Source organism: Cibotium barometz, chromosome 2 (assembly GCF_041138505.1).
Source record: "Cibotium barometz isolate CiBa-2024 chromosome 2, ASM4113850v1, whole genome shotgun sequence".
In the NCBI taxonomy this organism is placed as follows: domain Eukaryota; kingdom Viridiplantae; phylum Streptophyta; class Polypodiopsida; order Cyatheales; family Cibotiaceae; genus Cibotium; species Cibotium barometz.
In genome coordinates, this window is record NC_141047.1 from 2,113,025 (window position 1) to 2,257,203 (window position 144,179).

Here is a 144,179-nt window from a genome sequence, read left to right on the forward strand (position 1 = left end):
TTTAAAGGATGGACCTAGTCAGATGCTACCAAGCCATCCACTCATTTGACGCTCATTTAATAATAAGTGAGAAGCCTTTGTCATATAGCCACTGGGCCCGTAGAGCAATACATGATGGTAGCAAAGCTCACCCACAAGCATTCATTGAACTTGTGCTTGGTCACTAGAGAATGGGACTTTGAGAGGAGAAACAAGCCAGTAGAGAAGGCTGTATGTTTCAGAACGGACAAGCACATGCCACACTAGGAAGACATTAACTACCCCATCTAATCATGCTATGCAGACTCTAATACATGTACATTTCCTTTTACAAGCAACATCACACAACCCAGGTAGATGTCGGGATTCTCACTAGATTTAATAGCACTCACTTGTGCCCCAATCCCATTCAGACACAAGAGAATTGGGCAAAGAAGATATACGAAGAGATCAAAAGGGTGTTGATGCTAAAGAATTCGAAGGACCCTTGCCTACCCTTTCTCATAAGGGTTATCTACAAATCCACATACTCATTAGATCAGGCTAGTTCATAGTGGAAGACACCTCCTAGAGACAGGAAGGATATAAAGGATTAGAGGCTCTAAGAAGACCACAACGAAAAACCACAACCCAAGGAGCACAAGTTTTCTATTTATGAGCAAGGCAATATAACCATGGAGTCAGGGTTGGAAATGGAGGCTAAAAGAGAGGCAACAAGGGTGCACAGTAGGAAAAAAAAGGGCAAAGACCATGTAGAACAAGGCAATGGAATTGAGACTACAGAGGAAGAACAATAGCTTGCCCTAGAGTTGCCAAAACAACCACCGTTGCCAGAAAGTCAAGACATCACCTCTATGATATTCATGCAGTTATAGGCGGAAAGTCAATCATACAAACTCTCAAAGAATGCAAAACAGATGGCCCACCTACTACTAGTTGAAAATGATGGTGTAGACTTTGTAGAAGTGCCGAGCTTGAATGTAGAAGAGGGGTGTGCAAAGAACATCATCTATGATACTCTTTAACTTTTGAAATCATGTGCAACAAGGGTACAAGCATATGGGAATGCCTTAAAGGATACACAAGAGGTAGGGCAAAAATATGCACAAGAAGCCAAGGCTCTCAAATTGTACTTGAAGATGACATACAATAGTTACTTGCAAAGGTAGAGTTTAAATAGAGGAGTCTTTAAATCTCACACAAAATAGCCTTGCTAGAAGCTCCAACAAGAGGATTTAGCAAAAGAGTCAAGTCATTAGTAAATGCACTGCTGATCTTGCAAAAGCATGCTCCAGGGCATCTAAGATGATGCAGGTTACAACAATGCAAAGAGCCCTCAAGCAAAACACAATAGACATGCTCCAGGGCATCTAAGATGCAGGTTACAGCAATGCAAAGAGCCCTCGAGCAAAACACAATAGATATGCTAATGCATCTTTAGGTCAAAGATGACTATATAAGGGCAAAACACTACAGATATGCTAATGTATCTGTAGGTCAAAGATGACTATATAAGGGCATTGGAGGGGGAGTTACAAATGCTTAAAGAAGCTCAAAAGCAGGCCGATGAGCCATTCCCTCTTAGCACTCCTGTGCCGATAGCCGTGAGGCTTTAAAGGATGCAGCCTTAATGCTCCCTAATCTCCTATGCGCGACAACGAGAACCCTCATAACAAAGTGAAACAGATACGATATAGCTTAGGCTTGGCATTCATTTGCCAAGGGATGATGCTCGATTAGACCCTTTCCTTGTTGTATTTTTCCTGATTATGCAGACAAGAGACACATGTAATAATGATGTTTTTTCAAGGGACCCTAGCCGTGTAGAATTTTGGTGACTTGTACCAAACTCAAATGCACCCCATGGTCACTAATTTCATAGCATGGGCATTCTTATTTGAGAAAGCACCTCTTGAATTAGCAAAAGAGTACATTGAACTGACAACCAAAGAATATGTGGTAAGAATTCCAATGGCCATAGCCATGTGCAAGGTAGCCTTAACATGGTTGGAGGGCATGGGCAAGAAGCTGACTGCCAAGACTTACAAAAAGTTAGTGGATATGGCATGCCTAGCATATGTGCTTGTTGGAAACTTCCTATTGGGTCCACCAACAACTTCAATTACAAATAGAAGAAAATGTTTGTTTCTTTAGAACCGAGCATGTGGCATACCCTCAAGAAATCCCACAAGATGACTAAGGAGAAGTCGAAGACCTCCTCGAGGAATTGGAGAATTTGGAGAAACACAATGGCCTATAAGAGTCTGATGGATCCAAGGTGGGGGAATATGAAGATGCCCAAGGCAAGGATAAAGAGGATAAGCAAGAGGGCAAAGAGCCAACTGAGGACAAAGACATGGAAGCGCAAGGGTTGACTACTCATGGGGGAGAAGGGTGAAAGATAAAGGAAATCAACCCAAAGAAAGCCATGACCACCAACCGGATGATGCTACAAATGGATTGAACAAGGCGGGAGAACACAATGAACAACGAGGGAAAGGAGAGCAACCCACCCTAGCTCAACACTTAGAGTTTGCAGAGCTACCTCCTTCTACAAGCGCACAAAAGAAGCATTATAAGCTATGGCATTACATCGATTGAAGCATAATTGAAATCCCTAAGGCTTTTCAAATGGCTTTTCCAACAAAGAGGCTAGAGCCCTTGATCCCTTGGCACATGCTAATACTAGAACATGAAGAAAGTGCAAGAGAGGAAAGTTTGGATAAGGAAGGGAAACTCCTGAAAAATTCAAGAGTTAACCTGCTATGCAAAACAGAAATACGAAGGTATAACACTTTCATTTACACAATAGCCCACAACAGAGTGTAGTCTCTGGAAACACCAAATATCTACAAAATGGAGCTGCCTCCGCTAAAGGAATATTTTGAATCTAGATGGAGGCAATGAAACACATACCACATAGAGCATGAAAGGGAAGGATACCATAGACCGCTGAAAGAAATTTTCTTCATAAGGAGCACCATGGAAAAGTAATCAACAACGGAAACTCATCTGGTTCACAAGAGGCTCATAATATAGGAACACATATCAAAACCCAGCGAAAAGATCCACAATGCATGCCAATTAAAAGGATCTATTTGTGGAGAATTGGAGAACATACTCTGAGGTGGCAAGCCACTAACTCCTTGATTAATTTTCCAAAGCTACCTTCTTAGGTGAATCCATCACTGAGCAGTGTGGATGCTCGAAGTCATGAGCTTGTTCATTGGCAAACACAAGGATTCTCAGGATCTACATGTCCAAGCCACTTGCAAAATGTTCCACACATTGTTCATTTGCTTGACAGGTTTCAATGAAATAAATAGCACTAGGGTATGGCACATATAACACGAAAGTGAACTGTAGTAGTTAGCCTTTGAGCCATCGGCCAAACTCTTAGGCAGATCTACGAACATTATGAGCAAGCTTACTACCTACCATCTCATCACTAAAGGACGTTTAAGGAATGTTTTCTAATAGAATTTTCCAATGTGACATGTCAAAAAAATTCTAACCTTTTCTATCAATCCACTTCTTAGACATCATGCCATCCACTACAACTTCTCATTGTGTGGGTGGTGGGGGCTTCTCCTGAACCACTATCTCTTCCTCTCCTTTCCTCTCTCTCTCTCTCTCTCTCTCTTTTCTCCCTCCTACCCCTTCTCTCTCCCCCTCTCCCTCTCCTATCTCTCTCTTCCTCTCCTCCCTTTTTACCCACTCTTGTGGCAAAGAAGATGGTAGTGGAGGATTGGTTATTCTCTCTACAGGCGTCAACTCTCTTTTTTGTAGGTGGTGACATGCATGGCTCATCCCCCTCTCTATCCTCTGGCATTGGGGTGACATGATCGGCTCTGTTTGAATAGTGGGGGGTGACAATTGCCAGGATTATAGGTGGCATAGATGGTGTAGGGAAGTGATAGTGCCGCAAAAATAAGGGGTAGCATGGCATAGGGTGAGGGTGGTGTCGTAGTAGGCAAGGGGGCTTACATGCCTAATGGCACACTTGACTATGATAGTGGGGGGTGACAATTGCCAGGATTATAGGTGGCATAGATGGTGTAGGGAAGTGATAGTGCCGCAAAAATAAGGGGTAGCATGGCATAGGGTGAGGGTGGTGTCGTAGGCAAGGGGGCTTACATGCCTAATGGCACACTTGACTATGATAGTGGTGGGTGACAATTGCCAGGATTATAGGTGGCATAGATGGTGTAGGGAAGTGATAGTGCCGCAAAAATAAGGGGTAGCATGGCATAGGGTGAGGGTGGTGTCGTAGTAGGCAAGGGGGCTCTGTTTGAATAGTGGGGGGTGACAATTGCTAGGATTATAGGTGGCATAGATGGTGTAGGGAAGTGATAGTGCCGCAAAAATAAGGGGTAGCATGGCATAGGGTGAGGGTGGTGTTGTAGTAGGCAAGGGGGCTTACATGCCTAATGGCACACTTGACTATGTGGGCACGTGGATCCCTAGGGCTGTGTGGCCATGGGTTTTTTAAAGTTATTTTAATTTTATTATTTTAAAAATTAAAAAAGGAGAAGGTGATTTTTGCTACGAGTGTACTTAGGTGTGTGCATGTATGTTGTGTGTGCCCAAGAGTGGACCGCTGTGTGTGCACATTGGGGTTTTATCATTTTTAATGGGTGTGCACATTGGGGTTTTATCATTTTTAATGGGTGTGCATGTGCATGTGGTGTGCACACATGTGCCTAAATGCACATGAATGGGTGTGCGAAGTGGATAAGGTGCAGGTGATTATGGGTGCACAGGTGTTTGTAGAGAGTGTGCACAATGTGGGAATGTATATGAGTGTGTTGTGCATGAGTGCATGTGGGGGAACGTATAAAGGTGCTCGTGCATGGGGTATCTTGTGTAGTCACAGTGTAGCGGGTCTACACAAGTGTGTTTTTAGCTTTTTTGACCTTTCTAGCTCTTTGTGTTTTTACTCATTCCCAAGAAATAAGTTTATAGGGGTGTTACATTACATATGTACATCAAGGGTTTAAGTTTATAGGGGTGTTACATTACATATGTACATCAAGGGTTTAAGGTTTGTGGTGTGCACACTTAATGGGCAAGGGTGAAGAACCACTTCCCCATCCACGATGAAAGCTTTGATGTGTGTGTCATTGGCTTTATCGTTGCGCTTCTTTGAACTTTGGCCAATTGGTGAGCTGATGTTGTGGCATGGTGCACAGGAGCGTCATGGAACCATGGTGATCTCCCTGGGTGTGGATAGCATATGGGAGTGCAAGGGAGTATGTGTGCAGCACAACGGAATACTTGGCATTCGGGCGGCTCATTTGAAATTAGAATTATTAGGAGTGAGACCACTGTGAATGGACTAAGTGGCACATTCACAGCTTCTTTTGAGTGCTTCGTCGGTGGGTTTAGTATACACATAGGGGGTGCCACTACTCTCTAAACCTCCTTACACTTTGGGGGTGGTAGTGGCCTTAGGTCTCCACATGCACTTGGATTTAACATTCGAGCATTTGTGGGGCTTTCGGGCACAAGTGTCTTTGATCTTGGAACCGCGATGTAGGGCTTTTCTTTGTAGAATCCTTATGCCATGAGAACTTTTATCATAATCCACTTAAGTAGTATTGGGTACTAGATTGCTGCTTAGGTCTTTTTAGATTAGGGGATTGTGGTGTGGACGAGACAAGGGTATTGGGAGACCCAAACAAAAGAGTTCCCCTCATAAGACTTGGCCTTTTAACTAGGATCCATGAGACTCAAGTTGAGAGTGCCACATCTTTTCTCAAGGGTTGTTTGGCTTGGTCTCTCTGTGCTCCAAGGTGGGCTTTGGGCCAAATGGTGGTTGCTACCCAGTGGGCGTCAAACTTGCTTTAACTAATCAGGGTACTCTTGGTCCTTTTTAATGACCTCCCCAAGAGTCCATTGAGGTTAACATTTGGGGGGTGGTCTTCATCTTTATCGATGAGGTTTCAGTTTTCCAATAGGGTTGGAGGAGGCCGATGCGTCAAGGCAAAGGAAGTGTTATATGTTAGGGATTACCTAAAATGATGGTGTATGGTTGGATGACGAGGCTTCAAATGTTAATATGTTTGGGATAATCTTATTCACTAAAGGTATGGTAACCATTCTGTAAGGTAGCTCGAGTGCCTCGGTTTTTCTTCACTTGCTACTACTAATGATGCAATCAATGGGCCACCGAAGATGTTGCTTTCTTTCATTATACCTGCACGTTAAAACTTATACAATGTAGGTTTAGATCTAATGAAGACATTCACTTTAAAACAATCAAGACGGTCAAGGATTGGGAATTTTTTACCACGGTAATTATCACTGTGGATATTATGAAGGGGGTGGCCTAACAAGGTCCACATCTTTCTCCAAGACAAAACATTTGTGGCTACCCTTGGTGTCAACCAAGGGTAGCCATGTAGCTAGGTGTTTTTTTAGGGGAACTCTAGCTCAAGGTGAGCAAGTTCCACCAAAGTGTCTTTTTGTAGGGATGAATATCGCCAATTTGGTAAGTCGATCAAAGATCACCCAAATGGCATTATTTGTGGTCATCAATCACAAGTAAGAATCAAGCTAGCTTACCTTAAGCACAAATACACACTCATGCACTCACACATGCGAGCAAGAAACTCCACAAGACTCCATAGCCATTAAATAGCCTAAACATGAAAGCATGCAAGAACTAAGAAGAGATTAAGACAAGAAAGAAAGAAGGAGCTCCCAAGCTTGAGCTAAAATGTATCTTTAAACGCTCTCGTAAGTCTCATATATACGAGTGGGATTTTCCCAACCGCCCACGTCCTGGTGGTGGGCTGATGTGCACTTCGGAGGGATATGTATAGTATCCAGGATATACCCCTCGAGGTGGGTAATTACTATACATGGGTGTTGCGTGGTGGTTAGGGTGCTCTAGGTGGAGTCTGTCTCCTTGGAATAAAGTTTTCAGGCCTAGGTTAGCTGGTCCTCTACCTAGGCCTAGTACTAGTACTCGTTTGGGTTCTTGAAACACAATAATGATCTGGGGGAACAAGGAGATTTTTCCCTCTGGAAGTTAGAGTATGGTTGTTCATTCTCAGAGGAACAATTGCTCATTTGTGGAGGTAGGGGTGTGGCTTAGCAAGAGCATTGACTGTTCGTCTTCAAAAGTGCAAAAATATAGTCATGGACTTAGTTTAGGAATGGGTGTTCATAAGCAACTGGACACGAGCAACCATGAATAAGTTGAAGAATGGATGTTCTCTCCAAGAGGAATAACCATTCGATTTTGGAAAGAGTGTAGCCATGGGTAGCAGGGAAAACGGGCATTCACTCATAGAGGAACGACCGTGGGGTTGGTTTAGGAACGGTCATTTACTCTGGGAGGAACAGAAGTTCATCTTTAAAGGTATAGACGTTCGTTCATAGACTGACAGTCATGTGGTTTAATAATGCCAAAACAGTGTAGGGTTTACCCTTGAAATGTTGAGATTAGCCGATGGAAATAGTAACTTCGGGGATTGTACCACTAGTACCCATACATCCCCGATACCAAAATCAAGACCAAAGAAGAACAAACTAGCCAATATCTCTAAACTTATTACCAAGTTTGATGGATTTGGGGATCCCATTCCTCATTTGGAGAGATGTATGAAGCATTTTGCCATGTAGAAGATCGGGTTAAGGTGAGTGCCTTTGGCCTCACACTTAATGGTAAAGCGGGTCAATGGTTTCAATCACTAAAAATAGAAGACAAGGTCACCTTTGGCCTCACACCCCCATTAGCAATTTTTATTGCTCACATTTTTCTCCACGTGTCGCGTTTCTTTAAAAAAAATCATAATTACCCATTGGCTCTTGGCCCTGATGGAACGTACCGTCCAACTACCATCTGCATGACCATGGGCTCTAGGTTGTTAACTTCATTATAGTGACACTTCGATGGCAAAAAATAAAATAAATTTGGCACACTTAATGGTAAAGCGGGTCAGTGGTGGTTTCAATCACTAAAAATCGAAGACAAAGCCACCTTTGGCACCTTGAAAGAGGTCTTCAAAGTAGGGTATTCTCAAGACAAGGGACTCGATGGAGTCATATCAAATAGTTGCATAATGTGAGCTAAAAGGAAGGAGAATCCATCTGAGGCTACATCAACCAGGTAAGATATCTTTATTCTCGCTATAATAATAGGGACAAGTTCTTTGAGAAAAGGCTGATCAGTCAATTCTTGGAAGGACTTGAAGATGTGGCCTTGCATAACTCCGTATATGCTCGGGGACATACCTCCTTTTGAGCAATGCTATAGAAGTTCCATGGAATTTGAAGATAATTTCAAAGAAACCCGTTCTTGAGAATTGCATGAAGGTACTTTTGACTTGCAGGGGGGAGGGGGGGTCACTTATAAATATGTAAGCGTAGCACGTGGGTTTAACGGAAGGAGTTTTTAAAATCCCTTTTTACACATTTTTTTTACATACATAAGGGTACCATTTAAAAAGGGGGTATTTATAGATTGAATAGAAAAAGGGTGTGTTTTATTCATGAAAAATTTACAGATAAGGAGTTTTTAAATTAGGCCTTAAATGCATGTGATATAGAGAGTTTACATAGAGTGAACCCCCCCAGACTTTTGAAGCTTCCTTTAAAACCATAAGAACGAAACTTGAAGGAAAAGGGAAGAACCCTCTTCAGGGTAATAGGTAGAGTAGTTAGCAGCTACATTAATGGCCAACCTCATATTTACCCTGAGAGATAACTAGTATGGTGCTCGATTTATTGAGAAAACCACACTAGTACACAGAACATCCACATTTGAGACCTAAACCGCATCTCTACGGCACTTACTACCAGAGATGCGAAAACCAAGAAACATCAAACTACTACCACCAAAGAGTTGCTCAAGCGGCGAGGTCATTACCACAAGCCTTACTGCCTAATCCTAGGCAATGCTGGCCTCTTACTAGCGCTTGCACATCACAATGCACCTCAACCTGGCCATGAACTGGCCCAATGAGGTATTCTCAAGGTACCTGATATACCCTTGCCACCACTAGTCCTTCCGCCACACAACCTCCTTTACCACCACGAGTGACCCCAGTTCACCAGTTAATCTTGACAAAAAATTTCAAAGAAGGTGAGGAGGAGGAGGCAACCATTATGTGATGGAGGGTGAGCACATGTACCCTGTATACCTAGCGAGCGACGACGACTAATACCACAAGGGCGGGACTTAAATAGGGTGTCTAAATGACCACCTATGTAATGCTATCATTGCGATCAAGAAAGAGATGGCAAGTACTCCTGTGACTACCCCTGCCTCTACTTCACAAAAACAAGGAACCTGGGACAAGCAAGTATTTTATCTTCTAAAGAGGTTCTCAAGAAAGCATGAGTGACCACATGAACTCAAAAGAAAAGGATCACAAAGATTGGCAAGGGAGACGGCCGTGTCATTATACAAAGTGGATCCGATGAGGGGACAACTACAAATGTGTCATCCTCCTCATCTGATGAGGAGAAGATCTTGTTACTATCCACCCTCAAAAAAGAGAGAAGATAAATCTTAATCATTTGCTTAGAAGATTGGTGGAATACCCAAACCCAATCGAGGGGAAGAGTAGGCTAAAGGCTAGTCAAGAGCTAGTCAAAGAATCCCAGGAACCTCGGGGGGCAGTTCACGCTGCAGGAAGTCCTTTGATGTCTAGCATGAAACCAATTGATGAAATCCATGAGCCAAATAGAGGACTTATCCATCAGGTACTCTTCGAGGATCTCCCTCAAGATGTTCAACGAGAGCTAGTAACAGTTTCACATTAGGCGGATCTAGTTACCTTAAGAATTTGAAGGAAGACGCCCAAGGAAATTTGACACTGATGTTCATGTCCCTATACCATACACTCTGAGAAGCCTAAGCATGAACAAGGATCATTGAATTCATAAGTCCACCACGCTGTTCCAAGAGACATTGTTGGTATTTCTTTCTTTTTATCTTCACAAATCCTTATTCCCATTGGCTCCTTGCTTCAAGGTAGCTTGAGTCTATGGTAGGATTTGAAAGATTTGATGGAGGGGAGGCTCATAGTTGAAATGGAGGAGCAATTGGAAGGCAAAACAGATGTCAAAGAATCTATAAAACAAGAAGAAACCATAGGTGTACCCACGATACGTGTGAATAAGTTAGGGAAATATTTTGAAGGAGATGGACTTAATGCAGTGCTACCCCTAGCTTTCGATGAACTTCAAATAACCGGCATCCTAGATGGTGGTGCAGGAGTGAACATTGCCACCAAAACTCCTATGGATGACATTGCGTGAAATTAGCTAATGGAGCCACGACAAAGCCCATGGGTCTTTTGCGGGATTTGAAACTTAAATTCTCAAAACCAGTTTTCGACACACATTTGTTGATGAACTTTGGCCTACAATTGCATCCTAGGACAATCCTTCATGAGTTACATTCACAAAAAGGATCAAACGCTAAATGGTGAACCTATGCACTTGGAAGATCCATCCAATGAGTGGGGGACCCTTGGCATAATACTCAGTGACTATTGTTGATGAACTTTGGCCTACAATTGCATCCTGGGACAATCCTTCATGAGTTACATTCACAAAAAGGATCAAACGCTAAATGGTGAACCTATGCACTTGGAAGATCCATCCAATGAGTGGGGGACCCTTGGCATAATACTCAGTGACTATTGTTAGATCTACAATAGTGCACATGTGCTAGGCATGTAACAAGACATTGGAAGATGAAAGGGATAGTATGGAATTCGTGCCTCCTCCAGAGTAGGAAGACTCTGAGAACTGAATGCACATTCTTGCCACCATGGATATAGTTCCAAAATGAACTAGTACAAGATTTGCCATGGTAGATGGATAAGAGGTTACATCTCTCTACATGCTGAGTGCCACATGCATGCTTGACACCTTGAAAAACAAACTCATGAGTGTAGAAGAGGTGAAGCCATTTACGAGGGAAACCTACCCGTAAAACCCCTAGAACTAGCGGTTTTAAGGGAGAAAAGGCTTATGTCTTCCTAATAGAATCTGATGATCATTGACTAAGGTATGTAGAGGCTATCGATGTATATTTAGACTTCTGCCAAGTGTGGAAAAAGGAGCTTGATAAGTTTCCCATTTTGGTTAACAAGGTAACCACTAAAGGGGGGAAGAGTCACCAAACTCACAATTAGAACCCCAAAACTTTCTTACTTTGCTCGTAGGACTCAAAACAAAAAGTTGGTGCAAACTAAGCAAGAAGCCAAAAAAAGAATGGAAGAGGAAAGCACTAAAGCGGAGGAGACCAAATAGGTTCCCAAACACTTCAAGGCCTACAAGGTGGGCAACCACTTTGTACAATATGAGAAGGCTAAAAGATTCCATGATGGAAAGCTTGGAACATCTTATAATGGTCTGGACAAGGTTAAGGAGATCAACCTAGCAGGTCCAAGATGAGGATCCATAACCTATCTATATCTGAAAAGACCTCTCCACAAAAGAAGAGGGAGAACTTATTGACCGACTCATTGAATTCCAAGACTGCTTTGCTTGGAGTACATTGATATGAAAGTTGTACCTCCTAAAGTGGTCAAACATACCATCTCCATGGTGGAAGGGGCAAGCCCAATAAAGCAAAGAGTGTTTCATATGAATCCTAAGTACTCCAAGATGGTCTGTGAAGAGATTGATTGGTTCATAGATGTCAGATTTATCTATGAAATAGAGCACACCAAATGGGCCTCACCCATCGTGATAGTACCCAAGAAAAACAAAAAAGTTAGAGTGTGTGTGGACCTCAAAAAGGTCAATGCAGCCACGAGATAGGATCACTATCTGCTGTTACCTTTCACAACAGAGCATGTGCTAGAGCATGCAGCAAGGGAGGAGGCCTACAGCTTCCTTGATGGATTTTCAAGCTACAACCAAGTATTTATTAACCCAATGGATCGGCATAAAATGCCTTTTTTCACTGAATGGGTCACATATGCATACCGTGTCGCCCCGTTTAGTTTAACCAATTTCCTAGGAACTTTCCAATGCCTAATGTGTATAGCCTACAAAAGAAGTATCTACGAAACTTCCTTGAAGTCTTCATGGATGACCTTTGTGTCAACTCTAAAAGGAAAGCACATCTATGGTAAGTGCTAGAGAGATGCAAACTCTAAAGAATCTCTCTTAATACTTTGAAATGCTAGTTTTGTATTTGACATAAAGTGATCTTGGGACACATTATCTCATAACATGGCATTTCCACCACAGATGGCATTACATTGTCATTTTCAAGTTACCACCCCCTACCAACTTCAAAGAAGTCTAACGGTTCATGGGGCATGTTGGTTATTACCAACGTTTCATCTTTATGTATGCGACATAACTCGTCCTCGTTATGGACTCTTGGTTGTTTTTGAATGGACAAAGGAATGCCAACAACAAGCATATGATACCCTGAAGAAAGCATTGGCAAGTCCCATTTGAGATCCCCCAATTGGGAAATAATATTTCATGTCCACATAGATGCTTTAGCTTTGCGATTGGTTGTGTACTGGCTCAACCACAAGAACACAATAGGGACTTCCCTGTTAGCTTTGCTAATCGCCAGTTGAACAAAGTAGAACGAAATTACACAACCACAAAAAGAGAAGGGTTGGCCATGGTCTATACGGTCAAAAAGTTTCATCATTATCTTCTGGTGACTAAATTCATTTTCTTTGTAGACCATCAAGCTCTTATTTCCCTTCTTGCGAATAAGCTTTACACCATGGGCATAATCATAAGATGGCTCTTAATTTTATTAGAGTTTGATTTTACCGTCACAGTATGCAAAGGTTCCCAACATGTATTGGCTAGCCACGTCACACATTCCTAATGGAGAACCACTGGTGGGAATCAATGATGACTTGTGAGATGCTCCTCTATTCCAACTATGCTTGATTCTAGAATGGGGAGAGGAAGTTGCAATTTCTTGGCTAATGGCTGATACAAACAAGGAAAAGACGGAGTAATGAGATGAGGAGTCTACGAGGATTAGTACATCTCGATTTTGGAACAAGCCCACTTTGGGGCTGCAGCAGGTGGACACTTCGCAGTAAATACCACTGCTCAAAAGATTCTCATGGGCTTATGGTGGCTAACCTTATTTGGGGACACGGCTGAATACATCAAGCAATGTGATGAATGTTAACGGTCTATAATTCCACATGAGAAGGAAAGAATGCCTCTCTACCCCATAATGTCCTTATAACCATTCGAGAAATGGGGGATTGATTTCATTGGTCCCATTAGGTTGGCTGCCCAAAACACCCAAGTAAGGTATATCATATCAACAATAGACTACCGCACTAACTGAGTGGAAGCTAGAGCCATAAGAAAGGCCAATGCAAGATCCATCTCGCCGCCAAATTCCTTTATGAGTGTGTGATCACTTGATTCGGATGTCCTTTTGAGCTTGTCAGTGACAATGGCACCACTTCATCAATGAAATAGGGCGATTCTTGCTATAAGAATTCTTGGTTACACACACCGTAAATCTTCACCTTATTATCCCCAAGCGAATGGCCAAGCAGAGAATATTAACAAGATGATATGTGTTATCCTTACCCCAAGACCGTGGAAGTAAGTCATGACTGGGAATAGAAGTTGCCAACTACACTCTAAGCTTATAGGACACCATACAAAGTGTCCATTAACATAACACCTTTCAACTTAGCGCATGGAACTAAAGTAGTCATGCCCATGGAATTCTTAGTGCGAAGCCTAAGGGTTGTGGTGCAAGAAAGACTCAATGGGAACGTCTTAAGTGATCGACTCTTTGAGCCAGAAAAACTAGATGAAACATGTCTAAGAACTATGTATGGTATGATTGTAGAGAAACTAAGGCGTAAGCAATGGATTGGCAACCAAAATCAAGGACAAGGAGATGAGGGGGATATGGTACTTCTTTATAGCACAAAAAATCACAAAAAAGCTTAAATACAGAGGACTAGGACCCTTCCTAGTAACTGAAATAACCCTGCAAGGCACTGTACGCATTGAAATGCTCGATGGCATGGAAATGGTGGGTTATTTCAATGGCATCAAATTACGATGAGGGGGATATGGTACTTCTTTATAGCACAAAAAATCACAAAAAAGCTTAAATACATAGGACTAGGAGATGAGGGGGATATGGTACTTCTTTATAGCACAAAAAATCACAAAAAAGCCTAAATACAGAGGACTAGGACCCCTCCTAGTAACTGAAATAACCCTGTAAGGCACTGTACGCATTGAAATGCTCGATGGCATGGAAATGGTGGGTTATTTCAATGGCAGCAAATTACGATGCTCGTACGAGCCACTCACGGCTCTCCTACATTATCACCAAAATCCTTGCACTCCATCAATCTGCTTGTCACCCTCTTTTTCCAAAGCCAGATCTCTTTCGACACCCCCGCTACCCTCTTCACCCTCCCAATTTATCCTCTCACAGCCAACCTCCTCCTACATTATCACCAAAATCCTTGCACTCCATCAATCTGCTTGTCACCCTCTTTTTTCAAAGCCAAATCTCTTTCGACACCCCCGCTACCCTCTTCACCCTCTCGGTCTATCCTCTTACAGGCAACCTCCTCAATCGGGCCCACATCTTGGAACATGGAAAAGGCATAGAATTTGATGCCTCGATCAAGCTAACCGTGCCCCATGGCCTATGTTCTTTTCCTTATGCTTCCTCAAAATCTCTTACTACCCTCGCTTGGATGGAAGGGGAAGGGTGGCAGGAAATCTACATGGCCTACAAGCCCCTTCATCATCAAGCACCCAAGCATACTCCCTCCATGGCCTCTAGTGTTGTACAATCGGGTCTACCACCTGTAGATCCTCACCCACCACACCTCCATCATGCAAATCGATGAATCACATGTGGCCTTTCTCCAAGATATCACAACAGCGCCTAGCCAAAATCCAAAAAGCCCGCCACCACTGCCACACTGATGTTGGCGAGGACGATGACGATGATGATGACGAAGATGATGATAATGATGAAGATCCCTCCCCAAGTGGTGGCACCCAACCCTAGAGGTCCAACACCTGAAACCCTACTCCCACTCCCTGCTCGCACGCCCATAGAGGCTCCACTGCACCACCACTGCCAAACCCACCACCATCTGGCACCTGGCAATGTCCACTCGACACCCCCACTCTCCATGCCAAACTAACTTCTGGCAGCAACTTTCCACCCCAAGCCTCGTCCCTAACCACCCTTCCTCTCTTTCCTCCACCACATGCCACCCCTCCTCACTTATCCTCGCCACATGCCACCCCTCCTCACTTATCCTGGCCACCCTCACCCCCTATGTACATTGGGTTGGGCCTACCGATGCTCCACCATTACAAACCCTCATCATCAATGCCCCCACCCACCTGCTTGATGCCTCGCTCTATACATAACCCTCTACCCCAACAACCCCTCCACTCCACGAATCCCTAACCCAATAGGCTCCTCTCGATATTCCCCTAGAGGAAGGATAAATCTCCTCATAGCCACCATAGGACCAAGGAGAGGTGGATCCCCCACTCAATCCCCTTAATTGGCGCAACCCCCTGGATTGCACTGAGTTTGAACATGCCATCTAGATCGTGCTTGGTCGCCAACTCCAACAGGACCACCTTACCAAAGTCATAGATCATATGGACATTAATAATGTCCTATGACTCTACATCAATGCCAAGAAGGATGCCTCGAAGAAGTAGCACTAGCGAAGGTAGCAAGGGTGATACACGCGACCCAACTCAGACACAAGGCCAATCGCTTTTTCTCTCATGAGTGAACAACCTATTTGGAGATGCCCCTTCCTTTTAAAACCCCACATCTGGCTCAAGTACTACAAAGCCCCGTGGTATATCTGCGCCAACCCGGTATATCTCCCCATCCGCCGTCGATGGGCATGGGACCTGTTCCGCCAAGAACAACATTAGAACCTAAAGATACAATTCAACCTTCCATGGTTCAGTCCTCCCCCTCCCGGCGCCCTTACATAGAAGAATCCATGAAAGCCTAGATGACAACCTTACATAGAAGAAATCATGATAGCCTAGATGACGGCCTTCAATGTTGAATAGGAGCAAATGCTCGATCCAATCATCATCGCCACCATCCGCTTCTTTAACCTTATCATCACCCTATTGGCCGAGTTTCCAACATGGCATCACTACAATGAAAGTGACCAAGACCTCACATTCGACATCAACAAAAGGGCCCCACCATCAAGCAACTCTTTGCATACTACGAGTGCATTCAGTGGATGCCAGCCTAGCAACTCCAAACCTTCAGAGACATGATGGAGACAGTCTTTTGAACAAGCTACAAAGATTTCCACTGCTCCCCCCAATACCCAAGATCGCGGTACGATTTTGTCCGCACCTACTCCCTCTACTACCGCCACTAAACTTCATTGCCAGTTTTGGGGATGGAATTTGAGTTGAGGGGGATATGTTAACCACAATGGTTAACATTACTCTTATTATTTTTCGATCAAAAGTGTGGTCGCACTTCATGTAACATGTTTTCATGTAAAACCACACTAAGTTCTTCATGTAAAAGATATGGGATGACCAAACTTACGACGTGTGTAATGTTGGCCATGAGCTAGAAAGGCTAAGTGTACGTAGAACTAGATAACTAGTTCTGGGCCCCCGATTGTCACAAATGGGCAGCTAACCATTGTAATAAGTGAGCTCTTGTATATAAGTGACTTGAAAGAAATATGAACAGATATACAATCCCATTATCACATTTGAGTCTTCTTCTCTCTCACTCTCTTGTGTGGTGATGGTGGTGAGCTTGTTTGCTTATGCATACTTACTTGCTTGATTGTGTGTGTGTGTGCTTGTAGGTTATGTTCTCCATCTCCTCTCCATTCCCTTCTTCTCTGTTTCTATCTCTCTCTCTCTCTCTCACCCTCCTTGCACACATGATGGTATTGAGGTAGAGGTTGACTTTCCATAGCTCCTTCCCTCTTTGCTCTCTATAGCCATAGCCGACAGCTTGAAGCTCTGCACACAAAAATTGTGATGTGCCCAATACACAACCCAAAAAAAACTATAGTTTTGTTATCACCTTCAAGTGATAATGGCATGACTACTATGGATTTGTGGAGATGTCATCATCTACCCATAACCGAAAGCTCGAAGCTCTACACAAAGATTTGATGCACCTAATGCACAACTAAAAAAAACTACTTTTGTTATCACCTTCAAGTGATAATGGCATGACTACTATTCACTCTATTGTCATTAATTAATTTATGACATCTAAGGTTTTTAAACCTCAACTAAGGTTTAAAAACCTTACCTTTAAGGTTTTTAAACCTCAGCTAAGGTTTTAAAAACTTAGCTCTAAGGTTTAAAACCAAAGCTAAGGTTTTCAAGTTTTTAAAACCTTAGCTCTAAATCACATCAGAGAGAGGAGGAGGATCATGGAATCGCAGAGAGACAGGAGGATGACCCATCAACATTGTCCCCTTCTTGCCACCCCGCTTTTGCTTAGCTCGTTCCTCAACTGGCTCAACCTTTCTGTCTACTTGCCTATAGTTATATCGTATGGCTTCTCAATCTCATGCGTGCCTGAGAGAGATGGCTACACTCGCCTCATATGGCTTTACAACCTTCTATGGGATATCCATGAGTAAGAAACAGTTTGGGTGGTGGTAACCACACTCGTGTGCCTGAGAGAGACAGATACAGCCACGTGTGCTCCTAAGAGAGGAGGACTTCACCTCTATGCCTACAAATGTGTATGTGTGTGTGTGTGTGTGTGTGTGTGAGAGAGAGAGAGAGAGAGAGAGAGAGAGAGAGAGAGAGAGAGAGAGAGAGAGAGAGAGAGAGAGAGAGAGAGAGGGATACATTCACCTAAGAGAGAGGGAGAGAGAGAGGGATACATTCGCCTAAGAGAGGGACCTAGTAGATGTGCTTGGGCTTGCAAGACAGAGCCACACACTTGTCTAAGAGAGAGGGAGAGAGAGAGGGAGAGAGAGAGGGATACATTCGCCTAAGAGAGAGACCTAGTAGATGTGCTTGGGCTTGCAAGACAGAGCCACACACTTGTCTAAGAGAGAGGGAGAGAGAGACGGAGAGAGAGAGGGAGAGGGAGAGGGATACATTCGCCTAAGAGAGAGGGAGAGAGAGAGGGAGAGAGAGAGGGATACATTCGCCTAAGAGAGAAACCTAGTAGATGTGCTTGGGCTTGCAAGACAGAGCCACACACTTGTCTAATCAAACCTAACCCAGAATCTCGTGTGAAATTTCCCATCCTAAGATCTCCGAAATCTTTTTTGGATCAATAATAATTATATATTTTACCTCAAAAACTGTCCAAAAACAAAAATAACTTGAGAACAACCAAGTACCCTCTAGACTACTAAACTTTACAAAACATTTTTTAATGAAAAAACCTCTTAAAATGCACTACTGAACTTTACAAGTCACTTTTATTCTCATTTAGGATTTTGCATAGAAAATCCCTTCTCTTCTCCTCCATTAAAAAATACGGATGATCCCAAGAGATCTGATAGCCCAACAGAATGCAGTCCTCCATCATTGCTTCAGTAGTGGAACCACGAGGGGACTGTTTTTCCATTATTCCCCCTTTCTTAGACCAAATCTTGACAATAGGTATGGTTCCGACATGATTTTCTATACATGTAACGAAAGTGCGATCAAGTTGCTTTGTTTTCCAGTACCACCTTTGAGTTTTTGGTCCAAATTTAGGTGGGCTCCTCTTCCCATCCCAACACCTCACCCTGCATCATATAATTTAGCATTAGGACTTACTCCTAGTATGTTCGAAGCTCCACCCAACGTGGACAGGGATCAATTGATATTCTTTTGCAACTTTAGTAACAACACATCCAGCTCAGTACACCTCATTTTATTCACATTGCAAACAGACCAACACAAGCACACACATTTATGCATCAAATCTGATTCTTGCAGTCCAGTGCTTACAACCTTCATAAACACAATGGCATTCCTGTTAGACCATATTTCCCACAAGACACAAGCTCTGATAATGTTAAACAGCACTCTAGATTGTTCATCACACTAAAAGACCATTTGCCCAAAATTTAATCCCCCTAGAATGTCTAGAAACCCAAAATCTTCTCAATCCATTTTGACAACTTGAACCATGTTCCTCTGATTGCTGGGCAATCCCAAAACACATGTTTACCATCTTCTAGTGATGACTTACACCTGGGACAACTACCACTGGAAATATTTTTCTTTTGTAGTTTGGAGCCAATTGGTAATGCCCACATACATACCCTCCACATAAAAACCTAAAATTTCTTAGGAATCTGGCTATCCCAAAAAAGTTTCCACCTCTTCTTCCAATTTAGGGGGCTCCAATCAACTTTCCAAATTTTATTGCAATACCCTACATTGGCATCTCCTTTTCTCATTGGTGCATATAGCTCTCTGGTTTTGCCATCCTTTAGCTTAGTGCCATTAAGCCAACCCAGTCTTTAATCGAGACAGAGCTATAAGAGGCAGTGTAACACAGCTCTCCCAAATCTTTAAAAAAAGCTCCTAAGGTTTTAAACTTTAATAAAAATTTAAATCACTTTGTTATACTAAGGTAGCCTAAGGTCTCCTTATACGAAATTAATGAAAAAAACCATGTTGGGTGCCTAAATAAAATAATACCGGTGCTTGAGTTTAAGGACGTTTAAAGGCAGCACGATGCAAGACGAGGAGCAGAGCGCAAAGAGGAAGCGGGGCAGGCCGCGCAAGTACCCCACGTCGGAGCTCTCACCTGAATCGTCAGTGAAGAGGAAGAGGGGCAGGCCTCGTGAGGACACTAGCCTTGGGATCGTGGCAGTATCATCGCCTGATGTGCAGATGGCCGTGGTCGCGGAAGCTCCTGCAACAGACGATGCAGAGGTTCATAACAGCAGCAGGGTCAAGAGAAGAGGGCGGCCCAAAAAATGGAGCGATGGAGCATCACATGGCCAAGGGACATCAGGAGAGGAGGCTACAGAAATGAAGCTTAAGGTAGAGCATCCAGCCGACAGAATCGCCTCCAGACGAGCCATTTCTCATTACAAAGGCCACTCCCAGGCCCTTTCACTGCTGCCCATGGCCGAACCGGAGGTCACCAAGCACTCCCCTTCGATGGATGCCGTTGTGAAAGTGTTCTGTGTCCACACCGAGCCCAACTTCTCGCTGCCATGGCAGATGAAACGTCAATTCAGCTCCAACAGCACTGGTTTCATCATCAGTGGGCACCGGTTGTTGACAAATGCCCATTCCGTGGAGCACCACACTCAAGTCAAGGTCAAAAGGCGTGGCTCGGACACCAAGTTTCTGGCCACAGTACTCGCAATGGGGACAGAGTGTGACATTGGTATGTTTCATTGCATCTTCGACAGAAAACTACAGCCTATGGACATATATGCTCATGTCATGGTTTAGTGGAGAAAGTAGCACGCATTTGTTGTGAGACTAAACCATGACAGGCTTTTGGCTTGCAGCTCTGTTGACAGTCGACAGTGATGAGTTTTGGAAAGGTGTATGTCCTGTGGAATTTGGGGCTCTTCCCAGTTTGCAAGATGCAGTCACAGTCGTGGGCTACCCTATAGGTGGTGATACCATCTCAGTAACAAGTGGAGTGGTGTCTAGGATTGAAGTTACGTCTTATGTGCATGGAGCCACGGAACTTCTGGGAGTGCAGGTAAATAAGGTTTTGATATTTGTGGAGTTAATTTCCTGCTCATGCAAGTCTTATTCTGGTTTTGGATCGTTCTAGAGGTGTGTCCAGTCTCTGATACTTGGAAGCTTTCAAGCTTTCAAGCTTTGAATCATGTTTTAATTGGATCACTCCATGTCAGACACAACTTCTGGTTATGGTTTTGTGGGATACACAGCTTGTGCATCCGTAATAGTACTTGTTTGGCTAGGCTAGTCAAGCCTAATTTATTTGGGAGCCAAGCAGACAACACGTTTGGAAGTGTTGAACTTCGGACTTGGATGATTGTGGGTTTGGTTATAACTTAGGAAACTCAAGGTTGAGGGATTAGTTTTTGTTGGCAAGATCTCTTTGAAGACTAAACAACAGACCTATCAATGATTTTATGGCACTGGGTGTTACCCCCTTGCAGAACCATGCCTCAATTGGCATGCATCCATAGCACTAGACACATGCACCGAGATTCCTCATAGGGAAAGCTGTTGGTGGACTCACCACCCAACCATAGATCCACTACTTTAGATCACCCCCAAGCGTGGGAGAGCCATACGAGTGAAGCATGAGAGAACGATGCTACCAATCCTTGGGCCACTTTGTAGTTAGACCACCACCACACGTGTCCCATACCATGCAGGGTATAAGCCTACAAAGCTCGACAATCCATGCTCCGCCTCACGGGCTAGTCTAGATCCAGACCCACACATGGATGATTCAACTTAGTGATGTGTGCACACCCTAGTCTCTTACATAGGCCTTGGTCTTTTTTCTAAGGGATTATTGATTAGCTCTCTCTATAGCCAATAGCTAGCCTTTCCTACACTCCCATGGCTTGCGTGGGATTAAGATACTTTTCCTCTTAAGAGCTCACCTCCACAGGGACGAAGCCAATGGATTATCCGTTACATATTCAAGAACCATGGTCCTTGTTGGATATTGGCTCCCAATGGTGGTTTTGTATGGACATTGGGAATGGTTTTAGTCGTAAACATTAGGGACTATGGTTCATTTGATTTTATGGAAGTAAAAGCAGCTTAGTACATTGACTAGGGCAAGTAAAAAGGCTAGGAATCTATCTACATGTAGGTGCCTCGTGCAAGTTGGGAGGAGGAGATTCTCATGGCTACAAATCAGCTTACTTGGTTGTGGGGAGATAACATCATTGGTTATGTACTCTTGGCTTGTACCTTGGCCTATTCAAGTGGGCTCTCATCAATGGAAAAACACAGGAGTTTATGCTATTATCTTGCTCTTTATCAACCATGTGATTAAGTGTATCGTTATCTCACTAATCCTTCTTTTGCTCATTAACCACGTGCTAATCATCTTGCTTAATCACTTTGATCCACCTTGAGTACCTCTAATCTCTCCATCTCTATCCAACTAATGGTTCCAGTAATTGGTATCAGAGCCTCATCCTCATTCTCATCCCTCCTAGCTATGGTTGAATCATCATCATTAAGACTTTATTATCACTTGTCAAAAGTGCACAGCGGAAAGCGTGAGACATAGGCACAGAGAGAAAGAAAACGAATCTGCATAATGAAGAAGAAGCAATGATACAATCAGCCCTGTGCAAGGGGTGGTCCCCGTAAGTGAGGGCATGATGAGCAACTCCCCTGAGGGAGGACCCGGGCGTGGAAGCCCCTGTCAAGATGTCTACAAATGAGTAAGAGGCTGGCCTTATGTAGCCCCTATTGGAGCTGGCCGATTGGCTTTAGAAAAAAGACCCACGACTGGACAAAATAAACATGTGAATAATGGGTGGCCAACCCTACAACCAAGGGCCTGAACATGAGGGAAAAATATGGTGCTGCCCGGGATAAATCTGGGCACCCCTGATACACAACTTGGGCACACTACTAGGAGATGAATAATGCTAACACCCCCTCTCAAGATCCTGGGAGAGAAACCGGTCCAAGGAGCTGGAAAAGGAAACCTCCAAAGCAAGTCGAGAAGTCGATCTGCTCCCGCCTATGCCACTTACTCCAAGAAACTGCTCCCGATCCAGAAGTCCATCAAAATCCAAAAAATGAACCACCAGATGTCCATATCTCCAACCCAATCTTTATCACACCAGACCACACAATGTGCTCCCTCTTTAGCCCAAGAAAGGATGTCGTCAGACTCTCTACCTCTAAGAAAAATCTTCTCCTTAGAGAACACCGCCAAATTGTCTCCCTATTGGCACCCCCTCTAGACACCCTAGAGGCCCACAATGTCTACATCAGCCATGGTACTCAAGCCTTCATCTCTGAGCTTGTTGAGCACCAATCTCCAGAAACAAGGTTTCCAGATCTCCATGTATCCCTCGGTCCAAGAATGCCTCTTTGTCCTGCTAACACTCCAAGTGGAAGAAACATACCTCTAGCATTGTAGCTGACAATCCTGCTGGCACCTGACCTTTAAAACCTATATCCATAACTCGCCGTCGCTTGATGGGACTACTACTCACACACCCCTATGAGTCACCCAATCACATGGCAACACCCCTTGAGCTCTTTGGTGTTAACTATGGCACTGAGCTCAAGAAAGCTCTCCTGCCAAAACCTGACACCCTCAGTTGGCAAGCTCCCAACCAACTAGTCACGTGTCCATGTGGAACCAAACATCCACAACTCATCATCCCAAAGCACAATCTGATGTCAATCATTTGCTCCAAACTGCTGCTCCACTGGTACCTACCTGTACCCAATGAACCTGTACACCTGCCATGCATCTTGTTCCCATCCTGCAACTGAGCAAGTACTTGTGAACCTCGACAACAGCTCTCGTCACTAAGTGACCTAGCTTGCCTTTGCATGAATGCCGATATCAACCTGTACACCGAGCTCCCAAATCAATGCTCATCCTAGGGATGAAGACTCCTGTGCCTGTACCTTGTAATCCAGAAGGCCATATGCCTGGGGAATAGGAGTGGCTCAACTTGCCAAGTAACCACATCCCCCTCTCAGGGTGAACACCCTGAGAACCTAAAGGAAACACCTGTACACCAGCAAGACTCTGCTGAACTAGCACAAACTCATAGACCCCCTCTGCTGTCGAGAAAGGACTAACTGTCTTCCATACACACCTCCAGGATGTGAATCCAAGTGTGCACCCATGAGTCTGAAAACTCTGACAAAGCAAAGATTGGCCGAGCAAGGGCTCTAGGCCATGTGGGAAGGCACCATTCTTGGAAAAGAACACCTGCCTCCACTGCCTCCAAAAACGTAGATGAGATAATGCAAAAAAACGCTGCTGTAACCAGCCGGCAGCAATTGTACCAAGAAGAAGAGAGGGAAGAGGACAACACAGCATCTTTAGCACCTCCCATAGTCACAGGGGACGGCGGGGACGGCGCCTAGGAACGCGGGGACGCCGACACGGGACGGCGCAGGGACGGGGACGGACGGACATCCCTTGACTGGCGTTTCAAACCGGGGACGGCGCAGGGGACGGCGCAGGGACGGGGGACGGCTGTCGGGGACGGCCTGTGCGGGGACGGCAGATAGCCGTTGCGCTTGCCCGTTTCTGGCCGTTGCGCCCGTTTCTGGCCGTTGCGCCTGCGTGCCGCGTTCCTGCCCCACTGTAGCCGTTTATGGCTGTTGGGCTTGGGCTCTACTAGCCGTTTATGGCTGTTGGGCCTTGGCCCTCTCTCTCTCTTGCCTATCTATATAAGAGCCCACCTCTACAAGGCTACAAGCTGCCACACACAAGTTCATTGCTCATTGCTCAAGCTTCTTGAATCTTCTCAAGTTCTCTTGAGTCTCTTCCAACTTCCAAGTTCCAAGCTCTAGGGCCTAGGCTCTCACCTCTCCCTCAAGCCTCTTGAGTCGTGACTCTTCCTCTCTCTCTCTCTCTCTCTCTCTCTCTCTCACTCCTCAAGGCTCAAGAGTCAAGCGGCAAGCCATCTTCAACCATGGCATCCTCCTCACGTGCCGGGGCTTCTCGTAGAAGGACAACGGGATGGACATGGTGGGAGGAGGTAAACTACACCACATCCGTTCATGGAGGCGGTTCTCGGCCATGGGTATGCAAGCTTTGCCCGTACCGGCGAACGGGTGGCGCCGACAAAGTGCGAGCCCACCTCTTGCATGAGAGTGGGCATGAGGTGAGGTTTTGCACGAATGTCACGCCCGAGAAGAGACGGGAACTTCTTGACAAGCTTAGCGTCTACGAAGCGGTCGAAGCGACAAGAAGGACACCACGAGTGGCCGTGGATCCCGCAATGATGGGGAGAGGAACTCAAGCCTCTACCATGGAGTCATGTGGTGGATCGGGATCATGCACACCATCACCTTCGCCATCAAGTTGGAATGTTACTCCATCCACGACACCGGCACCCTCCATCTCCACGGCCTCTCAATCATTACGTGGCCCACGGCGACAATCTACACTTGGGGAGAATTGGAACCCCAAGTTGAAGGAGGAGGTGGATATGGCGGTGGCCCGCTTCTTCTTCCACGACCACATTGCCTTTCAAGCGGCTAGGTAAGTGCAATCGATCATTGCCAATTCATCATTCATGTTTTCATCATCCTAGTCTCCTTCTCATTAGTAAATTACTTTCTTGAATAGGTCGGAATACTTCAAGGTAATGGTTAAGAAGATTGGGGAGTATGGCTCAACCTATACGCCCCCCTCATCCGAGAGCTTGCGCACTACATTGCTCGACAAGGAGAAGCGCATTGTAGAGCAAGCGGCCGACAACACAAAGCGGCAATGGGAGAGGAACGGAGTCTCCCTCATTGTGGATGGATGGAGTGACACCCGCAAGAGGAGTATTCACGGCATGGTTGCATATTCCCGTGGAGAGATGTACTTCATCTCATCTCATGATGCATCCGGCACTGGGAAGAGCGCGGATGTGCTTGCGGCGGAGTGGGCTACCACCATGGAGATCGTTGGCCCCGAGCATGTAGTGGGCTTTGTTGCGGATGGGGAGCCTTCCAATAGGGCGGCGGGAGCTATTCTCCAAGGTATGTATGGACATGTCACGGTGTCCTTTTGTATGGCTCATTGCCTAAACAACCTCCTCAAGGACATCGGGGCATTACCATGGATCAGCCCGCTCATTGAGGAGGCCAACACCATGGTCTCCTTTGTCCTCAACCACCAAAGACTTCGGCATGAGTTCAACAAGAGGTCCTGTCTCTCTCTCCACATTGCCTCTAGGAAGAGGAACCGACTCGGGGTAGAGCGTGCCAATGACCTTGTCTTCGTCAGCGCGAACTTGCGAATGCTTTGCAAGAGCATGACCAAGAAGGCAGATTCCTTCACCGAGTGGGAGATGAGTCAACAAGAAGAGCAACGGGAGGATGAGGTGCAGGAGCAGCATGCCAGTGAGGATGAGACTGAGGATGAGCTTGATGCTTCTTTGGCAGCCGCACAAGCTACCCATGACCATGAGGCGAGCACTTCACGTGGATGATCATTCATGGATCATGATTCATGGGCCTTACTACTTAGCTCTAGCCTCTAGCCTCTAGTCTTCAACACTTTTTTGTCATTGACTCATTTGAGTCCGTCCTTGTATTTTGCCTCCTTAAGGCTCCTGAGTCCTGACTCTTGAGTCATGACTCATTTTGTATCTACTTAATTATTATCTTTGACTCAAAATCTTAGCATTTTAGTGTAAATTTGTGCTCATTTTGATGTGCTTCCAAAGTAGAATAAGTGCAGAGTAGAAAATTTAAAAAAAAAAGTATTTTTTGAGTGCCGTTCCCTCCCCCGTCCCCGTTCCCTACTTATGGCCGTCCCCCGTCCCGTCCCCGTCCCCGTCCCCCGTCACCGTCCCCCGTCCCTTGTGACTATGGCACCTCCTCTTGGGAAAACGCAGCCATTCTGCCCAGCACCTCCTCTGGAGAAAGAACGCAGCCAGGCTGCCCAGCACCTCTGGAAGAAAACGCAGCCATGCTGCTCAGCACCCCCTCTGGAGAAAAACGCAGCCAGGCTGCCCACCTTCAGAGAAAAAAAACCGCAGCCATACTGGCTGCCCTTCACCTGCTCACAAGGTCCCAACACTGAGCTTTAGGGGCTGCCGACAGCACCTTCTCCAGAGAAAAACGCAGCCATGCTGCCCAGCACCTCCTTCAGGAAAGAAACGCAGCCATGCTGCCCAGCACCGCCTCCTCTGGAACCAGCAGTATCAGAAAACGCAGAAATCCTTCTCTCAGAAAAAATGCAAGAACACCTTTTGTAGAAGAGCCTCAACCCGGTGCTCTAATACCATGTCAAAAGTGCGCAGCGGAAAGCGTGAGACATAGGCACAAAGAGAAGGAAAACGAATCTGCATAATGAAGAAGAAGCAATGATACAATCAGCCCTGTGCAAGGGGTGGTCCTCGTAAGTGAGGGCATGATGAGCAACTCCCCTGAGGGAGGACCCGGGCCTGGAAGCCCCTGTCAAGATGTCTACAAGTGAGTAAGAGCCTGGCCTTATATAGCCCCCTACTGGAGCTGGCCGACTGGCTCTAGAAAAAAGACCCACGATTGGACGAAATAAACATGTGAATAATGGGTGGCCAACTCTACAACCAAGGGCCTGAACATGAGGGAAAAATATGGTGCTGCCCGGGATAAATCTGGGCACCCTTGATACACAACTTGGGCACACTACCAGGAGATGAATAATGCTAACATCACTAAGTACACTCTTTCTACTAAGTGAAATCCACCAGCATTGGAGTGAGGATTTCTCCCTTCGCACTCCATCTCTTGGAGCACTTTCAAGTGCTACTTCTACAGCACATCAAGGCACAGAGGTGGAGCTACTCGATTGAAGTGATACTATTTTTTTATATAACACTCACTTCCAAAACCGCCTTGATTCAAGCTTTCATTTTAGCCCCCCCAAAACAGAGTATTCCCTGCCTAGTGTTTTGTGAGTAGTTTTCACTAATCTCTCTTAGTGATTTTTAAAGCAAATCATAATGCCCTCATCATGTGAATCATTAAAAAAAATCATCTCAAAGCCAAGAAAAGAATCAAGAAATCAAAGCCCAAATTAGCCACTAAGTGATACTACTATGCATATGCTAAGGGGTTTGGTTTATTAGAATTTTTGTGCAACAATATGCATTTGTATGGAGAGGGAGAGTTTTAGTAGTAAAAAATTTTGACCCTTTCTTTGCTTCCTTGTAAGAATGTTAGACACTGTCTTTGAGTTATAGGTAAGATCCTCTCACAAATGGCATCTATGTCACTTCCCACTGAGAAATTTGCAGGACATGCCTTCCATACTTGTCTTTGAGTTATAGGTAAGATCCTCGCACAAATGGCATCTATGTCACTTCCCACTGAGAAATTTGCAGGACATGCCGTCCATACTTGGCAAATAAAGATGAAGTTTTTGCTGATGAAAGAAGTCGTCTGTGGCATTGTCAAAGGTCTAATTCCTAAGCCCATCACAAGAAAGGAAGAGCTTGCTTGGAAAACTAAGGATGATAAAGCCCTAGCCATGATTGCCCTAGGACTAGATGATAGCTATATCCATCATGTTGGGGACTGTGACTCTTCCGAAGCAGCTTGGGAAATTTTGGATAAAGCCTTTGGAGCCCAGAGTCTGAATAGAAAGATCAGCTTGAAAATTGAATTCTATAGCTTAAACATAAAAATGGAAGATACATTAGCATCTCACATCAATAAGATGAAAAAAGCCTAATGGCCCAGCTTGTTGCCATTAGGCTTAAGAAAGAAGTTAAGAAAAATGATGCTATTGCTATATTCCTTAGGGCCATGCCTCCTAAATTTGATAACATTATGCCCACTTTAAAATACATGAAGGAACCCACTCTTGAAGGCATTGAGAGTGCCTTGCTTGAAGAGGAGAAAGAGATCAGGATAAAAATTGGGGTTGTAAACTTTGACACTAGTGCCTACTTCACCGAAAACCAATCAAAGAACAAAGGAAATTTGACAACTTCAAAATGCACATTGTGGAAGACTTGGGCATATGCTCAAGGACTGCAAAGCTGGAGTGTACCTACTGTGGAAAGATTGGATTTCATGTTATATATAAATTCTGTAATGGTATGGTCTTTTGTAAACCCCTAATGGTTTTCCCTTGAGTATCCACAGAGAGCCCAAAGATGGGCATGATGGAACCAGGGGGGGTGTTGATAATGGCCATCTCCAATTATGGTTTTGTATGGGCATTCGGAATGGTTTTAGTCATGAACATTAGGGACTATAGTTCATTTGCTTTTATGGAAGCAAAAGCAGCTTAGTACATTGACTAGTGCAGGTAAAATGGCCAAGAATGTATCTACATGTAGGTGCCTCATGCAAGTTGGGAGTGATAAAGTTGCACAATGCGGAAGAAAAACAAAGGAGAGAGGGAGAGAAAAGGAGAGAGAGCACTTGTTGACAAGATCACCTTTATTGTAGCATGAGGCTTTACAATGGCAATAGCCAACAAAGAGCATTACAATGTGCAAGGATTGGATACAATAAGTGATGATGATGAGGAGGCCCTTTATATAGGGATGCTAGAAGTTGACCAATTGCTCCATGACCCATAAATCAATGGAAAAAGAATAGAAGCCCAATAAATAGGCACAGTCCCCAAACACTGAGATACACAATATCCTACACCCCCGTTGCAACTCATAGTGTGCAAGAGTCTGAAGAAGATAAGTTGATGCCTTGCTGCGCAGCCTAGTCAACAGCCTGGGCTTCGGTTTGGGTCATTCTCTCAGGGAGGACACGTACTACCATGGTCGTCCGTAGATTCATCATCATCAACTCAGTCGGAGACCGTGTCAGGTTCGTATGTACCATTGAGTGCTTATGTGCCTAACACTACCTGGGTGTCCACTTTTGCAGCACAGGTTTAGCATATGGTACCGACTACTACCCTCGATCCTTGGAGTAATGTGAACTCGAATAGAGGAGGGTCTAGGAGCAGCGTACGCTCTCAGACTACTGGTGTACAAGGTAACACTGTTTTCTCTTCTCGTTCACCTTCTATTTTTGCTTCTAATGTGTTGAAATACTGCACTACCTCAAGCACAAAACCCTCCCACCCAACCCATGTTTCTTCCTGTTGGTGTTGGCATGCAGCCATTACCGACCCCTACACAGGGACTTGCGTATGGGTTTTACCCAACACAGGGATCTCTCGGCGCTATGCCCAGCAGCACTGTGTTGCCACTTGGCATTCCGGGGTATCAGGTAGTTTACCAACCCATCACAAGCACTACACTCCTACCAACTCATGTGCCTATTGAAGGATTTGTGCCTCAGCCGAGCATTCCACTTGCATCAAGTGCCTAGCCTTATCCCATCTTATGGTTTACCCTCGCCAGGTCCTATACATGTGTCGGGTATTCTGGAGTACCACCTAACCCTCTACACTCCGGATATGGGTACCAGCCATCTTGGACCCCACCATCTCCTTCCCTCCATGTTTCTATGTCGAGAAATGCTTTTACAGAAAAGACTCGTTTCAATGAGTCTAATAATTAATTACACCACATGGGCTAACCTTATGGAACAGGTTTTTACTTCCCAAGGTGCTTGGAACTTGGTGAAGGCACCGGACCGAAACCCCACCCCTCACTAGCACCTCCTGAAGTCATCAGCTATTGGGAAGCTAGGAATGCTCCTGCCATAGTTTAGCTCATGCAAGGTCTTTTGCTGGAGTTTCATTCGCAGCTCCATCAGTTCTCCTATGTCTTTGACAGATAAGCACACCTTGCAGAGAGATACGTCGCACGTGATCGCATGCGTTGCAGAGAGATACGTCGCACGTGATCGCACGCGTTGCATCGATCTCGAGCATCAAATCCAAAAATTCACTATTAAAGAGAGGGATGATCTGAAAGTCATCACCGAGTACCGGCACCTTAATGCGGAGTACGCCACCACTGGCTCCGCCAAGTCTCAAGAAGATCAAGTCATCACAGTATTGAACAAGTTGCCACCTAGTTTCTTTACTTTTGTCACACTGACCATCAGTTTAGAACCTATGCCTAACCTGTATGAGTGTGAGTGCCAACTCTTGCGCTTCGCTCGGTTGCATGACCAGTTTCACCCCAAGAAGTCATCTTCCTCCTTTACCCAAGAGGGGCCCTTGTTTCCAATACCACCTCTATCCACAAAGGGCAGCAATGGAAGGGGAATAGCAACCTAGGTAATTAAGGCAAAACACAAGGCAACAACACTGATCCCAAAAACACTGCCTTGACACCCACTCCCTACTGGCAGGGTATTCCTAAAAAGAATAGATATTGCACTCATTGCGAGATGTTTGGACATGTTGATGATGAGTGTGGCATCAAAGCCATGGAAAAGAGAGGTACCAACCCCAACACCAACTCCTCGAATTGCCAAAACAGCGAAGGTGGCAGCAATGCTTCAAATTGGCGGTCAAGAGGGGGTAATGCTCCAGCACCTACTCTGCAAGGTATCCCACCAAGGAACCGGCAACAAGGTACTAGTACAAATTGGCCTAGATCTTCTTAGTGACGAACCACTAGTCAGATCGCTCAAGGTCCACCCTCCCAATCATCATCCTTCACCACCCCGGAAGGGATGTCTGATTGGTCACTTCTTACACCTCATCCCGGCCCCTCGGCCAATGTCGCTCATGCCACATCTAAGTTAGACTTTGGCCACTCTTCCGAAAGGAAGAAGAAACATCAGGCTAGATGAGGCGGTTAGCGTATGGAAGCTTCTGCCCTCGTTCAAATCTATTAGTTACCTGATGATCCATGTGTGCCAATCATCGAAGCCCACCTAACTCTTCCCTGTGGCCATTTGATCAATTGGATAGTCGACAGTGGAGCTACACACCATATGGCACGCAATGCTGACATTTTCATCTCTCAGCGTCTTGCTAAGGGTGAAGTTTGATGTAGCAACAATACCCTGATGCCCATCAAATCTGTTGGCATTGTATTATTTGACACTACCACATGATGGCTTATACCGGATGCCTACTTTTCTATCTAAGCCATCTTTCGAGGATTCTGAGTTTCACTGGATTCATGCCTATGTAACCAGAGCTCTTCGGACATTGAACGACTATGGCACTATCCCTATGGTCGCCTACCCTATGACACGCTCTATGAGTTGTCTAGGGACCAGTTGGTTGAAGGCATACCCCGTCTCAAGCTGACAAAGGTCGTCTGCCAGCCATGTCAAATGGGTAAGCAACATCATACACCATTCCCATAACATGCTACTCATCGTGCTCGGGGTATCATCAAGTTGATTCACTTTGACTGGGCAATGTCCAACCCCCTCCTTGAACGGGTCACTCTACTACATGCTGATTGTAGATGACTATTTGAGGTACATGTGGGTGTATTTCCTGAAGCATAAATCAGATGCTTTCCAATTCTTTACTGTGGGTTTGCTTAGTCGCTAACCAAATGGGCGTCTCGATTGCGAGTAGATTGGGATTGCTTGCAGTGACAATGGTGGTGAGTCTCCCATCAGTTCGCCGAGTTCTTGCAAGAGCAGGGCGTTCAACGCCAGCTCACCTCCACCAACTCCCCTCACAAGTGTGGTGGTCAAGCGCAGGAACCATACCGTTATGGATATGGCATGCTCCATGCTCTTTGCAATAGAGCTGTTTGAATGCCTTTGGTCATAATCGGTCAACATTGCCGTGGGGACCCAATACTGTGTCCTCTTCTCTCCTCTGTGTGTGTGTGTGTGTGTGTGTGTGTATAATTTTTATTTTTATTTTTTTCTACACATCTACTTCAGTTGTGTGCGTTATATTCATAGTGAAAGATGTGGATTTCTAAGCATTCAAGTTACCGATTTGACCACGAATCTTCCGCATGTTACATCTCTTTTAGTAGACAAAAAGTGCCCGCTCACGAGCATGATGTCATGCGCATGCACATGTACATGCTGATCCCAAGGCTAATCCTTGAAGGGCAACAAATAAAGAACAAGATTAGGACCAGAATTTGGAGCTTGTGCTGGTAATATGGGCAAGAAAACCACGGGTGGCTATTTGCCAGCATTTATAAAGGAGTAAGTCTCTATCGGCTGCTTTGCCTTTACCTTTTTGATTGGCAGCAAATGCTTGATCCCTCACATGCATACTAAAATACCCTCTATAGGGCCCCCACCTCGAATGGTGTATTTGCTTTATTAGAATGATGCGAATCATGAAATAAAGACTAAATATTGACCTGCAATGTTCACCTTGATTGGAACTGTCCCCTTGGCGTCTTGGACCTTGGAAGCGTCAATCCCTTGTGAATAATGAGATAATGAATTGAATTTTGGGCGTGGGTATTTATACCCCCTTAGGCATCTAGTCGGCCAGCAATAAAACCATTAAATGCTTATAATAAAAACGTTTTCACATTGTAGAGTTTGGCCGCCCAGCACATTGCTGTTTTGCTAGGCCTTGACCACCTTATGGACTGCCCTGCAGACTGCAGGCAGCCACCATGGCCTGGCCGACTGGCTGGCCAAGGCCATGAAGCTGGCCGAAACAATTCCCACTGGTGGATTGCCTGGTATCATAATCACCAGCCCAATCTGAATCACTGTATGCATAAAGCTGCAAGCTGCCCCCCCGGGATAGAACAAACCAAGATCCAAGGTACCCTGAAGATAACGAAAAATGCATTTGACTGCTTGCCAATGCTTTGTGCCTGGGCTGTGCATGAATTTGCTCAACAAAGACACCCCAAAAGATATGTCTGGCCTCGTGTTACACAAGTAAATGAGACATCCCACTGTCTGTAAATGCCGGCCTCAAAAGGCTCTCCAATATCATGCATGGTAAGCCGTACACCTGGTTCTACTGGAGTAGAAATGTCATCCATGTGAAACCTTTCCAGCAAACTTTTTATGTACTTAGTTTGCTGCATAACAATGCCATCATCTGTATGCATAAATTGTATGCCAAGATAGTAGTGTAAAGGCCCTAAATCTGAAATATCAAATTCAGCTTTGAAATTAGCTTTGAAATCTGAAATTTGTGGGTTGCTAGTACCTGTAATGAGCATGTCATCTACATACAAGATGACTATGAGAATATCGGCACCGGTTTTCTTCACATACAATGTGCTTTCAGCTGGACTATTCACATAACCTTGGCTGGTTAGATGAGCATGCATTTTATCATACCAAGCTCTTGGAGCTTGCTTTTAAACCATACAATGCTTTGTGTAACCTGCATACTTTATGTTCCTCACCAGGAACTACAAAACCAATGGGCTGATTTACATATACTTTCTCTTGTAAATCCCCATTTAAGAATGCAGTTTTGATGTCCAATTGATGCAATTTCCATCCTCTATGTGCAGCCAATGCAATCATTGATCTTATTGTGGTCATTCTCGAAGTAGGAGCAAAAGTCTCCTCATAATCTATTCCCTTTTTCTGGGAGTAGCCTTAGCCACAAGTCTTGCTTTGTACTTGTCAATAGTACCATTAGACTTCCTTTTGACTTTGTACACCCACTTTGTTCCAATGACATGCTTGCCTTTAGGCAATTCCACAAGATCCCAAGTATTGTTCTTCATGATAGAAGAGATTTCAGCTTGCATAGCTTGCACCCAATGCTCATTCTCATGTGCTTCTTCATAAGAAGAAGGCTCTTCTGAATCAAAGAGACCACCCATGGTTAATGCAGACTCCCCACGATGTATATTCAATGCATGGCTGGAACTAGCGCTTGCTCTACCTGTGAGTGGAGCTGCAATTTTGCTTTCTTGCAAAGTTTTCAGCAACCATCTTGGCACTGACTTGGCTATGTCTATGGCTGTTTGCTCTTCATTGACAAGATCTTCCACTTCTTCCATAGAAGGGGACTGAATAGCTGGCTGTTCCACATGTTTTACATGAGGATTTTCTTGCGTAGGGGCTGGCTGATCTGAATACCTGTGAGTGGAGCTGCAAGTTTGCTTTCTTGCAAAGTTTTCAGCAACCATCTTGGCACTTACTTGGCTGTGTCTTTGGCTGTTTGCTCTTCCTTGACAAGATCTTCCACTTCTTCCATAGAAGGGGGCTGAATAGCTGGTTGTTCCACATGTTTTACATGAGGATTTTCTTGCGTAGGGGCTGGCTGATCTGAATCCCCCCTAATTGCAATGGGTAATAGTCCATCAAACATGTCCTGTATGCCTGTATCATTACTTTTATACAAGCTGTACATGGGCTGTTCTGAATTTTTAGCAAATACCATAGTGCGGGAGTACTCTCAGCTCACACTACCGATGACCGACTTATTGAAAGGTCGTGGACGTAAGTCAAATCAGCCTATCACTTGGAATAACGATTTGGATATGGTCTTCAGACTTTTGAAAGATAAAGTCAAGAAAGCGCCTATCTTAGCATTGCCCGATCCTAGTCGGCCTTATGTTCTTGAAACTGATGCCAGTGACTATGCTATCGGGGCTGCTTTATTTCAAGATGGTAGACCGGTTGCTTTTGAAAGTAAAAAGCTAGACGACACTCAATCTCGTTGGCCAACCTTTGAGAAGGAGCTTTATGCTATGATTCATGCTCTCAAGGTTTGGAGATATTATTTATATGGCTCCAAGTTTGTGGTATTGACTGATCATCAGTCAATCAAGTATGTGTGTGATGCGGATGATTTGAGAGGAAGGAAAGCTCGTTGTGTAGAGTTAATGCAAGATTTTGATTTTGAGATCCGTTATCGGAGTTGCAGATGCGCTTAGTCGAATTAGAGAGGTGAATTCTTTGTCGTTCACCAAGATTTCTACTATCTTATTTCAGTCATTGAGAGGGCTTTGTAGGACTGATAGTTATTTTGGTCCATTTTGGCAGAAGATTCAGGACGGGAGCTCATTGATTGACCAAGACTCGATGACTGAGCAGTCTACCATTCAGGCTGCAGGAGGCCAGTGGGTGATTCGGAATGGTTTACTATTCCGTAATGACAAAATTTGTGTACCACATATCCCGGACATTAGGTCCAAGATTCTTAAGGAGTGTCACGACGCCCCTTTTGCTGGACACCCTGGGACACTATCATTAGTGAAACATACTTTTTATTGCCCAAAGATGAAAGGGTATGTAGAAGATTATGTTCTCGAGTGTCAGATTTGTCAAGCAAATAAAGCTGAACGCTTTAGACAGGTTGGATTGTTGCATCCTTTGCAAATCCCAGGTAATAAATGGGAAAGTATTTCCATGGATTCTATTACCGGATTGCCAAGAACACATCAAGGCCACGATTCTATTTGGGTTGTGGTAGATTGCTTGACAAAAATGGCTAGATTTTTATCGACCCAGAAAGCTATTACAGCTACGCAATTAGCTCGGTAGTTTATCGAGCAATTGTTTAGACTGTACGGGTTACCGCAGGACATAGTCAGTGAATAGGGAGTCGACTCTAAGTTTACGAGTGATTTTTGGAAACTTGTTTTTGAGAAGTTGGAAACGACTTTGAATTTGAGTTCCTCAGATCATCCTCAATCTGATGGCCAGACTGAAAGAGTGAATCAGATTTTGGAGGATATGCTTCGAGTATATGTATCCAAAAGACAGAGTTCATTGGGAGGATTATCTTCCTATGTTAGAATTTGCTTATAACAGTACTAAGCATACGAGTACAGGGTTTAGTCCTTTCATGCTTATGTATGGTTTTCAACCTAGATCACCTGGTTACAGTAGGATTCTCAGGACTTCAGCATGATGCAGCACGTAATTTTTTGCAAGATATGCAGGAAATGTTACAAGTTGCGAAGGAATCTATTAGAAGTGCTCAAGACCGAGACAGGTTTTATTCTAATAGACATCGTTCACCTAGAGAGTTCTTTGAAGGAACGATGGTGTATTTGCGAGTTCCGAAAGATTCCGAGACTTTACGGACAGGTCGATCTCCGAAATTATCCCCTAGATACTGTGGACCATTTTGTGTTATACGACGGATTGGTTCAGTTGCATATGAATTGGATTTGTCTTCTCATGTGAAAGTTCATCCTGTATTTCATGTCAGTAGACTTAAGGAAGTACTGGGTGGAGCAGATCAGTTAGTTACTCCTCAAGAAATTATAGATGTCGAGGACATGACATTTGTTCCGTACGAACCTGAAAAGATTCTTGGATTTCGTGAACGAAGATTGCGTAATACGCTTATCACGGAATACAAGATCAAGTGGAAGGATCGTGTTGAGGAGGACACTACATGGGAGACATTGACTACTCTTCAGAGGATTACCCTGGCTTTTTAGTGAGCTCAGGAGTGAGCTCTTAGAGGAAGGGGAGTATGTCATGTGCACAGTGTGTATCTACCGTGTGCTACACGCATGCAAGACTAGTTTTGAGGCTTGGGGAAGCTTGGAACTAGGCAGGTTGATTGACGAGCTGAGTTAGGGAAATACTAACGGGCGGGCACCCAAGTATGGACGAGCGGGCGCCCGATGACCGGCCAAGAGCCTATAAAAGGGTGGCCAAGGTTAGTTATTGGGATATAGAGAGTCTCGCGAGTTTGTGAGAGCTCTATGGTCTTGGAGCATGGATCTAGTGTAGACGTGCACCTGCTTTACGCAGCCGAGGCCGGCAGCAGTCTCGAGGCCCGCGAGGGCAGCTTCGTGGTGGTATGGAACGTCGCGAGGAGGAGACTGGTCAGTACGTCAACCTAGTTAGCTCAGCTCGTGGCTCGGTGGGGACAGCCAAGACTGTGGGCTTGCACACGGCTGTCATGGTTGGGAGGTGAGTCAGGCATGCACCCCCTTGTTTGTTTGTTCGTTTGTTGCAGGTTTCGAGTCTCGAACCAAGATTGATCACGAGGGGATCCGTGGGGATTTGACAAAACCCAAGCAAACCTGGAGTAGTCATCAATGAATGTGACGAAGTAAAGATGCCCTCCTATGGATGGTGTCCGCATTGGACCACATACATCACTATGCATGAGCTGTAATTTACTTTCATCTCTAACAGCTCCATCTTTGGGGAATGGTTTTCGTTGCATCTTTCCTAAAATACACCCCTCACATACATGTCTTGGTGCAGACTCAAGAGGCGGCATATTATCAACCATATGATGCTTCTGCAAAAGCATCAAACTCCGAAACTTTACATGCCCAAAACGAGCATGCCATAGCTCTGCGTCATGCATAGCAGGAGTGTGGGCAGCCACTGTATTTGCATCATAAGTACGCTTGTCATAGCTGTCCAGCTTATATAAGCCTTTGTATCGTGTTCCAGAAGTGACTATTTCATAACCCTTTGATGGGTCTTTTACTAAACACTTCCCATCTTCAAATTCAACCTTTAAACCTTGGTCGTTTATGGTTGAGATAGAGAGCAGATTTTTCTTTATGCCTGGAACATACAATACATTTTTCATACATATATTGGCACCATTGGCTGCAATAAGTATGACATTGCCAATTCCCTTTACTGGATATGCGGTATGATTTGCACATGATACAGTGCGGCCATTTGAAGCATAAACCAAGTGCTGAAATACATCTTTGCATGAAGTGATGTGGCTCGAAGCACCACTATCAAAATACCATGATACATCCTGTCTGTCAGATGCAATGCAAGACATATCATTGTCTGAAGCACTTGGTGTGTCACTAGTGCATGTGACCAAAAAAGTGTACTCTTCCTGAATTACATTAGCTGATTGCTGTGCTTTGTCATCATAAGAGTCTGCTACTGCATTGCCTGCTTCTTTCCTTTTCTCTTTTGCAATCCGCTTCCTACATTCACTGATGTAGTGTCCAGGCTTATGGCAGTAGTTTGACATTTGCCCTTCTTTTTGGGCTTGTTTGCATCCCCTTTGTTGTCAGACTTTTCACCACCAGAAGAGGGCTATCCATGACCAGCCTTGCTAGACTGTTGTCCCCCATGCTTAAAGCTCTTTGCTTTATCCTTATCCTTGGCTGTAAATGCCTTGTCTCCACCACGGTTGCTCGCTAAGTTTGCTCTTGTTTGCTCTTCCTGCAAGAGTAAACCCACCAGCTCTTCAAAAGTGACGGGATCACTAGCTCCTCTCATAGAGAGGTTGAGAGAGGTGTGAAAGCCCAAGTAGGAAGGTGGTAAAGAATGAAGAGTGTTGGTGACCAGCTGTTTGTCTGGGATAACCTCATCAATGTTGAGCAATTGTTCCTGCAAATCTTTCACTTTGGTGAGATGATCTACCATGGAATCACCCTCATCCATAGAAAGAAGATGCTATTGCCTCTTCAAGTAGGCAACTCTTGCCTCGTTGCGTACCTGATACATTGCTTCCAATGTGTCCCAGCAAGCTTCGATGTCTTACAAGAACGAATGTGCGGAATAATAGTCCTTTTCACTGAAAGGGCTATCAATGACATGGCCTGTGCATCCCTAGAGTCCCATCTCTTCTGCTCTTGTGTGGGAGCAGATTCTACTTCAGGAGCTCTTTGAGCACCTCCCCTTTGAGGCGTGGCTGGCTGTATGGTAAGTGGGCGTGTGTCATCACCACACACGATGCCCCAAAGCCCTTTGGCTACCAGCAAATTACGGATCATGAAACTCCAGAGCGAGTAGTTAGATCCATCCAACTTGTCCTCCTGGGTGAGCACACCAAGTACATCTGTAGCATTTTGAGCCATGTCAACAAAATATTACCTGCAAGCAAACCAAGCACCAATGTGCACTGCCAGGCAACCAAATGTCCTGTGCAAATGTTTGCCTGCAAACTGAAGCAAGTGTAAACCTGCACCAAATTGTCCAATTACACACAATGTGTATACATATGTGACAAATCACAGTTGTAATGCCCAATTACATGCTCCAATCTGAAAAGCCCCAATTTTTATGCACTCCAATCGCTTCAATGTGAAGTTAATTGGCCAATTTTCAGAAAAGCCCCAAATTTTTGCAATTGAAAGAGGCTCAATTTGTTGATTTTGACCTCAATTTGGAAAACCCCCAAATTGCAAGCAAAGCAACATGTCCAATTTTTCAATTTGGCCTCAAATTGAGAAATCCCCCAAATTGCCTAAACCCTGGACCACCTGCAATTTTTTTGGCAAAGGGGATTTTTGGCAAACCCCTAGATTTTTGTTTGAATCTGACCTGTCCTAAAATTGTTGCAAAATTTGTATTTTCATGCGAATAAAAATCTGTATAAAAAGTACCATCAGGTCAGTACCCGGATGGTATAGTACGGAATGGGCGCTGAGGGGTGCAGGCGTTAGTCGGCCAGGTACAGGTGGGCAGGGGGCACCTTGAGCTGGCTAGCGAAGTCACCGGTTGGTGTGAATATGCGCAAACAGAGGCGTAGGCGCTGGGCGCGAACAACAGACGGAGGCGGTAGGTGCAGGGCGAGCACGGAGGCGTAGACGGTGGCTGCAGGCAAGCTGCCGGCGCGGGAGGCCGAAACGGGCGGGGGCGTGGGAGTAGCAAGCGGGCCGGCCGAGGAAGCTGAGCCGCCGACGGATTGCGCCAGTCGGGAGGCGCAGAGCGGCGGCGGTAGTGTTGGCTGCACTAGTGCCACTGGCTGGGAGGTGCTGAGGGACGGCGGTGGTGCTGGCTGCACTAGTGACGCTGGCTGGGCTGGGCTGGGCGGAAGCGGCGAACAGCTCCGTCGATGGAAGGTCGGAGGTGACGGACGGACTAGCTCTGTCGACGGAATTCTGCAGGCGACGGACAGAACTGTGCAAGCGACGGAATTTCACAGTTTTGGACGGAAACTCACAGTTTGCTGCAGATTTTAGGGATAGAACTCCACAGGTAGCCCCCAGCTCTAATACCAATTGTTGGTGTTGGACTCACATACACACACAAACCTGCACATTAGGGTTAGGTGTAGGATGGAGAAGCTCACATAGAAATGAGAGAGAGAGCCAAAAGTGTGGTAGCCACAAAATGCAAACCAACCCTTGCATGTGTGTCACATCCATATAATATAGAAGTACAAAATATTATATGTAGAGTGTCCTTTCACACTTGATATCCAAGGGGAAAAACCACATGGGAAAAAGTGCCCTTGGTTAAGCCCTGTTCACACATAGCACTACCATAAGTGAGCATATGCCTACAGTCAAGCCATACCGCTTTGTGGGATCCTCCGTCTTGAAACTTCGTGAGGAACTGTCTTTGTCTTCGGTTGGAGCCATGCTTGAAGTGGTGCAATAAGATATGTTTTGGAGCCATCACTTCAGCTTTGTCAACTATATTTGAAGGGATTGGACCTGCATAGTCGAGCTCGGACAACTTCATTGAAACCTCGTTAATCTTTCTCTGGATGGGAAAAGGTTCGAAGCTCGTGAATGATAGCTTTGGGCATCGCTTGCCCACTTGTTTCAGCCTTTGCTTCATGATTTGAAGATAAATCCAATCTCCTTTTGAGAACTTCATATTTCTTCGGTCTTTGTTGGCCTGTCGAGTGTAGGCCTCCTGTGCTTTAGCCAACCTGTCTTTCACTGACTTTAAAATCTCTTGGTAAGACTCCGTCATTCTGTTTGCTTTAGGTATTGAAGACGAGGTCCTGGTCAACAATGAGTGGAATGGTCTTCCAAATGTTTTTTCATATGGAGTCCTGCCAATAGCTGAAGAAAAGGAATGATTCAAAACAGCTTGAACTAAAGGCAAAGACGATTCCCACTTACCTTGCTGATCGTGGACATAACACTTCAGCACATCAAAGGCCAATTGGTTGTAGATTTCCGTTTGGCCATCAATCTATGGGTGAAATGCAGTGGAAGAATTCAATTCAGTACCAAAGTTATCAAACAATGCCCTCCAAAAATGACTGGTAAACTTGGCATCTTGGTCTGACACTATGATCCTAGGGATCCCGTTAATTGGGTACCAATGCTGAATGAACAAATGGACAACATCTTTGGTGGTCACATTGGCTCTGCGTGGAATAAGCATAATAAATTTGCTAAATCTATCAACAATAGTCAAGCATTGAGTATTACGCTTACCCGGACTGGGAGGCAGATTCGTGACAAAATCCATCGAGATATCTTGGAAAGGTCCTCGGAAATTGCCAGACTTGACACCCTGTAGCAAATTGGTGAGATCCGCCGAGAGGTCAGAAAACTTGTCTATGTGGGTGGAGTATGCTTGGCATATACCCACAAAGGATTTGACGTCAAAAGCAGTCTATGGTACTTCCCAATTGACAATCTCGGTCACCTTGGCTGAATCAAGTCTGATGCCCATGCCCTCGGCACTGATAATGTATCCAAGGTAGTAAACCTTGAACAAATAAAATTCCAACTTCTTCTCATTGACGTAAAGCTCATTGCTTTCCAGTGACTTCAGGACTTTCTCCACATCAATGTCATGTTGCTCAACGGTAGTTGAAAATACTAGTATGTCGTCTAGAAAAATGAACACGCTTTTCTATTAAGTCCTTGAACACATGCATCATCATGCGGTTGAATGTGGCTGGGGCATTCGTCAAGCCAAAAGGCATGACCACAAATTCATAGTGGGCCGGTTCCGTACGGAAGGCTGTCTTGGGGATGTCCCCCTTAACAATCCTCACCTGGTGGTACCCACTCTTTTAAGTCTAGTTTCGAGAACACCTTGGCCCCATTCAGCCTCTCCAGAATGTAATGTATTCGAGGCATCGGGAACTTACTCTTGATAGTTAGCTTATTGAGTGAACGAATAATCCACACACAATTGAGAAGACCCATCCTCCTCCTTGACAAATAGGATCGGAGCTGCAAATAGGGACACACTCAGATGTATGAAGCCAGATTGCAATAGTTCTTGGAGTTGGCGGTTCAACTCCGATTCCATGGCCTTGGAAAGGCGGTATGGAAACTTGCTTGGGGGATCTGAGCCTGGAAGGAGGTCTATTCTTTGGTCCTTCGGTCTAGACGAGGGGAGATGGGAAGGGAGATTGTTCCGAAGAAAAATCTTCTGGAACTCGTCATGGAGAACCTGGTACTTCTCTTAAGCCCTAGCCACCCTCTGGGTAGTGTGGATGTAAATCATCGCACATTGTGCACCTTTTCTGATTTCCCTTTTAGCTTGTAAATGGCTTATGAGAGAAAAGTTCGGGATTCTTGGCTCACACTTAATCGTCAATGTGGCTTTAGACACATTCCGATTAATCATGAAAGTGTGCCTATTCCACTTGATATCTGGCTGGAACTTGTAAAACCACTGAATGTCCAAAATTATGTTTGCTCTTACAAGAGGGGCAACCATAAAATCGTGCACAATAACGCCCTGAATGACTAACTTAGCACTCTGAGCTTTAAACTTGATGCTCGTCGTCATGCTTGTGCTAAATCCCTCAACTTTCTTGTCCACCGAAGTCAAGACGAAACGGGCTCGCCAAGCGGCCTGTTCCGTGACCACATCCTCCGTTCTGCCGCCGTTGTCAAACAAGATAACAACTCTCTGCCCACCTATGTAGCCAAAGGTCTTGAGCAATTTGTTGCGTTCATGCTCCTTGTCATGGATGTCTTATGCTTATCTTCGAGCTCTCAGCACCAACCGAAGCACTGTGATCCGAAGAACCAAGGACAGCCGCTGGGGTTTGTGTGGGAGCTGGGCTCACCATTGAAGCCGTGGAGGCTGGGGTGGATGTCTGTGGAGTAGCAGTCTTCTTAGGGCACTCCCTAGAAGTGTATCCTTTTGTATGACAAAAGAAGCACCTACCCTTCTCCTTGTATTGAGCTGTCTCCTCAGCACTTAGTTACCACCATCCAACTTGTCTGCCTCATCAAGGAAATAACAAGAGAGTGCTACAAGAGCCAAATCTGAAGTTGTCATCATTGATCCAATCAATAGGACCAACCCTCATAAGATAAAGCTGTCCAAATGAGAAAACGTTGAGATAGGTCCCTTCCTCCCACCAAAACGCAGCCCTAAGAGGCTGGACAGCACCCGAAAATCCTCCTGTAGCAAAAAACGCAGAAGCTTCTGTCGACTGTACCTCCAATCTTGAGGTCACCAGAACAGGGAAGCAAAAAGTGGAGATTTGATATAGAGAGGAAAGGCAATCACACAGGGCTTGGGAATATGCTGTAAGAGGGTGCAAGAGGGAAAGGCATCAACAAGGACAAGTTGCTTGGGCTCTCCTCAAGAAAATGCACAATCTCTGAAGAAGAAGTGTCCTCCATAGGTACCAAGGGTGCCACCAAAACCCGAAACACCACAAACCCCCTCTGCAAAAGGGAATGACCACCGGAGAGGAAAGCGCAGCTAGAAAAGGGCTGCTGTCCTGAAAAACAGGCTGCCTATGTCCAAACTCCACGTGGAATGAAACGCCAATCAGAAAATTACTTGATGGCTGCAAGCGATGAAGCCAATTTGAAGAGGAAGTGATCAGCAGATGCTGTCCAGAAAACGCAGCAACAAAGAGGCTGCAAATCTGAGAAAAACGCAGAGGAGATGGTGCTGAAAATAGGGCTGAATCTGGGGCAGCAGAGGAGTCGCTGAACCGGGAGTGATGATACCATGAAAGAGTGCACAGAGCGGAAGCAAAGGGGCGCTAGAGTGTGCTGAATAGAGAGTGCAAGAGAGAGAGAGAGATATGGAGCAACTATGCTGAATATACTGAAGCAAAACAGTCCCAAACAAGAGACACATATAGTCTGATAAGTGAGGGAGCAAAATATGTACAAGACTGAAATGAAAAGTGAGAGGTCAGCCCCACCTATTTATAGGTGAGGAGGGCTGGCCGACTGGAGCTCAATAAGCTGGCTGACTGGAGCATATGAGCTGGCCGACTGGTAAAATACCAAAAGGGCTGGGAAAAATCCCAGAAAAATATGGAAAAAAGGGGTGGCCAGCCCACAATCAAGGGCCATACAAAAGGGACCAAAAGGACACTAGAAATGGGCAGAAACTGGGGATGAATGTGCTAACACCAAATACGAACTAGCCAAGATCACTCCGTTAGTATCACTTTTTCTAATTGCGGCAAAATATGCTTCAAACTGATGCAACCAGGAATAAAGAGTTGTGGGGTCAAGTTTACCATTGTACTTACTGAACTTCATTTTCTCCAGAAAATGACTCGAGAAAGCCGCTGGTGTCATTCTTGCGTCTAGAGTCACAAGGTATCTTTCGTGTTCCACGCGTCGCCTAACGTCATCTTGTGCAGCAGCACGGGCTACTGCCGCACGGTCTTCCATTTGTCGAATCTCCATTGCTCGCATCTGCAACTCGAGCACCGAACTCGGTTGCGGTCGTACCTCTTCAAAAGGGTAATGTAGTAGAGAATCTGGAATTTGGGAAACGGAAGGAGAGGGAGGAGGAGACGGTGCTGGAGAATGGGTGCGCTCTTCTAGGGCCAAGATCTACACCTGCTCTTCCAATTTGGTACCCTGTTCTGCGATTGTTCTGCGATTGCTTGCATCATCTGCTGGAACATCTCCTGTACACTTATGCTTGTTACCCTAGAAGGATTGCCTGGCGCACTTTGGTCCCAAGGTTGTCGTTCCCTCTTGTTGAAACCGGCCTTCAGAAACTTGACGGGCGGTGAAACAAACACTCGCACATGAAACACTTCAATACCTTTGAGGACCTGGAAAAGGAAAACAAACAGGGGGAGCTAGAGTGCTCCTGCAAACAGTACACGGACACCGATTGGCCCCAAATCGCATTGGCGCCCCTTGCGGTATTTCTTTATTTGATTAAATTTGAGTACAAAGTACGACTTGTAGAATCCTCCGGATCCCTTGTAGTTTCACCCAAGTCTTCCAAATGAGTGCTTAGCAAGCCTTACCCCATGTGTTCTTCATCAAGAGCCCTTCTCAAAGCCTTAACCCTCGATCTCTGTCTTCAAAAAGCCTTCAAGCTAAGTGCTCGAGGGCCTCGTACACACTCAAGGCTCAAGACTCGCTAGCCGGCACCTCTCATGGCGCCCTTGCTCTCTTGCAAGTCTACCTTGGATGTGTCCCACATGTGCACTTCTGCCTCTCCCACAGTCCGCCTCCTTCCGAGAGAGAGAGAGAGAGAGAGAGAGAGAGAGAGAGAGAGAGAGAGAGAGAGAGAAATGAAATGAAATGTTATATTAACGTCTTCAAAAGGCCGTAATGACCTATGAGACCAAAAAGTTACATCATGGTGGATCTAATACAATGTCTGGATAAAAAACCAGAAAATGAAAAAATAAAGATGATACTACTGGCACCTAGAAAATGAAACTGGAACTGGAAGGTAAACAGAAACCCTTATAGGGTGTGAATATAGTGAGGGGGGGGTACGCTATGGAGGCGAGTGGAGTACAGTGAGGGGATACAATATCATGCGGGACGCGGGGGGCGGGGGGGGGGGGTACACTATGGAGGTGCTCCATCTCATAATATGTGCCGCATCGGACGCTGGCGGATCTCCTCAATATCCTCTGTGGTCAGCACCCTGACCGGGTGTCCCGCATGTCTCGCAAGAATAATCCGAATCCGCCGCTGCAACCTCTGTCTATGCTGGGATGCCCTCCTCCGTAGTCGTGGGCGTCTGGACCACCCAAGCTCAATCGCACGATCAATCAGTGTACCGCTGGTGTGGGCGGTATCCATGTCCTGCTGTTGCTGTGGTCCATCTGGCGCAGTGATGGCTGGACTAAAGAAGTCTGTAATGTGCCTCTGAGTCTGGCTCTCTGTGCGCCTAAGCAGGCTATCTCTATATCTCCGCAGCTCAAGCAAGAACAATCCCAAACACCTCTGGTCCTGGTACCCCATGACTCTGGAAAGTGGTCCAAAACCCTCTCTGAATAAACAGTGGAAACGGCCACGTATCTCATAGTATGCAGTACAATGGCATATATAATGCAGCTCTGTATTGGCTCCCCATGGCATATTCGGCATATCCTGGCCTCAGCTGGTATACCTCTATATCGGCCAATCTCAATCTCAAGCTGGTGTGAGGATGTGCAAATCTGACCAATAGCACATTGTACTGCATGAGACAAAACAATGGCCAGCTGTCTCTGTCCAGCAACACGTCTCTGCTCCTCCTGCAATCTGCTACCTTCCATGAGAGAAAGAGGAGGCATGAGAAAGGCCCAGCGCTGTCCTGCAGTTTTGTGCCTCAGTAGCCCAGCCTGCTAACCTTCCTAAAACGAAAGAGAGAGACCGTGTGTGCTGCCTGACCAGTACACCAGCCTGTTGCAAAGAGGGAAAAAACCTGTATGTGTGCTGTGTGCTGTAGCACAGCCCGCCAGTCTTCCCACAAGAGCAAGAGAGAGAGAGCGAGAGTAATCCAGCCTTGCGCTTTCCTGCAGCCTGCTAGTCCCCTTCCAAAGGAGAGAGAGAGGGAAGCGTATTCAGCCCTGTGCGCCCTGCTCCTCCTGTGTTCGCCTTGCTTTTCACCATGGGAAAACCTTGCGTTGCAGTTCTGCCTGTGCTCTCTGGCAACCAGCCATCCAAGGAGAAGCGCCCCACACCACATCGACCACATCACCCTTCCCCTTAATAAGGAGGCGCCTCAGCTTGCTTTTTCTCCAAAAAGCAAAAACTAAAAGCAATAGCCAAAAAGCGCATCCTTTATTATTTTAAATCATCAAAGGTTATAAAACCTTATAAACTTAAAATCCTTTTGTCCCAAAGGTTATAAAACCTTTATACTATAATTCTTTTTGTCCCCTTCACACTTTGGTCTGTCCACACATGGGTTTCCTTCTCAATTCCAAACTGATGCCATTCACATTGTCCACCATGTCCCCGTGCGCACTTGCATACTGTCCAGAGAAAAACACGGGGTTGTAACATACCCCCCTCTTGAAAAATAGCAAACGTCCTCGATTGCACTCAATGGCACAATAAAGCATCCTATGAGCAAAGACTCCCATATGACAAAAGCAATGGCCCTCAAGTGCATTTGGGTGATGAAAAAAAAAATCCTGCACAATGTGGCCACACCGTCACGTGAAAGTGACAAACAACTCTTGCTTGTTCCTTTAGAACCTGTAGCAAAAGTCTAAAACCAAGTGGAAACACGTAACCTGTGTTAGCCAAAAACAAAATCATGCATCATTCTACATATGTCACACATATGCATGACACACACATGCATTCGCAAACAATATGCTCCTGAAGATGCTCTACCTACTCTAAAGTAACAGTCTAAGGGTTGCTCGCAAGCCTTACGCCCATGGACATCCCGCAGGACCCACGATTGGTGGTACAACATGAGCATATGAAAGCACTTAATGCATCCAAACAATACATCCACTAAGTACTTCCCACATATGTTTCATGGCCATCCCATAGGAGTCACACCTAGTGGTGCATCCATGAACATAATAAAGTACTTGATGTATCATACCAACAGACATGCATCACACTACACAATCCAGAGTATTACCCGATGTATTCTCAATGGTACCAGGATCCAATGGCACCAGAATACAATAATACCTCAAAAAGTGTATGCATACTGATGGGGAGAAACAGTTAGGGTTTCACTTGTGTGGGAGACATACACAGAGAAGAACAAGGGAGAGAGAGAGAGAGAGAGAGTTGTGGGGATAAGTCAACTCATGAGGCATGAGTGTGTGACTCCCCTATCACACATGTATATTGCACTAGTACACATAGTGCACTTAGTACATTAAAAGTACTAAGTGTACTATGTACTATAACTTATGGGCTTGTACACACTATAAGGGTGGGCATAACGCCTTCTGATGGGGAGAAACAGTTAGGGTTTCACTTGTGTGGGAGACATACACAGAGAAGAACAAGGGAGAGAGAGAGAGAGAGAGAGTTGTGGGGATAAGTCAACTCATGAGGCATGAGTGTGTGACTCCCCTATCACACATGTATATTGCACTAGTACACATAGTGCACTTAGTACATTAAAAGTACTAAGTGTACTATGTACTATAACTTATGGGCTTGTACACACTATAAGGGTGGGCATAACGCCTTTACCCCAACAACCTCCCACTTAAAGGCAAAGTGCCCTTAAATGAAGGAAAAGAAAAATCAGCATGTACATGATAATATACAAGGCCATATCAAGGCTGAAACTGGCCTCATCCAATGCCCATCAAGTGTCTGCAATGAGCAAACCGCTCCGGAGGCAAACTCTTTGTCAACAGATCAGCCGGGTTGTCATCCGTATGAATCTTAACAAGCTGAATTTGCTTGTTCTCTATCACCTCTCTGATGAAGTGATACTTCACATCCACATGCTTCGTCTTTGCATGAAAGACAGGGTTCTTTGCCAACTGGATGGCACTCTGACGGTCACAATGCAACAACGGAATATCCCCTGTATATCCCAAATCAACCACTAACCGAGATAGCCATAATGCCTCCTTGCAAGCCTCTGTGGCTGCAATATACTCGGCCTCTGTAGTAGATAAGGCAGTGCACTTCTGCATCCTGGATATCCATGACACAGCACCTCCTGTGAATGTAAATACATAACCGGTAGTAGACTTCCGGTTATCTGGATGACCGGCATAATCCGAATCCGTGTAACCATGCACTAATGCATCTTGTTTGCCAAAGCAAATGCACAAATCCTATGTGCCCTTCAGGTATCTCATGACACCTTTCACTGCTTCCCAATGCTTCTTGCCAGGGTTGGCCATGTATCTAGAAACCACTCCCACTGCAAATGCAATGTCTGGCCTAGTAGCAACCATGGCATACATGAGACTGCCACAAGCTGAAGCATACGGAATCTTGGCCATATCAGCCCTGTCTCTATCTGACTGTGGGCTGTCCATAGCACTAAGTTTCACATATGGAGGCAAAGGAGTACTAGTCTTCTTCCCCCCGTCCATATTGAACCTCTGCAAGACTTTGCCAATGTATTCCTTCTGAGACAAAAACAACACATGCTGATTTCTGTCCCGAAGTATCCGCATACCCAAGATGTGATTTGCATCACCCAAATCCTTCATATCAAAGGTTTCATGCAGCCTCTTCTTCAAGGCATCCATCTCTTTACGAGATTTCCCGGCAATCAACATATCATCAACATACAAAATGAGAATCAATAGACTGCCATCCAAAGCTTTCTTGGTGTACAAGCAGTGATCTATGTCACTTCTCCTGAATTTCTGAGATTTCATGAATGTATCAAATTTATGATACCATTCTCTTGGTGCCTGTTTGAGCCCATAAAGACTCTTTTTCAGCTTGCATACAAGCTTCTCCTTTCCACTCACTGCATGACCCTCTGGCTGCTGCATATATATCTCCTCATGGAGATCACCGTGAAGAAAAGCAGTCTTCACATCCATCTGAATCAAGTCCAGATCATCATGTGCAACCAAAGCTAACACAGCTCTAAGTGTGGTCATTTTGACCACTGGAGAGAAGATCTCCTCAAAGTCCACACCATATTCCTGCTTGAAGCCCTTAGCCACTAACCTGGCTTTGTATCTTGGCTTTGCATCTGGTGCAACTTTGAGCCTGTATACCCACTTGCATGGCAAAACTTTCTTGCCTGCAGGCAAATGCACCAACTTCCATGTTCCATTTTTGTGCAGAGAATCCATCTCTGACTTCATGGCACGCTCCCATAGAGCCTTGTCTGCCCTCTGTAAAGCCTTCTTGTAACATGAGGGCTCCCCACAGTCAGTGAGCATCAAGTAGTCAACCCCTGGAACAAACCTGTCAGGGGCTCTGGAGGGTCTTGTGGACCTCCGTACCCAATGACCATCATTTGCAGGTTGCTGTCTAGCCTGCATATCACCCATTGGTGGCTCCTGTTCCATGCCATAAGGCTGAAAAATCATGCCCGGTATCTCCTCTAACTGTGGTATATCCATAGGGATATCTTCTGCCATCTCTGGCTGTCCATTTGGACCATTTTCAGCACCATTTAAGGGCTGGTTTTCCTGCTGTAATGGCTGATTTACAGCCCTTTGTTGTTGTCCATGATGTCCATCATCATCAAAGATGACTCTGCCAGGCTCCTGTTGCCTTGCAGGCTCCTTATACATGCATGTTTCATCAAAAATGACATCATTGCTGCGTATGATCTTTCTATTCATGGGATCCCAAAGTCTATACCCCATTTCACCTCTGTCACCATATCCTAGGAATATGCATTTGTGAGACTTGGGATCAAGTTTGGTGCGCATTTCCCTACGTATGTGCACGTACGCAACGCAACCAAACACTCTCAAGTGCTTGTATGACGGAGGCTTCCCTGTCCATACTTCCTCTGACACTTTCCCACCAAGCCTCGTGTTAGGTGACCTGTTTATAAGGTGAACGGCTGTCATAACAGCTTCAGCCCAAAAACCATGAGGTAATGCAGCATGTGACAACATAGAACGGACCTTCTCCTGAATGGTCCTGTTCATCCTCTCTGCTGTCCCGTTTTGTGGAGGATCATAAGGAGTAGAGAGCTCCCTCTTGATGCCTTTAGCATCACAAAAGTCCTGAAACTGTTTGGACATATACTCTCCACCATTGTCGGAACGCAAAGCTTTCAGTGTTTTGCCAGTTTGATTCTCAACAAGAGCAACAAACTTCTCAAACACTGAGAATGTATCACTCTTCAAACGAAGAGGATAAACCCACACCTTGCGTGTGGCATCATCAATAAAAGACACAAAATATTTTGCCCCTCCCAAAGAAAGCTGAGGCATCTCACATACATCTGTATGCACAAGCTCTAACTGAGCATCTTTCTGTCCAAGAGCTTTCTTGTGGGGGCACTATAGTTGCCTACCATATATACAATGCTCACAAAACTGAAAACTTGAAAACTTTAGAGAAGGCAAGTAACCCAAACGAGACAATTGCTCCATTCCTTTGACACTCATGTGTCCCAACCGGCTATGCCACATAGAAATTTCCGGCAGCTCGGTTGCATTTACATTAGCATGGTGACAAACACCTGCATGCATAAAGTAGAGAGTGTCCACCTTAGAGCCTCTGGCAACAACCAGTGAGCCCTTACTAATTTTCCACTTTCCACTACCAAATGTGGTAACATAATCAGCATCATCAAGCTGTCCAGTAGAAAGCAGATTCTTTTTGATCTCAGGCACATGCCTGACATCATGGAGCATAAGCTGTGAGCCATCTGAAAATACAAGCCTCACATCACCTCTGCCAAGAATTTTGCATGCATGGTTATCACCCAAATAAACCACTCCTTCATTGCCAGCAGTATACCTGACAAACAAGTCTCTGCAACCTGTGACATGAAAGGAGGCACCTGAATCAATGATCCATGAGTGCATACCATGACCACCTGTAAGAAGTGAATGGGCATCAAGTGAAGACGTAAAGAGGACCTCATCCTCACTGCCACCTGCATGTGACACATTGATTTCTTCAATCTTGACTCCACTTTTGCCCTTTGGCTTTACATCTTTGGCTTCATCTTTCTCTTTGTCTTTGCCTTTTCCCTTTTCCTTTTGATCATTTTTCCATTTGTAGCATTGCTTTTTAATGTGTCCCTTCTTGCCACAATAATGGCATTCCAAATCCTTTTTAGAGCGGGACTTGCTCCTTCCCCTTTCTTGGCTTTTACCCCTTTGCTGGGATCTCCCACGTGCATTCATTGCATTGGACTTTCCAACAGAGTTGTTCTTCCTGTTCATCTCTTCTTGAAGAAGAGCACCCTCAACATCTGCATATGACAGCATAGCATGCGAATTGCTAGTGGCTGTCCTGAATGTGTCCCAACTCTCTGGCAAAGTGCATAACAAAAAGGTGGCTTTGAACTCATCGTCCATTGCCAACTTTTGATTGATGACCTGGCTGACAATACCATTAACTCATTTAGATGGGCTGTCATAGAAGCCCCTTCCTTCATCTGAAGGCCTATGAGTTTCTTCAACCAATACACTTTGCTTGAGGCACTTTGTTGGGCATACAAGTCCTGCAATCTCTGCCACATTCCCCAAGCTGTCTTCTCTTCACGAATGCTGAAAAGTAATGAGTCTGACACAGACAACATGATAGTAGATCTTGCCAGCTTATCCATATCTTCCCACTCTTCAGCTGTAAGAGAAGCGGGCATTACACCCCTTTCTTTGATAGGCTTGTGCTGCTTTTTCTGGAGCAACACATTGTAGCACTGGGTTTGCCAAATATCATAGTTATGCGAGCCTTCAAGCTTCTTGATATGAAGCAATGAAGAGCTCTCACCTGTGGTTGCCATAGCAAAATGCAACCTGTCAATGCCTGACTCCCTGCAAAATGTGCAAACACTGCACCAAAAGCACACAAAGTGCTCACAGTTTTTCTCCCAAAGTTTATCTCCCACTGCGGAAGCACAAATGCAACTTTTCTCCCACTGTATGTGATGAAAACACCAAAATCTGGTTGCTGCAGATTTTGGACAGCACCTTAAATGTGCTCTTTTGCCCTTCCAAAGTACTGTACAACAGTACCAAGTGCTTACAAATGATGTACCAAACCTGTACCGGCAAGTACAGCAGCTGAAATTGAACCTTTTGGTCACTCAAAATAGTGTACAGCCATGCCAAAACATGCACAAAGCTGTGCCAAATCTGTACCAGCAGGTACAATAGCAATAAATGCTCTCCTGGCTGTCCAAATGAGTGAAAATCAGACTTTTACAGTCCCGTACACTGCATACAACAGTCCCGAACAGAAATTGGGCAAAAGCCCCTTGACTGCAAGCTGATTTTTGAGGATTCAAGGCATAAATGTCTTGCCTGCTGCTTTGCCAAGCTCAACAAGCATACAAACTTGAAAAGCCCCTTGATTTAAGATCAATTTCTGATCATACATGGTACATTGACGCACATGAAGGCATCCAAAGTGTTCACGATGCTTCCCCCTGGCCACATATACATCAAATACATGAAAGCCCCTTGATTTACAGGCACATTGAGTGCTTGTAAGACATCAACACATTATCCACAGCATCAAATGCGATTGCCTGCATGCAAATCAACCAAATCAGCACAAAAGCCCCTTGATTTGCACTGCAATTTGCTGCAATTTTGCCCAAATGTGCGATTTTTCACATCATACAGCATGTATGAGTGCTTAATTGCACAATTACATCAAAAGCCCCAAATTTCGACATTCAATTTCCTGCAAATTGATCCTGATTGTGACCAATGTCCTGCAAATTGATCCTGATTGTGACCAATGTCACCCAATTTTGCCAATTTTGCTCAAAAATTGAGCAATTGGGCACCTATACCTGCTCAATTGTTGATTGTACTTGCTCAATTGCAAATCCCAAAAAAAATTGAAGCAAAATACCTTGTAATTTTCTGATTTTTCTCTGATTTGCAGGTTAATTTGGTGTTGATGCTTGATGCTGATGCTGATGCTGATGCTCCAGGCGTGCCAGGAGCTTGTTGCTGAATCAGATATAGCTGGCTATTGCTCAATAGATGCCCAAGGTGTGAGCACAAGAGCTGCTGTGCATCGGGCTCAAGAGAGGCGCCTTTACACAGGTGACTGTTGTGGGCAATGGCAGCCAGAAAGGACACCTAAGCAGTGTCGTGTGTAGCCGCAGTATAAGCGGATGAATGACGCACTAAGTGTGCTATCGAGTCGGCAACGCACGGTTTCTCCCGCTCGACACCCGACTAGTACTCCTGCTGCGCGTGAACCTGTGAAGCTCCGCTGCTCTTCCTACTCGCTCGCCAGCCTCCGTGTCCGCCTGAGTATGGACGTGTGCTGCCTCAGCCACGCTACGGGTCGCCTAGGGCTGCTGCCTTCGCCAATGGCTCAACGCCCGCCTGACGTATTCGCCTAGCGCCTAGCACCGCATACACGTCGACGGGCTCCCTTCGCTACTGGCCACTGACGTCTTTGCTTAGCGCCAGTCTACACACAGCGTTTGTTCGCCAACGTTGTCTTCGCTCGCTTTGTGGACCAGCCGATCAAATCGCACTCCACGTTCACCGCACCAAGGCTTCTTTGTTACACTTTAAGGCCACCAGCGCCTTGCTGTAGCACCTGGTGTGGAGGTTGAAGCAGAGAGCTCGCCTTGCCTGGCGTTCAACACAAGCAGCACACTTGATTTGCTACCTAAGCCAGGAGAGAAATCAACGCCTGCACCTTCTTCTCCTCTACAGCAAATTCTGTTGGAAGTTCAGGCTCTGATACCAGTTGATGGGGAGAAACAGTTAGGGTTTCACTTGTGTGGGAGACATACACAGAGAAGAACAAGGGAGAGAGAGAGAGAGAGAGAGTTGTGGGGATAAGTCAACTCATGAGGCATGAGTGTGTGACTCCCCTATCACACATGTATATTGCACTAGTACACATAGTGCACTTAGTACATTAAAAGTACTAAGTGTACTATGTACTATAACTTATGGGCTTGTACACACTATAAGGGTGGGCATAACGCCTTTACCCCAACACATACATGCACAAATAGAGTTCGATCCATATATGTATGAACCAAACCAACTCTAGGACTGCTCGCAAGACTCATGCCCTTCATAGAGTCTCGAAGTGTTAGCTCAAGTTGCTGCAGACTTTGAGCTCAACCAAACCATGCCATTCCAAAGGAGATTAACTCCACAAATAGCATTATCTCAATATCCCATTGACCATATGACAAAGATCAATGTCCCAATCTTCCTCAGTCATACCTTAGTTCCAAAGGCAAAACCCATCCATAGTTGCAGTTATAGTTCAAGGTGCGGCCGACTGTGAACCATACCCAACTTTACCATCTCATGTGACTAGTACACAATATCATAGAAGTCCCATAAGCAGATGTACTGTCAGCCTCAGTACCTTAGGGTGAATACAAAGATGTCACCAAGCGACTCCTAGATGACAATTGAGCGTGTCTGTAACAAGGGAGCGGAGGTGCTACCCCCCTCTTGAGCATCAAGCAATGCTCCAGACCCCAGCTGTACTGAACCTGAATGAGTTGTAGCAAGAGTTGGCTCCAACTCAAAGGCATCAAGATAAAGCTGCAATTCCTGAGGTGAATCTGCTAAGTCACCCTCCTCCATCCTTTTCGCATCCACCGGTGAATAGTTCCTGAACTTCACAAGATAGCGACGGGAAACTTTACCTTGTACCTTTCTTTCGTTATGTGCCAGTTGCTCGGGAATAAGAACCTCATCAAGTTCCTCCACTTCCGTCTGAGCCTCATCCGATACATCCACAGGCACCCAAAACCTGCACTCCACCCAAGTGGTAAGCACAAGTCCCTGATGAAGCATAGTAGATCACCACTGCTAAACATAGAAAGAAGCTGCCTTCCGAACCCATGAAGCCTCCGTGAAGATACCATTGGTGACAAAATGTCGAAAGCCATAGCCTTTAACCCATGTTGTGCACCATAACACTTCAACGCTACTTCCTGTCCTTGGTGCCTTTTCTCCTGAGCTTCATCCTTAGCTTTTGCTCTTCACCTCATACATGCAAAGAGACACAATCTTGAACTGCCTCCTGTACTTCCTTTTCACTTTCCACATGTTGAAGCTTTTGATGCGACTCTCATGAAACAACCACGGGCTCGCCTCCTTGAGAAAGTCGACGATATCCCGGCAATGGAACCATGAAACCGGCCTTCAGAAACTTGACGGGCGGTGAAACAAACACTCGCACACAAAACACTTCAACACCTTTGAGGACCTGGAAAAGGAAAACAAACAGGGGGAGCTAGAGTGCTCCTGCAAACAGTACACGGACACCGATTGGCCCCAAATCTTAGTGGCGCCCCTTGCGGTATTTCTTTACTTGATTAAATTTGAGTACAAAGTACAACTTGTAGAATCCTCCACCAACAAGATCCCTTATAGTTTCACCCAGGTCTTCCAAATGAGTGCTTAGCAAGCCTTACCCCGTGTCTTCTTCATGAAGAGCCCTTCTCAAAGCCTTAACCCTTGATCTTTGTCTTCAAAAAGCCTTCAAGCTAAGTGCTCGAGGGCCTCATACACACTCAAGGCTCAAGACTCGCTAGCCAGCACCTCTCATGGCGCCCTTGCTCTCTTGCAAGTCTACCTTGGATGTGTCCCGCATGTGCACTTTTGCCTCTCCCACAGTCCGCCTCCTTCCAAGAGAGAGAGAGAGAGAGTAAACAATGGCCAGCTGTCTCTGTCCAGCAACACGTCTCTGCTCCTTCTGCAATCTGCCACCTTCCACGAGAGAAAGAGGAGGCATGAGAAAGGCCCAGCGCTGTCCTGCAGTTATGTGCCTCAGTAGCCCAGCTTGATAACCTTCCTAAAACGAAAGAGGGAGAGACCGTGTGTGCTGCCCGACCAGTACACCAGCCTGTTGCAAAGAGGGAAAAAACCTGTGTGTGCTGTGTGCTGTAGCACAGCCTGCCAGTCTTCCCACGAGAGCAAGAGAGAGAGAGCGAGAGTAATCCAGCCTTGCGCTTTCCTGCAGCCTGCTAGTCCCCTTCCAAAGGAGAGAGAGAGGGAAGCGTATTCAGCCCTGTGCGCCCTGCTCCTCCTGTGTCCGCCTTGCTTTTCACCATGGGAAAACCTTTCGCTGCAGTTCTGCCTGTGCTCTCTGGCGACCAGCCATCCAAGGAGAAGCGCCCCACACCACATCGACTACACCACCCTTCCCCTTAATAAGGAGGCGCCTCAGCTTGCTTTTTCTCCAAAAAGTAAAAACTAAAAGCAATAGCCAAAAAGCGCATCCTTTATTATTTTAAATCATCAAAGGTTATAAAACCTTATAAACTTAAAATCCTTTTCTCTCAAAGGTTATAAAACCTTTATACTATAATTCTTTTTGTTCCCTTCACACTTGGGGTTGTCCACACATGGGTTTCCTTCTCAATTCCAAATTGATGCCATTCACACTGTCCACCATGTCCCCGTACCCACCTGCATACTGTCCAAAGAAAAACACAGGTTCGTAACACTTGTCGTGGTGGCTTGCTATAGCAGGAAAATGCACTTCCTCTCCGGAGCGCAATCTAACCATCCAACTATGCTTGTGGGAGACTTTCGGAGGCTGAAAACTAATCGTCCTCTGAGGTACAGGAGTCACACCAAAAGGGGGTGGTCCCCGGAGTCTAGAAATCAACCACAAGCGAGAATATAAAATTTTCTTTCTTTTTTTTTCTGGTTTTTCTGGCTGAATCTTCAGACTTGAAGAAGGCTTTGACACCAATGTAACATGCGGAAGCTTCGTGGTCGAATCGGTAACCAGAATTTAGCAATCTTTCACGATGAATATAACGCACACAACTGAAGTAGATGTGCAGAAAAATAGAGAGAGAGAGAGAGAGAGAGAGAGAGAGAGAGGGAGATGAGGACACAATATTGGGTCCCAAATACCCTTTGTAGGGGCCCCCATCACAAATGGTGTATTTGCTTTATTAGAATGATGCAAATCAGAAAATAAAGACTGAATCTTGACCTGCAATGTTCACCTTGATTGGAGCTGTCCCCTTGGCTGTCCTGGCCCTTGGAAGTGTCAATCCCTTGTGAATAATGAGATAATGAACTGAATTCTGGGCTTGGGTATTTATACCCCCTCAAGCATCTAGTCGGCTAGCAATAAAATCCTCGACGACTTGTTTAATAAGCATTAAATGCTTATAATAAAAACGTTTTGATATGTGAAGTCTGCCCGCCCAGCACATTGCTGTTTTGCTGGGCCCTGGGGACCTTGTAGGCTGTCCTGCACACTGCAGGCAGCCGCCATGGCCTGGCCGACTGGCTGGCCAAGGCCATGAAGCTGGCCGACAGGCAGCCCAGGCCCCTAGGCCTGACCGCCTTACTGTCCAGGCCACCCTGGGGCTGGCTGACAGCATGCTGGTCCAAACATGGGCCTCTTGGCCCTCTCTAGGGTGGCCTCAAAGACCTCCCATGAGCAATGCAAGGAGTTTTACCTCCTTTTCTGACTGGAGCTGTCCCCTTGGCTGTCCTGACCCTTGGAAGCGTCAATCCCTTGTGAATAATTAGATAATGAACTGAATTTTGGGCTTGGGTATTTATACCCCCTCAAGCATCTAGTCGGCCAGCAATAAAACCCTCCACGACTTGTTTAATAAGCATTAAATGCTTATAATAAAAACGTTTTCACATCGTGGAGTCTGGCTGCCCAGCACATTGCTGTTTTGCTGGGCCCTGGCCACCTTGTGGATTGCCTTGCCCTGCATACTGCAGGGCCCAGGCAGCCGCCATGGCCTGGCAGACTGGCTGGCCAAGGCCATGAAGCTGGCCGATAGGCAGCCCAGGCCCCTAGGCCTGGCTGCCTTACTTTCCAGGCCACCCTAGGGCTGGCCGACAGCATGCTGGCCCAAACATGGGCCTCTTGGCTCTCTCTAGGGTGGCCTCAAGGACCTCCCATGAGCAATGCAAGGAGTTTTGCGTCCTTTTCTGGGGGAGCTGCCCCCTCTTCTATATGCAACCTAAATGCACCTACAGATGTTCGGCACCCAGTCGTCGCAGACCAGATACTCAGACCACGTGATGTCACAAACCCCTATATTCTAGGGACATGCGGATGCGTGTCAGGCCTAGAAACATGCGGATGCATGTATGTATTATACCTGGGCATGTGTATGGATCATATGAGTGGATGCATATGAGTCCAAGGACATGGCAGGACATTTGTGGACTTTCGGGCGGTGCTCGTGTGGATTCCGGCCATGCACACATGGTGTGTTATGATGGCAGGCGGAATATTTTCAAGTACAAGAATGATGATAGGTGGTTCTCCAAGTTTACATGTGCACAATGCATAAATGATGCATGCTATAACTTTATTTTACTTTGTGTGACATTGTCTTGCTACCTGGACAATGCTTGTTATTTTGGCTTGTGAAGCCCGAGGGACCGGGGACGCCCGGGTACCTTGTGCACTCCTATTTGGGCCTAAAACTGTGGGCTTATGGGTTTTGCAGGTGGTAAGTGCGTCCACACTCAATTTACAGCTTACTTCATTTACTACTAAGGTTTATTGGTTTGCAGGTCCACACTCATTAATAAGTGGCCGGACAACTTATAATGCGTTCGCATTTGGTTGGACCAAAATTAATGAAGTCCGGACAGCTTATGGCCATTTCCCATTCGGTTGGACCTAAACTTATACAAACAGGACAAATGGAGCACTATGGGCTGGACACCTACCTGGACACCTTATGGGGACACTTGTCAGCCAGTATGTGTACCCACCAGGCCCCTTAGGTGGCACTGGAAAAAGGCGCCTCCCTCAAGAGGCCTTTTGGGCTGTTTTATTCATGATTCAACACATTGGAGAGTTGGTTGGAGTTTTGGGAGTTGCTACAGGGCTGGTTGCTTGCTTCCCGGACTCACACAAGCTTGGACAACGATCCCCACACTCTTCTAAAGGGCTGGTTGGTAAATTTCAGACCTGCAATTTTTGGTTATTGCAAGTTTTGGGCTGGTTACAGGTGTCCAAAGTCAACTTGGACAGTACAGGACAGCTCTAGGGACCTCCACAGGGCTGTAGGACCCTTTACAGGTGGATTTCTCGCGATAGAAAGTTGCTGTTTTGGACTGGTTATTGCACAAAACAGGCCGGACAGCAATGGAATATGTGAGCATGGATGTGTCTCAAGGATTCCTGGTATAACAGGTGCTTAGGGCAAGCATTGGGGACACTTGCTCGCGGAGAAAACAGGTTTCTGGATTAGTTTCTCGCGTGGAAACAAGGCCTAAAGATCCATTTACATCTTGTGCAGGGCGGAGTACCTGTGAGGATTGTGATACTCTTGTGCAGGGCGGATGTACCTGTGAAGAGGCTTGTGCAGGGCGGATGTACTTGTGTGTAGGGCGGATGTACCTACAGATTCTCTTGTTTGAAATGTATTCATTCATGATGTATTTGGAAGAATCAGGTGCAGGCTGGTGGTGAATCCCCAGGCACCCGTAATCTTGTACTTTGCAGACTCTTTTGGTAATATAACCTAAAGGGGGGGGGGGGGGGGGGGTCAGCCTATCGTCGGCCCCTTTATGTGGTGTACTGTCATTTTCAGCTTTGTGGTTGTAATGCTCAAGTGTTCAGTGCTCAGAGTCTTGTTCACATTTATACGATTCCAATACACGCGTCCGCCTCCCGTTACATTGGTATCAGAGCTCAGTTTTTCCCCTCATTGGAAAACGGTCTGAGGCTTGGAATCATAACTGGTGACCTGATTTGAGTGTCATGGACAGCCACATTTCTGACAGTGTGGAGAACACACAGGACCGTGAATTTCATGGTACAAAGGATGCAAGAGATGCTGCAAGCAATGATGTGTATGGAGATGCAGGTACTCATGACACTATGCATTCTAATTTGGAATCTTTGAGGCGTCAAGTGCGACGCTATAGGGCTGAAACCGAAGAGCTTAGGTCATTGAAAAATGACCCGGATGTACAAAGGGTGTTGGCTGCGAAGGCAAAGGCTTCGGTCCATGAAGTCACTTTTGAAGCAATTGCAAAGGAAATGGATGTTGAGAAACCCCGAGAGCTTGCACTTGCATACCTAATGGTTAAGGGTGATGTATACACTGAAGCAGATGGTAGTTTGGCTTTCAAGAAGCCACCCCTCATGGCTGCCCGTGGTGATGCACATGATGCACAACAAGCAGAAAGAGCACAGCAAGTGCCAAATGCTGAAAGGACAAGAGTCCCTGGTGCTAGGCTTGATGCAGGTCAAGAGAAGAGTAAGGATGAGGGATCCTCTACTCATTCCCGCTTTGCTCCAAGAAGACATATCCGTTCTCGTGTTGAGCTTCCCACTCATTTGGAGAGTGTGGCTCAAGAGAGAACGAAGAGGGATCGTGAATCTTCATCGCGGTATCATCATCATGCAGATGAACAGGATGTACATAGGGATGCATATAGAAGGAAGAAGCCTCGAGAGTTCAAGTCCGGTGACAAGGATGTAAAGTTTGAAAACTTTCAGGGACGGATGGACTCTACCAAAGCACTTGCTTTCATTAGACAGTTTGAGATAGCTTTTTGCAATGAAGATTTTTCGGAAAAGTCTATGCTCAGGCATGTGGGAATGCATCTCAAGGATACGGCAAGTGATTGGTGGCTTGCAAAAATACTTGATGGAAGTGCTGCCCCAACTTGGTCTTCTTTCAAAATTCAGTTTTATGATCAATTCTTACCACCAAACTTTGCAAAGGATGTACGCAAGGAGTGGGATTGGCTGTCCCAAGATGAGGGAGAGTCCGTTGCTTCATACATAGCAAAGTTTTGGAAAGTCCTTCTCAAGGTTACTCCCTTCATGAATATTGGAGAGGATGAGAAGAAGAGAAAGTTTGAATCGGGGCTCCATCACATCATTCAACAAAGCTTGGGAGTGTACCCAAATAAGACCATACAAGAGCTTATACACTCAGCCATGATTGCGGAGAACTTGCACATAAAAGCACCCACAAATAAGCCATTTGCAGGTCAAAACAAGAGCAAATTCAGGGCTGGTTATGACCAGAAAAAGGGTGGACAGCCACCTAAGAATGCTCCCAAAGATGGCCGAGATGCAAAGGATGACTCCGAAAAGAAGCCGGGGGGTAAACGCCACAATTTTGGGCTCTCAAAACAGCAATTGGAAGAGTACAGGAAGGCTGGAAAATGCTTTAAGTGTGGCAGTAAAGATCATATATATCCTAAATGCCCACAGAATCCTAAAAATGCTGAGCCTAATGTGGAAAAGCCTCTTGTGAATGTTGTACCCGATGTGCAGGGTAATACAGGGCATGAGCCCAAGAGTAGAGTCATATGCAAGGCTCGGGGCAAATTGAAGGATCAGCCCGCTTTGTTTCTTTTTGATGATGCTTCCACAGATAACTTTATATCCGTACAGATGGTTGCCGCCATAGGTCTCAATGTGGAAGACATGGGAATGCAAATGAATGCAGATGCCGCCTTTGAGGGCAAACAGGTTGATATAACTCCGGTCATTGGTAAGCTCCGTGTACAAATACAAGACTACCTCGACCATGAGAGCTTTTTAGTGGCTCCTCTTACAGGTTGTGATGTTTTGTTGGGGATGCCCTGGCATCACCGTTTAGAGCCTATTAAGGCTTACAAAGAGAAGAAAATCAGCTTTGTACATAGAGGCCGTGAGCACTCTATAGATGCTGGTACTACTGGAAGTACCATACCTCTTGTAAGTCATGTACAAATTAATAAGGCAATAAAGAAATCAGCTTGTTCTTACTTGGTTTTTGTACGTGATACCATTGAACATTCTAGTGTTGATGTTAGTACATTAGATCAAGACAAGCTTAACTTTTTGAATGAGTTCAAAGATTGTTTTGCGAATGCTTTGCTAGCAAGGTTGCCACCAGAGAGGCCGGAAGATCATTGCATAGATCTAATTCCCGGTAGCTCTCCACCTAATAGGCCACCATACAGGGTGAGTGCTAGTCAACAAGAAGAGATTATGGCACAGGTGAATGAACTTTTGGAAAAGGGTTTGATTCGGCCTAGTTCCTCGCCATATTGCTCGCCGGTACTTCTTGTTCAAAAGCAGGATGGTACTTACAGGATGTGTGTTGATTACCGTGCCCTTAATAAGATAACCATCAAGAATCGGTTTCCCATTCCGCGTATTGATGACATCTTGGACAAGCTTGAAGGTTCGGCATGTTTCAGCCGAATAGACCTCAAGAGTGGGTATCATCAAGTGAGAGTGGCACCTCAAGATGTACACAAGACTGCATTCAGGACAGCCTTTGGTCTTTATGAGTTTTTGGTGGTGCCTTTTGGCCTTACAAATGCACCCGCTACCTTCAACAAGATGATGGACAGGGTGTTCAGAAAGCATAGAAAGTTCACGGGTATATTCTTTGATGACATTATCGTATTCTCAAAGAATGAAGCCCAACATCGTGAACACCTGGCTATTGTGTTTAAAGAGCTTAAGGAAAATCAGCTCTACATAAATGCAAAAAAGAGTGAATTCTTCCTCCCAGAGATTCACTATCTTGGTCACATTGTATCAAAGGATGGTGTGCGCATGGATCCCGCAAAGATACAAACCATGCAAGAATGGCCAGAGCTGAAATCAGTCCATGAAGTGAGGAGCTTCCTTGGTTTATGTGCTTACTACAGGAGGTTCGTCAAGCATTTTGCTTTCATTGCCGCTCCGTTACATGAGTTAACGAAGAAGAAAGCAATCTTTAAATGGACACAAGAAGAGAGAGATGCCTTTCAAAAGTTGAAGAGTGCAATCATCTCGGGACCGGTACTCATTATTCCGGATTTGCACAAACCTTTTGTGGTGGAATGTGATGCATGTGGGGACTGCATAGGGGCTGTTTTGAACCAAGAAGGACATGCCATTGCCTATGAGAGCAGACGCTTGCAACATGCAGAGCTTCACTTACAGGTTTATGAGAAGGAGTTATTGGCTGTAATTCATGCCCTTACTATTTGGAAACACTATCTTTTAGGGGCTGATTTTATGGTCAAAACTGATCATCAAAGTTTGAGATACTTTTTGACTCAAAGTAAGCTCTCAGAGAAGCATATGAGATGGGCAAATTTCCTCTCAATGTTTCATTTTCAGATTTTACACACTCCAGGGAAAAAGAATGTGGTGGCAGATGCCTTATCTAGACGACCACAGGTTCATGCTATTACAGTTGCATACCATGAGGACTTATCGGATATGCGTAATACTTATCATTTGGATGAGGATTTTGCACATGTATGGGCTGATTTGCAAGAGGGTATTGCTGTCCCATCTTATGTCATAAGAGATGGATATCTCATGATGCAAAATCGTATGTGTGTGGTAAAGAACCTTCGCCATAAGGTTATGGATGAGTGCCATGCTCCTCCATATGCAGGTCATAGAGGCATTTTGGCCACAGCACAAGCTTTGGAGAGGTATTTCTTTTGGCCACATATTCGCAAGGATATTGAAGCATATGTACGTGAATGTATGGTATGTTAAAAGGTCAAGTTTGACCGACATAAAGCACCTGGATTGCGTCAGTCTTTGCCTATACCAAATGAACCATGGGAAAGCATTGCTATGGATTTCATTATGGATTTGCCAAGGACACCACAGGGAAATGATGCTATTTGGACCATCATTGACAGGTTTAGCAAGCAGGCACATTTCATTCCCGTGCGCAAGAAAATAAAGCCAGATCATATGGCTAGGATGTTTTTGGCACAGATATTCAAACACCATGGCATGCCTAAATCTATTGTGGGGGGATAGAGATCCTAGAACCACAAGCTTATTTTGGCGCGCATTGTTTGACAATATGGGTACAAAGCTGAACTTCTCATCAGCTTACCATCCACAGACAGATGGCCAAAGTGAAATAGCAAATTCAGCCGTCCTCAACTTGCTGAAATCTTATGTATCCGACCGCAAATCGGATTGGGAGAAGTATTTACCACTTGTGGAGTTTGCCTACAACAATACGGTACATACTTCTACGGGCAAGGCGCCCTTTGAGATTATCTATGGCAAGGTGGTACTACCACCCATCCTTCGTACAAAGGATGAGATTTTTGCAGCAGATGAGTATGTCAGAGACTTGGATACTGCATTTGCACAGGAACGGACAGCCATAGAGAGGTCTCATACCAAGATTAAAAAGGCAGCTGATAAGCATAGAAGGGATGTACAATTCAAACAAGGTGATTGGGTCTTGCTGAAATTTGAAAAGGCACGCCTTCGGAAGAGGCCAGGGAAAGAGGGAAAGTACCCTAAACTTTCCAACAGGTACTATGGACCTTTTCAGATCTTGGACAAGATCAATGATGTTGCATTTTGGCACCCAGATCATTGGAACATGCATAATGCTTTTCATGTGAGCCTATTGAGGCCTTATGTGGGACCGACACCGTTTGAGCCGGTTTTGGAAGACCCACCCGAGGTGGATGAGCTGGAAGAGATTCTTCAACCTGAACAGATTGTTTTTCACAAGGAACAAAAGCGTGCGGGAGGCAAACTTGTTCGTAGGTACCTTGTGAAGTTCAAGAATTATTCAGCTTTGGATGCGAAATGGATGGATGAGGCCTACTTTGAGGATTACCCAGATCTTTTGAAGGCCTATCTGGAGGCTTTTCAGTTGCGGTCAACTGATTAGAAGCCGGGGGGATGTCACAAACCCCTATATTCTAGGGACATGCGGATGCGTGTCAGGCCTAGAAACATGCGGATGCATGTATGTATTATACCTGGGCATATGTATGGATCATATGAGTGGATGCATATGAGTCCAAGGACATGGCAAGACATTTGTGGACTTTCGGGCGGTGCCCATGTGGATTCCGGCCATGCACACATGGTGTGTTATGATGGCAGGCGGAATATTTTCAAGTACAAGAATGATGATAGGTGCTTCTCCAAGTTTAAATGTGCACAATGCATAAATGATGCATGCTATAACTTTATTTTACTTTGTGTGACATTGTCTTGCTGCCTGGACAATGCTTGTTATTTTGGCTTGTGAAGTCCGAGGGACCGGGGACGCCCGGGTACCTTGTGGACACACATGTGTGCACTCCTGTTTGGGCCTAAAACTGTGGGCTTATGGGTTTTGCAGGTGGTAAGTGCGTCCACACTCAATTTACAGCTTACTTCATTTACTACTAAGGTTTATTGGTTTGCAGGTCCACACTCATTAATAAGTGGCCGGACAACTTATAATGCGTTCGCATTTGGTTGGACCAAAATTAATGAAGTCCGGACAGCTTATGGCCATTTCCCATTTGGTTGGACCTAAACTTATACAAACAGGACAAATGGAGCACTATGGGCTAGACACCTACCTGGACACCTTATGGGGACACTTGTCAGCCAGTATGTGTACCCACCAGGCCCCTTAGGTGGCACTGGAAAAAGGCGCCTCCCTCAAGAGGCCTTTTGGGCTGTTTTATTCATGATTCAACACATTGGAGAGCTGGTTGGAGCTTTGGGAGTTGCTACAGGGCTGGTTGCTTGCTTCCCGGACTCACACAAGCTTGGACAACGATCCCCACACTCTTCTAAAGGGCTGGTTGGTAAATTTCAGACCTGCAATTTCTGGTTATTGCAAGTTTTGGGCTGGTTACAGGTGTCCAAAGTCAACTTGGACAGTACAGGACAGCTCTAGGGACCTCCACAGGGCTGTAGGACCCTTTACAGGTGGATTTCTCGCGATAGAAAGTTGCTGTTTTGGACTGGTTATTGCACAAAACAGGCCGGACAGCAATGGAATATGTGAGCATGGATGTGTCTCAAGGATTCCTGGTATAACAGGTGCTTAGGGCAAGCATTGGGGACACTTGCTCGCGGAGAAAACAGGTTTCTGGATTAGTTTCTCGCGTGGAAACAAGGCCTAAAGATCCATTTACATCTTGTGCAGGGCGGAGTACCTGTGAGAATTGTGATACTCTTGTGCAGGGCGGATGTACCTATGAAGAGGCTTGTGGAGGGCGGATGTACCTGTGTGTAGGGCGGATGTACCTACAGATTCTCTTGTTTGAAATGTATTCATTCATGATGTATTTGGAAGAATCAGGTGCAGGCTGGTGGTGAATCCCCAGGCACCCGTAATCTTGTACTTTGCAGACTCTTTTGGTAATATAACCTAAAGGGGGGGGGGGGGGGGGTCAGCCTATCATCGGCCCCTTTATGTGGTGTACTGTCATTTTCAGCTTTGTGGTTGTAATGCTCAAGTGTTAAGTGCTCAGAATCTTGTTCACATTTATACGATTCCAATACACGTGTCTGCCTCTCGTTACACCTGACATCATTCCAGAGGGAGATTCACAGTACGGGCTGGCATTGCTTCATGTGCAGGACAATGCACACCTGATCTCGGACGAATAGAGTGGAATCTTGGCTGATTCGTCTCGGATTGGGCTCACATGGGACTAGTTTCCGCTCTAGGACCTGCACCTTCTTGTTTAGATATGCCTACATGGCATCCAAGTGCAGGATGCATGTGACAAGAGGAGCTTTCTTGGGGTAAAAAATGGTCTATCAACTCGATAAAAATTCTTGGGAATGTTTGGTCTCAAGAGCTTTTTCACGAAACTGAGTTAGCTTTTCAGACCAGACAAATCAGAGACAAGAATTTTGCAGCCCCCAAGATTGCCTCTAGTTGAAGATAGGATGAATCTTCACTGTGGGTGGTAGTTCTGGCTAGAAAGTTGCTTTGATTGCTAATTGCTTGTATAACTTTTTTAAGGTCCACCAAATCTGGGATATAGCTTCTAGGCCTTTTATTTCTTGCCACTTTTTGAATCCTTAGGAATTCTATGATGGACCATTGGACCAACCTTGAACAGTTCAGGAGAAATATTTTGGTTTGCATGTAATTTAGCTCTATTCATGAAGGCTTTCTTGCACATTCTAACCGAGTCAATCAGGTATTCACACAAATAGACTGAACACATGAAGTGCTCTTTTTATTATCAATTAATTCAGTCTAGAAGCATAAGTCAGTGCCGGTATGAATTTGCTTGGTACTTACTCCTTCAACACATTAAATTTAGCAGATGCTGAGGTAGACGTATCCAAATCAATGAAAAGACCAGAGTCCAGATTACTGACTTGAAGAGCATATTGTTTGAGATAAGGGAGCTACACACACAATCCATCTTTCAGAAAAAGGAATCCCTTGTTTAGCCCTTTTTTAGTTCTATCCTTAAAGATTGACCATGTAACATGCAAGCACTAAGAATTTGTTTTCTGTGTAGATTGATGCAGCCATCAATGCTGGAAATTCAGGTGGTCCTGCTTTCAATGACAAAGGTCAATGTGTGGGAATTGCATTTCAATCTTTGAAACATGAGGATGCTGAGAATATTGGATATGTCATTCCGACTCCGGTCATTACTCATTTCATAAATGACTATGAGCTCAATGGAGATTACACAGGTCTGGATCTCTAACTCATAGAAATGCATGCTGGTTGAAGACGGGAGAATTTTTCCAAAAGTGGTCTTATTGTTTTGTAAGACAGGTTTCCCTGTTTTAGGGATAGAATGGCAAAAAATTGAGAATCCGGATCTAAGAAGCGGACTCTACATGTCGCCTCACCTCAAAGGAGTTCGTGTCAGAAGAGTCGAGCCAACAGCACCAGCAGCCGAGTCTCTGCAGCCTTCAGATATTCTTCTAAGTTTTGATGGTATTCATATAGCTAATGATGGGACAGGTATGGTGTTTGCACATGGCTTCTTTGTGTTTGCTGCATGAACTTCTTTTAAACTAAAATCATTCTTCATGATGGGTTAAGTACAGTTCCGTTTCGTCATGGAGAAAGGATTGGATTCAGCTGTCTGGTGTCTCAGAAATACACGGGCGAGCAAGCAAGAATTGGAGTTCTTAGAAGATCGATCGTTACATATTTTGATATAAAACTCGAAGCCCACAAGCGCCTTGTCCCGACACATACAAGGGGCAGACCGCCATCCTACTACATCATTGGGGGCATTGTCTTCACTTCTGTTTCTGTGCCATATCTTCGTTCTGAGGTACACCCTGAGCCTAAACAAAATTACTGAGGTTCAGACATTCTGGAAAGCTGAGACGGAGGTGATCTGAATGGTTTGTGGGACCTTGTGATTAATTTGGATATGGTTTTCTGGATACTTGCAGTATGGCAAAGATTATGATTATGATGCTCCCGTGAAGCTGCTTGACAAGCTACTGCATTCTATGGCTCAAACAGAGGACGAACAACTGGTGGTTGTTTCTCAGGTACAAACAGCCCCCGCCGCCCCCCCCCCCCCCCCCCCCTCCCTCTGTCTTTTCTCCTTCCCTTTTCCCGCGAAACAACAACAACAACACACTGACAGAGAAAATGATTCCTCCTTGGTAGCCAGATCCTGACAGACTGATAATTTGTTTTGCAATTTTCATCGTGGCTAATGCTTTCTCAGTTTCTATCCCAATACCTATGCTCATTCATGTAAATTTGACTGCAGGTCTTGGTGGCTGATATTAATATTGGATATGAAGACATTGTCAATACCCAGGTAAATATAATCTTTGTTTGGGAGCCCATCAAGCATTTTTGGACTGCATATTTTCCCGACTTCATATAGTTTTCTGTATAATTTTTGTGCAGATAATTTCTTTTAATGGCACCTTGATAAAGAATCTGAAGCACTTGGCTTACATGGTGGAGACTTGCAAAGAAACGTTTCTAAAGTTTGACCTTGAATATCAACAGGTAAGGATCTTGGGTTCAAGTGGCACCTAGTGGATTTAGATTGCAAGTTACAACCTTTATGAGTGGAGTGTGCTTCTTAAGTTTCATCCCTTCATTTTGAAGATTTGGGGCGTAGGAGGGGCGGGGGGGGTGTGGGGGGGGTGGTTGTTTGCCACACTGAAGATCCTGCTGCTTTGCCTGTGGATTGCAGATGGTTGTGTTGGAGACTGAAAAAGCCAAAGAAGCAACTCTAGAGATTCTTGCGATTCATTGCATACCATCAGCTATGTCCGAGGACTTGAAATCCTAATGGTTTTGTTTGATCACCTTCCATGATACTGCCTGATGTGAAGTCTTTTTAGACGATTTTCGAGTTTAGCAGGGACACCCAGGACCAAGTAAGGAGGTAGGTAGACATAATGTTGAGGGGTAACATTGAGTGGATGACTTATTCAATCATATCATTGTTGCATACCGGTTGAAAATCTGGTGTCGATTGTCCATGGTTTACTTGGAAGGTCTCTCTGTAGATCTATGCTCATTTTGCTCCCAGATGTGTTAGTGAGAGGGAGCACCATTGAAAGGGTTTATGATTCAGACTATTTGTCACAGAATGTATGTTGTAAAGTGTTGGACGTTGTGATTTGAATGTCCTTACATGTTTATGTCACTCCTTGGAGATGATAGTGACAGATTTTTGTTCGTTGAAACAAGTGGCTGGATTGTTAATTAGAACAGCATACACTCGGTGAAATCGTAGGAGGAGCAAATTTTCGACTGAATTAAGATCCAAAAGATATTGTAGTGTTTTTTTGTATGCATGTTGTAAATGTTTTTGTGAACACAGTTGTTTAGCAGCCTAATTTAGATATGCAGTACTCGCAGGAGTTTTTAGGAACGAATGTACCATTCATATGTGTATCATCTCTGCTTCTACCAAATAGAGGGGGACCTGCCAAGTCTGCAGAATGCACTGTGTAACTCTTATGTTTCGTCCGAATAGATGTTGGCTCGCTAAGTCTTGAGATGGTCGTGAAACTAGTTTCTTTCAATCAATGTGGCACTTGAGTACATCTCTCTCTCTCTCTCAGGCCACTATTAGAGATTTCCTTGGCCCCCAGCAGACAGAGCCACCCAGTCCCTGATGAGTCGTGAGCCACATGGAGGACATGGGACACGGTGCGGACCGGTCTCCTGTGATTGATACCGAGAGGTTTTGTCTACTCACCACTCTGGAGTAAATTGTAATCAGAGATCAGGCTGCGTCCCTTTAGAGAGCTAGACGCCCCCGCCCTCAAAAGATTCAGGTTCTCTACCGGTCAGCTCCAGATTCGAGATATTCTTGATGCCACGGGGGGAGACACCACACACCACCATAGGAGGTGGATATCATGGCTCTACACTCCGTGAGGATATGAGTTTTTATTGTATACAGAGGGATCTACTTAGTACATAGACCCTGCTATTTTTCTTTTCATATTAGTTTGACATCCAGTTTACACATGGATTACAGGTAACATCTTTTTGGTCTTGTAGACCCTTTGGGTCTCTAGTAGTTAATATTCTCTCTCTCTCTCTCTCTCTCTCTCTCTCTCTCTCTCACCATGATGTAACTTTTGGTCTCATAGGTCATTATGGCCTTTTGAAGACGTTAATATAACATTTCATTTCATTTCATTTCTCTCCAAGCTCTTTGGGGCTGCTGTGGACTGCAAAAGTTAGTGGAGAAAGACAACAGGAGGCAAGTTGGGCTTTTGACGTGCAAATAACACTATTGACCATTTGGCAACTATGGGTTGTACTCGCCCTTTGTATAGTTAAGAAAAGTCACTGGCATGGTTCTAAAAGAGATCCTGTTGAAAAGGGTGGCCTAATGGGGTTTTGCACGAGCTGATACTCTTGCATGGGCTAATGCTTGCTACTGCACAAACATAATGAATCGGTTTGTAAGGGGCCGGGGGTTCAGGGATTTTAATATCACCAAATAAGTGTGCATGGAAAATGGAATCTCAAAGACGTGTAATCAGGACAGTGGTGTGAATCAGCTCGTTCACTCCAGGGCTTGAAAAATCGGCATTCTTGTACGAGTCAGAATTAAGAAAAACTGGTTGAGATTTTAAGTAGCCCTTATTTTAAAGGAATGATTTTTCATGTATAACCATCGTATTGTAGGGATTTTGAAACAAAAAAGGATAGATTTAAGATTTGTCCTTATTTTGATTGGTTGAAAAATATGTTTTTTTCAAGCCCTGGTTCACTCACTACATGTGTTAAGGGAACGTAGTGGCTATGCTAGACGAGAATAGGGTGAGCTGACATATGTACATGTTTAGCGCACATGGGATGCATGAATATGTGAACATGTCAAATGCATGGGCAATGGTTCTTAAAGAGGAATAGCAGCAGCATTGATTCGAGTGAAGGTATTGTCCCTTCACCTACTCTATTCAGGCTTTTCGTTGTATAGACTTTAGGGCCAGAGAATGTTAGGCAAGAGCATAAGGTTAATTGAAATTCTTTAGCAAACTGATTTCTTCGTATTTCATGGTATTGCAGGATGCCAAAAGTTAATATGGTGTCATCGTACATGGTGTGCAAAAAAGCAAAATTTATAGTGATAACTCATGTTATTCGAAAGAACGGGACTCCTCAAAACGTCATTTTACTCAATTCAGATAAAACGTCACTCCTCTATGTCGCGTACTTTGTGAAGAGGAAACACATCATGTAACACCACTGGGTAACTTTGTGAAAAGACCATCATCATGTAACACCCACCACTGGGTAACTTTTGGAAGATTTCATCAACGCATTGCGCGACAATTAACGTGCACCCAGCTTATCTTGGTGTTTTAAGCAATTGATTGCATAGTTTGAGCCCCATACTCGCCTAAGAAGTAGCTTTTTTTAGCAAGCGTTCACACGCTACTTTTATGAGAGTCCCGCGAGTCCTTTGCTCATCTAAAAGACACGCCGGCTTAGTGCAATACAGGTGCAGGTGGTGGCCAACCCATGAAGCGCTTCTTTGACCCGTTTAGAGACTGTTCAGGTGCAAAAGAGACTAAAAACCTTCTCAGAACGAGTCCTCAGCCAATCGACGAGCTGACTTCACAATCATATTCAAGCATGATAAAACACTATAGACGCCCAACTTCACGGGCGCTCGACCAACCTAAGAGAGTGTTCACGTGTGTGGTGCTAAAAAGAGCAAAGTGTTGGGCTTCTCACACAAATTTGACCTTCCACAAGCAGAGACACATGCCATGGACACTCTCAGGAATTGGTGGAATGCCCACGAAGCCTATGCCCCATTGAGTGGCACTTTTTCTGTTCTACATACACATGCAGGTGACAGACTGTTGTCGCTCCCACAATACACTTCTTGCCAAATAGGATGGAATTCACACCGAACCCAAGTGTTGAGAGCACCATTCCCTTGATTCCACCCGTGTCTAGCACACATTTGGTGCCAACAATTGACCCCCCATTAAGAGGGCAAGACCCACAATGCTGACCTTTCGACGAGTGGTGCACCACCCTACACACCCTGAATGGGATGGGCATCCCGACCTTGTGCACATGTATATATCCCTAGTGAAAAGTTGGTCCCTGCTACCGACTTATGCACCTTTTCCCCTTGAGCATATATATATATATATATATGAGAGATCCAAACCAAATAAAATCTCCAAGCTAATGAAAAAATTTGAAGACGTAGGAGACCCATCCTTCACCTCAAAGTGTTAGAATAAATATGCCAGGTTGTGCCTACACAACAAGGTGGTTTCGATTATTATACTGAAAGAAAACCTCAGGGGCACTTTTATACAGCTCTGAAGAGGCCTTCACCATTGGATTTGCACCACACGGTTGTCAAAGATGGAGCCATGTAATTCAATCATTTATCGGCTGGAAAGAAGCCCGAGGTTACATTTCGCACGTCAAGTACCTGGATTACATTGCCCTGGATTACATATCAACCTTAGAGCTCCCCATAGGCAAAGTAATATTGGTCCTATGGGAAGGGGAGGGCACAACAATGTCGATAGCTATAGCTACCTCAGAAATAGGTAAGGCTTATAGTAGTTGAGCCCTAATCCTCCTCTATTGAATCCTCCTTTGCCCTCCCAACATCAACATATAACCAACAAGCTGCTATGACACCTGCAAGTGTGTGGCTTGGGTTCCCAGTCACAACAACGACTCCTCGTTGCGAAGGTGGAAATCCCAGATCTCACAACAATAATGCTCCTAAATTTATACAAATCCCGATTGGGGTATTACTACAAAAATGATGACACGAATGCGGCCATTTCTATCTATCACAACCGGTATTAAGCAACTTATCCTAGATGGTGCCCATAGACAAGAATAGGAAAAGCCATTACACTCTCCATCTTCAAAATCCATACACACATAATGATAAGTTTCATAGCATATGAAAGTAACACCAAATTTCCACACACTTGGCCATTGGGCATGAGACTGATTACTGTCCACACTCCTACAACTAATGCACACCACATATGTGTGTGACATCAACTATGTGGATGAACCTGCTTTCTCCATACTCCCCCTCAACTTCATATCCTTGTCTATCTCTGAAGTACTCATACTTCTCTTTCCCAAGTGACTTTGTGAAGATGTCGGCAACTTGTTCTTCAGCCTTCGCATATGTGAAATCAACATGTCCGTCCAACACCTTCTCTCTTATGAAATGATAATGGACCTCTATTTTAGTTCTCGCATGATATACCAAATTATTGAAATTGTTCATGTTGTCACAATGTATGACAACCACTCCATCATGATGCTATCTCGAATCATCAAGTAGTTTTTATAGCTAAACCACTTCACATGCAACCACAGTGGCTCCTCTATACTTTTCCTCTATGCTAGATAATGCAAATATGGGTTACTTCTTGCTACTCTAACACACATCCGCACTTCCTAAGCTAAATGCATATCCAATGGTAGACCTCCTATCATAAGCACTTCCTACTCAATCTGCATATGTGTACCATAAAGCATCACATCCTTTCCATGCTCATAAAATAGACCATAATTAGTAGTGGTTTTTACAAATCTCATGGTCCTCGTGATAGCATCTAGATGTGGTTTCTTGGGACTCCACAAACTGGCTAACTAGTCCCTCTGCATAACATAAATCTGGTCTAGTGATAGTCAAGTAAATCAAGCTACCAACCATCTTCTTGTACATGGTAACATCTTCTCAGTCTTCACCAAAACTAGTCCTTAGATTTGTGTTTTGCTCCAATGGTGTCATCATAGGCTTGCATCGAGTCATACCATACTTTGCCAACATATCCAAGGCATATTATTACCTTTGCATCAACCATATGCCATGTGGTGTCCTCACCACCATCTCAATGCCAAGAAAGAATCGTAACTCTCCCAAGTCTTCCATGTTAAACTGGCTATCAAGATGCTTTCACTTCAGCAATATCGTTCCCAAAATCACCTGTGACTATCAAGTCATCCACATAAATCATAATGAAATAAAGCAAACACAAGCTAAGATTTGGGACAAATCATCATGCGGATTAGCATGCAATTAGCAAGAATCACACATAATGCCTAAGTGATTTAACCTTTCACCAAAGGATGGAAATAACCTTCTATAGACCAATATATGGTAGTTCAAGGCTCCAAGATTCATTTAAAAGTGATTTGATAAAAAGATCCAAATGAAGATCCATGAGTCCCTTTTATAGTTGAGCCCATGCCCATGCCCTAACTAAAGTTCCTACTTTATTACAAACCATCTCCTTCTCCAATGATTTCTTCCTCGAAATTGAAGGGCAATCACAAAACAAATAGAGCCCAATACATGAACAAATGTCACCATCCCAAAGAGCCGATACTAATACATGAATCTCATGACCCCTGGGGTCAAATGGAAAAGATAAAGGACTCCTCCCGATGATGAGGCTACTCGGATATCCTCTGGGTCAAATGGAAAAGCTATGAGTATTGCTCCAAAGATGAGGTAATCCATACAACTGCATGGACAAAATATAAATCCAAGCCAAAGCAATGGCTATCAAACTGCCTGGATCGAACAGAGAATAAAGAAAGCCCATGTCAGTGATGCGACTAGCCAATCCTCCTGGGTCGAATGGATAACCACAATGTAGATCATCCAACATGAAACAAATATGTGACCTTCTGGATCAAAAGGAAGACATAACGGCGCATCTAACAATTTGGAACATAACTCAAACACCACCTCAGTCAGAGGAACTCCATCATCAATGGTCGTTGCACTGAATCCTCCTATGCCATAGGAACTCCATCATTAATGGTCGTTGCACTGAATCCTCCTATGCCATAGGAATTCTGATTAATAGCCACACCATGTTATGGTGTACCATGGCGTGCCACAAAATCATATATCATGCATCTCAAGTGACATAAGGTGCATGTGAAAGTGAATGCTCCATTCCCATATATTATAGAATCATATTGGCATCCACAAAATGTAAAGGTACATGCCTCATAACTAGCATCCCCATAAGCATAGGTGTCATCCTCAAGATTGGCATGTTTTCTACCAATGCATACTTCATCATCAACATGTATAGCATGCGTTAAATCCATGTGATAGTCATGATCAATAGGAGTAGAATATGTCACCTCAAGACTATCATCATCTCCATGAACAACATGTGTACTACCCATATATGCATGATCATTAACACATCTATAGAAAATCTTATCATCATGAGAAATTCCTCTCTCATATGCATCAAGATCCACATCCTTCAAGTCCCCATAGTCAAATAATAGGCCATCATATGTAGGAGACTCAAGAATGGATCATACAATGCATTCCCATAGACCTTCCATGAGTCTCTCAATGCATCACCCAATGCGTAATTATCTAAAGCATAGTCATCACATGTATCATCATGAGTCATCATCCCTTGTGTCAATAGCAACTGCATGCACATCTAAAACATCCTCAATGATCATGTCTTCATGATTCATGGCATCATATCATAAGCTGAAGATGTATCAATCAAAGCACTTATGAAAATAATTCAAGCATTTCTATTTTCAACTTGTGTATTCCCATTGACCACGGACACATTGGTGATGACTTGTCGAGAAGGAACTGGCATCGAGATATCCTCATGTACTTGCTGTCCGCAAAATACATCAAGTTTCTCATCCACTTCAACGCCCACAATGTGTGCATAAAGATCCACATAGTAGTCATACTCTATGCAATGACCAAATGTGATAGTGAATGGAAGTCCTCTTGCATTTTCTCAAGCCAAAATCTTGCAACATTGAGTGTATATAGTAGATCTTATATCCCCACTCAAAGCAAGCGGAAGACCAAGTGTAAGTACCGACAATTCACATATATTACCCTTGTTTATCTTGGCTTCACTTCTTGTAGAGGTTTTGACATCATTGCACATTGTCTCCTTCCAATCACTGTTTCACTATGTGCCTCATTTCTAGGCAAGGATAAAGTATATTGTAGATCCTTCATTTTTTGCACAACTCCACTTGAGTGGCATTAAAGAACCTCACTGGACTTCTAAATGATTCACCATAAGTGTTTTGACTTGTTGCAATAGCACCATCGCCTCTTGTATTAATTACATCAAACCCATTTCCTCTTACTTGCATTAAAGATAAAGCTTGCATAGGTGTACTCGACACATTTGCACCAACTTGATACATAGGCATATCAAACTCATTTGTCTCACCTTGTTGCATAGGCATCCTCAATGCACTTGTCCCCTCTTGGTGCATCAATGGTGGAAGCGAATTCTTCTTCCTAAAAATAGAACCACAACTCTGATCACCTTGTTGCAAATTAGCTGGAAGGCTATGTATTTCACTTGCATATGAAGTGTTAACAAGAGATCCATAAGCTTGCGGTTTGACTATCATATCTTGAAAACTTTGTCTCCTTGTATCAACGAAGTCTTGCCTAGAGGACATCCAATTGCTCATTTCTCCTCTACCATTAGGCATTGACAATGCATAGCTCCTTGCTTGCATTGCATCAACATCCTCTTCATCACTATCCTCATCAATTGAATTCATAAGATCACTCTCAATTGAGTTCCAACCACCATTTCTAAGAGTGACCTCATAGGAAAAATCATAGCCAACTTGATTCTTGTAGGCACGAGCATCAAAATCCACATCAAACTCCATACCTCCCGTATGCCCTTGATGATCACTAGTGGCTAGAATTGAGGATTGCATGTAAGAATTGAAAAATTGAGCAAAGTATTTGTACTCCTCCTTAATAAAAGAAGGCAATATCATCCAACCATCATGAGCTTCCACTTGTCTTTGTGCAAAGAAGGCATGTGCTCCCAATCATGATCAGCCCCATCCTTATCCCAAAGCATCTCCTCATCTACCATGATGGACTGACTTGCTTTTGAATAAGATGGTATCCTCTTGGTATCTCCATAGCATGAATCCATAGGCTTGAATGAATCTTGTGGTGGTTTGCTATTCACTTGAGAAGTACTAGCTGAAATGAAGAAGGCCTCAAATCCTTTGTGAGAGGTTTCCTAGCATCCATCATAAATCCAATTGAAGGAGCCTTCATAGAGGTCTCTTGCATAGCTTGTTTACCTCTCTTGTGACCACCATAATGAACTTCATGCATAGGTTTCTTGTCCTCATGAACCCCACCAATTCTATTCTCAATAGCTTCTTCATGGTGTTGATTCATGGATTGACCCAATTGATCTTCAATGGCTCCCATTTTGGTAATCATAGACTCAAACTTTGAATTCAAGGTTTGGTTGATGATATCCAATCTATCCACGAGTGACTTAAAATCAAGTTTATTCACAAGTAATTTCAAGAGAGTGTCATTTGAAATGGCTTGTGAACTTTGAGAGGTGTGCTTATAGGCACTTTCCACATTAGTATCCGCTTCAACTCCCTTTGAAGTTTGACCCATGGATTGAGAGACATTTTTATGAGTGCTTCCCCCAAACATTTTCTCTTCAAGATCTTACACTTTGTCCATAGTGCCATGTTCCATCAACTCCTCCCCTTCCATATTCCATTGCAATTTGCCAATGATAGCTTTCTAGGTCTACCTCTCGGCTTATCGGCCATAGTAGGAGTGTAAAATTTGGGTGTTCTAGGGCTCTATAGGAAGGTATTAGGATAAGGGGTAAGCCTATGATGTCACTTTTGGTTCAGTCAACCCTCTATATGCCTCTGTTTTGACTTTTCGTGTAAGTGAAATAGTGATAGTTTGGTCCACCGCTTGCACTCCAATGCTCCAAATGAGTTGAAACTTGGAGGTTAAGGAATTTGGCAAGTGGAGAACACAATGGTGAAGCTGAATTTATGATCTGAGACACTTGGTTCAAATTCTGTCCAAACAGGGTATGCAGTAGAGAAATGGGTGTAACTCCTTAATCTAGAAACCAAATGGGGTGATTAAGGGCTTTATGGGAAGCCCTAATGATGTGGAATAACCCCCAATATTCAATTTAGGTCCAGTCCAAAACACCTCGGACTGAATCACACTTTTTTAAAAATTGCAGATTATGTCAAATTGTCAATCGCAACAAGCAACCAACTTGCAAATCAATGCATGTTTGCATCCCACATATCCAAAACATCAATATGCATCTAATTAGCATCAAATCAAGGCATTCTGACCAGATTTTGGTAAAATTTTGGCATGACCTTGGTGCATTTATAAGCCAATCTCAATCTTTATATCAATACCAATGTGCCTAATAATGCCAACTATGCATCCTTGCAAAACCCCATTGATTGTCAATTGCATTTTAAATCACTTGTATGCATAAACCATTGCCCATTTGATTCGATGTAGTAAGTTGATGGGATAGTTTTTTCTTATCGATCTCCTGGCCAAGCCTTCTCACCCCCTTACCAAAGTTTGAAAGCCAATGTTAAAAGTTGAGGCCATGTCTTGAACACCATGTACCTAATCCCCCTCCTTTCCGTTTTTCCAAAAGCATTCACGACAAGGAGAGTTCAAGCCATGCTCCCCCTTGGCCTCTCCACCAATGCCAGGGCACCCTCTAAACATGCTATTCTAGTACTTGGTTGAATTGAACTTGTATAATTTGATTGAGAATCTAACAATGTAAAGAGAGTAGAGCGTTTGATGGATTATAATTCCAAGCATGTACTCATGTACATTACAACTTTAGCATCCCTATGCGTAAGTCTTCTAAGTCTAGTTTGGTGTATAAGGTCGTGAAGTCGAAGGTTTGAAGGCATAAAGGAGATGACTTTTCAGCCAAGCTCCGAGAGGAGTTTAAGAATTTCAAGACGAGAACTACTCCTACAGAGTCTTTTAAGACCCAACTCGTGTCTGTAGCATGTCAGCATCTTTAAGAGGATTTTTCCTAAGATCATGGACACTAGATAAAATTGCTTTAAAGCAATGACTAAGCCATTTAGAAACATTCGTCAGAGATGTATTGCAAGAAGCAGCTATGAACCTGGGCTTTATAGGATTCTTATGAAACTTCCAAACTATATACAAAAAAGGTAAAACTTGAAACCAAACAATTTACAAAAATCTTGGTGTTTCAAGATAACGTCTTGAGAAGAAAATGATAAGCTAGAATATGTTTGAGCGGAAGAATTCACCTCACTTAACAAACATTCTAAGTAAAACTTTTTACAAGTAAAAATAAAATTGTTAGAACACTTGTCTACTGGGAAATAAATAATCCTTGGTAAATTTTTGAAGAAATACCACGAAACCTACGAAAGATCTTAACTGCTTGACCATACGCGGAACTGGCCATTCCAAAACCTTTTGGATTCGATCCAAATCTATACTTAAGCCATCTCGAGAGATCTTATGACCCAAGTATAACAATTCCTTCTTGAATAAATCACACTTAGATAATTTACAATACAATTTCTCCTTCCTGAGCCTTTCTTTCTAGAACCTCTTTAAGATGATCCTCATGCTTAGCCAAAGATTTATTGTATATCAAAATATCATCTAAGAAAACCAGAATTTTCCTAAAACAGATCCCAAAATATATCATTCATCATCTGTTGGAAAGTTACTGGTGCATTAGCGAGACCAAAGGATAACACTAAAAATTCATAATGGCCATAATGTGTCCTAAAAGCGGTTTTAGAAACATCTTCCTCTGCAATACGGATGTGATGACCGTTCACAAATCAAGCTTTATGAAATACTTAGCTCCTTTTAACCTATCAATAAGATCGTGTAATCTAGGTAATGGGTATTTGTTCTTAATTGTAACCTCATTAAGATGTTTGTCATCAATACACATCTGCCAGGTACCTCGAACTTTTTTCTTAACCAGGAGAACCGATGCACCCCAAGGAGACTTACTTGGTCTAATTTGACCATCCTAAAATATTCAGCTAGTTGCTTGGCTACCTCATCTTCCTCAATCTGACTAAATCGATATGGAGGAATACTAACATGTTCTGCACTCGGCACTAGCTCAATTTTATGGTCCACCTCTCATTTAGGAGGTAATCCGAGAGGTAACTCATCAGGAAATACATCCTAAAATTTGCTCTTAATGTGGAATTTAACACTTTACTTTCCCAAACAACTAAAGAAACAATGTTTACATCAAAATGAACACATGAAGACACTAGATCCATAACCAATTGGAAAAGTTCATAGTTAAAAAGATTTTCCATTAACTCAAGCTCATTAATAAAAGTTTCCTTGGGTACAACAATGTTTCTCTTAAGAGTGATGGAAAGACATCAAATGTTTGACCCAATCAACATAAAAATCCTTATTTTTTTAATGAAACCATTCCATCCCTAAAATGATGTCTACATGACCCAAGCTCATGACATGAAAATCAAGTCTATTTGAGTACAACTGGATGTCTAACGGTAATTTTGACACCTTCTTGTCCCAGAATTGGACTTGTCCTCCAGTCATCTTGACCTTGTACACGTGATCATTCTGTGTGGTTTCCAGCTTCATCGTCTGTACCACAATGTTGTCAATAAAATTGTGAGTACTACGAGGATCAAACAAAATATAAACCTGATGTCTATTTATTGATGCATAAACATGAAATAATTTGTTTGGACCAAAAATATATATTAAAAGTATAATCTAAACATTGACTTCCTTCAAGATGCGTAATATTGACTTCATAAAATTTACCTTGAAGTTCCGTAATATACACAGATTTCTTTGGTTAAACTTCTTTGGTGTCGCCTTTTGTCCAGGCGCTGAAGGTGTTTTAACTCCATTCGAAGGACATAATTTCTTCGTGTGTCCCTTTTCCTTACATTTGAAACATGTGATATTATCCCTGCTCACAAATTTTTGCTTCTTGTTTAGCATTGTCAGAATTTTTTGGTTTTGGTGTAAAAACCAACTTTCTTTTTTGTTCGCTATTTGAAAAAGTGAATATGGATTTTTTTCATTAGATGATGGTTTTGAAGTGTTGATGCCAACCATAGTCTTATGAAAAACCTGAGCTCCTGAATAGCATCCTTAGCCGTTTCGACCTTGCATTTTTTTACCTCGTACTAATAGTCACGATCTAGACCATTAATGAAAATCCCACACAAGGTATGATCATCAGACTTCACTTTGGCAGCCAGTTGTCTAAACTTTTACCTATAATTGTCAAAAGACTGATTTCCCATGCTATTTTTAACAACCTTGGCAATTATTTTGAATTCATCCTCTAGTTGGACAAACTCTTTTTTGAAAACTTCCTCGAAACTTTGCCAAGTGGTAGGAATGGAATCTTCTTTGAGATCCTTCCACTAAGTTAATGCCTTCCCTTTCAATAATGTTTGCGCCATCTGTAGCTTTTGCACATCAGTGATGGATGAAAGGCAAAGTTTGTAGTTTACCTATTGAGCCAAGCATCTACACATTCCTGAGTCTTCCTCTTTTTCTCATCATTGTACACCTTTGGTGCAAACGACAGAGCAACTGCTTTGGTAGGAGCATGAGGTGCCTCCAAGGAGTTTTTTGCAAAGTCAAGATCTGCATCTTCAGTGACTCCATCTCGTTATGGCATTTGGCAATAGTTGCCTCTAAACGCTCTGTCACTTCCATAAATTCACTCTTTCCAACAGCCTCCTCTTCTTCAACTTGGAATTTAAGATCTTCCCTACCTGAGTTGGGATGATCACTCATCTCATCGACATTATTATTGACTAAGAAGTCAGTATGAGCCATGGTAATAAGGTTCTTCAAAAAAATCACAATTCACTCGAACCAACTTCACTTGACCACCCTTAACGGACACGCCACATGCCAATCGACAAACTTGGATATTCCAAAAATTGGAAATTATCTTTGTCTAATTTTCCACGAATTTTCAAAAAATTTTATTGTACCCCGAATGCATTAGAATACGAATGGTCAACAAATTTCGGAACGCGAATGGTCACCCCGGAATGCGGACAGCCAAGGGTTTAAAAAACTCCGAAATTTGAAAGGTCAAAAAAAAAAATGGACCCCAAAGGCCAAATTTTTGAAATTTCTTGTTTTTTTTTCTCTTTTTTTTAAAGCTTTATGAAAGCTTTTTATTATAAAAAAATTTGAAGGATCGTGTGGGGGGGGGGGGGGGGGGGGCTATGCGCTGGCCACCAGAAAAAAAATCCCCCCAAGGAGAGGGGGGGGAGCATGATTTTTGGCATAAAATCGACAGAAATTTGATAGTATACCCACGGGAAACTCGCAAAAATGCATTAAAATGCCTTTTTTACCATTAAAATGCCTTTTTTGCCATAAAAATGCGCTTAAAAATTCCTAAATAATTAGAAAATTTTCTAAATTAAATTTAGGGAATCCTTTCTACCAAAAAATACCCACAATAACATGTATGGTATTTTGGTTAAAAAAATCCGTAAAATACTTATTTTAGCCATAAAAATAGAAAAAAATAGCATTTCCACTCAGAATTTTCTCGCAATGTCAATACGTCCATCTAAGTCGAGAAGCACCGCGTTTCAACTACCATATTGACGTTCCCAACACATAGGCCACCAAAACAAACCAAAAAATAACACTTTTTGCTTAGTAAATGTTAAAATTTACTTTAAAAATGCTAAAATTTTGGAATAATGAGAGAAAATTAAGAGGGAAAAAAACATCAAAAATTAACAAGAGACCACTCTAATACTACTGTTAAAACCCTAAAGATCTCTCTAATTAAACACTATGCATAAACATGCATAAACTAGGCATATACTTATCTACTCGACCACCCCTGAGCCCAAGGGCGCACACATAAATACAATGAAGTACCACATACCTTATCTTGGTGTCCCATACCAGCAAGAGATATAACTTCATTCCAATAGCACATAGCTCTAGCATGAAATGACAAGAGAGTAGATACAATGCTCTACACAAGAGAACATCCATTGAGAGTGCCCCATGCCCCTATTATATAGGAGGGCCCTCAAGTGACTCTTGACTCTCCGTTTCCATGTGTGACCGTTGGTTGCCTGACCCTAACCCCAACCCAAGTTTAGACCTAACCCTTGCCCCACTAGAGCATGTTCCCATGCTCCCATGCTCATATGCCTAGGATGGGTTAGCCTCCTAGTATATGCACATATAATGTGCACATAACAATTGGAAATGCAAGTTATGAGTCATCTAGTTCCAAAAATGATGAGTTGGGAATTCCAATGTTAAAGACTCTATGTGTGAAGTAACATTGAGGAGTTCATAAAGAGTAACAAATCCAGTGTAGAGGTTGACATATGGAAGATATGCTAAGCATTATGCATATATGATATCTATGGTGAAGAAACATGTGGATCCTACTTGTTTTAATCAAGCCATTGGAAAAGAAGTTTGGTACAAAGATATGGATGCATTGGCATATAATAATGCATGGAATTCAGTTAAGAAATTTTGCAACACTAGATGGGACCAAAAAACCTCCCTGTTCATGCTTCGTGTAGCATTCCTTTTAGGAACCAACAACGACATTGAACCAGGAGTAGCTAGTGATTCATCTAGCAAGGAATCCTTTGCACATAAGGATCAACTTCTATAGTACCCACCTGGTCAAGAAGAAGAAAACCACATAGAAATCCTCTGCACATAAGGATCAACTTCTACAGTACCCACCTGGTCAAGAAGAAGAAAACCACATAGAAATCCTCTGCACATAAGGATCAACTTCTACAGTACCCACCTGGTCAAGAAGAAGAAAACCACATAGAAATCCTAAAAATTATCCTCTCACTTCATTAGCTTTGTTACGTTGAGGAGGCTATGGATTCACATGAGACCTCTTCTAGATAGTGGGAAGCTCACCTAAACAAGATCAACCTACTCTATACATAGTGGAAAGTGATCCAAACAACATCACCCTTTATGCCAAGATGCTGGTGGCTAATAAAGATGACAAGGAGCCCATGAGCTTTAGCAAGCTAAACTCTATCAAGCCACTAAACGCAAGCTCAATAAAGATGACAAGGAGCCTACGAGCTTGGAGCAAGCCAAGCTCTATCGAGCCACCAAATGTAAGCTTAATAAAGTTGATGAGGTAGAGAAAGAAAAAAAACTCAAAAAACTCATCGAGCCTCAAGAGGAAGATATGAGGCAAGTGCTTGAGCACTTTACATCCTACAATATTATCTTACAGTATTGCGAGAAGACTCAAAGAAGCTCGGGTAGAGAGCCACATGCTTCATACTCATTGTGGTGAAGGTCAAAGAAGTAAATCTGGCTAGACCAAATGAAGAACCAAAGCCAATGTTTATTTCCAAAGACCACATCCATGAGTAAGAAGGAGAAGAAAAACTCAAAGAGCTTCTAGAGACTGAAGAGGAAAACCTCAAGTAAGTACTCTACATCCTACCATATTGTGGAGAAGGCTCAAGGAAGCCCAAGGAGAGGACGCGCTTCATATGATGGCATCGCTAGGGTCAAATAAGTAAATCTAGCCAGCCTTGGTGAAGAACCTAAGCTAATGTTTATTTTCAAAGACCACACCCCTGAGAGTAAGAAGGAGAGTTGATGGCTTTGGTCAATGAATTTCAAGATGCTTTCACCTGGAAATACACTAACATGAAGGAAATTCCTCTGGTAGAAGGGGTGAACTACACCATCCCTCTCCATAAAGGTGCAAAACAATCCAAATAGAGAATCTATCACATGAATCCCAAGTACAAACAAATGAGCTAGACAAGATCATTAACATAGGATTTGTGTATAAAATTAAGCACATAACCAAGTGGGTGCTACCATCGATAGTAATCATTCCCAAAAAAATGGAAAGCTTAGAGTGCATGTTAACCTCAAAAAGGTTAAGGCCACCACCACCACAATTGTAAATCACTACCCCTTGCCTTACACCTACCACACATGTTGGAAAGAGTTGCCACATCAAAAGGTTACAGCTTCTTAGGCTATAACCAAGTGACATTAACATATCTGATCAATACAAGACCTCATTTTGCTATGGAATGGGGAACCTATGCTGATCATGTCATGTAATTAGCCATGACCAATGCCCTTTCCACCTTCCAATTCTTGATGTGTGTAGCCTTCAAGGATCCCCTTGGAGATATTCATTGATGACCTATGCTACTAAAGGTGGAGGTAAAAGAAAAGGCATCAACTGAGCTTATTCAAAAGATAGCCATGCTGGGTGACCACCTCTCTAGATCTAGCAAAATACTTCAATAGAAAAACAAAATTATCGAGTGTAGTGCTGAAGCATGCTTGCACGTCAATGATAATCATATAAAGGCATTGGAGAAGAAGTTGTAGATACTTGGAGATGCTTAGGAGTAGGCTAAAGAGCCTTCCACACCTTGCACTCCTACTGACAACCACTAGGAAAGAGATGCAAAAGATGTAGCATTAATGCTCCCTGACCTCCGATGCGATAACGAGAGCCCTCACAATCGAATGAAGCTAATCATATATAGCTTGGGAGTTGATTTTATTTTCCAAGGGATGATGCTTAATGAGCCCCTCTCCCTACTAAAATTTACTAGATTATGTAGGCAGGTCCCCCAACCTTTAGAGGCTCATGTAACAATGATGTTTTTTCAATTGATCGTAAAAACTTACAAAAAGCTAGCACATATGACATTCCCAACATATGAACCTACCAAGTTTTTATTACTTTATCTCTGTGTCCACCACAAGCAACTTCAATTAATAGAGGAGAATCTTTGTTTCTTCAAAATAGAGCATGTGTCTTATCCCCAAATCATACCACAAGAAGAGGAAGGAGAAGTAGAAGATATTATGTTGAAGAACTAGAGCATTTGGAAAAGCACAAAGGACCAAAAGAGTCAGACATCTCCGAATAGGGGGGAGGATAATATGATAAAATCAATGATGGGGAAAGATAAGAAAGGGAGAAAAGAGGGAAAAAGAAAAGGAAGGCCAAAGGTCAGGAGCTAGGGATAAAGGAAGACTCTTAGAGCTAGCCACAGTTCAACCCGAAGGAGGCCAAGGCCACTAGATAGATAGATCTACACAGGAACTCCACAAGGCTAGAGAATACAAAAAATAACCAAGGGATGGGGAACAACCCCCAACACTTTGAGTTTACAAATCTACGTTTGTTTACAAACCCACAAAGGAAGCAACATATGCATCAGCACTAACCCAACTAAACCACATTGAAGATCCCCAAGGATTTTCCAATAGTTGTTCCCGAGATCCCTTAATCCTTTGGCATATGCTATTACTGGAAAATGAAGAAAGTGTGGGGGAAGAAAGCACAGATGAGTAGGGGGACCTACATAGGAACTTAGAGGTCAGTCTTCTCTACACCAAAAAAGAGATCCAAAGATATAATAATTTCATCTACGCTATATTTGGCCACTCCACGGGGCAATTCTAGACATTAGTTTCCTTGTCGAGGTATAGAGGCAGAGCACAGGGGTGCTGCTATGGTAGCTTGTGAGGTATTTAGAAGCTACTTGGTGATATGGGTGAGCCCGTGGTGGATAGGTTCATTATTATTTATTATGGTAACATGCCTAAAACAAGCCTTGCCCACATGCTAGTCGCAATGATGAGTAATCATGCCTTAACTTGTAGCATTGTGAATTGTGTTCTTTTGAGGGTTTACATGGGGCTCAAGACCATAAGGCCACATTGTCTTCACAATGGCTAGCCATGCTAGCATTTGTGGTGTTAGACATATTATCGTCATCAAATCCTTATTATCCCCAAGAAAATGGATAAGATGAAAACACTAATAAAGTGTTGTGCACTATCCTCACTAAGATGGTACATGCCACTCAAAATGAATTGGGAGATTAAGCTTCCAACAACTTTATGGGATCATTGTACAACTTACAAGATAGCTACTAGGACAATGCCTTTCCACTCACTTATGGGCTGGACACCATCACACCATTGGATTTACTCATTTAAACCTTACAGGTCCCAAAGGAACATGGCCTTTCTGGATGATTAGAGGAATTGGAGAAACTCGATGAGGTTAGCCTCTATGATGTAGTTGCGATGTAGGCTGAAAAGTGCCCACATATGCTATGGTTTGATGTAAATCTTTAGACCAAGAAGTTTCAAATAGGTGACCTTGATGTACAATGTAAAAAACACCAAAACGAAGCTAAAGCTTTGAGGACTCGGGCCCTATCATATTGTGGATTTTTCCAAGAGTGGAGCAATACATATCAAGACCTTAAATGGTTTAGAATTGCATGTATCTGTAGCTACGAAAGTATTATGAGTTTATAATAGAAGAGCGACTCCATAGGTTTCACAAAACTTGAGTAAAGTGTGAGGCTTGACAAGGAGGCTTGTGTTCTGTGTGAGAGACATAATGACTTGGGATCCTTGTTGCCTCGCAAGAATCGTAATGAATGTGGCAATTGCTATGACTTATCTCGCTTCTTCCCAAGAGGATTTATTCAGTCATATTTCCTTTAAGGAGAATAAAGAACATGAACTCAGACATGTAGTCTTCAACACAAAAGGTCACTTTACATGTACCCATATACAAGAAATTATAATCTTGTTAAAACCATGCACTATGTAGTGGTGGGAGTTACTATGTGGGGTCTACCTAATGAGGTCCAAGTCTCGTAGGAAATTAGATTGTGATGAGCACCACTATCAATTAACCCTAGTTTTTGCTCAAAGTTCTATCCTAACTGGAACTAAAGCCAAAGTCTGGTCAATTCAACTTCCCAATCTTCCTCATTTGCATAAATTATTTCAGGCATGTTACAATTTATTCCACTCCTATTCTTCTAAAGGTGGGATTCTCCTTCTTTCCCTTGGTAACCTTCTTGATGAAGATTGACTATAGCACACATCCTCAAAACATCACCAAAGACCATGAAACAGAGACCTGTTAAAAAACCTTAAGATTTTACCTCCCAAAGGTGGGTACCTTAAGAAAGCCAAAGCTCTAAAAGCTCTCCACATGAAATGGCCTTGAGATATGAATCTCAATAGCCACCGCGAGGTCCAATTTTGGTGAACCAAATCCTCACACTACACAACCTTTTCCTACTCTACATTCAAGAAATTCTCAATGATGATAACCACAAACCTGTATTCGAGGTAAGGAGCAGACATACTTACTACTACGAGCCTTTAAAAGATGGGTACCTCCTTGTTGAGGTGGCTCAAAGAGATATTACAATGGTATAAACATATTGTGGATTCTGAAGATGAATCAAGAAAGTAGACATTATGGGAATATAACAAGGCAATCTAAGCCTATTGCTACCAGCTCCCGTGATCCGAAAATCCTCACCAATGGTAAAGTACAATCTGAACAAAAAATTGGTACTCTGCTCTCATGTTAAAATCTTGTTAAAACTGGCATCTTATCTACCTTGCCTGCTTGCTAATAATAATGCTGCTTAATAAATGATTCTCAATCATTGTTTGATTGTTGTTGGCAAATGATGATGAGAATAAGTTTGTGGAGAAGAATGAAGGAACCCTCTTGGACCAAGATGCACCCCCGATGGATGTTCATTCTTGACCCAAACTGGATTCTTGGCTAGAATGAAATTTACATTGCAATACTACTCGTTGGAATGTTTCATGATCTGCATAAGGTCTTGGGTTTGCAAGTGACTTTCTTGCCTCTAGATCCAAGGTTTGGCAAAATGCATGGGGGAGGACTTTGCCTGAGGAGATTTTGTTCCAATTATTGGTAATAAGGACTTTGTTGAGGAGCTTTTGTTCCAATTCTTGGTAAGGCTGAATATTTCCACTTTTATGTCACGGGGATACAATGGTGGGGAGATCAAGAATATATCCTATACTTCACCAACAAGGAGCTCATTTGCAGAACATTTGAACTACCTTATATGGCTGTTCCACCGATGGTAGAGGCACATGAAGTAAGGTCCAAGACTAAGGAATATTTGAAGACAATAAGGAGGACATGGCTGGGAGCATGTAGGCATTAAGTGAACGCTTTGATTATGCAAAAGCGCTATGACATTGCAAACGCCACAATGGCCCAAGTCAAGAAAGAAAATGAGGAAACCACAAGTTCCATCTAGGATTCACATGCTAAGGTTTATAGGTGAGGGGAAAAACAGGGTAAGAGAGTCCATACAACAGGAAAGCAAGGGACACCCTACGAGCGAGGCTTGCAGAGACTACCTTCTTGGAGGTGGTCAACGAGATAACATCAAGACTTCTTAAGTATCTTGCCTCCAACAGATACACAAAAACCACATGGCACAACATGGTGTCTTGCTTGAAGATTTCCCTGATGAGATCCAATACCCTTCACTTATTTCATGTGTAGGTATCTTAGGTGGTCTCCTATTATACCCACTACTCCATCATGACTTTCTTGCATATGATGAGTACTAACTTAAGAACATTGCATGCCATTGTTCTCAACTTTTGGGCATGGGCAATGTTGTTACAACATAGCTCAAGCACTAGAGCTTGTTCACACACTAAGTGTAAAATAGCTAAAACTCTTCTAACATATGTGCTAGTAATATAGCAATGCCATGCACAAGCATGCATAAATAATATGTACAATCATTTGGCACGTGGCCAACAAAATAATAATAATCCAAGATGATATAGATAACATCCTCCATGTGGGATACACGCACATGGATGATGATATAAACTACATCCTCCATGTGCGATACATGCACTTCTCATCACCTATCTCACAAACGTAAACACACTAGTTGTTCCAATTAATTACCTTATCCATAATTAATCCCAATATGAAATGTTGATAGGCACAAACACAACATACACTCACTAGTTGTTTCACTATGATGAGAGTATCATTATACACATTATCTAGCGTGGTGTGTATTACCACTTGTTACACTTCAATTAGCATGGCACGTCATTTACATAAACCACTTTTTACGCTTCTTCGACCATGTGTAGTTGTCTAGCGTAGTCCACTTGTTTCACTTTGACCACATACAGTTGTCAAGCATGGCACTACTTGTTGTTACATCTCAACAACATACACCTGTCAAGCATGGTCTCAAGCTATACCAATAACACTAGGTAAGTATTTAATCTAGGTCACCCACGATAATAATTCACTAGAAGGGCGTAGCATTCCGAGTGTCCTCATTCAGCTAAAGGGTAGACATTATGTAACATCTCTCCTCCCTGGATTACCAACCGCCGACCTTAGTTGCGTGTTTGTCAGAAAGAAGCTTGTCATGTTGCTTTAAGTTGATGAAAAAGTAATCTTTGAAGCCGGTGATGTTTGGCACAAGAATTTAAATTATTAAAGACTCCTTGATGTCGAAGAATCCAAGTAAATACACGTTGAAGAATTCTTCAAAAGACTCCTTGGTGTCGAAGAATTTGAGTAGATACATGCAAAAGAGTCATGAAATTCTCATAGAATAATTCCACCATCAAGATTGTTGTCCACTTATTGTTGCTGAATTTTGGCTTTGTAAAAGTGTCTCTCTTTTTCTCTTTTTTTTTGGTAGGCTATGAGGGGCTCGGAGGTTAAGGGATATAAAGTTTAGCAAAATATATGCTTTTTAAGCTTATCAAAGTTATAAGCTTATAGCAATAAGCCTTTAAACATTATAAAGTTAATCACTTAAGCTTTAGAAGAGCTATTTCATGGCTATTTTCCCCATGGCAACCAGACTATAAGAATAAACCATCGGCAGCGTGCAATTGTGAAAAATGAAGGGGGAAAAATCGCCATCGCTGGCCTGCGGGTCACTGATTAAGTGGACAAGGGAAAAAGAAAACCACCTATGCCTATGCTAAATCACTAATTATTGCTAATTAGAAGCAATTAATAGCTCAATTAAATTAATTCCCCAATCAATTCAAAGAGACAAAACTGTTACCTATCAATTGAAGAAGAAGGACGAGGAAAATCTTGAGCCCTTGATTATAGATTTGCCATTGTGTGCGCCAATCCAAAAACTGAGAGTAGGGCATTGATCCTCAACCTTTGCTCCATACATCCGCAAAGAAGGATCTACAACCATCCTAAATTTACCAAAACCACTTCTGTGAAACTAGGCGTGGTTTCTCTTACACTGTAGTGGTTTTGGAGGAAAGGGTGACAATCTGTCTATGCCCTTGATTCCAATCTCCATCCAAGGGTCCACAAAATTCCCATGAACCATTCAGGCTTTATCCAAGAGTCCTTAAGCCTTTGTCTTCTTTATCCTTTGGATTTTTGTGAGCTTCTTCCTTTTCTTCAAGTGTAAGTACCCATAGCTTTGATATCATTGCCACTGCGACCTCATGTACTTCTTGAATAAACCATAAACTTGAATCAAATCGGCAAGATTGAGTAAAATAAAAACATAAGATAGAGGAGAAATCACAATTAACACAATATTAGGTGTAATTTTTTTCCTCATGCTTTTAGGTCCCATTTCCATGACATGAGTATTTTGAGAATTGTATTTAATATATCGCCCAAGGAGCTAATAATAGTTGTGCATACAAATTTGGGCTTACTTTTTCACTCTTACAAAAAATAGCTCAAGCACTAGAGCTTGTTTACACACTAAGTGTAAAATAACTAAAACTCTTCTAACATATGTACTACTAATATAGCAATGCCACGCACAAGCGTGCATAAATAATATGTACAATCATTTGGCATGTGGATAAAAAAATAATATGAAATAATATTAATCCGAGATGATATAAACAAGATCCTCCATGTGTGATACATGCACTTCTCATCACCTATCTCACAACGTAAACACATTATTGGTTCCAATTAATTGCTGTATCCATAATTAATTCCAATATGAAACATTGATAGGCACAAACACGATATACACTCACCACTTGTTTCACTATGATGAGAGTATCATTATACACATAATCTAGCATGGCGTGTATTACCACTTGTTACACTTCAATTAGCATGTCACATCAATTGCATAAACCACTTGTTAGGCTTCAACCGTGTATAGTTGTCTAGCATAGTCCACTTGTTATGCTTCAACCATGTGTAGTTATCTAGCATAGTCCACTTGTTTCACTTTGACCACATACAATCATCAAGCATGGCACTACTTGTTACACCTCAACAACATATACCCGTCAAGCATGGTCTCAAGCTATACTATTAACACTAGGTAACTAGTATTTAATGTGGTCTCAATCTATACTATTAACAACATATACCCGTCAAGCATGGTCTCAAGCTATACTATTAACACTAGGTAACTAGTATTTAACGTGGGATCACCCACGATACCAATTCCCTAGGTAACACCTCAACAACATATACCCGTCAAGCATGGTCTCAAGCTATACTATTAACACTAGGTAACTAGTATTTGGGATCACCCACGATACCAATTCCCTAGGATGGCACACTAGCAATTGGGCATCCCTGTTCAGCTAAAGGGTGGACATTATGTAACATTATCCGCGAAGAAATCGACCCATATCACCACTTGGTTACCCACCACCAACCCCATTATATAAGCCACTTAAGGGATACTTAGCTTGCGTAAGGTCAGCTCGAGCATCTCTAGCACTTGGCCATGCTTTCAGAGAGCAAGGGATTCTTCTATCAAGAGCATGTGAACTATCAAAATGTCAAAGATCCAGAGCTGGCTAAGTGGAGGGAATATATGCTAGAACCCATGGAGCTCCCAAGAGAATTGAATACATAGGAAGTTCTGATAGAAGCCAAGGGAATCACCTATGCTTTGAGAGCACAATTTGTACCAGCCACCATTGATTTCTAGACATGCCCCACTGGATATAGAGCTATAGCGTGTGTCACAAGATTATTCCTCCATAAGACCATTATAAGAGCATCATTTACTAGAATGGCATCACATGAGAAGAAGAAGAAGAAGGAAACTCATTTTTGCAAGATCCACAACCTACCTTGGAGCTTGAAGAGCATGATGTTCTAGAATGGCATGCATCACATGATGAAGAAGAACGAGGAAACTTATTTTGCAATATCCATAGCCTGATCTACCTTGTAAGAGCTTGAAGATCTACCATAGATGTAAGGAAGTATGAGAAAATCCATAGCTACAAGTGTTTGATTCCATTGCATCATGGGAGTATGAATTTATTATCCATGGCCAAGTCTCTCTCCACTCACCCCCATAGCTCGGGCTGTGAGGAGACTCATTCCTATAAGCCTTTATAGATGCCAGCCCCACTTGGTGAAGAAGATGCCAAGTGCATCCTTTATCCTTATATTCCCAAGGTGCCCAGATAGATTGCTTTAATGTTGATGCCAACATGGGGTGTTAGAGTTGTTTAGAATACAGTCACCAAGACACAAGACTAGTGAACCCCCATCTCATTGATCTCATGGACATCAAGATATGCACATACATCGTCGACTGCTGTAACTTTCATAGATGGAGGGTCAAACACTTGCCTCACCAATGAGGGGGATATAACATTCTTTCAAAGGATTTGGAGGCACAAACAGAAGGTTTGTGGGGTCTTGAACCAAAGTGGCACATTTATTGGCTCCAAAAGCCTTACCACTCACACATTTATGCTAGAGCTTCTGCCACACGAAGAATCAACCCTACCTTCTTTCCGATAGAAACAACGTGGATCAACTTGGACTTCCACAATCTCCATAGATAGGACCCCAATTTTTGCTACAATTTCCTAGTTATAATCACATGTATAAGGAGTTTAGGAGATACATCCTCGGCTTGCTCATTCAATGGAAGGATGTTCTTGACCCTAATATTGTAGCTACTAGGAATTTCCTCAATCTTCTTGTCATTATCATGGACATTATGAGCTACTCTCCAACTAGCCAGTTAGTCTTTAGGTTTGCAAGCTAGGAAGCCTGCATTGTTGTGAGAGCTAATTAGCTTCAATTTCAAGAAGTTTAATTGGTTACTAATTGATTAGCTTAGAAGCAAGGAAGTATTCTTCCACCATTTTGCCCATGACTCTTAATTAAAGCATATATATATTCAACAAGCCATTGTCGGACTTCTTAGTTGGATTTCTTCATTAGCACAAGTAGAGGTTTTGAAGTGAGATGTGAGTGGTCAATTTGTTAATCCAAAATAGGGTATAAATCTGTATTAGCATTGTTTGGGACAATGGGATTTTTGAGCTTGAATACTTCATGTAACTCATCTATCATGCTCATAAATTGATTGTACAAGGGCAAGACACTAGCGAGTGTGATAAGGCTAAGACCCCCTTAAACAGATTTAATGCATTATCATCTGAAAGGGATATGCATCATCATCATGTCAGGCTTCATGTGAATACATTAGGAACATGATCCATATTTGCCTTCATGTATTTCATTACGCAATGAAATCAAGGATGAAGAAGACCAAGGGATACATCTACATAAAGAAGATCAAGAGCTACATCAACATTACGAGCTACATCAAGAAGATCTTCATTAGCATTTTGGTCGTTGCCGCGCGGGGGGGGGGGGGGGGGGGGGGAGAGAGACTCTCTCTTTATTTCTAAATTTAGTTTATATGTTGTGTCAAGGATTCTTTGCTTGGGTCGTCCCCCAAAAATCTAAATCTTTTGGACTTTTGGGTTTGTTGACAAGCCTTAATATTATAAAAAGCATATGTTGCTTCCTAGACCAACCCACCTCTCATGGTCACCCCTCTATCCTAAGTGAAATGTGATCATAACTAGATGTCTAGCATCTATCATGATTGTTGGCATTGTAAACGACCATGAGTAAGACCTATGGGAACTTGCATGGTCATCATAAACAGTGGTGTAAATAATATAACTAGAGCTATCATTGTCATCATAGTAGCCATGGATATTTTGTTGAGGGAGGGTGTTGAAATAATACACCAAAATACCATGTGACATTGGGGATATGGGAATTCGATTATTAGGTCTATAGCCAACTTGGTGTAAGCACTCTAGGTGTAAACAACCTCTTAGTTAGAGCCAAAGATAGGGTTTGATGCCTATAAAAGGGTATTGTACTTGGTGGTTCATTCATCTCATTCATAATACATTCACCTTGTGTTGTGCCTCCATTATTTGCAATCCCTGTCCATTATTTGCCTTTGATTCAATCCCTAGAAACCCCTATCTACCACTTGTTCCTCCATGGACCTTGTCTGCTACTAGCCATTTGGTTGGATACTTCACCCCTATCTGCTATCGGCGGCTGGATACATCACCCCATCTTCTGCCTCAGGCAACAATAGAATGTAGAGTTGCATGTAAAAAGCTAACTACTCTTTAGAAGTGATTGGTCTGCATGCTTGGCTAGTCTTGAGTACAATTTCCTTGCGGCGATTGCGCACAAGTGGCAAAGTAGGATTGCTTTCAGACATCACGCAGATCTTCTGTGAGAATGGTCTATTGGTAGCAAGGGCTGATATGAATACCCAAGGTGACAAAGCGATCTCAATACCTTTTATGTGACGGGGTCTAGTTGACATAAAGACCATAGAAACTATGCGAAATGATATAGGGCAACAGATAATGCATGTCAAAGATGTGCCGAAGTTTGAAGTGCTTATGCCACAGATGGCCCAGACAAGCCAGGATTTTCCTTTGGAAGTCTTATCAAGTCAATTCAATGGGAGCATTTCTCTTTTAATCTTGTTTTGGTAAAACCGTGCTGGATTGAAACTTCAAAAGGGTTGCAGAGCAAGGTCATGATGCCTTGTGACATGTACAAATGGGCTGACAAAGTGGGTGAATGCATCAGCATTGACATTGTACTCTTTGACATAATGATGTATTGATGCTTTTGTACCCTTAGTCATATGTTTTAAGATGTCAAGCTAGTGCTCCTAAATGGCTATGCTAACTCTGTGGTAGGATATATAACAACCATAAGCATGTGCCTATGCTAAATTTATGGTATTACAACCATGAGCGCATGCTTATGGTAAACCTATGGTAGGATATATTTCAACTTCCAAATCCATCTTGCCTTTATTTTACACTACTATTTACCTTAAATGTAAACGTTGTAGTCAATGTAAATAATTTGCCCTTGGTGATACTCTAGTGAGCCCAAATTACTGTTTGTGTTTTATGGTGTGAGCCATGAGTATATGTGCATGTTGGTGTTATGGTGGTTCATATGAGTTGCTACTTTTCTCTCATCTTGTGATGTTGCTTATATGTCTCCATCGCTCTTTATTTTTGTAGGGTGTTTTTAAGGAGGCTATATTGGAGAGCCGAGACCATGTTGTGGTCATTGTTAGATGGGGCTCAACAAATTGAATTACTAGAGATAGTGAGAAACTCGTAGGATCTAGCAAAGCTCACTGGTGGCATTATTCCCATTACAATTTTAAATTACCATGTTTTCTCCTCATAAAAGATTGGAGGTTCTCTCTCCTAATAGATTGAAAGGTGCTAGCGATGTTGAAGTGAGCAAGAAAAGATTGTATTATGGATGCTATGAATATTATCAAAGCCACACTTAGTGAGAGCATTGTAAGATTGTATTATGGATGCTATGAATATTATCAAAGCCACACTTAGTGAGAGCATTGTTTAAGATAGGATCATTGAACTTTAATTGACAAGTTATGACTTTGAAGATGTCTAGACAACGTGTTGGCAGTAGAATTAGAAAGACTTTGTGTGTGCGAGAATAGATCTCACATATGCTACATCAAGGGCAACCTAGAGGATGCATTTTGAAGACACACATGCTTGGAGGCCGCCCACCATTTCGGCCTTCAAAAATAATGCCTTCAAATTTCAGTCGTGCAGTTGTGTCCGATGTTTCGTGTTCGTTAAAGAAGTGCTTATGAACACCCACCCTTTCCAACCTGGCTGCTTTGCGGTGGCATGAACAACACTACCTCTTCAAAGCGGCATGCTTTTGTGAGAGAGAGAGAGAAAAGTTCTTTACGTAGTCGTAGGAACAATCCCTCTTGGAAGCTCCACGTTTTTTGTGGAAGAGAGCGAAATTGAGAAGTTTTTTTTTTAAAACTCGTAAGAACAATCTCAAGAGACCCAAAACTAAGAACAATCTCAAGAGACCCAAAACTATCTATCCTATATGTAAAGTGAGATTAGGATTCCAAATACAAGACTTGTTGAATATCAACTTCATACAGTAGTCACTTCTTCCACATTTTGGTAGGAAAAAGATTAGCCCATTTTTGTTTATTTACCCACACACTCCAAAGAGAGAGAATATTTTCGACTATGGCAAATCCTAGACAATTAAGATACTCCACTATGGCACATCAAGGTTCGCCCTCTTCGAAGAATCAAGTATCCTCCCCCAAGCTACTTAAGACATTTTTGTGGTTTTTAGAGACTCTTATAGAAAAATAATTTCTCTTGTAAGTTTAATGATAAAAAAAAAATTCTAGTAAAAAACTCTCAACATAAGAACATAGAAAAAAATATTAAGTGTCAAAAGAGTTCTTGAAAATAATTTTCCATAATTCTTATTTAGACAAATACACACTCCATATATATATATATATATATATATATATATATATATATATAATTTAGAATATGTCTCAACACAATGCTCTCAACAAGGTTTATGCCTACAACCTCTTGGTAGGTGTGAGGCGTGGGATTTTTGGGATTTCTATCCGGCCTCACATGGTACTCTCGAGGTATGCTTGGATGCCCCGAATTCTTTACATCTATATGGGAGTACCTTGAGGTGGAGTAATGTGGCCTAGCCCGATCTCTCCTACCTTCGTTTAGATATAAGACGGCTTGTGGGCAAGGGATCCCGTGCCTCGGATACTCGCAAGTTATTTTCTCTCATCACTCTTGTGATCCCATTGTAATCTCGTCGCGTGTCGGCATTTTATCAATACAAGTTTTGGGTTGGAAGCCCGCATTTGGGTGACACCGTTTTCCATTGCCAGTTGTACGTTTTTTGTCATAACTCCTTCATACGAACTCCGTTTTCGGAGTTCTAGTACTCAAAACGACCAGCTTGTCGTCCTCTTCGAGACGAGCTATAGGTCTTGGGGTGCAAGATTCAGCAAGTACTCTCTGTTTTCACTTTTGTACTGGATTTTCTAGTCCCGAGCGAGAACTCGCGTCCAGAACGCGACCCGAGATCACCGCTCCGTGACACTTGATATCAGGGCAGGAAACGCTGCGTCGCGGTGAGTTTGGTCAAGACTTATGCCAAAAGGGAAGACCATGGAAGGTGGCTATCTGGACGCGGAAGAAGCCACGAGGATTGAGAAGGAAGCAAGGCAAGAAAGACAGGCAAAACTTGACGCCGAAGTAACAACTTGGATTTGGCGTGAAAGGCACAACAGACGTCTCGAGGCAAGGGCAATAGATACTCGAGAATACCAAATGGATGACCCAAGGGATCTAGGGCCGAGCTGGCAAGATCACCAAAATGATAGACTGGACCGGCTAGAAGGCATGTTGGCCTCCTTAGTCGATTAACTACACAAGAAGGATGGCAGCCGACCTTCATCGCCAAGACAAATGAGGTCGAGGTCTCCCCCAGGCGTCAACACAGAAGACGGAATGACAGGAGGGACTCAGAGTCATCGGATGAGGGATACAGGAAGTACAAACTGTTACCCCTGGAAAAGTATACTGGGCAAAGAGATTCGCTTGTGGTGACAAGGTGGATCCGTGAGACGGAGGATTATCTCACCATGAACAAAGTATCTCATAAACACTGGATCCGTGTGGCATCGTGACTGCTATCAGGGGATGCATACACTTGGTTTCTGGCAGGTGAGGCAAAGAGGCCGTGGACAAGGTGGGATGACTTTACCAAGGACATGGCCGAGTACCACGAAATGAAGTCTTCAGGGTACGGGATGAATGGCGTAATCTCAAACACGTAGATGGAAAACTGCGAGATTATATCAACAAATATAGACAACTTATGTTGCAGATAGACTACATGGGTTCCTGTTTGGGCTGCGTGATTGGACCCGCAGAGAGATTGAAAAACAGGAGCCTGAAAATTATGAGGCGGCACTCACAATGGCGGAACGATTGTCCGACACCGAGAGCAGAAAGTGGCAAAGTAAAAGCAATGCAGCAGGAACAGGGGGATGGAATGGTGCCAAACCTCAAAACAGGAATGATAACTCCTCCAATGAAACTGTCACGCAGGCTGTAACGCCTGTGTGACCGACGGTAGACCGGATGGCCATGTCCGGGGTTCAGTGGGAGAGGACGCCCATGCGGAGTCATGGGCGGCCAGGCTAGTGTGGACGGCAGGCCATACACTATATAGCCTGGGGGATGAGGGGCAATCCTCATTCTTCCTCTATGGCTGGGTGGTGAGCCAGAGGCCGTCCCCGCCTGTGGTAACGCCCGTAGCGGCGTTACGGATATCTAACAGAAACCTGGGGAGAAAACTCTGAGACAAGTACAAGCGGGACAAGGTCGAGTGGATCTATTGTACCCGAACCTATGGGAGCAACTCTGGGAATAGACACTTTGTGCCGGGGAGGGGGACATCCCAATCGACCAATACAGGGGGATTTACCAATACCGCAAGGCATCCTCTACCTCCCCTAACACGCCCATGCAGAAGTTGCGGAGGCAATCATTATGACAGTGAATGCCCTCGTCGACCCGCACAAAGTCGGGTTACCACCGTTCAGGCCCAAGGGCAAGAGGATAATTATGAACGGATGGATCGACTCAGGATCACTGAGATTGAGGATGCAGAAACATCGTCTCGACGAGGCGATAGCCCACCAAGGGTAGGCGCAGTGCAGGCAGTACCAAAATGCATGGCAGCACAGTTAGCGTCAGTGCAAAATGTTTATTTTGAGGCCAATGTGAATGGCCTGGAGCAAAACATCATGTTGGATACAGGAGCCACCCATAATTTCATCACCCCAAAATGCGCTAGGAAGCTGGGAGTGAAAGTGTGCGACTCCAAACAGTAAGATGTCAGTGTCGTTTGCACAGGGACAAGATGACAATATAAAGATGGCATACAATGTGCAGGTGCAGGCAGGCGCATGGAAAGCGCGGCTGGATTTTATAGTTGTGCCAATGGATACTTTCGAAGTGATTGTCGAGCTCACTTGGGTCGACAAATATCTCATCGCCTTTATGGGAAAAGGTGTAAATAACATGATATTGGATATGCAGGGTGCAAGAGTCAATGTGCCATGTATCCGTCCTCACTCGGGGGATAAAATAGTCAACAAGAACACTGGAAGCAAAATCCAAAGCGCTCCAATGTATGCAGCAGGGGCAAGTAATGCTCGCACAGTAACAGATTGCCGTGGCAAGGCGCCGGAATGGTGCAGTGCAAAGCAGGCAGAATGGGCAGCCAAGCAAGGGTGCCAAATACACTTATGCATAATGAAGGTACAGGATGCACATCCGACAAGATGCAAAATTGGCGAAGCAGAGATTCACGAAGTGCTGAGGGAGTTCCAAGATGTCTTGCTTGAAAAATTGCCAACCGGGTTACCGCCAAAACGATCAGTAGATCACAAAATAGAACTCTTGCCAGGACATAGTCCTCCGGCTAAAGCTCCTTATAGGATGGATGCTACTAAGCTCAAGGAGCTCAAGGTTCAATTAAAGGAACTGGCCGAAAATGGTATGGTGCGCTCCAGCAAGTCACCGTATGGTGCACCTGTGCTGTTTGTCACAAAGAAGGACGGGTCAGCCAGGTTATGCACCGATTACAGAGCTCTAAATAAAATTACTATCAAGAATCGTTACCCTGTACCAGTAATGGAGGAACTCTTAGATCAACTGGCGGGAGCAAAGTACTTCAGTCGAATCGACCTACGATCCGGATATCATCAGATACGAATCGCTGAAGATGACATTGAAAAAATGACGTTTCGCACAAGGTATGGAAGCTATGAATGGCTGGTATTGCCGTTTGGGCTAACCAACGCCCCGACAACCTTTTGCACGATGATGAATGATATTTTCAAAGAGTATCTAGATGAATTTTTTTATCATTTATATAGATGATCTACTCATATACAGCAAGACTTTGAATGAGCATAAAGAACACCTAAGCAAGGTTTTTCAAATATTACGGCATCACAAACTGTATGCCAAGCCCGAAAAATGTGAATTTGCAGTCTCACCGAAGTGGAATTTCTGGGCTTCGTAGTCAATCAAAAAGGGGTGCAGGTAGATCCCAAGAAGATCGAGGTCATGGTGAAATGGAATGCACCCCGAACTGTGCGTGAAGTTCGCGAGTTCGTAGGCTTCACACAATTCTGTAGAAAGTTTATCAAAGATTTTAGCAAAATCGCCACCCCGCTCACTGATATAACTAAAGGCAGCAAGCCTTTTAAGTGGATGGATATAGAAAAGGATGCTTTCGAACAAATGAAAGTCGCCATGTGCAGTACCCCGGTGTTTAAGCTTCCAAAGTTCAACAAAGAGTTTTAAATCTGCACAGACGCATCGGATGGGGCCCTTGGAGGAGTTTTATTACAAGATGGGCACCCTGTCGCATGATGGACCACACATGAAAAGGAAATGCAAGCAGTGGTCCATTGCCCTAGGAAATGGCATCATTATGTGCAAGACAAGCACACAAAGGTTCTTACAAATAACATATCCCTCAAGTACTTTCAGACGCAACCCAAGTTGTCACCAAAACAAGGCAGATGGCAGGATTTCATTGCAGAATTTGACATTGACATTATTCACAAGCCGGGAAAACAGAACTTGATGCCAGATGCTCTGAGTCGTATGCCGCAATTGAATGCAGTGAGTGTGGCAAATGGGGCACTATTAGACAAAATTAGAGATGCTCAGAAATTAGATGCAGTAATCATTCGCATGGCCACGGACTTGCACAATGGTACCTCAGCCATGGATTTATTTGAATTCAAAGATGGAATATTCTACGCCCATCAAAAGGTGTATGTGCCCAATGACCCGAACCTCAAAGCCATGCTACTTTGGGAAACCCATGACTATAAGCTGGCCGGGCATGGTGGGCAGAAGCGCTCGCTCGAGCAGCTTCGACATCATTTCTCCTGGCCACGCATGACTGAGGATGTCATTGAATATGTTCGTACATGCCCAACTTGTCAACTCGTGAAGGCGCAGCGAGTCAAACCAGCTGGTTTACTGAAAACCATGCCCGTCCCGTCAAGGCCGTGGGACATTGTAAGTATGGATTTTATTGTGGATCTCTCGGAGTCCCATGGATACAACACCATATTTGTGGTAGTGGATTATTTTTCGAAGCAGGCACACTTCATCCCATCAAAACCACCTCTCACGGCATATCAGACTGCAAAGCTATATTTTAGTCAAGTGTTCAAATACCATGGGTTGCCAACAGCTATAGTGTCAGACAGGGACAACAGATTCATGAGCAACATGTGGAGAGAACTGTTTAAGTTAATGGACACACAATCACGCATGTCTTCAATATATCACCCACAAACAGATGGTCAAACGGAGCGAAGCAATCAAGGCATAGAAGACTACATTCGCAATTATGTTCGTGCCGATCAGAAGGATTGGGCAAATTATCTAGAAATTTTAGAATTCCATTATAACAACTCCGTGCACAGTGCTACCAGGTACACGCCGTTTGAATTGGCCTAAGGAAGTCATTACACCTCTCGCCATTGCCACCGGCGATGTACATGCCGAAGATGCAGATGCAAAGGAGTTTTTGCAGCAGTGGCAGAAACAAATGCGAGTTGCACAGCAGCACCTAGAACAGAGCAAAGTCAGATATGTAAAACATGCCAACAAGAAAAGGCGTGATGATGAGTTTCATGAGGGAGACTTGGTCCTGGTTTGTGCACAAAACATTGCACTCCCTGCCAATCTCACACCAAAATTCAATCACCGTTTCTATGGCCCATACAAAGTGTTCAAATCTTACAATGGAGTCACATACAAAATAGATTTGCCCGCAACAGTACACATACATAATGCATTTCATATAAGCCTTCTCAAAAGGTTTGTCCCCGATACCCGTTTTGGTCGCCATGTACCGATGCTTGCAGATGGTGCCACACCCGCCGTTACGCCTTTTGAACCAGAACTCATATTGAAATCACGGTTCTGACGGGGAACGCCAGAATACTATGTAAAATGGAAACATCGCCCCATGACAGATTGCACATGGGTACCACAAGGGAAAATGATTGAAATGGCACGTCCGTTGGTTCTGCAGTTTTACAACATGAGGATGATGTACCACCAGAATAATGGCTTGAAAGGGACTTCGAGCTCTTCAAAAGGGGGGTGTATGTGAGGCGTGGGATTTTTGAGATTTCTATCCGGCCTCACATGGTGCTCTCGAGGTATGCTTGGATGCCCCGAATTCTTTGCATCTATATGGGAGTACCTTGAGGTGGAGTAATGTGGCCTAGCCCGACCTCTCCTACTTTCGTTTAGATACAAGACGGCTTGTGGGCAAGGGATCCCGTGCCTCGGATACCCGCAAGTTATTTTCTCTCATCAGTGATCACTCTTGTGATCCCATTGTAATCTCATCGTGTGTCGGCATTTTATCAATACAAGTTTTGGGTTGGAAGCCCGCATTTGGGTGACACCGTTTTTCATTGCTGGTTGTACGTTTTTGGTCATAACTCCTTCATACGAACTCCGTTTTTGGAGTTCTAGTACTCAAAACAATCGGCTCGTCGTCCTCTTCGAGACGAGCTATAAGTCTTGGGGTGCAAGATTCAGAAAGTACTCTCTGTTTTCACTTTTGTACTAGATTTTCTAGTCCCGAGCGAGAACTCGTGCCCAGAACGCGACCCGAGATCACCGCTCTGTGACAAGAGGAACCAAACACCGGCGTATAACTTTTTTCAAATAAAGACATACTTCTTCTCAAAAACAATGCTATACAACATTTTTGCGTTATTTACGACATTTTAAAATTATTAATTTGTAAGACATTATTAAAAAAAGTTTTTACTATGTGCGCAAGCAGATAAAACCATAAAATTTCTTGGCAACACATGCAAGGGTCGAAGATACAAAGTCTCAAGTCACTGAAGTGAGGGCGAATTGGGAGCCAACCTTAAGTTTTAATCCCTAAGACATTGTTTCTCTCTGTCTCCCTCACAAGTTTGATCCTAGTCTTATAGAAAAGTAGTACGGCATGATAGAGAGTTGCAGATTGATACAGACTTACTTCTTAAAGGATCGAAGCCACCTCTTCATGTCGTACGGTGTAGGGAAGGCTTTAAAGTGCCAATGCCATTCTTTGAGAGAGAGAGAGAGAGAGAGAGAGAGGGAGATGTAGACGGTACGGAGAAGGCGCACGTGGCATGAGGGGGTATATACTAAGGTTAGGATATATATATCAACTAATCGACCCCGATAAGGGATGCTCAATTATTTATTAATAGAGTCGCAGTCCCTTGCAAGTAAAGATACATACATTCACAAAAATGACTATGCCACATTAATTAGCAAAACTCTGCATAGTGCTCAAAAAGAGAGATATATATTGTCCCAAGATCTTGTAGTGCCTAAGATGTGCTCCAATGAGAGAGAGAGAGAGAGAGAGAGAGAGAGAGAAGAGCTTCATTGTGTTGCCAAAATATATCTCGTCTGTGTTGCCATAACATATGCCAAAGAAAAGCAGATTTGCAGCTTTGAAGAAGCCTTGGGAATCTTCATGCCATCTAAAGAATATGCAACAGTTTTTCACTTGCCAAAACAACAATAAAGGCCCCTACGGTGCGTGTTGCTTTTAAAAGCAACCTCGACTGAAATTGGTGTGCCACGTTATCTTATCTTTTTAAACATAAATGGTTGATTAAAAAAAGGCAGGAGTGAGCCAATAAGGTCTGATTTCTAACAAATATAAACTTTACACATACGAAATATGGTCTTAGAATGAACTTATATTGGGAGTGGAAGTGAATGCCTTCTCAAAACTGCCCTCTTACGGGCACTTCTACCCTTTGTGAATTCTCTCAATAAGTATTGCATGGCAGATCACTTGTTTAGACCAAGTTGCCAACTAAAAGTGCGGATGAGCCGCACCTGGCAGTTGAGGATAATCACTTAAGGCACTAGAATTCAAAAAGTCAAGTTGAGTCTTGAGGTTGTGGAGGTTGGAGGTTTATGACCGGTATTATTCTAGACCACAAGCTTCTCAAGGTGCAACAAAAGGCTAGCATTTCCAAGTCTTCCGGGATGGTGCCAATCTGAATACTGCAATGCAACCGCAGAGTCTTAGAGGCCTTGTGGGAGCACAATGCACTACCCACCAGGTGAGAGCATGACCTGTCCTTGCTTCATTTAGGCACTGAGGGTTGGCAGCCTGGGCTCCTTATGGAGCATAATGATAGGCTTCATGAGAGGGGACACTGTTACTCAGGAGGAAGAACCTTAACCTTATGTAGAAGCTGCTAATGGCTGGATAAAGTCGAGAGGTGGCTGCATCCAGCTTCAAATCCCTAAACTTTGAATAGTCCACTATTAAAAGAAAAAAAAACATTGTTGACCAATTATTTATTTAAAAAAATCAGAAAGCAAAAATGTCAACCTCATATTTGTCCTTGTGCAAGAGCCTTGGATGCTGCCCAAGTCTCATAATCTTACTGCAACCTCCTCTTGGTCTGTCATCCTTCAATACAAACTTGGATTGTGAAAAGGAAAGAGAGAGAGAGAGAGAGAGAGAGAGAGAGAGAGAGAGAGAGAGTATTCCTGTCCCTGTAACAGGGCGAGACCAGATGGTTGCTGAAAACAGGAAAATGGTGCAGTAAAATCAGATCTCTTTTCTTCCAAAAATTTGAGAATATATGCATCTACAGACTGGAGGACAAACTGTGATGACTTGGCTCAAGCACCAACCATATAAGGGATATCGAATGGTTGGATAAAGATCTTCACTAGAACATCATATGTAAAGGCTAATTTTTAATCCATATCAAATGCAGTTGACAAACTTACACTAAAAAACAAGCACTGTCTAGTTCTAGCGATAGATCAGGTTGTCTGTTCATAGGTCAGTTGCTATATAGCCAGCAGTTCCCTGTCCGAGCTGCCTTTCCAGCCAGCCTCTATGTGCTAGCTTGCATTGGGTCCCCTATCCCCGACCCTGATCCAAGCACTTCCTATGTTGATCCAATATGCACCTGCAGAGTTTGTGACTTCCTATTTGGTTTCCAAAGTAGCCAAAAATGTCAATCACTGTTAAAATCTGCTATATATATGTGTAGTTTAAAAAAAAAACAGTTACCCTGCAGCCCTTAAAAGAAAGAGCAAGAATGATAGGCCAGTTTCATACGCCGTTTTATCATACGTTAGCAAACGTTTGCTTCACCAATCATGCGAGTATGATAGGAACTATGGTCAAACATCATGTGAGCTTGTGCAATTCAACTACTATTAGAAAGGCAAGTGAAAAGCCTGCACATTGACAATGATAAGCAGCATAAAACATCATTCCTTAGGAATGAAAACACATGCTGGCAGAAAATAGTTTGATCATCTGAACTGAATAGCAGATATTGATTACAGCTTTCAGGTGCCATTAGACCTATCCATGATTCTTGCATACGTAGATAAAATCAGATTGCATATCGAACAAGTCACATGAAAGAGAATTTGAAACTCGTCCTTAACTTTCTTAGCAATGAACAAAGGCATACACATGAGGAGTCTGCCAAATAAAACTGACGATCACTGAAAATATGAAGGAATGCATCCCACATGCTGAAAGCATGCTCTCCTAGGATCTGCAAGCAGAACCTCTCCTAGTAGGATGTAGCTTTCCTCAACATCCATGGAGGGAATGTACTTTTCCATGAAGATACTTTGCTAGAAAAACAACCACAAGAAAAGGTGCAGCTCTTGGATCAGAATATGGAGCTGACTGCCCCCATTTTAAAAAACCTCGCTTACAAGATACATTTGAGCAAACGATCCACCAACAATACAAGACAGGGAGAGCAAAGCCCTGCCTCCAATGCTCGCTAGTAATTTGCACTATCAAGGTGTATCAATCTGTGGCATTCCTTGCAGCTTCTGAGATTCAATCTGCCTAAGGAAACAGGGCTCTCCCATGAATTCCTACCATTCTCCAAGCTGCCGCCTCCATCCTGAAGGATCTCCTTTAGCAAGTAACCATACTAAGCATGTGTGCTAGCCTTAACAACCCTTGGGCCTGTATCTCTGTGTTCTCCATGTTGCCACGTACCTAAGAGAAGGAAAAAAACATTCAACATACCGGTACCCCTGACCAAAAGTAAGATGTTTGGCCGTTCTAATTTGAAGCATTACAGCACATTCCATATTTCATAAACGAATGTTGAAAATGAGTTCAACCTGGCTCAACAAGCTGTCTACTTTTCTTTTCTTTTTCCAAGTTGAGATCCTACTGATCAGTCTGCAATACAGCTCCTCACCCTGCTCAACCCTGCTGGGAGCTAGGACAGGATGCACCACGCCGGTAGGCGATGAAGGACTGGATGTCCACTGGCTTCCCAACTCAACTACGAAGCCACAGACCAACAAATGTCTACTTGTCCCCAACAGTTATAAAGTTGGGCAATATCTCCGGCTTTCTAAACCCCAGACACCTTGAAGAGCGAGAGAAGTTTTGAAAACTCTTGCAAGATGATTATCATAAGCGAAAAGGTAGCACTCTGCAGAGATGATAGCTTCTGGAGACAAACAAGCTAACATCCAGCTACATGATCGAAGCATAGAGTTAAATGTCATTCATTTCGATCTTCACATGCCTGATTTTTTCTCTCATCTTTTGAGTTTTGCACAGTATGAAAGGAAGTCTATATCTATCACAAAATAAAGTGGATGCACAGGACCAGTTCAGGACTAAACGATAACTTACAACAGGTAGAACGGCTGCAAAAGACAAAATCATGACTACCCGTGCACAGATACTTTGAAAGACCTGGTTAATCCTCCTGTGATTGGGGTTTCTTGCTCTTTTTGCTGCTGATTAAAGCCTTGGTGAACAAGTCAGCAATCTGTTTCTGTGAGTCAAGGACCATCTCCGTGCGCCTCAGTTCCATGTCGGCTCGGAACCGCTCGGTATCCCTCTGCATCTGGATCTTCATCTGTTCCATCCGAAGGAAACCCTCTCCCAGGGAGCGGATCACAGACACCAGTTCTGAGAATGGTGTAGCCTCAGTCTGCCTGAGGAGGCCCGTACTGCCGGGCTTGTCGGAAACCCTAGGGCTTCTGTGGTCGTCCCTCTTGGTGAAGGCATTGGGGGCGTCGTAGAGGCCGTGCTTCCTGTTGAGAGAGGAGTACGAGCCATCGTTATCGTCGACGAGAGCGTCCTGATGATGATTATAATGATGATGACGTCGCTTGCGGTTGGAGAAGACCTTCGGAGGAGGCTGGTCGGAGTCCTCTCCATCTTCGTCCAAGCTCATAGCGGATTCATGGTCCTGCAGCTCCCTGCCGGCGCCGAATCTCTTCTGTATCTCCAGATCTGCAAACGGCAAGGCCGCCTTGACGGCTCCCGCGGCCGCTTCTGCAGCGGCGGCAGGACCCCTCTCCATGACGTCCATCCGCTCGAAGAAGGGCCAGCGGGAGGAGCCCGGGCCTTTGCGGAGGAAGAGCTGGCGCTCTGCTCTGTACTTGCGGCGGAGCTTCTCAACCTTGTGGCGGCACTGCACAGAGGACTTCTCGGTGGCGTCGGGGTGACCTGCGCAGCGCGCAGCGAGCGACTCCGCGACCTCCTCCCAGTGGCGCGTGCGAAGCTGACCGCGCTTAAGGGCATACCACTTCTCCTGGTAGGCGTCGATAAGGTGCAAGGTCTCTATGGGGGTCCATGTTCCTGGGGGCTTCTTGCCCGCCTGCTCCTGCTGCTGCTCGTCCTGCGGCTCAGCATCGTCGGAGGCCATGGTTTACAAGGCAGGAGAGCAGGGGATGAAGGGAGACAGGGCCAGGCAGCGGAGGGGAAGGGGGCAGAATTGAAGGGGTGGTGCTCAGCCGGCGGTGTAGCGGTGGCGCGTCCTTCAACTCCCATTGCCTCACACCGGAATCGACGGCATCGGCAAGAGCCCGCTCTTGTCCGCTGCACCAGCAGCGCCCCGGGGGACCAGCTTGCGCTGTTCCACATCAGACCGGGGCACACCCCCGGCCTCCATTCGCTTCCCTCCCAGCAATTTCAAGCACTTTTTAACTCTCTTTTCAAAGTCCTTTTCATCTTTCTGTCGCGCTACTTGTATCAATCTACTTCTCGTATTTAGTCTTGGATGGAATCTACCACCCACTTACGGCTGCATTCCCAAACAGCCTGACTCGTTGACGGTGCCTCGTGGAGAGCGACAGGGTCCGAGGTCGATGGGGCTCTCATCCTCTCCGTTGCCCCTTTCCAGGGAACTTGGGCCCGGTCCGTATCGCAGAGGACGCCTCTCTAGACTACAATTTGCACGGCGAAGCCGCATGATTCTGAAGCTGAGCTCTTTCCAGTTCGCTCGCCACTACTAGGAAAATCCTCGTTAGTTTCTTTTTTTCCGCTTAGTGATATGCTTAAACTCAATGGGTAGCCTTGCCTGATTTGAGGTCCGTTCGTTCGACCGTGGGCGGCGAGGGGCACTCGTCCCCTCCTCTCTCGCTCGCAAGCCCTTTCTCAAGCACTATCACGCAGCGAGCCAGCCATAGAAGCCCACGAAAGCACTTTTCGAGGGGAGCATTATCACCCTTGTGACTAGTCGTCGTTGCACGATGCCATCGATGCATTTCAGTTGACCGTGGTAGCACGTTCGCCCCGTCGCGCCCTCGTGTGCATGGGGGACCACGATGTTTGTTGTTGATGGCAAAGTTTGTGGAGCAGTTGGCACAACACTTTGTTATAGTACTTTCAACTTGGTTGTTGGCGCACGAGGGTAATAGGCACACGATTTGCCATGGAAAATTTGATAGTGATTGAGGAGGGTGGCGATGAGGTGATTGACGAAGTGAGTGCCACGATCACTTGTGATTTCTACAGGGCACCCGAATCTTGCGAAGATGTACTCGTACAAGAAGTTGGCCACTGTGTTGGCGGTGTAGTCGGAGCTAGCAGTGGCCTTGACCCATTTGGTAGCATAATCTGTGGCGACCAAGATGTATTTGCGGTTCCGTGGTTGTCCAAGAGGGTCAATTGGCCCCAAAAAATCCATAGCCCACCTTTCAAAGGGAAGGTAGCCTATACCAATGTGGAGGGGGTGATTATATTGACGGTTGTGGGCTTTGGTCCACACTGCTGACAAGTATCGCAAGATTTTAGCATAGTTAGTGCAATCTTTGAACATAGTAGGCCACCACATATTAGAATGAAGAAGACGATGAGTAGCAGCAGCATAACCAGGGTGGTGTCCCCCACTTGGATCATCATGTGCATCTGCCACCAAATATGAAACTTTATGAGGGTTGACACATTGGCGTGAAATTCCATCTGGGCATGAGAGGTAGAGTTGTCCACTTATGAGATGAAAAGGACGACTCTTGAGAAGTAGGCATCACTTTTGTTTGGTTGAAAGACTACAAGGATAGGACCCGTTATAGAGAAGAATAAGTATATTTGCATACCATGTAGGATCAACATCTACATGGAAGAGAGGAGCGTCTGGCAAATCATCATTGATACTTGTTGGTGTAGGAGCTTCACCCGTGGTGACCCTAGAGAGGTGGTCAGCCATGACATGCTGGTAGCTGGCCCTTAGCACAATTTCAAAATCAAACTCCTGAAAAAGTAGAAGCCACCTCCATACACCACCTACTACCTTTGGCTTATTGAGCAAATATTTAAGTGCATGATGATCAGTGATGACTACAAAGTGTACACCAAACAGGTAGTGGTGAAATTTTTGACAGGCATAAACAATGGCTAGACCTTCATGTTCAATGGTGTTAGAGTTACGTTCAGCTCAATTAAGAAGCCTACTAGCATAGCAGATGGGTCTATCTACGTTGGGAGTGGGTTAGGTTGTGTGAGCATAGCACCTACACCAGTGAGAAATCATCCATGAATACCCTTAGAAAAGTGAGAAGGGGGTCCCTCAAGATAGTGGTGATTAGGCCTTGGAAAGTGGCGTGTGCATTACACATACCAAATGGCACCTTATTATATATGTAGGTGCCCCAAGGGGTGACAAAGGTAATCTTGGTCTTATCATCTGGATGGATATCCACTTGATTGTAGCCACTAAAACCATCCATAAAACTGTAGAGAGCATGACCAGCTACATCTTCCAGTACTCTATCCATAAATGGGAGGGGAAACCTATCCTTAATGGTAGCTTTATTTAAAGAACGAAAATCAACACGGTAGCTTTATTTAAAGAACGAAAATCAACACATACCTGGATTTTGTTTGTCTTTTTCTTTGGAGTAATGACCGACCATTGGGGAGAGCCACCCGCAATGTTCCACAGGTGAGATGATATTGGCTGCCACCATTTTGTACAGCTCTAGTTTGACATCTTCCACATACTTGGGTTTGATCTTGTATGTGCGGCCCTTGATAGGGTGAGAGCCTTCCACTATTGGGAGGGTATGTAGACCAAGTTCTACGAGCACTCCTTCTAGATCTTTGTAGGTCCATGCAAAGACGTTTTTGTAACCTTGAAAGAAAGAGATGGCTTGTTGGAGTAATAGCAGATGATCTCAGAGCCAAGTGGCAAGGAGAATTGGTCATGGGTCACCGTCGGTGCCGAGGTTGAGCTCCCTAACAAGGTGGGGAACAGGGGGCGGGGCTGAATCCTTTGGTAGGGCGGCAGCATTGGTGAGGGTAGAAGGGTTGTAGGCGAGAGTGCTATCGATGACAAAGTGGCCATACTTATCCTCTATCCAAGATGGAGGAAGTTCCTTAACAGGAATTGATTTGGCCGCGAAGATGAGGCAGTGCTTGGTCGAGTAGGTTGGCATTGGCAGGGGCGGTTATAAGAAGGTAGCTGGTTGGTGAGGTGGTGGTTTGCCTCTACGGGCATCCAAAATGGGTTCTCCAAGACTAATGACTTGTATAGACTCAGATGGTTGTGCTAGGGGAGGTGTTGGAGAGAGTGAGGGAGATAGAGGACCATGTTGTAATCCGGTATAGCTCCTAGCCATGCTAAAAGCTCGTCATCAGAGGAATGAGAAGGGATAGATTCTTGAAGAGGTAGATGAGTGACTACATTGGCAGAATGTGATGCGATTTCAGCTCCTTGTGCTAATTGGAGCTCTTGATGATGACCAAAGGTACTCGTAATCCATAGCTTGGCTGAACCCCACCAATCATGGTAGACACCAACTTGGCATAGCCATGGACGCCCCAAAAGTAGGGAATAGGCTGTAGGGAGCTCAGTAAGCAGAGAACCACAAAATCTAATGAAAAGTGTGTACCTTGGATGATAGCCGAGACACCAGAGATAATGCCAAGGGGTACCACCTCTCTATGATCTGCCATCCTGATTGAAAAGCTAGCCGGAACTTTGATTTGTAACCTTAGCTTTTGTAAAGTGAATTCCGCCATGATGTTGATGCAAGAGCCACCATCAATCACTGCACCTGATAACTAGAGATCCTTGATGATGACATGTAGCCGAGGACTACGGTAGTCTGCTGTAGCGATATTATTAGGTGTAACTATCACGCTTGCGGGTGGGGTTGAATCAAGACACCCTCCACTAGAGAGTGTCATGGAGTCAAAAGAGGAAATGAGTGATGCAAACTTTGCCTGAAACAATGGATTAAGGTAGAGGAGGTCATGGAGTGACAGTGGGGAAGAATAAGAGGCCCTAACAAAATGGTTGAAGATGGTGGTGACAGAGGGCAGTGGTGAATGGTTAGATTGGGAAGGGTTCACTACTAATTTAGCAGATGCTTGTACATATGCCCTATCAATGTGGTTGGGGTCAATTGGGGATGATGGTAAAGGGGGGGGACTTAGAGGTGGGTATGAGGCATGTGGAGTATTTTTAGCTTGGGCTCTAGTGATAGGAGCACATAGAGGGGGCTGATGGGTGGAAGGGATGGAGGAGTGTGCACTAGAAGAGGAAGGTGATATTGAGGGTGGAAGGGGTGTGGTTGATGGAGTGGTGTTAGGGAGGGCAGGGATCGTACTGTGGATGGATGGATATGAGACGAGTGGCTCGCGGCGGGCAGTGGTGGTGGTGGGGGTGGGTTGGGGCAATCCTTGGTGTAGTGGTCTTTGGCTTGAGGGCAGTTTTTGCATGGAGGCTACATTGACTTTGGAAGTTCCCATATTCACCACATCTATACCACATGATAGGGCGGTTCCTATTATTGGGGCATGATATGAAAGAGGTAGCTGCCAAGGTAGCTATTGGCAAGGGGGGGTGAGCCGGTGGCGGAAGGATGGGGGGTAAAGTAGGAGGGGCTGAGTACAAGGGTGGAAGGTGGGGAGAGATATACTGGCTAGTAGGAGAAGGGGTATATTGTAGTTGCCCGAACCCTTTGAGGTAGTAGCAATCTTTGTCTTCATAGCCGCCCTTCTCGCTCTCTGTGGGTTTTATGCTCTCTGTGGGTTTTATGCTCCAGGTGTCCTAGCAAGGTGGTAGTGAGAGTGCTTGTGAGGTAGTGGCAGTACACCGTGTGTGTGGAGACAAGTGCTAGTGAAGTGGAGGGGTGTGGCAAGGTGCTAGTGACATAGATAGACACAAGATGAGACAATAGACAACATGAGAGAAAGAGATATAGCAAGCGACAGATAGAGAGAGGGAGAAGATGTCACTACCATAGCCAAAGTACGATGCCAAAGATACAAGATTGGGTAGAAGGTCTTGTGTGCTGCAAGTGATACCTATATCCGACTCCCTCATGCATAGATAGAGCCACTCATGAAGAGGGTAGATGGATAGGTACATTAGTGGATGGAAACATGTGGTGAGGGTGTGGCAACGATGTGTATGCTAAGCCACACCAAGTATCTAGATATGTACAAGATCCAAGAGATAGAGGGAGGTCACACATGGTAGGATAGATACATGGTGTGGAAGAGGAAAGAGGGGATCACACGGTGTGCTCTACACGGGGGATGATAGACAGCCATACATAAGACAACACTTTTCTATTCCTTGAATGGAATGGGAGGGATCCCTTGTCAAGGGGTTCCACGACAAAGCATATACGCCATACGCAGCTGTACCTAGGCTCATAGCCCCACTGGGATGGATTCTGGAGTTTAGGGAGAGTGAACCCTTCATTAGGAACTCAATGGAGTCTTTTTGGGCCCTTTAATTTGCCATTGCCTAATGGAGGTGATTAAGAAATAGACAAATAGGGAGATTACATGTGGACTGAAACCAATGGTTTGTAAGAGCCTAGAAGGTAGTGGTGGTCAAACTTAGAATAATAGGCTAAATAGGCTCTTATTTAATTTTTAAAATCAACTAAAACTCAAAAAATTTATACGTATATGAATTTTTTTCCTATTTTTTATAGAAAAGGATAGCTGCAGCCTGCAGCCATCATTAAGTAAGGTCTCTAAAGTGATAGAGACCCAAAAACGAGTTCCCATGCATTCAATGCACATTCCCCTTCACTTTCCACTATCCCTCTCTCCCATGCAGCCATCATTAAGTAAGGTCTCTAAAGTGATAGAGGCCCAAAAACGAGTTCCCATGCATTCAATGCACATTCCCCTTCGCTTTCCACTATCCCTCTCTCCCACGTTCCCTCCAAAACGCTCTCTCTTCCCCCTTTCTCATAGCAGGGCGTTTTTCACTCTCTAGACTACTTCTTTTAGCTATCTACCTCTTGATCTACCTCTCTCTTCACTCAGAAACCTAGATCTATAGCTATGGAAGCTTGATCTGCAACCTCCTCTCAGAAGCTATGGAAGTTTGATCCTCAGTTACATTTCCTTCCTTCATCCTTCGTCCTTGTCCAACATCCTTTTACAGAGTCTAACAGCAGAGCTTAGCTATGGAAGCTTGATCTGCAACCTCCTCTCAGAAGCTATGGAAGTTTGATCCTCACTTACATTTCCTTACTTCATTCTTCTTCCTTGTCCAACCTCCTTTTACAGAGTGTAACAGCAGAGCTTAGCTATGGAAGCTTGATCTGCAACCTCCTCTCAGAAGCTATGGAAGTTTGATCCTCACTTACATTTCCTTACTTCATCCTTCTACCTTGTCCAACCTCCTTTTACAGTGTAACAATGGAGCCAAGCTATGGAAGCTTGAGTTGCAAATGCTTTGGCTCTCATAATCTTACTCATTGTCTCCTCTCACCCCCTCTAATATCCTCTTTCAAAGTGCAGTAATAGCACAGCCAAGCCCTTGGAACTTGCTCTACAACTCCTTCTAATATGTACATCTCCCTAGTCTAAGTTTTTTTCTCACCATTCTATTTTCCTTTGCCATCAAGGTTTATAATCTCCCTAATATATACATCTGATGTCTTCTTCTAGAGCTCGAAGGCCTCCGATCAGTATTCAATCTCTCTCTTGTAGCAGTGGTCAAGATGAGGATGGGCACTGGAACATCAAATAGTACGAGAAGTGGAATTGGATTACGATGCAGCCTAGTACAAGAGGAACCCACAAGGTGTCAAAGCGATACGTTGATATACAAAGTCACCATTGGAAAGGGCGGATATTGGAGCTCAAACAAGATCATGATGGAAAAAAGCTAGCCAAGGTCCAACATGTTTACAAGGCAACAGAGCTGAAACTAGCAGACCATGACCAACGTCAACGATTTCCTGCAAATTGAAAGTTATTTCACCACTTTATCTTTTTTTTTTTTAATCAATTGTGTGCTAATAATGGTATACTGAGCACTGCTTTGATTGTTCTTGGGTTCCTCTGCGTAGATATTTTTCCTCAAACTATAGTGAGTGGGAGCCTATGGAGGCAATTTCAGGAACCTTTGAAGCATACCATGTGGAGCTTGGTAGTTTAATCTTTGGAGGGTGTCCAGCTGCACAACTTCTTGCACGAAACATCTTCTTCTATGAGGATACATATGTGGTTCCCACGACAGCAAATGGTACTGGAAAATTAGTTCCAAAACCTACGCCAACTCTCACATCTATTGAATGGCCAATTCCAGACAATGCTTCAGTGGCCATGGCTTGTTTGCAGATCGAAAGCAAGGTGCAAAATGCTATGAAGTGAGGAGGAAGACTTACTCTTGGATCTACAAATGGGCAACATCGGCACTTCTTTCCTGAGCTGGGACATGGTTTTGGTCCTTCTGTTACAAGAGGGTGTGGCGAAAGAAAGTGGCAAGGAAAAAGAAAAGGGCAAAGTAAAGCTAATGGAGCAGGTCCAAGAGGCCCATGCTGAGGAAGAGAATGTTACAGAACAATGGGAGGCCTCAATGGCATTGGTGGCTCTACAAGAGAATGTCCCCGAGGAGGTTTTGGACCTAGTTCTAGAGGGGGATGAAGTACTTGAGGAGGTCCCAGACCTTGTTATCATGTCTTTGCATCCAATCATTATTGATGGGAAAGAATTTTTGTTTTTGGATGACATTGCCAAGACACTCGGGTTTCGCGAGGATGAGGCACTATCTATTATTGCCGTGAATGCTGGGGGTCAAGACAAAGGGAAAGTGAAAATCTCTTTTGAAGATGACAAACTCACAAAAGCGCTTGCATACGATATTGGTAGCAGTTCCTTGGAAGATGTAGTGGCCAAAGCGCTCGTTGAAATAAAGTAAGATGTGCAATTCTATGAGACCGTGGCTGCCTTTGAACCACACATGCCCTTGGTTGCTGGCGATGCTCAAGACCAAGGAAGCATAAACTTGAAAAATGAGCAACTAGTTGCAAGTGACGATGCAACTGAGGTATGTCCTAACTTCTTAGTTGTAAAGCAAATTATTTTTAGTTGTATCATTTCACGCTTCCTAACTTCTATACTGACATGTTGACAGACTGCTTTTGAAGTGGACAAGTTTGCTATGCGTGTAGGAGGAACGCGGCCAAAGTCAGAGGGTCGAGATGCATCTCTTTGGCACTACATACCTACCCTCAGAGCCGACATAGTGCGGGTTTTTCATTTAGACTATTCAGAGATCGCCTATGCTGAGCTCCTAAAATGTAAAGCACTTAGTGCAGTCTTGTCGGAGAACCCCTTAGCCTCGAACATAAATAAATGTATTTTGGTAGCTAGGGAAGCTGCCTTGTATTGCTTTATGGGCAAGCATCCTGGCTCAGTTTTAGGCCATTGTGCCCTTTCTCAGGCTCAAGGAATCAATGAGCCGAGTGATATATTCCAAAGCTTAGGCCAGAAACCAGCCTCTAGAACTCTCTCTCCTGAGCTCTTCCAAGAGCTTATTAAAAAGATGTAATGCAAACTTCTCTTCCAAGTTTAATAAAAATTTTTTGTTGTGCATTGTAAGTTGTGATTTTTCCTGGCGTACTTGTGATATACCATTTCAAGCCTCGCAATTTTAAGATTTTGTTCATGTGTTCATAGAAAATATTGTTTAGGATTTATTTTAAATGTGATCGTGATTAAAAGAAGTAATCGAGATTGGGTTAGAGCGGTACGAAAAAATGTTGTATTTATAGATGTATACACACTCACGTATATGTATATATATGTACATATATGTATATATATACATATATATGTGTGTGTGTGTGTGTGTGTGTGTGTACCTATATATATATATAAGATTCTGGGGCTATTGAAAGATATATATATACATATAATATATATAAAAGATATATAGGATATATATATATATAAGACATAAGATATTATAAGATTTTGGGGCTATTATAAGATATATATAAATATATATAATATCTTATATAAATATATAAGATTTTGGGGCTGTTAGGGCACCTAAAGAGCCTTATGAGCCTCACCAGACCAAAAATATCAAAAAAAAATGCCATGTGCGCTACGGCGCGGAAATCGATATTTTGACCTGGTCAAACTAGTGATTAACGCGCCGTAGCGCACATGGCATTTTTTTTTATTTTTTAGGTCTTGAGGCTCATAAGGCCCTCTATAAGAGTCTCTAGGTGACTTTATAGGCTCTACCTTTTTTGTATATATAAATAAATATATATATGTGTGTGTGTGTGTGTACATATATATATATATGTGTATATATATATATATTTGTATATGTATATATATATGTGTGTATATATGTATGTGTGTGTATATATATATATGTGTGTGTGTGTGTGTGTGTGTGTTTGTGTGTGTTTTTTCCTGTGTGTATAGTGCTTTTATATTTTTTTAATGAAATGTTCATTGGCACTAAGCATACAAAAAAAATTGGACTCAACAAAGAATGTAACACAACTCAAAAAGCTTTCATTACTGTGTGAAAATGCTACAAAGGAATTTGGGAACATTACAAAATTTTGTAGGGAGAATTACAAAGTGGGTTAGCCTATTGAGGTAGAAGGCTACGCTCTAAACGTAGACGTAGGGCTAGGGACATATCTACAGGCTTCAAAGTAACTCTCTTGGCATGTACCATAGCTAGCACTTAGTCTTTAAAAACAGAAACTACAATATCTTCAGCAGCTTCTTGAAGAGCTTCAAGAGCTGTGCTCTGTATATGGTTAACCCTGCCAGTAAATTTTTCCATTGTTTCTCTCACTAGTCGAGAGAATGGTGCCTTGGGGATGAGAAGATCTGTGCTTTTCTGATATTTCCTAATCTCTCGTAGCGCGACTGTCCCTGGCCTCCATTTTCTCTTCTTCTTTGTAACCGGTGGAGGCGGTGGTGGTCTTTGATTCTCCCACGGTGGTCGTTCAGACCTGAACTTCTTTTTCTTTTGTGCACGCTCTTCCTCTTCTTGTTGGTCCCGAAACTTGCCCTCCATTCTTTTGCCACACTTCTTGACTGGACGTCTAGATGTTGTGGCTGCTTGTAGCTGTGCTTTTGGCTTGCCCTCCTTGCGTTCTCTTTGGGCTGCTGTCTCTTTTGCATTTCTGTCTCCCAAGCCGCCCTCACAAGAGCAAACTCTTTGTCAATGGTATCTTTCGTGATGCCATAGGACAAGAGCTCGACCTCCCTGTTCTGTAAGATAACCTCTAGCTGTTCTAGGGTGTCGGCCTCAATAACAATCTCCGGTGGTTGCCCTTGACCTTCCTCGGCTTCTTTTCGACGCCGCTCTTCTTCTGCTTCTCTACTAGGCTCTGCTTCTTCAGCTTCCTTCCTGCGTTGCGCTTCTTCGGCCTCCTTCCTGCGCTCTTCTTCTCTCATCTCCTTTGCCTCTTGCTCTGTTACTATAGGTAGATTTGTCCTTTTTGCTGTAGCAGGTAGTGGGCCGAGTTGATCGAAAAACCGCAAGTCTTGCTCCTGTTCTTCTGGCATGGCCTAGGTATGTACGAGTGCAAGAGATAGTGGGAGGGCAAGAGAGAGTAGAGCACAAAGAAGAAATTGAAATGTGGTGGCTATAAATGAAAAATGACTTAAATATGTCTATAAATATAATTTTTTAAAACTTTTAGAAAATTTAAAAACACAAAAAGATTATAATCAGAGAGTTTAAGCCCATGAGGAACCACACCGACGCTTGCTTGCTACCCACTACCGTAGTCTCTCCCTAGCATTTGATCTGTTGTATCCTTCAGTTCTTCTTGCATTAACAGTTTTCATTATTTGACGCCTAAGAGACAAATTACCGCGAGTTTTCTGCCTTTTTTTTGCCAACCAGAACGTGATAGAACCAGTTGAACATTTCATGGAGCGCATTACTCTTGACTTTGCCACCACCATGGCGAGTGCCCTTAAAATACACGGCCTTTGCTTGGTAATGTGATTTCTCCATGCCTTGATTGCTCCAAAGTGCTAAAGAGCCATATCTATCGAGAAAGTATGGTCCATGTGCATACAATATATGCTGCATAGAAAATTACAAAAAGTCAACAAACAGTATGAAGAACATACTACAAGGACACAAGAAATATAACATTACCATGTAGTGAGTAATGTGTGTTTCTCCCCATGCCTCGACCATTTCTTCTGTAAATCTACAAGTGGCTTGTTTAAGTGCCTCAATACCATGGTCATCCAGGTGAGGTCGCTCTAGAAGATTGACCATTTTATTACACACCTCCCATACATGTGCACGTTTTAGGCCAAGCCTGGTATCATTTCCTCGATATGTTGTAACATCACATATCTTCTTCCAAATTTCAAAGTCAGTGTGGCTATGAGAACCCAAGTGGTTTGATAGCAAGTGTCTTGCCTTTGATCCACCCATGCAAATTTTATTAGGGTTGTCTTGTGTAGGGTTTGATTTTCTGTCCTTTGTCAAGACCACTACTCCAGTATGTAATCCCATAGAGAAAAGTACACCCTCTAGTGCACGTATTGACTCTTCTCGTCGATCTTCAGGCTCCATGTTCCAGACATAGTTTATGTGGAGCATCAATAGCTTATCCAAAATCCTGAGTCTTGCATGTAATGTGCACACATGCACTTGACATAGTGGAATGTCCAAGATTGGGTTCCAAGCATTGTCCTCCTGGTCACGACTAGGTGGCTTGCTCTGGTCACAACTTAATATGCCATTATGCCATACCTTTGATCCTTTCCTCTGTTCAGCATAAAAAACGATTGCTTTTTTTGTACCCACCTATTTTTGACTTTTGCCTTTGCTAGGTTGTTTCCCTTTTACTCTTGAGTCTACTGCTGTCTTGGAATGACAACAGTAAACACATGAGAATATAGTATTCGCACCTGTTTTACAACCCAACATACACTTTAAGGTTTTTAGATCGCCACCCAAGTGCCATTCAACGTTAAAGCAGTCTATTCCGGGAACATCAAGCTTTTGACCATTGACCTGACAAGAGACGACATGTTGAATGCCAGACCGTTCAAAATACCACCTCAAGGTATCATGGTTCTCTTTTGGGAGGACCCATGCTGCTTGCCACCAGATGTTCTTCTCTGATTGAATGCCGTAGTAGTCTTGCTTATGCCCTTGACCCCTATTGTTGCTGTCTTCAGTTGCATCCAACTCTTGGGTCTCTAAAGGCTTTCCTCTAAGTGCTCAGCTCATCAAGGTTAAACTAACACGCTCCAGTCTTTGACCTTTAACCACTTGACATTCATCCAGCTTCAAGACAAACACGGCATTTCCACCTGTCTCTTCAAGTGTGAGGCCATAGTACTGAATCATTGCTTTTTGTAGCACTTCCATGTCAATGTAGACATTGTTATATGCATTGTATTCAAAGGGTTTGATTGTTGGCATTGGCATAATATCCTCCACCCACTTGTACCCACCATTAAACATGGATGCAATATTACCATTAGCACACTTCTTTGCCATCTGTAAGCTATAAAGTGTTGGAAGCAAGGATTGCGTAACTCCCTTTGCTCGCAACCCTAAAGTGATTGACCTGTACATTGCTCTGTAACCTTTCTGGCTAATACCTGCTGAGTCACATATATCAAGCATCTCTTTGGGTGTGAATTTCTTTGATTTCCTTCAAGAAATGTTGACGAAGGGTCTCCCGCAGCTTATCATTACCAGAACCTGTTATCATTTCCATGATATCCTTCTCCTGAAGGACATGCTGAAGAAGGGAGACATTAACATTGTCCTCAGCGTTGTTACATCCTAGTATAGCTGTTGCACATGCCCTACAATCGCAAGAGTCACCCATGAGAGATGCTTTATTCATTAATTGCTTCTCAAAGTTGCTATAATTCCTACAAAAAATTTTACCTGGTTGTTTGTTTATGCCTCTTGCATGCGCCTGCTGTCTTAGAAAGTAACCCAACAGCTTTACGTTTTCTTTGCCTTGCGTGATATCCAATGGGAAGGTGAGTGAAATGGTGAACACGACGCTGAAGATTACGAGTGGAGTGTTGAAGACGAATATAATTATCGGTAAATTGATTTATTGTGCGCACACGATCCGCTAGATTATTCTTCTGTACCTCAAGCTCCTCTGAGAGCTCTTTAATCCTCTGCATCAAACTATTGATCTGCTTAGTCGATGCCGCTTGAAGCTAGTCGAAGGCAAATTGTGCGCACACGATCCGCTAGATTATTCTTCTGTACCTCAAGCTCCTCTGAGAGCTCTTTAATCCTCTGCAGACATCAAACTATTGATCTGCTTAGTCGATGCCGCTTGAAGCTAGTCGAAGCTCCTCTGAGAGCTCTTTAATCCTCTGAGAGCTCTGTAATCCTCTGCATCAAACTATTGATCTGCTTAGTCGATGCCGCTTGAAGCTAGTCGAAGGCAAATTGTGTTTGCCTCTTTTCAGCTACCTCATCTAGCCACAACATATGTAATCTCCTACAATAGCCAAGAAGCCCATTGAAACCATCACCAACAAACTTAAAAAAACTTGTAATGCTTTTGAATGGTGGAGGGGCACCAGATATTGGATCTGGTGGATAAAGATTTCCATCAATCCAAAGATCAATGGCCTTTGCTCCTTGCATTCGAAGCTGATCGTATGAAATATTGGGTGCAACATGCCTACTGTGTAGGGTTGCGTATTTTGCCTCCAAATCAACCTGAAGGCGGATCTTAGAAGGCTTATTGGTGATGTCTTGTAGTGCCATCTACAAGAAAGTAGGCTTGTAAGCTTGGGTTGAATAGGAGTGGAAGGAGCAGGATATGGTATCAAAAAATAATGGACAGAATGGAGATGAGGGTAGCTTCTCTAGAGTTGCATTGTGGATAGAGAAAGAAGCCAGAAAGGGAGCCAAAGAAACATAGAGAGGGTTGGCAATGGTGAGACGAAAATGCAAAGGAGACAATGCATCATGGGAAGCTTCTTTAGCTATGGCTGCTAAGCAATATAGAGAGAGAATACATCATGAAAAGGTTCTTCTTTGCAAGTCATGGCTACTACTGTGGGTTTGGAGACAGAACCAAGTATTGTAGAGAGAATGCTCATGGTAAGCCTCTTCCTTGCAAGCCATGGCTACTACTGTGGGTTTGGAGAGAGAAGGCTCATTTAGGAGTACAGACTTGCTAGCTATGGAGAGAGGACCAAGTATTGTAGAGAGAATGCTCATGGTAAGCTTCTTCCTTGCAAGCCATGGCTACTACTGTGGGTTTGGAGAGAGAAGGCTCATTTAGGAGTACAAATCTACTAGCTATGGCTTTTGGAGTAGAGAAAGACGCTTTTTTCCATGGAGAAGGAGTGCAGGGCATTTTAGAGAGAGGATTTAGAGAGAGAAAGAGATCTGGTGCACACACAAAAAAGGGGAGAAGAAAGTGACGAAGTTTTGGAATGTTTGGAGTTCGAAAAGGTAGAGAAGGCTATGATAACTGACTGACAGCCCATTACAAAGCTTTAAAGTCACCTAGGTGGCCAGATCTAAGAATATCTCCTTTTTTTTTATTTTTTTTATTTTTTTTTGTTTTTGTGAAAAATCAAATATATGCTTTTAGGACTAGGCCTCTAGGCTTGGTCAAAGATGGATTAGCATTTTAAGCATTTCACTAAACGTCCAAATTAAAGGGCCCAAGAAGACTCCATTGAGTTCCTAATGAGAATCTTGTCCCAATTGGTTGGAAGGAACGGCCAAGGCATGGCCCTTACAAGTGGGATCAGAGCGCAAGGTTTTTTTTGCCTCATGAGTGCTTGATGATGTGACGAATCTTGATTTGGTTTTAGATGACTTCTATTTGTGATTTGGGTATGGAATTGAGAGCAGATTGAGTGTAGTATTATTCTTTCAAAAATACTCATGTGAGTCTTTTTGAATTGTATGTGATGATAGATGGATGTTGATGATCCTTTCCTTTTGGGGTTGACTGCTCGAGAGCAAGCTATCTTAAACTTTGCTTTCTATCATGTCAGTACCTTGGATGAGAAGGATCAAAGAGCACTGGCAGAAAAGTGTGCTTCTGTTTTGTTTCCAAATCAAGATTGCATCCATCCAAAGCATTGGGGGAGATAGGTTACTGAAGGTGGTGTAACCAGGGTCTGGTTGTGAGACTCTAGAAGTCCTAAAGAGAATATCATCTTGGCCATGATTCATGAGAAGTTAGGGTTGGAAAGTAAGCTCTATGAAATTGAACAATTGAAGCCTCGCACTAGCAGTAAAAGACCCTTTCTTTGATAAGGTTTCTACCAAGGCTTAAGTTTTGTTTGGCTAGGCCTTGGACATTGGGGGGACCCTTTTTAGGACTATTCCAAAGGATGTGGGACTGGCTAAGTGTTCATGTTGTGAAAGTTTAAAGTAAATGGTGTCTCCTTTCTCAACAAGGAGCACCCGCTGTCTAGGGCTCTCTTTTTTTTTTCGAAGGTACAGGAAATTTTTAGAAACACACACACACCCAGCCTCCGTGAGGTGGAGGCGGCCTCGTCGAGATGAGGGCTGGCGAACCCATCGTACATGCTTATAATCAACCCATCAACGGCAGGTACCTAACGAGGCCCCCAAGACTTGAACACAAGACCTTGGGAGTAGAGACCAACGCTCTACCAGATGAGCTAGCACTCGTTGGTTAGGGCTCTCTTTTTGCTTTGCTATGATGGAACTTAACTAAGTTTTTGAGGTGTAAGCCTGATTTATTCTTTGCGGTTAAGTATCTTATACATAATAAATCATCAAGCGAAGCTAGTTGTACCTAATGAATCTTGTTTTAAGTGTATAGTGGAATGAAATAAGTGGACTATAAGTGCATCCACATTTTATGGGGATCGAGAAGCAACCCCCTCCTCCTCATCACAACCTCAAGGACAACACTTCTTTCCAAGGGTCACAACAGCAGAGGCTTGGCATGCAATGTTTCCAATGCTTAGGATGGGGTCATAGGAAATCCGAGTGTCCCAGTATTTTCCCAGCCTCACCCTCCACACAAATATTTACTTTGCCAAACCCTGCCAAATCCAAACAATTAGGACTGCAATGGGCAAGGCTAGAGGAAACCCTTTGTGCAAAGAAGGATTCTTTCTAATAAGACCACCGTAAATACAGTCAGTTTGGAAGAAGAGATCGATGAGCAAACATATGTGTATGCTGCTCTCGATCGAAGCAGCTGAAATCATCAATTTTCTGTCTTGGAAGTACCAGGCGACGATCAGGGTAATGCCTTCTCTTTGCGTATTGATTCTGGGAGTTTCCATTCTTTTATTTCGTTGCGTTGTTTAAGTAAATTAGGATTCGTAGCCACGCCTTTGGGCAAGAAGTTTAAAGCCTCATTAGCAAATGGAGCTGAATTCGTCCATGACGAGACAATAGGGGACATATCTCTTACTTTGCAAGGTCAACCCACGAGGATTGGTTGATAAAACATCAAGCTGACATCCTTTGTGGAGAAGGACTCATCTCAGATCTAGAGGGTGATAATCAAAGGGAAGCATGGTACAACTCCTCTCACATTAGTCAAGGCTAACAAGTTAATGAAGGGTTTAAGGAAAGGACTCCCTATCTATGCTATCAAGTTAAACAAGCCGGCAAGTTCGCAGAGGGAAAAGAACCTCAGTGGCTAAGTGAATTCCAAGATTTATTCTTAGAGGAGCTTACAGAACTTCCACCATAGAGAGGTGGTACATGAGATAGACTTGGAGCCAAGGACTCGTCTTGTGGCTAAGGGAGCTTACAAAATGTCGGTGCCAGAAGGAGCAGACAACCCAAGTGCTTGATCAGAGGTTCATCCACCCTAGCGTATCGCCATGGGGAGCTCCTCTTCCAAAAGAAGAAGAAGGATGGCATGTTCAGATTATGCATTGACTTCGAAGGATTGAATCAATACACCACTGACTTCGAAGGATTGAATCAATACACCACTGCAAGAATAAGTATCCCATCCTATGGATTGATAAGTTCTTTGATAGATTGCATGGAGCCAAGTACTTCTCAAAGATTAATCTTAAGTCAAGGTACTATCAAGTTAGAATCCAGGAAGGAGACATTCCCAAGACCGTTTTCAATTCCAAATTCGGGCATTATGAGTTTCTAGTTATGCCTTTTGGATTAACAGGCTTATGACTAACATATTTAAAAAGCAGCTAGATGAGTTTGTATTGGTCTTCTTTGATGATGTGTTAATGTATTCCAAGACTGAAGAAGTGACATGAAGTGCCTTTGAGGACAATTTTGGAGATCCTTAGACAGCTTGTATGCAAAGAAAAGCAAGTGCTCCTTCTTCATAGACAAAGTCACCTACTTGGGATATGTAGTGTCAGGACATGGTCTTACGCAAGACCCGGACAAGGTGCATCCAGTAGTGAGATGGTTGATAGCAAAGAGCTTAACCAAACTAAGAACATTCTTGGGACTAACATGTTGGTGCCGGATTTTTGTCAAAGACTATGCCTAGATTGCAAGACTTTGACTTTGAAATCAAGTTTAAACCTGGTAAAGAGAATGTTGTAGTTGACACTTGGGTAGATGTCATTGCGATATATATGCCTAGTTTGACGCTACCTTACGAAGTTCAAGAGGAGATAAGTAGTGATGAGTACTTTGGTACGATTTTCCATGATTTGCAAGAAGGGATAGTTAAGCCCAGTTTACAAGAATATTCCTTGGAAGATGGGAAGCTATATTACCTAAGAGGACATGTGTGCCTAGCAAGTTAAGAAATTTGGTAATCAAAGAAGCTCACGAGGGACCATTGGTAGCACACCCTGGCTATCAAAAGATGTGTGCTGCTTTGAAACGAAGTTTCTTTTGGCCAAGAATGAAGAAAGACACTTTGAATTTTGCAAAGCAATACTTGAGTTGTCAAAAGGTCAAAGCTAAAAGACTCAAGTTACCCGACAAGTTACAGCCTTTGGACATCCCCAAGATGAAGTGGGAGTGTGTGAGTATGGACTGCATCACCGGATTGCTAGCAGTGTAAGGAAAAAATGATTTTATCTTTGTGATAGTTGATAGCTAACAAAAGTCGCTCATCTCTTTCCAAATAAGAAGATGTATTCTGCTTTAGACATTGCTAAGTTATTTGTGAAAGAAATTGGTTGTTTGCATGGCTTACCAAGAAGGCTAATCAGCAAGGATGTTAAATTTACTTCAAGGTTTTGGAAAGCCTTATTTGAAGTTCTTGGCACTCAACTGAGTTTGGCTTATCATCCTAAACAGATGGCCAAACTGAAAGGGTAAATCAAATAGTAGAAGATATGCTAAGAGCTAACTGTAATTAGCAACCCAGGCTGTGGATCAAGTTTCTACCTCTAGTTAAATTTGTTTACAATGCCTCACACCATTGCAGTCTAGGCATGTCTCCGTTTAAGGCTTTGTAATATCTATAGCCAAATATAACCACGTTGGGGTCATTACACACGTATAACCATAGCCATAATATTTAGCCATGCACACCATGTATATCTCTTTAGTCACTCTATCTCTCTCTCTTTAGTTCTCTTACTCTCTCTCACTTACTCTTACTCTCTCTCACTTACTCATTCTCTCTTTGTAGCTCTCTCTCCCATTCTCTCTCTTTCATTCTCTCTTTACAACTCTCTCTCTCTCTCTCTCTTTATCTCTCTCTCTTTCATTTTGTGTCTCTCTTTAGCTTTCTTTGTCTATGTCTCTCTCTTTCTCTTTATCTCTCTATCTCTCTCTCTCTTTCTCTTTATCTCTCTCTTTCATTTTGTGTGCCTCTCTCTCTCTTTAGCTTTCTCTCTCTCTCTTTCTCTTTGTCTGTATCTCTCTCTTTCATTTTGTGTGTCTCTCTCTCTTTATCTCTATATCTCTCTCTTTCATTTTGTGTGCCTCTCTCTCTTTAGCTTTCTCTCTCTCTCTCTTTCTCTTTGTCTGTATCTCTCTCTCTCTCTCTTTCATTCTCTCCCTTTCACTCTCTCTCTCTCTCTCTCTCTCTCTCTCTCTCACACACACACACACACACACACACACACACATTAACTCTTTCATTATGTGTCTCTAGCTTTCTCTTTCTTTATCTTTCTCTCTCTCTCTCTCTCTCTCTCTCTCTCTCTCTCTCTCTCTCTCTCATTTACTCACTCCTTTACTCTCTCTCTCTCTCTCTCTCTCTCTCTCTCTCTCTCTCTCTCTCTCTCTCTCTAATTAACTATTTCATTTTCTCTCTCTCATTCAACTCTCTCTCTCTCTCTCTCTCTCTCTCTCTCTCTCTCTCTCTCTCTCATGAATTTATTCTCTCACTACAACATGTTGGGGGCATAGCAGCGCTTCAGCAACATTTATTTTGTCGGGATGTCGGGGATTTCGCTCGTTGCCCAGCAGCGGAATTGCGTTGCTCAGCAGTGCTTATAGCATCGAATTTTCAATGTTTCCCAGCACTAAAGCACTAAAATTTCATTACTCAGCAGCGTCTAGCGGTAGCGAAACTTTGCCTGCTATACTGTGATTTCGCTGTTGTGCAGTAAAAGTACGCTGCTATTTTCACTGCATGAAATTTTGGAGAGTTGTTGGATGCTAAATTTAAAAAATAAATGTCACATACACACAGAAAATGATTTATAGTATTAAAAAAACATCCATTAGAACCCTTGGAGCCATGTTTCGAGCAAAAAAAAAGATAGTTGAAAACTTTTGAGAGAAGGGACACAATGTCAAGATCATGAATCTATCCCATCCTGTAATAAATACATATGCGTTGCTTCATCAATGTCTATATCTAATGGAAGCTTAATGAAAAGATGGGGTTCCATATCAATATCAATATCAATATCACTATCATGATCCAATGAAGCATTGTCATAGTTGATAGGTGACTCATCATCTTCTTCGGATTGATGTTTCTCATGCCCTTGATCGGCCCCCTCCAAAATGTTTTTTTCGTCGTCTTCTTCCAATGAGCCGATTTAAAGTAGTACTTGCACCTCATCCAGAGATTCAGCCTCGACATCTTGATCTTGAAAGATATGTGAACGAGGGAAAACTTGTATAATATACCACCACTTTGGATTAATTCGATCAGCGTGAAACTATATCACAAAGAAAAGGGGTTACACTTTTATTATACTACATCAAGATTTAAGTTGGGATTGGTTGGGTTACTAACATGTTGACAGTGTTGAGGTAGTACGAAAGTATCTTTCTCATCATTCCAAAACTTGATAGAATCAATTTGAAAGAACCCATTTGGATGTTTCTTCACGGTTGCTTGAGCACCTCTATATATCCTCTTGAACCATTTGACATCAAAGATGAATAGACTAAATGCTCTAAATCCAACCTCAAGAATATCTTGAATAGTTTCACAATACTCAAGATTGTCCTCTATGACATTGGTATCATGTCTACTAGCTCGACTTTCTTGCTCAAAAGTTACCATCACACCACAATCAAATGTGTTTCTTTTAGAATCCACGCTCTGTGTGAAAGTGCCTTCCCTTTGACCATATTACGTTATATAGTTTGTACTAACATTAAACAAAAGCGTGACATTTACTATAGTGCATTAAACATGTATATTACGTTATATAGTTTGTACTAACATTAAACAAAAGCGTGACATTTACTATAGTGCATTAAACATGTATATACATGAGATAAAGATGAAGAATGTACTTACTTGAGGGTCACATCCTCTTACATACTCATGCTCTTCTCTTGTGATCATCTCTCCATTTTGCGATGCTATCGATATTGCTATACGATGCCATCAATATTGCCATACGTCTACTTACTTTTCTGAAAGCTCTTCTCTTATCCTTTCATCTATTGATTGCATCCTTGTATCTCCCAATACACTTCTCCATGATGGGACTATTTAGAATGTAGAATGTATAGAATGCAGAATGTATTCACCTTGTGGTGTAATGCTTCATCCAGTCTTCGTTGCCTTCCTTTTTCGTGAGACACATTGGTGATTAGTCATCATCCTCCTCATTGCTCCACAATCATGGCATGGAAGAATTTATGTGAGATAGATATTTTGAGATATACACAAGAGACTCTTGCATCAACCATCCCTCTGCCATGTTTGCTTCTGGCCTTGCTCTTTGTCTCACAAAGTCCTTTAAGGTTTTCATGAACCTTTCAAGAAATAACATCCATCGAATATGAACAACACCACACAATAATATGACTTCATCAACCAAATGTACCACAAGATGCAATTGGCTAGTGAGAATTGTTCTAGATGAGCCATCTCAATGGATGTAGAATCTATCTCCTTTAAGGATATGTACCTACATACATAGCAATCATATGTACCTACATACATAGCAATCATATGTACTATTTACCAATACATAACTTCTGAGCGCATGAATATACCAAATAAGCAATATAACTTAGTTAGTGAATTAAAGAGAAGATTCATACCTCACCAAGCTTCCCATTTTGTAAATAGCCTCTCACCTTCTTGTCTCCACAACCAACTATAGCAATTAGAAGAATAAACTATGCATAGAAAAAAATGGAAGTTAGTATATGAGCCTACAAATTATGTACCACAAAGAGAAAATGAATAAGCGAATATTTATATACTTGTAATATCTTGTGTCAATCACGTATCAAGCCATATAATTGTTCCTCTCCTTTCTTTTTGGTCTTTGTTAAGGCACCCTTCAATGAATGCATTACTCCCGTTGTTGGTGTACGAAAAGAGGCAATCACACTTTTCACCTTATTGTGCCCATGGTGCCTTTGGTAGGACTATGTTGCCACTCTCACTTTCAATTGGCCATGTGCACTTTGAAGGTGTCTAATGTTTTGTAAGTCATCCCTTACACCCTTTTTATATCTTTTACCAATTAAATGGTCCAAAATATTTGTTGCCACATTCTTGAAGATATGCATGGGATCTAAGAGATGATTGATCTTCATATCACACCAATATGGAAGTCAAAAGAAGATTGAGTGTCTAGACATCCCATTTGGTGGTGGATTAAAGGTACTTCTCCATGCCTCAAACCAATCTCTACCTCTCAAGTGGTGAGACATCATGTGGCGAGAAATCGATAATGTTTGTTATACACCACCGTCTTAAGTGTAGAGGATCTTTCTGAAACAATTGATGGTCCACAAATCGGACATCCATGATGTTTGGAGGTTGTCAAACCTATTTTAAAATTGAGATGATTGAGATAGAGATATAAACTTAAAGTTTAAAGGTTAAAGCCTTATGCATATAAGGTTCAAGTAGGTACTTGAGCACTCCGAGGACCCGGGATAGTCATGCATTGTCCAAAGCAAAACTCCTTTTACCTCCGCCTCATACCTATTTATTGGACTTGAAACGTCATGTACTTTGATACCTTGCCATAGTGTCTCAAGCTCCTCAATCAAAGGCTCGAGGTACACATCCATGTTTGCCACCTTATACTTTCCTGGTACAAGGAGAGCAAGCATGATATGATGTTTCTTGATTGCCATCCATGGAGGGAGGTTGTAATTCACCAATACAATAGGCCAAGTAGACTATGATGTGGACTTGCCCAAGCCAAGACGTAAGTGACGCGGCTCATCTTTAAACTTTGGCCATTAGTGTTTCACATGTTTCCATGCCGATGAATCAGCTAACGATCCTCATGATGCCATCGGTTAAGCGATGAGTAGCATGTCATGTCATGAGTTTTGTAATCCGCTTACATTTAAACATGTATTGGATGTGAGGAATGATAGGGAAGTGTCTCAAAACATTTCGAGGAATTTTATCTTCTTGCAAATCATCCTCCCTATAGCGGCTCTCCCTCCATTGTAGACATTGTGTTGCATCTTTATTAACCCCTCTAAATAGCATGCAATCATTGAAACATGTGTGTATTTTTGTGATACATACCTAGCATAGAGAGCATTTTACGAAACCTATTTTGTGAGTTCGGTAATAGATTTTGAGGAGGAAGAATCTTCTTGATAAGCCTACAACAAAACATAAGAAATCATATGTCAAAATATTAGCAAGGAGAGTATATAGAACATGAAATATTTTCTATTTGAGAGAATAGAATGAGGCGGTCTTACCGAAGAAGAAGACTTGTGACACTTGCATCACTCCATCCATAGTTATTTGCAAGTTTAATAGCTCCAAGTTTGCTCGTAGTGTGGAGTATAAACACCCCTCATACAAAGGGGTGCTTGCCTCTCTATGCAAGGTTTCCTCCTCTTGTGACATTGGAGCTTGCTCACTATCATCTATGACCTTCGTCCAAAGAATTCATTCACCATGTCGTCCATGATGAGATTCTCTTCCTCCTCATGTGGCAATGGTGGAGGCACCTCATTCATTGGTTGGGGAAGGTGAGCCTTCCATATGAAGCCTTGCCATCTTCCGCACTCTACTTGATGTCACTGAATGGTGTGGCATGTTACCTAGCACTCTCCTATGGTTCTCCTTCATGTCATCATCCGCACTTGGTCATGCCAATGTCTCATGAAGACCATATGTCTGGACATGCTTGATTGTTTACGACATTGTTGTATATATTGGCCCTTGCATCAATTACACACACAATAATTTCTGTAGGTTTATTCAAGCGAACAACCACCCACGGTTTAGGCCACGTAGCCGTTCATATGTAAGCCCTCTTTTTCCATTCTTTGGTTATGCTTCTTCTCTTTGTTTTTTTGCACCCTTGGGTGCCGGGGATTAGGGTTAGGTCAATAGGCTATGGCCCCTATGCATAGTGCTTATGCATAGCCTATGGATAGTGCTTGTGCATAGCCTGTGCATAGCCTATGGATAGTGCCTGTGCATAGGGTATGCATAGGGTATGCATAGGCTATGCATAGGGTATGCATAGGGTATGTGGCGGTCGCTATGCATAGGGTATGCATAGGGTATGTGTAAGCTATGCATAGAGATATGGGGCATTGTTATAGGCCATCTAGAATGCTGCTTATGTCAAGTTAGAAGTGGTTATCCACGAGTAGGTGGTTATAGTGGAGGGGGAGCCCTCGATCTTCTCACTATCCTTCTCTTGTAAAAGAGGAGTTGCCTTTGGCTTTAATAGTGGGGAGTATGTGGAAAGTCCTTAGAAGCTATCATCTGAAAAGGGCACTGTCCACTCTGCTTGTCTAAGTAGTACTGTAGGAGGTCTCAACAATGTTCTAATATCATATGTTGTATTTTTTGTCTAAGCTTTAAGCATGGATTTTGTTAGAGCAATCATGTTTTGATGCCTCATGCATGTATGTATAGGCAATGTCGATCGACCCCTCACAAGACCTTGATGTGGCAAATCTCCTATCTATTATAAATAAACGATATGAGCAGCAAGCTTGGTCTCAGTTTACTTAGACATAGGTATGGTTCCATCAAACCTTTTCACATACACAAAGTTAATCTTTCATGCATTCTATAAGTCTTATTTTTCAATCTTCTAGGCGGGCTTACAATCGGGCCAGTCAATGCCATGGGGGCAATCTATCCCACTTGGCCAGTTGGGCAGACCAAGCCTTTGATAGGCGCAGGGTCGAGTTGTGCAAGCCCATCATGATATGGTTGTGATGAGCCCACACCACCTTCCTCGACTAGACCCACCCCCGCTCCCTCACGTCCTTCTTCACCACCACCATGACGTAGTAGGGAGTTTGGGGAGGCTAGTAGATGTGCTATAGCAGAGGGGGCTACTTTTGCTTTGACAAAAGTAGCACTAGGTCTCTCGATGTGTCTCCCCAGCAGGGGGGCTCTTCATGTACAGATTATGAGCCAGCCCCCAGGAGACCCTTTCTACCATTTGATCCACGCACCCTACCATACAACATGGATGTTGATGGTTCCCTCGTGATGGATGCATGAGGAAAGCAAGTCATGAACCGCATGCATGTACTTGCAAACGTGGAGTTCATGAACTTCTTCAAAAAGTGAAAAGCACAAGATGAACTTTCACAGCAATACGTCATTGATGTCGGAGTTCCTTGTTCCACATGCGGGTCTTTGCTTCTCCGAGGAGTGGATGAAGAGACAAATCAAGCTTTTGCTCTCTAATAGGAGAACAAATATCAAGAGAGAAGAAAAGAATAATTTGGAGAAGCCTAGCATTTGACCGAGGAGTGGAGGCATGCACACAGCTTCGTAAGAAAGCACCCACGCGCTTTTTAACAACAAGCGACGACGAATGCTTCCCGACTGGGAAAGAGAGGGGCTTCACACTTAGGCTTGGGAGGGAGTCGGAGGGAAAGTCCTCCTTCATTACTCGTTTCGTAAGTACCGTTTTCAGTAATCATTTCTTCTCCTCTTTTATTTTATTTTATACTATATTATTTTCTTTAACTAATTATATTGTTTTTTGTAGAGGGAGGTTGTTGGGCGTGAACCAACAAAGGAGGAGTACGACTATGGATACAGAGCCCCCCATCTGCAATTGTGGGCGTGGATGCGTACGCGAGACTTTTACTTGGATGAGTCCATTTTGGGGACTTAAGTAGATGAAGTAAGTGAGCCTAAACCCTTCTCTTTTCTACATCTAATTGTATATTTATTGCCCTTGCTTATCTTAGGCTTGATGGCACGTATGTAGGATGAAGGGAAAGAGGAAGAGGAGGATCCTAAATATGAGCATAAAGCTGTGAAAGGAAGTGAAGAGAATGATGATGATGATCACTCGGAATTCAATGAGGATTCCAGTTAGCCACCTCTTCATTGTAGACATTTTTTATATATATGGCCAAAGGCCTGACACTTCATGAAATAAAATAAACTTTGGGCTTAATTACATTCTTGAATAGTTCAAGTGTTTCTTGTGTTTGTCATAAAATTGAAACTGACTCTGTTTAATAAATAAAAAAAGAGCTGGGATAGACTAGGGAGTCCTGTGCAGACTCCCCGGTCTGCTCCAACTCTTTTTTTACTGCATAGAGCTTTTGTTGCTGAGACCAATGCAATAGCAGCAAAATATCGCTACTCGGCATTGATATTTTCGTTGTTAAGTAGCGAGCCCGTTGTAACGAAAATAGCAGCATTTCTAGCAACGAAATCAGCCTGACATCTGCCTATCGTCCTAGTTATAAAAATGCTGCTATTTTCATTGCTACACCCTCATTCTGTTGTAGTCTCTCTCTCTCTCTCTCTCTCTCTCTCGCGCGCTCTCTCTCTCTCTCTCTCTCTCTCTCTCTCTTTTACTCTCTCATTCACTCACTCTCTCTCTCTCTCTCTCTCTCTCTCACACACACACACACACACACACACACACACACACACACACATGCACACAAACAACAAAAACCCTCTCTCTCTCTCTCTCTCTCTCTCTCTCTCTCTCTCTCTCTCTCTCTCTCTCTCTCTCTCTCTCTTTTACTCTTTCATTCATTCGCTCTCATTCTCATTCTCTCTCTCTCTCTCTCTCTCATTCACTCTCTCTCTCTCTCTCTCTCTCTCTCTCTCTCTCTCTCTCTCTCTCTCTCTCTCTCTCTCACACACACACACACACACACACACACACACACACACACACACACACACACACACACCCTAAACCCTAACCTGTGCTGCTAGCCTAGATCCACATGTTGAGGGAGCACGAGGGAGCTAACACCTGGCGCTCAGGTCCACAAATAGCTCAACAACGGCTTGCGTCGACAACGATGGAGAGAGAGAGAGACAGAGAACGTGCGACACTCAGGCACTTTGAGAGAGAGAGAAGAGAGAGAGAGAGAGAGAGAGAGAGAGAGAGAGAGAGAGAGAGAGAGAGAAGAGGACCAAGCTCGAGATATAATTCCTTTGACACTTTGACGCTTCCTTATATGTTCAAAAGTATCTCAATCGAGATACCAAATATCACGTTCATGTTAAATATTTAGGTATTTTCTCTAAGGTCTTTTTTGATATCACGATCGAGTTACATTTTTAGGTATTTTTGGAGTTACCAATATATATATATATATATATATATATATATATATATATATATATATATATATATATATATATATATCTCAATCGAGATACCAAATATCACGTTCATGTTAAATATTTAGGTATTTTCTCTAAGGTCTTTTTTGATATCACGATCGAGTTACATTTTTAGGTATTTTTGGAGTTACCAATATATATATATATATATATATATATATATATATATATATATATATATATATATATATCACGATATCACGATCTTTCTTGATATCACGATCGAGATAAAGAGATCAATTTTGAGATTTAAGTTTACAAAAAATAGCCATTTAATATCTATCACTATTTAAGGTATTTTTGCTCAAAAATAGCCAATAAATAATACAATTGAGTTATTTATTTTCACGAGGAAATACTAACAAAACTAATAAAAATTCATTTCTATATCTCGATCGAGATAGGGAGAATATTACGTGGCTTACGTACATGGCATGCTAGCGTGGCAATTTTCTTTCTTGTTCGAGATATGGGACTTCAAACGTGGCATGCATTGTCATCAAGGGGTTTGTGCTGAGTAGGCATGATGTAGGATAGTGACGTGGACAAAATATCTCAGTCGAGATATACCCGGACACGGAAAATAAGAGATGTCACGCTTTTGTTAAAGTGCCAAAAGTGGGTCACGCTTAACTTTATTACTACAACTCCAAATCGAGAACCATCAGGATCCAGTTGTCGCTTCCCTCTGTCAGAAAAATTACCAAGTGGAGGAAGTCCCCCCCCCCCCCCCCCCCCGCGCGCAGCTACGGAAGGTACAAGTACTGTTTTAAAAGAACTAGGCACAGGGGGATTATGAGGCTTGACAGGGTTTTTAACAGTAGTAGGTTGAGGAGAAAACCTTGGTTTACCAAAGATTTGCTCCCTTGGTACTTTATTTTTGTTGCTAGGGTAGGAGGGGATAAGGACAACATCTTCATTGGCAAGGAAGGGTAGGACAAGATTTAGAGAAATAACCCATGTGACCACAATGGTAACAGGAACCCACCAGGTTACCCCACTTGAGGTAGATAACAACACGCCGCACTCCAATGTTGATACCCAAGGTTTCAGGAAGCTTCACATCTGTTTATACATACTCTGTAGGAGTGAAAATCACCTTACCAAGGGAGCTAGCAATATCCCAGGGTTTGGGAAAAGTCGGGTTCGCTTTAACCTTGGGCCGGTTCAGATTGTGCAAATACCTGTTCATCTAGAGTCAGGGAGGAAGTGGTAATTTGTTCAAAAATTCCATGAAAAGGATTGAAACTTCGTGGAGCTTTTTCGAAAAGGATTCCGGCCGGTTCACACTAGCAGTAGGAGGATTAATTTATATAGTATATAATATATATATTATACAATATAGTATATAATATATATTATACTATACTTAATATTAGTATATAGTATATAATTTATAGCTTTATAGACTATAGTAATACTATATACTATATAGAATTTAATTTTTATTCTGCAAACTGAAAACGTTGCAACTTGCTTTTCTTAGACTAGGCTTATCTTCACTCAAGTCCACAGGCCAGCGGCTACAAGGCTATGCTTTACGGTTCACCGTTCAAGCTTGCATTGTGCAACACTGCAACTTGCTACTGCTGCGCCCGCGCCCTCAACTATTCAACGCACAACCGTCAACATGCTGCTGCTGCGCTCAAGTGGCAAGCCTCAACCGGCGTGCCCTCAACTAGTCAACGCACAAGCCTCCAGCAGTCGAGTTAGTGCTAGCGCTCAAACTAGTCAATGCTATTGCAAGCTACTTCAATGGAAGTTCCAAGAGATTAGAGGGCCTTGAAATCATGCAAGCTGATCTTGCATGCCCTATTCTTCGATTGGAACACACATTTGATATTAGATGGCTAAGCAGGTATCGAGCGGTAAGTATAGTTGTGAAATCTTTGGATTCTATTCTTACCATTACAAAGACTGAGGCCCCTCATATTTACCATGATTTATCATATTTTGAGTGTCTTTATTGCTTGCATTTTATGGCTGACATTTTAAGAGGATTAGCTACTTTGAGTCAAATGTTCCAAAAGAAATTTGTTGATGTCACTAAACTATTGTTGAAAGTCTTGTACACAATGAGATTGCTTGCATCAAACAATATTATGTGGATGTCCCAGATGTTGATATAAATGCTTATACATATGGAGTGAATGGATATGCTTTACTTCCAGAGTATGGTCCTGAAAAAGAATATTTATATGGTTTGAGAAATGCTTTGCGTGGTAATAGAATGTATGATCATGATTTGACTCGTGATTTGTTTGGGGAAGATTTGAACATAGCATTGGATTTTCAAATATCTTTTGCAAATGCTGTGATTGAAAATTTAACTTCTAGGTTTGATGACAACTCTGTGTTGAGTTGTATGAAGGTGTTGGTGCCTGCACAACATCCATTGTTAGAAAGGCCTTTGAAAACCTATGGCATCAACGAGGTCGATCGAATATGTAAGTTCTATGGTTCCTCTAAAAAACTTCATGTGCAAGATTTTAATGCAGTGATCAATCCTGAGCAGTTCAAAAGGGAGTACACAAAGTTCAAGCATCAAGCATCAAGGGATTGGGTGAGGTATAGTCTCCCAGAGGTAACTTCATCTATTGCATGCAATGATTTATGGAAAGATGCATTCCCCAATGTATTATCTATTTGTCAAGTTGCCCTTGTATAATGTTCCAGTATTGCAATTTGTGAAAGAGGCTTTAGTGCACGTACTGTGATAAAAGACAAGCTAAGAAATCGTTTAGAGATAAAAAGTTTAGATGCTTCAATGAAATTTTATGTTGAAGGTCCTGAGGACTTGAGTGATTCAGAGTTTGCTACTGATAGTATAGCCTTGTGGGCTAGCAAAGCTCATCGACATTTATTCACAGCTAATGGTATTTGCTCATTGGTCTCTGGCTGATGATGAGATATTGAAGTACTTGTGGATCCTAAGCTCACATGTACTTAGCATTTTTTCTTTCTTTTTTTTTTAGGTTTTTTTGTACATATGCTTAGCTTTTTTCATCTTTTATTGTTTACAGTTCTTTTTAGCTTTTGACCGGTTAAGTTGTTACTAGTTAGTGTTTATTTAATTTTATGAGTTGTGCTTTGTACTATTTTTTAGTTTTCTTACTTGTATATAATTTTTTTCATGTTTTTTCTTTCTTTCTTTCTAATGCTTTATATTTTATTATTATGTACTTCTTTTAACATGCTTGTCTAATTATTTAGCTTAGCTTTTGTCTTTCTTTCTGTTTATTGTTACAGAATTTTATAAATGTATGCATTCTCTTTATGTCTCTCTATTGCTTGACTTTTTCTCATTATCCTTTCATTTCTTTCTTTAGTAGTCTCTCTCTCGTTGTTAGTTTTACTTGTTATCTCTCAAATTGAAAAACTAAAATTGGTTTTTATTGTTTTCGGCTAAGTGCAGAGACTTAGTGATGTATATACTTCTCTGAGCTAGTTGTTTTAGGGTGTTTCAACTTTCAAGTAAGAATACATAATGATACTAGTAACTACTTTATTATCTTCGTGATTGCTTATGTTGAGTTTAGGAAAGTAAACCCCGGGAAGTAAACCTATCTTCGTGATTGCTTATGTTGAGTTTAGGAAAGTAAACCCCGGGAAGTAAACCTATCAAATGAGTTACCTTGCAGGTTTGTATAGTATTGAAAGTACTTTGAGTGCTTCAAGTCTTGGTAAGGGCTCCTCTATACCTCAATCTTCATCCTCTAACTTGATAGGCTTGGCATCTGTATGTAGTTCTTAAGGATGTCAAATTATCTTAGAAGTATAAGTAACATAGTTTTATAGAATGTGCATGCTTCATTGTGAATAGATAAACTTTTTCAAATGCATGTACAGGAACCTTTTTCTCTTCAAAGAGCAATGGTGCTTAGCAACAACCACTAAACATTTACGGAGATGTCATACCAGGATTGGAAACATGCTTGCTTGCTTCTTTCAAGTATGATTTCTAGTCTCTTTATTTCAATTATGTGAAGTTGTATCAATGGCAAAATGCAGCATCTTAAGGTTTAAATGTTTTAGCACATATACACTGTGAAATGCATATTATGATGGTTTAGAAAAGCCGTAGAAGGATAGCATATTTAAGTTTAAATTTTATAGCACATGTACGTTATGAAATGCATGTTATCATGGTTTAGAAAAGTCGTAGAAGGATATGGTCCGCCTTCTTCAAGTAGCAAGAGGGACTGAGATTCTTCATTCTTATATGAAGAGGATCATGCTGCCTAAAATTTTGAAATACCTGTTCAACTTGTAGCGAGAAGGATTCATGGCCGGTTCATTAAAAAAAATTTCCTGAACCCTGAGTTTGTTGCTTTACAAGTGTCTAGACATGACCCCATGACCGTAAAACCTATTGCTAAGAAGGAGCAAACACTGGGAGAGATGTCAATGTCTGACTTTTCAAAAGCCATACAAGACTTCTTGAAAGTCAATTGTGCTCCTCAAAACGCCCATATGTACCCCCAACAAGAGCAACAATGGTGCTCAGTTTTCTTTGGAGGACACAGCACCAGCGAATGTCCTACCTTTAGGGTGAAATTCAATGGGATATGTTCATTTTGTGGGAGATATGGTCATGAGGCAAAGAACTGTCTTGTACGTCTGAGGGTCCAAGGCAGAGGAGCCCACGCGTTAGCTTTACCTGCTCCTCTGCAGAGTCAAGCTCTTGTGCCTTACACACCACCACAGCCTGCAGTAGCAACAACTGACACACCACTACCTCCACCAGTCTTAGGTCCACAACCTCCACATCCTAGGTCCATGCCGCTAAACCAGTTGGGGGCAAAGGATCCTAGTGATTATTCACAATATGAAGGGGATATAGATCCATATGCGATGGAGGAGAACTATGCCTTGACTCCAAAGTATTTCCTTGAAGATGAAATGGGAGGAATTAAACCCGTTTTTCAGCTTGGTGCTGCCAGCGCTACTGCTTTTAGAGGCCGAGACTTGAACTCAATTGCCAAGAGACCGCCTCTTCAGTGCTATCACTGTCAGGTACCACATCGAGTCTTTGAACGTCTAGTCAAATACCCATGCCTAGCAAACAGTGGCTCAGACCACACAGACCACTCAACCTGCACCGACTGTTAATGCTACACTGGGAATGAGGCCCAATTCTATTGTAATAGATGTGGCATAGACCATCTCATTAAGAACTATCCTCAAAACCCTAGTGCATTGAAAGTAACACCGTTAAACATGATAGGGGTGAGCACAGTGGATAAGTGTACACCTGAGAACATAGCCACCAGTTGTGTAAACGCAATTACACAACTCATGGCTAGCAAGGCCTTTGTCCTACAACAGAGGGGTCAAAAAAGAAGAAAACTAGACAAAAACGGACTCAATCAAAAGCACAAAATGAGACACAGGTTCCAAAGAAAACATTGGAACATATTCGGACCCGGTGTACATGAGTAATCTTGAAGATGACTCTCGACTATGGGGGCATTGTGCTGACCTGAAACCAAGAGTGATTGACACCACAAAACCCATGGAGAAGCCAACTGAAAAGTCAAAAAAGAGACCCATGGAAACCCCAACATAAACTCAACGAGAAAAACTAAAGGAAAATCCTGTACAAAAACAAACACCAACCCCAAAATGGACACCAAAAAAGTCCCCCAAGGAAACCAAACCTGTAGATAAACCAATAAAACAAGCCAAAAAGTCCAAACCAAGAGCATATCCTAACCCTCAGAAGGAGATTGCTCAAGTGAAGGAAATGAGGGAAATGGTAGATCAACCACAAGGACACTTAGAGCTTACACCTAAGCACATCAAAATTGCAGATACACTCTACCCAACGTCAATCCAATTCCAAGGAGGCTACCGTAAAACTATGAACGTGCCTAGTGTTATCCTTGAGGAAAGTGAGCATATAGTTCTACTCCAAGCATAAATCCTGAACTCTTTAAACGCATGTACAATGAGGGAGTGCCTGATCCCATTGAAGAAATGGATATTCCATCCTCTCTTGTCCTTTCTGAGGGTAGAGAAGTTAAGACTGCCCCATTAAACATTGCTAAACTTATGGATTTCACGTCTTTGGAGGTGAGGACCACTATAATGGCCAAATTATGTGAGGATCCGAGCTAGTTCTTGCTCTTAAAGCCTTTTTTAACGGAGATCTTAATGTGGGATTACCACCATTATTACGGACATGGATAGGTCACACTCACTTGACGAGATACCTATGAAAGAGGGCATTGTACCACAAAACACTCCTGTGGAAGAAACCCCTATGGAGGAGGACAGACGCTCAATAGTTGAGATACCAATAAACAAGCTTGGTCAGTGTTTTGAAGGTGATGAGTCTAATGCCACTCTTCCACACACTATGCTAAAGGACTCACTCACAGTAAAGGGAATCCTTGATGGTGGCGCAGGGGTAAGCATTATCTTCACTCTTTAGGGACCCCTTTTTACAAGTGCCATTTTTGTGAGGCACTAATTTGGAAATGTGAGGCATCAAGAAAGCTTTGACAATATGTGGGAAAACATTGTTGTGCAAGTGGGAATATCTCTTTATTGCCTTTGGAAAATCCTCCTCCTACATTGGCTGATCTATTACTTGGTAATTGGATAATGTAAGTAAACAAAATAGGAAGAATATATGCTCTTATAACAATGCATTAACATTCCTTTCACTGGGTACTCACTTGGACAATCAGTTTACTAGGGAAGGAGGTGTATTTAATTTTCAAATCCATGGTACTACCTATTATCTTGTTGGCTCTATAATACCTGATGAAACATGAGATGCAGCTCCTTAATTTTCCCAATTGTATGTGTATGATACAGAGCATTAATTTGAGAATATAATTAATGGGATGTCTTCTTTAAATCATAATGTACTTGAAAGGTTACAAACAATGATGTATGAACACAATCTGTATGCTAGTGCATTTTGTACAATGAGAGAAATGTTACAGTTCAGTCCACATGTAGATTTGAGAATGGTCATCACAGTGAAGCTCGATCAACCTCAAGGCAATACTTGGTTCCTACTACTATGGGTAGTGAGGTAGCTGTTATCATGTCAGGTCAAGGGGATGATTTTTATGTAGGTCATAGAGATATTCAAATAATGTCTTGCACAGATGCTATAAAAAGAATATCTAATTTGCATTGTCCATATATGCCTCTAGTATATGTTCTTCTGTTTCCTCGAGGAGAGGATGGTTGGCATGTTGGAATTCCACTCCATGGTAGGAATAGACAAGGTTCAAATGAAGAGACAAAGACTGTAACTCAATGATAGTATTATACATATAGATTACAAATAAGGGAAGATACAAATGCTTCCCTTCTGTGCAGCGGTCAACTTTTGCAACAGTACATTGTTGATGCATATAGCAGCATGGAAGAATCAAGATTAGTATGGATACGTAATAACCAGAAAGCATTGCATGCTGAAGTATACCAAGGGCTTGCAGATATGGTTAATGTCACTAATGGGGTCAATAGAGTCTCTGGGGACATTGCTAGACGTCGGATAGTTCTGCCATCTACATATCAAGATTTAATGGTAATTGTTAGGAAGATGGGTAAACCTGACCTATTTATTACCTTTACTTGCAATCCAAAGTAGGATGAAGTATGCAATGCT

At 43.3% G+C, this 144,179-nt stretch overlaps 2 protein-coding genes across 5 annotated transcripts; one reads left to right on the plus strand and one right to left on the minus strand.

Moving 5' to 3' along the window:
* The first annotated feature begins 19,627 nt into the window (after positions 1-19,627).
* On the plus strand, positions 19,628-70,251 carry LOC147640550 (protease Do-like 9). 4 transcript variants are annotated; one of them, XM_086812887.1, is made up of 9 exons: positions 19,628-20,326; positions 20,454-20,653; positions 68,069-68,249; positions 68,335-68,526; positions 68,613-68,845; positions 68,970-69,071; positions 69,299-69,349; positions 69,442-69,546; positions 69,737-70,251. In XM_086812887.1, exons 1-9 carry the CDS (start codon positions 19,663-19,665, stop codon positions 69,833-69,835), a joined length of 1,827 nt encoding a protein of 608 aa, XP_086669013.1. In that variant the 5' UTR covers positions 19,628-19,662; the 3' UTR covers positions 69,836-70,251. The 4 variants fall into 4 exon arrangements, with proteins under 4 accessions (XP_086669013.1, XP_086669016.1, XP_086669011.1 ...); XM_086812890.1 differs by having other exon boundaries at positions 19,636-20,326; positions 20,439-20,653; positions 68,350-68,526; XM_086812885.1 differs by having other exon boundaries at positions 19,637-20,326; positions 20,439-20,653.
* Positions 70,252-107,740: 37,489 nt separating this feature from the next.
* Positions 107,741-109,906, minus strand: LOC147640551 (uncharacterized). Its single transcript, XM_086812880.1, has 2 exons — positions 108,215-109,906; positions 107,741-108,086 (listed from the first exon to the last, which is right to left on the minus strand). The coding sequence occupies exon 1, from the start codon at positions 109,762-109,764 to the stop codon at positions 108,808-108,810; it is 957 nt and encodes a 318-aa protein (XP_086669006.1). The 5' UTR covers positions 109,765-109,906; the 3' UTR covers positions 107,741-108,086; positions 108,215-108,807.
* Positions 109,907-144,179: the final 34,273 nt, after the last annotated feature.

What these genes read in the sequence shown, in the direction of transcription:
- LOC147640550 (XM_086812885.1), top strand. Translation starts at nt 19,663, where the DNA reads ATGCAAGACGAGGAGCAGAGCGCAAAGAGGAAGCGGGGCAGGCCGCGC. An exon ending in CGGAACTTCTGGGAGTGCAG is followed by an intron (nt 20,654 to 68,068) that starts GTAAATAAGGTT and finishes TTTTCTGTGTAG; the next exon opens with ATTGATGCAGCCATCAATGC. An exon ending in AAGACATTGTCAATACCCAG is followed by an intron (nt 69,350 to 69,441) that starts GTAAATATAATC and finishes ATTTTTGTGCAG; the next exon opens with ATAATTTCTTTTAATGGCAC.
- LOC147640551 (XM_086812880.1), bottom strand. Translation starts at nt 109,764, where the DNA reads ATGGCCTCCGACGATGCTGAGCCGCAGGACGAGCAGCAGCAGGAGCAG.